This window comes from Idiotropiscis lumnitzeri, chromosome 8 (assembly GCF_059441095.1).
Source record: "Idiotropiscis lumnitzeri isolate Australia: NSW breed Sydney's pygmy pipehorse chromosome 8, RoL_Ilum_1.0, whole genome shotgun sequence".
In the NCBI taxonomy this organism is placed as follows: domain Eukaryota; kingdom Metazoa; phylum Chordata; class Actinopteri; order Syngnathiformes; family Syngnathidae; genus Idiotropiscis; species Idiotropiscis lumnitzeri.
In genome coordinates, this window is record NC_142398.1 from 16,723,125 (window position 1) to 16,863,005 (window position 139,881).

At 41.2% G+C, this 139,881-nt stretch overlaps 12 protein-coding genes and 1 long non-coding RNA gene across 19 annotated transcripts; 6 read left to right on the top strand and 7 right to left on the bottom strand.

The window, feature by feature from the left end:
- The first annotated feature begins 475 nt into the window (after window positions 1-475).
- LOC148332417 (uncharacterized) lies at window positions 476-8,954 on the top strand. The gene is made up of 4 exons (XR_015844708.1): window positions 476-674; window positions 4,268-4,341; window positions 5,949-7,194; window positions 7,450-8,954. It is a non-coding gene; the product is annotated as an uncharacterized LOC148332417 (long non-coding RNA).
- Window positions 8,955-16,788: 7,834 nt separating this feature from the next.
- LOC148332418 (sphingosine kinase 1-like) lies at window positions 16,789-31,251 on the top strand. Of its 2 annotated transcripts, none has more exons than XM_088303845.1 (5): window positions 16,789-17,318; window positions 22,146-22,298; window positions 24,662-24,756; window positions 25,402-25,517; window positions 28,402-31,251. In XM_088303845.1, the coding sequence occupies exons 1-5, from the start codon at window positions 16,907-16,909 to the stop codon at window positions 29,243-29,245; spliced, it is 1,620 nt and encodes a 539-aa protein (XP_088159971.1). In that variant the 5' UTR covers window positions 16,789-16,906; the 3' UTR covers window positions 29,246-31,251. The 2 variants fall into 2 exon arrangements, with proteins under 2 accessions (XP_088159971.1, XP_088159972.1); XM_088303846.1 differs by having other exon boundaries at window positions 16,790-17,318; window positions 22,149-22,298.
- Window positions 31,252-33,017: 1,766 nt separating this feature from the next.
- ube2o (ubiquitin-conjugating enzyme E2O) lies at window positions 33,018-50,319 on the bottom strand. Of its 3 annotated transcripts, none has more exons than XM_088303392.1 (23): window positions 49,764-50,319; window positions 44,476-44,535; window positions 43,865-43,975; window positions 43,512-43,609; window positions 43,376-43,439; window positions 42,989-43,132; window positions 42,677-42,786; window positions 42,428-42,569; window positions 42,229-42,286; window positions 41,641-41,797; window positions 41,024-41,179; window positions 40,775-40,929; window positions 40,532-40,644; window positions 40,291-40,419; window positions 39,405-39,494; window positions 39,008-39,320; window positions 38,315-38,664; window positions 38,071-38,251; window positions 37,370-37,506; window positions 36,818-37,021; window positions 36,643-36,700; window positions 35,260-35,992; window positions 33,018-34,907 (listed from the first exon to the last, which is right to left on the bottom strand). In XM_088303392.1, exons 1-23 carry the CDS (start codon window positions 50,196-50,198, stop codon window positions 34,898-34,900), a joined length of 4,008 nt encoding a protein of 1,335 aa, XP_088159518.1. In that variant the 5' UTR covers window positions 50,199-50,319; the 3' UTR covers window positions 33,018-34,897. The 3 variants fall into 3 exon arrangements, with proteins under 3 accessions (XP_088159518.1, XP_088159517.1, XP_088159516.1); XM_088303391.1 differs by having other exon boundaries at window positions 38,315-38,661; window positions 42,419-42,569; XM_088303390.1 differs by having other exon boundaries at window positions 42,419-42,569.
- Window positions 50,320-51,718: 1,399 nt separating this feature from the next.
- Window positions 51,719-54,199, top strand: aanat1 (aralkylamine N-acetyltransferase 1). Its single transcript, XM_088303456.1, has 3 exons — window positions 51,719-52,008; window positions 52,712-52,866; window positions 53,291-54,199. The coding sequence occupies exons 1-3, from the start codon at window positions 51,861-51,863 to the stop codon at window positions 53,594-53,596; spliced, it is 609 nt and encodes a 202-aa protein (XP_088159582.1). The 5' UTR covers window positions 51,719-51,860; the 3' UTR covers window positions 53,597-54,199.
- Window positions 54,200-54,362: 163 nt separating this feature from the next.
- LOC148332421 (inactive rhomboid protein 2-like) lies at window positions 54,363-73,404 on the bottom strand. The gene is made up of 18 exons (XM_088303237.1): window positions 73,244-73,404; window positions 66,523-66,672; window positions 64,556-64,707; window positions 64,270-64,453; window positions 63,625-63,825; window positions 62,995-63,123; window positions 62,142-62,251; window positions 61,005-61,223; window positions 60,795-60,906; window positions 60,555-60,629; window positions 60,316-60,477; window positions 59,983-60,068; window positions 59,823-59,886; window positions 59,635-59,729; window positions 59,415-59,490; window positions 59,241-59,341; window positions 58,681-58,834; window positions 54,363-56,031 (listed from the first exon to the last, which is right to left on the bottom strand). The coding sequence occupies exons 2-18, from the start codon at window positions 66,658-66,660 to the stop codon at window positions 55,600-55,602; spliced, it is 2,490 nt and encodes an 829-aa protein (XP_088159363.1). The 5' UTR covers window positions 66,661-66,672; window positions 73,244-73,404; the 3' UTR covers window positions 54,363-55,599.
- A 1,484-nt stretch (window positions 73,405-74,888) lies between these two features.
- On the bottom strand, window positions 74,889-86,195 carry acox1 (acyl-CoA oxidase 1, palmitoyl). Of its 2 annotated transcripts, none has more exons than XM_088303743.1 (14): window positions 85,765-86,195; window positions 84,276-84,435; window positions 82,838-82,998; window positions 79,978-80,085; window positions 79,700-79,819; window positions 79,493-79,608; window positions 78,790-78,959; window positions 78,507-78,669; window positions 78,112-78,302; window positions 77,252-77,431; window positions 77,064-77,169; window positions 76,687-76,830; window positions 75,998-76,204; window positions 74,889-75,898 (listed from the first exon to the last, which is right to left on the bottom strand). In XM_088303743.1, the coding sequence occupies exons 1-14, from the start codon at window positions 85,871-85,873 to the stop codon at window positions 75,848-75,850; spliced, it is 1,986 nt and encodes a 661-aa protein (XP_088159869.1). In that variant the 5' UTR covers window positions 85,874-86,195; the 3' UTR covers window positions 74,889-75,847. The 2 variants fall into 2 exon arrangements, with proteins under 2 accessions (XP_088159869.1, XP_088159868.1); XM_088303742.1 differs by lacking the exon at window positions 82,838-82,998 and adding an exon at window positions 81,114-81,274 and having other exon boundaries at window positions 85,765-86,192.
- Window positions 85,950-87,281, top strand: ten1 (TEN1 subunit of CST complex). The gene is made up of 3 exons (XM_088303744.1): window positions 85,950-86,234; window positions 86,654-86,811; window positions 86,927-87,281. The coding sequence occupies exons 1-3, from the start codon at window positions 86,146-86,148 to the stop codon at window positions 87,082-87,084; spliced, it is 405 nt and encodes a 134-aa protein (XP_088159870.1). The 5' UTR covers window positions 85,950-86,145; the 3' UTR covers window positions 87,085-87,281.
- A 46-nt stretch (window positions 87,282-87,327) lies between these two features.
- evpla (envoplakin a) lies at window positions 87,328-101,032 on the bottom strand. Its single transcript, XM_088303740.1, has 22 exons — window positions 100,679-101,032; window positions 97,458-97,557; window positions 97,232-97,386; window positions 96,941-97,064; window positions 96,721-96,852; window positions 96,585-96,626; window positions 95,848-96,009; window positions 95,653-95,760; window positions 95,035-95,130; window positions 94,822-94,932; window positions 94,345-94,491; window positions 93,542-93,696; window positions 93,369-93,466; window positions 93,111-93,283; window positions 92,726-92,898; window positions 92,441-92,579; window positions 92,161-92,354; window positions 91,917-92,067; window positions 91,587-91,670; window positions 91,389-91,496; window positions 91,205-91,297; window positions 87,328-91,115 (listed from the first exon to the last, which is right to left on the bottom strand). Exons 1-22 carry the CDS (start codon window positions 100,711-100,713, stop codon window positions 87,726-87,728), a joined length of 5,970 nt encoding a protein of 1,989 aa, XP_088159866.1. The 5' UTR covers window positions 100,714-101,032; the 3' UTR covers window positions 87,328-87,725.
- Window positions 101,033-104,690: 3,658 nt separating this feature from the next.
- On the bottom strand, window positions 104,691-114,718 carry srp68 (signal recognition particle 68). The gene is made up of 16 exons (XM_088302780.1): window positions 114,304-114,718; window positions 113,845-113,911; window positions 113,630-113,743; window positions 112,942-113,137; window positions 111,919-112,001; window positions 111,727-111,836; window positions 111,564-111,643; window positions 111,343-111,483; window positions 109,115-109,213; window positions 108,935-108,999; window positions 108,200-108,353; window positions 108,024-108,118; window positions 107,824-107,953; window positions 107,647-107,722; window positions 107,506-107,558; window positions 104,691-106,955 (listed from the first exon to the last, which is right to left on the bottom strand). The coding sequence occupies exons 1-16, from the start codon at window positions 114,389-114,391 to the stop codon at window positions 106,728-106,730; spliced, it is 1,779 nt and encodes a 592-aa protein (XP_088158906.1). The 5' UTR covers window positions 114,392-114,718; the 3' UTR covers window positions 104,691-106,727.
- Window positions 114,719-114,882: 164 nt separating this feature from the next.
- polg2 (polymerase (DNA directed), gamma 2, accessory subunit) lies at window positions 114,883-118,071 on the bottom strand. Its single transcript, XM_088302781.1, has 8 exons — window positions 117,234-118,071; window positions 116,973-117,081; window positions 116,598-116,703; window positions 116,339-116,524; window positions 115,840-115,977; window positions 115,685-115,765; window positions 115,505-115,605; window positions 114,883-115,192 (listed from the first exon to the last, which is right to left on the bottom strand). The coding sequence occupies exons 1-8, from the start codon at window positions 117,706-117,708 to the stop codon at window positions 115,027-115,029; spliced, it is 1,362 nt and encodes a 453-aa protein (XP_088158907.1). The 5' UTR covers window positions 117,709-118,071; the 3' UTR covers window positions 114,883-115,026.
- Window positions 118,072-118,692: 621 nt separating this feature from the next.
- On the bottom strand, window positions 118,693-126,068 carry LOC148332427 (putative ATP-dependent RNA helicase DDX5). Its single transcript, XM_088302603.1, has 13 exons — window positions 125,911-126,068; window positions 124,194-124,374; window positions 123,746-123,842; window positions 123,462-123,595; window positions 123,183-123,248; window positions 122,620-122,761; window positions 122,311-122,471; window positions 122,040-122,212; window positions 121,850-121,960; window positions 121,539-121,600; window positions 121,199-121,258; window positions 119,587-119,808; window positions 118,693-119,503 (listed from the first exon to the last, which is right to left on the bottom strand). The coding sequence occupies exons 1-13, from the start codon at window positions 125,949-125,951 to the stop codon at window positions 119,043-119,045; spliced, it is 1,911 nt and encodes a 636-aa protein (XP_088158729.1). The 5' UTR covers window positions 125,952-126,068; the 3' UTR covers window positions 118,693-119,042.
- Window positions 126,069-126,710: 642 nt separating this feature from the next.
- On the top strand, window positions 126,711-130,037 carry LOC148332428 (hepatic lectin-like). The gene is made up of 6 exons (XM_088303322.1): window positions 126,711-127,033; window positions 128,064-128,153; window positions 128,358-128,456; window positions 128,589-128,731; window positions 128,823-128,917; window positions 129,759-130,037. Exons 1-6 carry the CDS (start codon window positions 126,940-126,942, stop codon window positions 129,898-129,900), a joined length of 663 nt encoding a protein of 220 aa, XP_088159448.1. The 5' UTR covers window positions 126,711-126,939; the 3' UTR covers window positions 129,901-130,037.
- An 846-nt stretch (window positions 130,038-130,883) lies between these two features.
- Window positions 130,884-138,857, top strand: LOC148332429 (centrosomal protein of 95 kDa-like). 3 transcript variants are annotated; one of them, XM_088303736.1, is made up of 21 exons: window positions 130,884-131,083; window positions 131,598-131,726; window positions 132,321-132,428; window positions 132,549-132,659; window positions 133,061-133,181; window positions 133,439-133,557; window positions 134,173-134,411; window positions 134,495-134,552; window positions 134,655-134,716; window positions 134,804-134,967; window positions 135,054-135,210; window positions 135,638-135,755; window positions 135,837-136,000; window positions 136,102-136,197; window positions 136,287-136,425; window positions 136,937-137,106; window positions 137,182-137,256; window positions 137,348-137,500; window positions 137,608-137,754; window positions 137,953-138,024; window positions 138,095-138,857. In XM_088303736.1, exons 1-21 carry the CDS (start codon window positions 131,059-131,061, stop codon window positions 138,269-138,271), a joined length of 2,604 nt encoding a protein of 867 aa, XP_088159862.1. In that variant the 5' UTR covers window positions 130,884-131,058; the 3' UTR covers window positions 138,272-138,857. The 3 variants fall into 3 exon arrangements, with proteins under 3 accessions (XP_088159862.1, XP_088159863.1, XP_088159864.1); XM_088303737.1 differs by having other exon boundaries at window positions 135,843-136,000; XM_088303738.1 differs by having other exon boundaries at window positions 134,873-134,967.
- The last annotated feature ends 1,024 nt before the right edge of the window (window positions 138,858-139,881 follow it).

Here is a 139,881-nt window from a genome sequence, read left to right on the forward strand (position 1 = left end):
TCAACGCTGCAAAGGCAGCCTGCAGAAATGACCAATTAGGTGCATGTGAGCGTGTATATCTCTGAGCGGGAGATTAGATGCACAGCCACATCGCGGCAACTTGACATTCCTCACAGCCACTTTTGGGAACTTGCATCTGTGTGCTGTCCACGCACCAGAGGTTTCATGACAGAGTGGCGTCAGCAGAGTCACACGTCGTTGTGACGAACGTCATCTCGGGATTCTTAATATCCATGTCTTGCTCACTGACCACATATAAATTGGGCATAATGAGACACAAAATGGAGGAGGCTTTGGATTTCGTTTGTTATATTGTCAGCTATATAATTAATTACATTGAATGCTTGCTTAAATTTTATTCAGTCCTATTTTGTACACTACGGGCAGATTAACTGTGTTGTAACTGAATAAAGGTGAATGTCACCTTGTCTAATCTGGGTTGGACTAATCCCACGCCATTGCTGATCCAGCCAGACGGGCGGGATCGGCGAGAGACAGAGCCAACACCTGGACGGCACTTCTGTTGTGTAAAGTTGTCTTTGCTACGGATGCTTTGTCTCCTGTCACTCCCTGGCTGGACTGCGGTGTGCTGTCGGGATAATGTGCACCACCATCATGGTTCTCTCCACTTTGGCGCTCGTACTGCGCCAGCATTTTATCAACCGAGTCAAAACGTGAGTCCGTTCTTTTCCCTTTCATGTTATTCTTTAAATTGGAGAATTTTACTTTGGCATTAAGTGAGCTACTCCACACAGAAATTGGAACTAGTATCAAATGGGGACTCTTAAAAGTGAATAAATAAATGACGCAAGTTATTAACAAGGTAATGACTGTGTGTTAACTTTACATTTCACAAAGTCAATGAACATTCATGCAGTAGCTATTTTTGAGCTCATAAACAAAAATCTCCCTCATTTCTTTTGCAATATGTTTAAAAGTCAACAGCCCAGGGGTGGGCAAACTTTTTGATTGGCAGGCCACAATGGGTTCTAAAATTTGACAGAGGGGCCGGAGCAAGAGGAGATGGATGGAGTGTTTTGGTAACCTCTCCTCATCGGAGAAAAAAAAAATACATTTAATTTTAAATGAAAGTAAACAAAAGCATAACAACAAAACATGTCTTTGACACATCACAGTATATAGAAAATAAAACATTAACAAGGTTTATTCATTTCATTTTTTTCTAGTTCGGCGGGCCGGATTAAAACGTCTAACCGCATGTGGCCCCAGGGCCGAAGTTTGCCCACCCCTGGTCAACACTATACATTTAGTTGAAGTATTGAAACATGTTCCATCCACATGCACTGTAGTCTATCTAATTTATTTGTTTTTTTCTTTTATTACACTGACCACAACATTTTTGCCACAAAAAATTAATCAAGTAAACTTTTCTTGATGTTTTTTTTTTTCATTGATTTTGAATCAGGCCTCATTTTTTGGGTGTGGTTTGTTGTTCGTTGGTTTTGGTTTAGAATTCTTTTTTTTTTTCATTTTGTTCATTTATGTGTCTCATTAGTTGATAGTGTCCATCTGTGCTTGTCATTGTGTCTCCCGATCAGTTCACACAGCCGCTTGTGTGTCTCGTCCAGGTGTTTGTCATCGTCTCGTCAGTTTGTTTGTATTAAGTGTCCTGCTTTTGTTCAGTCTCTGATTTGTCATTGTCAACATCCCATGTCTTTGTTCGTTGTCCTGGTCAGCGTTTTTGTTTCCCTGTTTTTCTTTGAGTTTTGATTTTGAGAACTTTATTTCATTTCTGAGTTTTCCACAATACCTCTGCTATTGCCTTTGTTAATTATTTTTTCCGTCCAACCTGCACTCGGTTCTCCCCCATGACAAAACCTGATATTTATGGATTTAGCTTTTTCCCTGTGTCCCTTATTTTTTTTCCGTCTCCCGCCTTTGTTGTTAGGTTTTTGTGGCCACCTGTTCTCATCCGCCCAGGCCCTTGTGTCTAACAATCACCTCCAATCAATCAGCACGTTTCTTTCTGTTTTGTTGGCTCATTTTGTTATGGGTTGGAGTTTTTGTGGCACAATGTGGACCCAAGTGCAGGGAAGCAGGGACGCAAGAAATATTTTTCCAAAAGAATAAAAATCCTAAACACGGTATGTGACTTTATCAAAACTTTAAGATTAACAAAAATCTCTGAAAAAATGACAAATCTGGGAGCAGAATAATTCACATAACCGGGAGCAAGCCATGACTAGAATATGTAGTTGAGAACAGACACAAGCAAGAAAAACGTGAACCTGACAAAGACAGAAATAAATCATGGCACGAAATACATGCAAACTGATGAGAAAATGAGGAACACCTGTACAAGACGGGAGTGGCTGAGGGAGCTCTTTGGAAGACACGAGGGTCTGGGTTGACGAGAGCAGGTGGGCACAAAAACCTAGCGAGACGGACGCGACATGAAAAACGGGGCACAGGGAAAACATGTCAAAACTAAATCCAATCAAAACCAAATAAAAAAGGACACCGATCCGGCTTGGGTAGGCTCCAGTTTTCGTGACCCTGAACAGGAGTAGCACGAAATGATTGCATGGAAAATATCTGGGATATTGGGATTATATACCGTCCTATATGTACATTTGAATTAAAAAAAAAAACAATATTGTAGAAAAATACATTTCAATCATTTAGTTTAAAAAGTGCAACTGATATACAGTATTATTCACATTAAAAAAACACTTTGAGGGGCAAAAAAGGTCAATTTCGACTTTTAAAATAATTTGAGCTGTTACGTGATGGTGAATTTGGGCTTTTTTATTATCTACATGCCATAATCAAATCATAAAATTAAAATGATTCAAATTAAATAAATAAAGATCATGAAATATTTCACTATGTTTTCCATGGTATGTCAGTTTATGATTAGTGCGCAAATGTTCTCATGACTTTGTGTCATTAATATTTATTGTGTTCAATAGATAAATAAATAAATAAATGTGTGGCCCTTTCCGACCTGTCAGATATTGATCTGTCACATGACATTAGGGCAGGTACTTATTTGACATATTGTCCACTCTCTGAGTCATTTTCACGTCACCATCCTGCAGCCAGGTTCTGTCGAAGGATCTTGAGGTCATTAGCGCATTAAACATCGATAAAACAATATTAATTGTCAAAGAACTTGACATTTGTTACCTCAGAAATCAATGATTCCAAGGCTACAACTTGGATCATAATTGGTAAAAATTAAGTAAAAATTGATCAAGAAGTTTGTTCTAAAGCCAAGGGAATACATTTTAACCACGGTGGAGCTTTTGGAATTCCAACCAAATTTCTGTGGAGGATTTTATGGTCACCGAGCAGCGAATGCTTTTGAAGTCAGCGAATGTTGATTTGACCATCGAAGATAGATTTCGATAATATAGTAAATTATGTAAATTAAAATGTACCACAAAAGACTCACAGGTCGGCGTCTTCAAATTCAAACCAATCACGGACCTCATATGAGTTCTCGTGGCTATGTATAAAAAGCCTCAAAACGTGCCTTTTTTTTCTTTTCCTTTGCTTTTTTTTTTTTTTTTTTTTTTTTAATGAATATTTGCAAAATTTCCACAAAGTACTGCAGTCGTTAAACGAGAAGCATGAAACAAATGAAGAAACAAACATGTAACTATGAGACCATATCCTCTTTGGCAGGGGGTGAGGACATTTGCACACCACACTCACTTTGCCAGCTTCATAATTTGTCAGTCAAGGGAATCGAAAGCTTTTATGGCATGCTGTGACGGCCAAATATGACAAATATGCATTTGAAATGCCAAGTTCATTATGTTGGTGTGCAGCGGCGGCACTGGCAGGATGAAAAAGGCTAACACTCCGTTATGATGCCCTTTGAGGAAATTGTTTTAGATTACTGCCAAAACAAACACTTTGCATCCAGACGGGTGTTGTGTTTGCATATTTGCATCATCCACGCTATGACAAATCTTTTTTTTTTATGTAAATGTACACCTGTTCAATTTCTAGCAACTGATTATAAAAAAAAAATCCCTTTAAATGATGCGATATTTGAAAGATATTGTTTCTTAATCCTAAATGTAAGCAGCCCCATATCGATATTCAGCCCAACACAATTTTTTTTTTTTTTTAAACGAGATGTCACAAACAGACTTCCGAGCCGCATCTCGTTCATCACCTTTTGCCGGCGACCCTATTTTCTCCTAATACAATAAAATGCCATGTAATGGATTGCACCGTTGAACCCATTGACCCGTTGACCTCTTCCATCATCTGCTTCTGTTTCTCCTCACAGCTTTCCAAAGGACTCCAGCGAAAAGGCAGCAGCTAACGTGCACATCAGCGACGCTCAGACGTGAGAACGTACAGGTAAACGATTATACTGCTTTGCCTCGGACTGTCATTAAGTGTTGCGTTTGCAAATGCTTGCAGGTGTTGTTTCGTTCGTTGTGTGAAGCACTTCCTTGTTTAGTCCGTCCCTTTTAAAAAAAAAAACAAAACTTTTCATCATCTGGCCTGTGTCCCAAAAAATGGGAGTCCGTCTAATCCAGGGGTGGGCAAACTTTTTGATTGGCGGCTCGCAATGGGTTCTAAAATTTGACAGCGGGGCCAGACTAGGAACTGATGGATGGAGTGTTTTGGTCAACTCACCTCATCGGAGACAAAAAATACATTTTGTCATGTTTTATGAAAATATCTTATGTCTTTGAAAAACGTGGTTTTTTTTATTTGAAGTATTTTGAAAATAAAACATTAACAAGGTTTATTCATTACAATTTTATTCAAGTTCGGCGGGCCGGATTAAAACGTCTAACAGGCCGCATGTGGCCCCCGGACCGCAGTTTGCCCACACCTGGTCTTTTCCGTCCTTGGGATGGAATGCCCATCTTTGTATATCCTCATATCATACATGCACGTATGCAAAAAAAAAAGAGAATGAGAGCATGAAAGCGACACTTGTGCTCCACCACTGCAGCCGGGAGATACGGATGGTGCCTTGCTCAGACACCTTTCCCCGCATTACGAAATCCGCCGCCCTTCGGCTCCAATCCCAAACTCCTCAGATGAGCCGCTGCCACCCCTCTGAGTTTAGCCTGGATTATTACCTCCACCATGTGCCAACCTACAGAGGTGACATTTGTAATAAACAACCTGAGAGAGTCGTCTTTCTTTCAAGTCAGAAAAGGAAAGTGAGACGGTGGTATACAAGGTCGCCTGATGAACGCGGCAGCTGCTATCACACGTTTACTCAACTGGAGCCACCTTATGACCACATACGTACAATTGTTCACACATACTTGGAAATGGATATGAAAATGACCTTGGGTAGTGAGCCACATGCTGCCGCACCATGCACAATACTCTCAAATCAATTTACATCTGCTCTGTATTTCGTGAGCAAATATAAACTAGCGTTGTTGGGGGTTTTTTTCGTACATTTGCTCTGAATAGAATTTGCTGCAAGGCCATCGGGCAGTAACGACAAATGTGACATATTGCTACTTATGTTCTACTATGTACTATGAGACGTCTTTTGTTTGGTTATATAATCCACCAATTGTTCTCCTGAAACATGGGCTTTTATTTGGAATTAATGTTTTAATTCTGGCAATACAATGTTGCACTACATCATGCAAAATACAGCTGAAATGGGAATTATTATCCTTACGTCTTTTTTTTTTTTTTTTTTTTTTACACATTTCTTTACTTGTGGCCATTTACTCAGTGAAAATGTTTTGTTGAACAACATTCAAGTTGCATGCACCCTATTGAACATCAACAGTCTCAAAGCCAATTGGAGGGTGCTGGGTGGAATACAATGTAGCAACATGTAAGATTCTTCGTCTCACTGAGTTCACATAACATCTAAGATAAGATAAGATAAGATGTCTAGTGAGACCCATCAGTATTAAAATGTCGAGTATGGCGAGGTCCTCCTGCCTTCAAACATCTTTTCATTCCTTTTGATTGGACAGATCACGGTAGGGATGTGGTGTGGTGTAAGCCAACACCAGGGAGCTGTGCAGAAGAGGATCCATTTCTAGAATCAAATAACAGGCTACACTGTTTGACCCCGCTGTGACGAGCTCAGTGGCCAAGAACGTGCTGTTCGAGAGAGCCTCAAAGAAGGTGGGCCGCCGGGCCCCTGATGCATGTTTACCTCAACACCGGAGAGATAGGCGAGAGTGAAGCATCGAGAAGAGGCGGGACCACGAGGCCTCGTCTGCACAATTACCATCCCTCACTAATTAATGTATAGAAATGTTCTTACTTTGGTCCTCCTATTTTCCAAAAGCTAGCTGAACATAGAAGCTGACATAAAGATGTCAATCATTTTTGGATTAAATTAAATTCGAGAACGCTGCATACAAAGCATGCATAGGGAAATAAATGAAGAGCCGAGAATGAAGAAACACTGAACGCGTTGTTAAAATAAATAGTGATGCATAAATGGCACAGCAATTTGTCTTTGATAAATTCATGAAATTAGCATTGGAAAATATATAGCGGTCATCGCAAGCACGTGTGAACCCTTGATCTTTTGTCAACTATACATTTCTGGAAATGTTTGACATTTGCTCGTGCACTTGATCAATGCGAAAACTTTGATTCATCAAGAAATGCACTTTGATGGCTTGCACATGAGAGAGCATGTCTTTGTGTATTCAAATTAATAAAGGGTTCATAGGATTTGCCAATCTTTGTATTCTCTTTTGAATTTACGTTTACACAGTGTCCCAACTTGACGAGCATTATGGTTAGTATTCTATTAAAAGTGATCATCCTGCTTAATGGCCATCAGGAGAATCCTTGGAAACCTTACAGCGGAAATGACCTTGGTCAGAATCCTCCTCCTTTGTGTCATGTAACTGCCCAATTTGAATTTAATTTGAGGCTTCAGCAAGTTGAGCTGCTCCCCAGACAGGCTTTCATTAGATCTATAGAACAGAATGAGCTTTGTGTTTGTCATGCGATTATTCCAATTGAAGGAAAGGAAATAGAAAGTGAAGTTTACGATTTCATTATCTTGGGAAATTCATCTTGCTGAAAAGTGGGTTTGTTGTAAAAAAATAATAATAAAAGATGAAAATGGTTAATTTCTCAGTTTTGTTTCATTCATTACACCCCCGACCTTCTCTAACCCCCTTTGTCATTTGCACACGCTGAAAGATGTGGGTATTGGACATGCAAGCTGTCATCAGGTCCATAGAGAGAAAACTGGTGAGCTCACTCAAGTTTCCTAAAAAAAAAATTTAAAAAAAAGACTCGTTTGAAAAAAGACAACAAACATTAGTTAGCTTTTTTGAAAAAAAAATAAAATAAAAAATCGTATGTATTTTTTATTATTATTTTAATATTATTATAATTATATTCGAATTATATTGTACTTGGTGTAACTACAGTGTCGTAACCATGGTTGCTTATAGTTAAATCCGGTCAGTGCAGGTAAACTAACATCTTTTCTCCGTATTCCAGAATGCTTCACTGGACAAATATCCTCACCGTGATTGTGGAAAGAGACCAGATGATGTGGCAGCAAACGCCAAGACAAATGGCATGCACAGCATTCATCCTTGTCGGTCACTTGACGGAGGTTGACTTGAGGATTGCGTTAATTAGCATTTAATGACACTGTGAAGCCCTTGTTCGATATCCCCACGTGCTCACCAAACAGGTGTACGGCAGATTTGAGTTGATAATCGTCCAAAGCCGCACGGAAGCAACTTGTAACTGATTCAGTATCATTTGACATTTCAGCGAGCTCAAATACACATTCAGATGAATCCTGCCGATTTATGGCGGTTACTTTCCAATGTACAGAATCTTTTCAGCGAATGCTCTTTGTCATCTTTTTCCGTGCAGAATAATTTGCTCAACTGACAAATGCGTCTTGTTTTGGTCTACATCACCTAAATGCTTGACTCCTTGTTGTTATTCAGGTTGTTTCCCCGGTTTGATTTCCCTTCCACTCCACTGTGCATTCATTTCACTTTCCCCTTGGAACCAAACGGCAGCAGAGTTATTTCGATAACAGACAGAAAGCACCTCTGTGATCTGTAAAAGGACCGAGTGTTATGCATCCACTCTATTAAAAAACTCTATTATGGCAAATGTCTCTGTGCCATTGCGCAGCAAGTCCCAGTGCACTACTGGCTGAAGCCGAGGGAGCTAATGTGGCTAATGTCGCCCCAGGAACATCGCCTCTGCCAAGCATGCACTCTAATCATGCACTGTGCAATCAAGGCGATATGAAACATGAATATCCGCACGTCCACATCTTGCCGTCGCTCACCTCTCGGCACTGATGAGCCCGTCGGAGTCAAATTACAAGGTGAAAGCGGGAGTTTTGTGCATTTGTAGGTAATGAGCATGGTCTTCCTGCGAACACTTGCAGAGCACAGGAGTTAATCTAATGATGGGAGAGACCCATATGATGCCTAATGGCCTCAGAGAGAGCGACACAGGGTGATGGGGAGGGATGGAGGCTTCAATGCAGAGTCCTTCAGCTTGTAGCTTACTGTTGTGTTGCAGACTTGCTTTATCATCTCTCCACCAGACTTGAAGACTCCGAGTGAGGACTGGAAGGCATCAAAGCGACAACAATGATTTTATTGTCTCTTGAGAGACTGAAGATAGCTAGAGCTGTGGACTGTTGAGGAAGGGTAAGATTTTTTTTTTTTGTCCTTGATTCCACATTGTGCCTCCAGACTAATATTTCCTGTCATTAATCATCACTCATTATAAATTATTTAAAAATGGATGCGCTCATGTTGCTGAAAAATCAAGGCAGGTCAGCAGAACAATGATTTAATTAAGAACAATTTGGAAATTATGTTGTAAAAAAAAATACTCATTTGGCCTTTTTATCACAAAGCAAAGGAATTCAGAGGGATAAGTCCTGTAATGCTCTACAGTTGGTGGAATGAAGATAAACCAAATTATAATAATTAAACCAGAAAATAAAAAGTTATATCTCTGTCATTTCCCTGGTACTTTGCCTCCTCTGTGACCTTTTTTTTTTTTGCATTGCTTTTTTCCCCCAAGCTTGACATAGGTGATTTTTCTCTTGCTGGACATACACTGTGTTGCTTAGCAACTTGTGAAGAAGCATAACACCTCTCAAGATGTTAGTTGAACCAGTATCAAAGGATTAACACTGCATGTGCTTCACTTTTTTTTTTTTCCATTGGCGTTTTGTGCCACTTTTTCTGAAAGATGACAAGAACAGAAGGTACTGTGAATTAACCGGACTTGTTCTCAGTTGAGAAGACTCGTGGTATTTGTCCAGTGTTGGCTCTCTTCTTGAAACTTGGATATTATTGCCAGTAGTCATGTGGACAACTGAGTTGAAGTATCGTTACGGTTAAATCCAATTTAACCTAATTACTATTTTTTTTTTTATGTTGCTTTTCAGTTTTTGTTTGGTCGGCATCATAAAAATAACATTGATTTTGATCTCATGTGACTGATGTTGTAAATTTGCATCAATTCGTTTCTGATGTTTGACAAGACTGAGTGAAAATGAAGAATGCTACATTAGCTTTGCATGTTAGCCAGTGACTGTTAAAATGTTATACTATATTCATGTTTTGAGGTTTTAACAGTTTACATTATCGCAGCTTGTGTAACATAAATTACAGCTTGGAAATATAAGGATGTATGAATTCCGAGACTCTGGATCGTATTTTCGTCCCTAGTGCAAGTCTAGTAAAATGAGCAGTTTAAGTGTGTGCATGGATGGAGCTTTCTTTCTGTTGATATTTTTACTGATATGTGCAGTTAGAAATTGGAGTTTCCGCCGATGTGGGTGTGAACAAAGTCAATTTGTTTCCTGGCTTATAGAAGCAAAGATAAAAAAAAACAAAAAGATAAAGATAAAAATAAAATAAAAGGAAATGCATTAAATTAATTGATTTCTACAATAATTTTGAGGGATGGATGCACGTTGATGTCATATTTATAAATGACATACACCACCCATATCAGAGGAGCACAGAATGAGTCTGCCTGCGCCTGGATCGAATCACATACATCACCTGCGCTACAACCTCGACCTGGCTCCACCTGGACTAAAGTCTAGTCTATTTTCTGTCGCCAAATTGTCAAGTGCGCCGGAGGAGTGGAATAGAAAATGCCCTCGGTCTGCCAGACGACCCAGCGAGGCGCATCGGCATCTGCCAAATTCACAAACACGCTAAACTACACTTTCCCCGGCACAAAAATTAAGATAGGCCGAGTGCACATGCCTGTCTACATAAATAGGGCCCTAGATGTCATACAAAATAAGCGTGTATTTTATTTCTCATTATATTTAAGCTGGGCACAGCAAACGATTTGTTTCCCCAATGTGGAGGAAGAGGACGTTTTTCTTATTAAATAAAGGCTAGGCGGCTCACTTTTCTTAGAAATGCCATAGGTTTTGTATCATTATTACCAGACAGAAGTCCAGAGAGAGCCTGACAATGGCTTTGAAGCTGTGAAAGAGAAAACTTCAAAGGGTTACACAAGAACGCGCCACTCTCAAGGTATGGAAGTATGCATGTTGGAGAAAAGCAAGTCATTGAGTGATGAAAACGTTCACATATCGTGTCTGCGCAACACAGAAATAGAGTACATCCTTCCATCTATCCAGTTTCGATCAACACTGGAGAAAATTGAATTTGATAAGGTTTTAGGCTGCCCAGTGCAGCAATAACCTTTCTCTGTGCAACAGTGATCCAGGATCTCTGTTTGGTATGATGTCTAAAATCCACCGTCACACAACATCAAATCTTGAGACGTACTTTAAATGCATAATAGGAGAGAATCAAATATACCGCATTTTGGATTTTCTCATTTGAATTCAAATCTTGGACTGGTCGCCAAACAACTACTTTTTATTGAACATTTTCATGGTTCACATGTCCAACATTTTGCGTTTCACAATAATAATTAATACCACTGTTCAACCGTAACAAAAGCCCTGGCGAGCGCCTTGGTTTTGTCACGCTTCAATAATGACCAAGAAAAAATAAATAAATAAAATTTTTAAAAAATAATTACGTAATAGTGATAATAGCAATAATAAAATAAATAATATATATATATATATATATAAGTGAATAAATACATGAATAGCAGGGAAAACGCTCTACAGAATATAACCAAATTATGACAAATTTTATAAAAACAAATAACCACTTGGATCAAATTAACACCTTTGGACAATTGTGATTTCTTTGAAAAGGGGAGAAGATCCAAATTCCACACAGGAGCGCTCGAGCTGAGTAAACCCGTACCACACAACTGTGCATCAGTACTAACCACATGATATCGTTGCTTAAATAAAATCCGGGAAAAAAAATCGAGATGTCCATATGCGTTTTAAGCTACTGGTTTCAGAAAACGATCCCCTGCATTGCCTTTGCGGCACAGTGCGGCTTAGAATTTTTTCAAATGATATTTGGCATCCTAATAACGTGAATTCTGTATTGCCATTTAACTTGAAAAACATTTATTTATTTTTTTTTGCATGAAATGTTCTGCAGCGGGCAGGGTACAAAGTATTTTTTTGTATCCACTTTAGGCATGTGGATGGCTTTCCAGTTATTACCCAGTTGATGAGAACATATCTTCATCATAATCATCATCCACCCTGCTGAAGCAAGCGGCAACCTCCCGCAGTGCAAGCAAGAGTCTGATAAAACGCCATTCACGACCGGCGGTTTGAAGCAGCAAAAATAGTCTCGCAAAGACATCCACATGTGACCGCCTACACAAAGTCTGCTGGTTAAAAGGGTACGCTTTGCCAAGGCGGCTGTAGTGCTTTTTGGAGAGGAGATGAGAATAGCAAGGTGTGCCTTCCAAAGACTCGATATGTTTGTTCTCCTCTCTCAGGCCCACTTCAGGAAATGAGAGGCGGCTTCTATCCGAATAGGTCACGCCCAGTATCATGAGAACTGCGACTCCATGGTTGACTGCCGATAATGAGAAAATGAAGAACACACAAACATAAGCGTGATTGTCAATGCCATAAATAAACGATTCAATTGATTGATTTTGAAGGAGATATTTATTCACATACTGCACATTAAAGTTTATTTGTGTGTGGGATTTTTCTACTCTGCCTGTTATTGAGACACACAGCCAAATGAAATTTATCACCCGGTGAAGACGACCACTTTGACCCATTGTGACATCACTTTCCATGCGCAAGCCTCATGAATCGGTCTGCTTGAATCACAAATATAACAAATGAACACAAAAGTAATGAATGCTTAAAGCGGGGGTGGGCAAACTTTTTGATTGGCGGGCCACAATGGGTTCGAAAAATTTGACAGAGGGGCCGGACCAGGAGCAGATAGAAGGAGTGCTTTGGTAACCTCACCTCATCGGAGAAAAAAAAATATTTTAATTTTAAATGAAAGTGAACAAAAGCATTACAACAATATATATATTTGAAAAACCACAGTATTTAAAAAATAAAACATCAACAAGGGTCGTTCATTTAATTTTTTTCAAGTTCGGTGGGCCAGATTAAACAGACCGCATGTGGCCCCCGGGCCGTAGTTTGCCCACACCTGTCTTAAAGGGACAGTGTGTAGAATGTTTTTTAAAGTTTATTTATGTGTTTCAAAATGCAAGCGCTTTGAACTTGGGTCTTTGCAAAATAACAAAAGTAATCGAAAAATACAGAATATAAAAAATGGATGGTAGAAATTACTATTTTTTTCTTAATAATTAATTCATAACCACAATGATCAAATTTAGGCATGTCCAGTCAAGAATGTGGCTGTCGTGTGGTAATTGTACAGCCCTGGTGGCGTTATCAATTGATTATTAAAGAGTGTAACTATTGGCGTTGCAGAAGCATCTAACAACCCATCCCTCAGATTTCCCTCCAGCGCCCACTGAACCCGACATTTCGTGATCTTTCAAGCCAGCGTTGCATTTCAAGAGTTATGAGGATTCAATCTAATCCACTTTTTTGCTTTCTATGGCACATATCAATGGCCGGCACGCTAATACGGCTGCCGCTGTTTGATTCCTCCGCTTTACGCTTCATCGAATCGTGCTATCAGAAGGACTGTGACCCAATAAAGCAACAATGAGCGATAACCCAGAATGGTTTTACAGAGGCGACACATGGGCTTTCCTCCTGTCGACTTCTCTTGGCTTCACATCGTGTAAATGACTCTAGAAGTGCTTGGAGAATGCAAAAGGCTGGGATTGGAAGAAAGAAATGAAGAAACAATGTTGAAGCGCTTTGTGGCACGACATTAAAGATGCGCTTAAAATACGACAGCTTTAAATCTGCGATATATTGGGACACAAACGATGAACTGCGATGGGGTTCGCTGTACTGCCAGAGTAGCCGGACTACACGTTCAGTTCCAATTTGTAAGGGTATTAGAAATTAAATTCGGCATTTAGTGTGACATTTTGTGGCTTGTCTGATAGTTTATGAATAGATTCTCAACAAGGTGTTATTGAAATTTACAATGGGGAAAGTAAATAGGTTTAAAGGGCATACAAATTTTAAACTCCCAGTTTCCCTCCATCGCCAACAGTTTGCAATTGTGCTAATTGCACCTATTATTCATGCAGGCAGCATGGTTCCTGTTGAGTGTTGTGTTGGAACAAAGACAAAAAAAAAAAACAGAACTCGGTAGTAAGAAAGAAAAAGTGAGAGGGGAAAGAGCAACTACATATGTGGAAAGCAGGAAAGGACAAAAAAAAATGCACTGAATACATTTAGACTAACTGCAAGCAGATCAGTGACAAAGTTCATTGTTGAAAAAATAAAAAAAAATCCGGAATTGCTCCTATAGAAAAAGTAAAAAAAATTGGGATCGCTCCTCTTTCAACAGCCGCATAGCAAAAGACATTCCGACAGAACTGACTTGCACGTGTGGGAGGATGAAAAGTGGGTGCAACCCGGACACCCTGTTCGGCAGCTGCAGCCTTTTCAAGGTGAGTGCATTCTCAGTGCACCTGAACCGTCACAGTTTTGTAGTCAGAGCGAGCGAGTTGTTGCTGCTCGGCAAGTGCCATATAAATCATTTCCCAAGTTGGAACGAGCCAGCCTCGTCCTCATTGTGTCATGTTTTTCTTGAAAAGTCCTGCTTGAAAATGATTTGTTTTAATCATGTCTGACATTCTTCCTCCTTAGAAATGTGAATGTAAATCTGAAATCTGATTGGTAAAAAAAAAAAAAGACACACACACACACACAAGTATTGCTAATAGTGTGCACGTGTTGCACGCCGGCAATCGGGATTCCGAAGGCCCTGAGCAGATCGCACTGACATGGCAACACGTAGAAGTTTATAGTTTAAAATATGTCAAATGCTTTGGAGATGGAAAAGGAAAGCAAAGGCTGATGGAATGACGTGCCATTGGGTTTAGGGCTCTCGTGTTGTCTTGGCCGTGTACTTGAGGTCAACCATCTGCCGTGTGTGCGTTTCAAAGCGCTCTTGACGACGCGTCTTTCATTTCTGAATTATTTGTACTGCCATGTTGATCGCCCCGTTAAGTGTTAAAGCCCTTCATTTTGAATCGCTTTGCAAGATTTTGCAACGCTTCGCTTTCTGCCATACAGCCGACATTTGCGGAGGATTGCGGTGACGGCACGTCTCCCTCTTATATAATGAAGTCAGCGCTGCGACAATGGGGGCGGGCATGCGAAGAAACAGAGCAGAATTAAGGGGCAAATGAAGGAGAGCCGGGCAGACAGGCGAAACCTTTCTGCAAGCCTTCGATGCTAAGCGACCCAGATGGCCAGTGTGTCATGTCAGATGCCAATTTGAGCTCAACGTTGAGATCTATATGACATCCCAACCTCCCACTTGGTGACCCGCCACTGTGCGTGTTATGTGTGTGTGACGGCGCACTGATTTGGATGCTACTCAAGCACTTTTGAATCGTCCTCCGAGTTGACATCTGTGCTACGTGACCCCTTCAGAAGATAATGGCAGTTTAACCATTATCATAGCTTGTGTCAGTCAAGTTGTGTTCAGCCGATTAATTGTTGGGAATGCCTGCAGTCAGTGCGAACTTTTGAAATCAAACCCCTCCAAGCTATGAGCGTGTGTGGTTATTTTCCATGTGCCCCACTTCAAGGCCTTCAAGGCTCCAATAGAGCTCCCAGCTGGAAAAGCGTGGAAGGGAAAATGGACGTGTCTCCATTCAAGGCTGCTCCTCAGCTGCGCCATTTTCAATCAATAGCTTTTAGGGAATCGGCATCTTCCCTGCAGTTTCCTATGAAAAGCCTCTTTTGTTGGGAATTCCAGAGTGTACGTAATGATCTGACACTGAAGACACATGCGCGTTTGAAGATGCTGCAAATGACATCATGTGTTCGTATTCACATGAAGCTGAATGGCTTTTAAGGGGAAATGCGGCATTGGCGGCAAAGGAAGTAAGGTGCTGTCTACCTACGTTCTGTTACAAAGTGGAAGAATTTTTCACTCGTATCGTTTGTGACACACAAGTAGCATGTGAGTTTCATTACCCCCCTGGCCCCAGGTGTTTACTGGGACTGTTTATTCCCATCTGCATATATGCAAACTGCCTCCTACTTGTCCCACTCCTCTTTTCCTCTCAGTGCTTGTGCCTGGAGCATCACCACAACAACACACAGATGAGGAAAAAAAACTATAATTTTCATGACCTCGCTTACTTGGGAGATTGTCAGGGTTTTGTTTTTTTTTCAATAATAGTATGATATATGATACACATTATTTAGAAGAAATATTTATTGTCATTTTACAGGGACTTTCATCTAAAGTGTAGTTAACTTATTTTACATTTACAAGAAGTTAATATGTTTATGTTACATGATATCTGTATAAAAAAAAATCTCTACGGAGTAAAGAAACTGCGCGCTGGATTGAATGAGACGAAAAGAGCTGAATGCAAAAAGTATTCTGAAGTCACCGTTCTTATTCTTTCTAACATTGCCATCTGTTGGTGTGAAATAGTAGCGAGTTCAGCAGCTGGAATTTGAGACAGACGCGTAAGCTCCAAAAAATAAAGGGTGACGAAATAAAAAATTATTAAATAAACAATACAGTGAGAGATGTGTGAAAATATACATAGTTCGACTTTTTGTTTTTTAATGCAATTGGAATAAAGAGCACTGCGTAAAACATGGTATCCAAGATGACATTAGTGATTTCATATTGACGATGACATAAACGATGTCATATTGATGTTGAATTGACCTCAGATGCCTACAGGGGAGACTGCTGAATTGTTGAAACCATTGCATTTATGCCAAGAGCTGGCCAATATACAGTTAGGAAATAATGATTCATCATAGCAAGTGAAGCCAGAATTTACCTCGTTTAGGCATTTAGCTGTTTTATTTGCATGATTTCTCTAAATTCGTAAATAAATATGTAAATTACATAACATTTGTCTCGATGCATTATTTGGCTCAATACTTAAACATTTGATAACCCATTTACAAAAAATAACCGCTAGAGGGAACTAGATCACAACTTTTTCGCGCAACCAGTGACCAAAGTGGCGCGTTCAGTGCAGTAAAGTTTACGCGTGAAGTTGACAAGAATCACCCACAACAACACTTGCAAATGTGTCCTTGGAGCTCCAAAGAATAACAGCGTCCAAATGTTTTCAAAGAGGTTTGCCGAATTGCTTAAAGATGACAAATGATTATATTTGAGAAACCATTAAGGTTAAAGAAGTGCTCATTGTAGCGTGATCCTCGCTTGGGCAAATGTGTCCAGATGTAGGAATGATTTGAAATTGACAGACGATCTACTCTTATTGTGAAATAAAACCGGATGCAGTACGAGTCACACGAGTGCTCTGATAATAGTCTGACCGGCGGCGCTTGTCGGATATCCCCAAATGTTCCCTGATCTCGCGGCGATGTGACCGACAGTGTGGCCGCCGCTGCGTCCCGGACCCCCCCGTCCAGGTCAGGATGGACCTGAAGAGAGCAGAACATGGCCACAACATGAACACGTTGTACGGGGAGTTCATGGCCACCGGCAACCGAAAAGTCAGGTGCGCCGTGAGCCTGACTGACAGGGAGCTCGTGATCCAGCGACTCACCTCGGTACCTGCGGGCCGGAACCGAGTGGTACTCAGCCTGAAGGACTGCATCGGCTCCCGGGCGTACCGTGAAGATGACAACACGGAGGCTGCGGCTTGCCTGGCGGTCTATTTTTACCCGCTTAAGCGGCGTTGGGTGGGCTCCGGACTTTCCCGGCAGAGAGTGGAGCAGTGCTTCCGTCTCGCCGCGTTCCAAGACCCGCGAGCCAACCTCGAAGAGGCGGAGAAGTGGGCTCGCGCCGTCCGGGAGCGCTCGAATCGGTGGCAGCACCTTCGAGACGGTAAGAGAGCTCACATTTTTTCCCATTACTTTACAGGTCAGAAGTTAAATGAAATCTGATGATTTCATTGTTTCAGTTATCAGTTGCCAACACGGGTCAATTATAATCACTGGCGGGGCTCGAGGTGGTGGGGGAGGGCGGGTTCAGGGGTGCTGCCAGAGATTTTGGGCCCCATGTAAAGAAATCGGAAATCTTACCCCATAAGCCGGCCATTAGGTTGGCGGAATATTTTGAAATTATGCATTTTATCCCCAAATTTGTGAAAACAAAATGACAGTTACTTGGTAGTGTAAGCACTGAAAATATAATGAAATTAATGTAGATTCGATTATTTGCTGCTTTGATTTATAGTCATTTGAACATTATCACTTATAGAACTAGAAACAACAAGCTGCTGCTCCAGAACTTTCCATCACATGAAAGAATTGAGTGACACATTGTCGACCCTTGGCTTCTTTTTCCTGCCTAAGCGTCTTCGCTTTCCGTTTTTTTTTTTTTTTTGTGATACTGGACTGCATGGGCATCTTGCGATTTCCGCCTTCACTCACTGTCTGATAACCTAAAAAGCTGTCGGTCTCTGCAGGCTGGAGAGGGGGGACTGAATAATTTTACGTAAATGGTTGAGAACGTTTCCTAAAAAAATACATTTATTGTTGCCACCAATGCATTGTAAATGAAATATATGGGAAATTATATGTTTATTACTGAGTGTCATAATTTTTTGTTAGGATTAGAATTGTATTAGGGGACCTTCTCTGCCCCTGTCGATCATTGACCCCTAGAATCATTCCTCTTCCCCCCTTTTTGGCGCTCCGAATTGGTACCAGGCCAAATAATTGACTTTTGGTTATTTTCTGTTTTTTACCAGAGATTTTTTTTACCCCCCACATTTCCCCATATCCCTGTCGGGAACATATAATGAATGTTTCTCTGTGTTTTCTGAATATTTTGGGCCATCGTTACCAATCTCACATATAAAATTAACAATATTTGAAAAAACATTTTGTACAGGCTTCTGCTTTCAAAACTTGCCATTCATCACTTTGTTGTGTATATCTTGTATGAGGCTGTTATACATTTATTTGGTTGACAGTCAGTCAAAGGCTCGCCAAAGGAAACAAAAATGACAATGTGGCCCCTGACAAAAATGTATTCGAAACCCCTGACTGAAATTAATATATTTAATGATTAATAATAGCATAGAATATTATTAAATGTAATTTGAGCAAAGGTGTAATTTGACAAGGGTGTATCAAACTGTTATTCTGTTGCCAAGAAGTATTTCTCTTTGCTTCAAAAAGGGATGTCTCTGTACAAGTGCATGAATGTGGCTTTAAGAGGCAGGGCTTGGTGGAGTAACAAATCTTGGCTTGACTTGCTCCTGCGCAAGTGTTGCTCATTGTCTCGATGAGTTTCTTTCATTATTTGTTTCCCTTCTTATGTTATTATGTCTTTGTTTACTCACCTTACAAGTACATTTTGCTATAAAACACTCCTGAGAACATGGAGGTAATTAGCTGTTAAATTCCTGAAATGCTAACGTGCAATTACTCCTATATGGAATGCGCAAGAATGCCTAAGATAAGCACAAGTGTCCTATATTAAGACAGTCTCTGAAAGCATACATGAAGAGTATCACTGGCACTCTGTGACCCAGATAACAACTCCCAGCTTGCACAGATGCATTTATTATTATTTATTATTATTATTATTACTATTATTTATTTATTTATTTATTTATAAAAATAAAATAAAAATCTGCAACTTAATACGGCTTGTCATTGTCAGAGGAGGAAATAGCAGACGCGAGAGACTTAAATGACATGGAACGTCGGAGTGATCGGACAGGTTTTGTACCCTGGGAAACTCAAGAGTCAACCGGCTTTGTTGTCAAGCAAGGCACTCCACCCACTTCATTCACATTAGACCTCTTTGAAACTGCAGCTTTAAGCTTCTCTGCAGAATTTAGATGAGAGAGCCTGGATACTTGTGAGAATTGATTTCAACACTGACATCTTTGTGATGCCTAAAGGTGTAAATCAATGAGTTTTTTTTTTTCTAGCCGGGAAAAGGATTAGACGAGAATACGAGAGTGTATCCAGATTCAAGTCAAAACCTCCTGATGCAGACAATAAAATGAAAATGGCCGCAAGATGATAGCCACCCCCCACAACTGCCTTTTCATGGATTCACCCACATAATATACGGTTGTGTGTGAGACCGGGCGACAGACTGCTGCTCTTTATCACATACGGTATGTGTGAGTGTTTGAAGATGTTCCGACTGCTCTACAAAGAACGTGGTATTAAAAAAAAAACAATGATGCACCAAAATGACAAATGACATGTTAGTATTGCAACAAGAAAGAAGCCGCGACTCGCTGGATAAAAAGGAAAAAATAAAATGGAACTTCTAGTGTGAACAGAGAGGTGACAGTTATCACATCAGTCGTAAGGTAGAGCGACAAGAGTAGTGGTTCCTCTTTTAAATCAACCTGAAAAGAAAAAAAACCAAACAACTTTTCTGCCAAATTCTCTTGTAGGACCTGTTTAGCTCAGTTGCATTTAAAAAAAAAAAAAAAAAAAAAAAGGGTACACTATATGACAACAGGACTCCTCCTCATTGGGTGTTTGATTTGCTCACGGTGGCCTGATCTGGATTTTTTTTTTAACTGCCAAGGAGGAATAAACTTTTCTACCGGTATGATGTCAATCAGAAATCATCATACAGAATGTGTTTAATTTGAAGGTTACAGTCCTCTCTCATGCTTTCTGAGAGTCACTTCCGTCAGTTGCGTATGCATCTTCACAGAACAAAGCATCGGGTACGACATTAAGAACTAAGAACGGATTTGGATGCAAAGCTCAATGTCGTCAACTCTCAGCCTCGGTTAAAATAGAGCTGCAGCCAGCTGACCACAAGCACCTCCTCCTCCTCCTCCACTCTCTGCACACCCTTTGTGGTCTCCGAATACGCTTGCGTGTCTCCAAAGCTTCCACCTAACGTATTTTCTATGGAGAAGCAAAATCTATTTTCTGCTGTGCCTGGGCCACTTGTGAGGTCCGCCGATAGCAATAAAACAAAATGAAAAGGGTCAGCCGAAATGAAAGGTTCTGGAAAAGACATTCACATAATTAGCAGGTTTTTAATAAACGATGTTGAATTGGACGGAATATTGTGGCGTTATGTCGAGAAAAATTGTTGAGAACTATTCAGTTCACGTTTGTCTGTTATACTTTATTTCAAAATTCTCCTTCAGGGTGCAAAAAAAGCGTTTTTTTTCTCCTCCTTACAACATGCAAATTAAATAATCAAATGTGTACAATGAATATCATGTGAACGTACTGCGGCGATTATTGCGACAGATCAACATAAACGTGATTTTGGGACGGCTTTAATCTTGATATATTCACACGCAATCAATTCCCCTCAAGCTTCAGACGCTCATAAAGCTGCACTATTTATTTTTCAGCAGATTGAAATTGTGTCTTTATGTCATATTACAGAAGAGCGAGATTCACAGCAGGTCAAATTCATGTTAATCCGTTAATCCCTTTAATGTGGAAACTGGATTCCCTCCTAATGGGTGTTTGCTGGGGCTTAAGTGACCTGGTCACAAGAGAGCAACAGGCCGAAATAGGAGCCTGTCGGGATCCGTACGGGCTCTTCACACAAACGCACGAGAATTCTTGAAAACAATTCAAAACCATGACTTGAACTGTATGTTGAGTTCCAGAAACGGATATGTTGTAGAATACCGTGAGTCTCACTCGTCTATTCTCAGACTCCCGGGCTGTGTGTGCCCAGATAGCTATTATAAGATGGCTCTTGGGTTTCCCCCACTGTCAATTAGGACGAAGGAAATACTATGGCAGCTACCTCAATATAGTGATTACTACATTGAGATTTGGGCCAATTCCCATGCTGGAAGAAAGCGGAGTCACGTCTGTAATCACACATTTGGCTGTGAGCGTGGGCACATTGTTTTGACTTTTGTGTGACAATGGGGACTTTCAACATTTGTGGCTTTTTGACTGCTCAGTGAGATTAGATGTTGTTCAAGCTTTAAAAAAAAAAAAAAAAAGATAACATGTTGCAAAAGTGCACATCACTTGGCAATCAGTGCTCCACCCATTCCTCTACAAACAATGATGGGTGAATAAATATACAACGTGCGTCGCCGTTTGGGCTTGGGCCACAGCGGTGCTGCCGCTAATGACGGAGGAGGAAACTGGGCGCAAACAGAGGCGAAGAGATAATTCACTCCGGAGTGTCTTGGGAAGGGAGGAGTGGCACACAGGAAGTGGACGGGATTTGAATGTGGCCGCCAGCGGGGTCAGGGCCTCCAGCGCCAACTGTCACGCCTCCTGAGTCTTGATTCACGAGTGCACCATCACCAGAGAAACATTCTTTGTTGGTATCTCCGTTGTTGTAGCTGCCTACGTTCTTAGAATTCTTTTATTCTGATTCACCTTTATGACTTCACTCAAGGAGGTTGTTTATGTGCAACTTCCTGTCAACATTTTGAAGGCGGCAGAAATGATCAGTTTCGTTATGTTTTTTTTTTTTTTTTTCACGTTGTTGTTTAATTCTAAAGATACTGACTAATAAATGCCTGACGTAAAACGAAGAAGAGATCATACAACATGAAATAATTTCATGTGGACTCTTCCTGTTTCCGTGAAGTAAGTTTAAAAATTAAAACATTACAGTCAGACGTACTGTATAATTTAAAGGCTGTTCATCGTGGCATGCAGTCTGTTTTGTGTGGCAGTCATCCCATGTATGTTCTTCTTCTTAATATTATTATTCTTACTATTTTTCTAGCAGAGGCGCTGCTGGGTGAGGGGTCGCACCCATGCCGCATGATGCTGCTGGTGAATCCACAGAGCGGGAAAGGACAGGCGCTCACACTCTACAACAACCACGTCCAGCGGATGCTCAACGAGGCCGGGGTGCTGCACACGCTGGTCATCACGGGTGAGTTGTTGGAAGCACTTGAACGCATCGCAAAGAAATAAGATTTAAAAAATGAAAAGAGCACCTTCCTTGGAGAGTTGAGGGCTTTGGTTCTGAGGTGGCCATGCTGATGTGTCCTAGCTGCAGCATAAAATCAATAAAAAAATTTTCTTCTCAAAATTTTACTCTGAGTATGTCATATTGTACAATGGGGAAAATATTATTTATTTATTTAGTTAGTTAGTTAGTTAGTTAGTTAGTTAGTTATTTAGTTATTTATTTATTTGTGTTATTTACAATAATAGCAATCTGAAAAATTAAATAAATTTTTGATGTCCTGAAAGGCACTTCCAAATCAAATTTATTATTATTATTATTATTATTATTATTACTATTATGTTTCCCCCATAATAATAATAACAATAATAATAATAATAATAATAATAATAATAATAATAATAATAATAATGCAATATTTTGTTTCTGATTTGTAGTTGAATCAAGAACATTACATGCATTTTTATGGGACTCTTGTAAATTAAAATGTAACCTCGCTCATGCCTTTGTTTAACAATTTCACTAACAGACTTGATTGGCTCGATCCTTTTATTGTTGACTCCTCAGTGATCATCTCTTAATAACTACACAGCAAGCATGCCCCAAAACACCTCCTCATGTTTTCATGCTGTCACTATGCTGATAAACGTCCTCTGACCCACGTGCACACACAGCTGTTACGCAACGATGATGATGTACATGCATCACATACCGTATGGAGACCATAAACACACACATTCTCACAAAATCCCCTTTGATCGTGATTTGATTTTCTCATCATCACTAACCTCTCCATACTGGCTTGGTGCTGATTCTGCAGCATACATTTTTGTGATTAATTAGTATGACACACGCACACAAAAAAGCATGGTGTGTTGGCGAGGAAAAGAGAGCAAAACTGCATTTGAGTGCCGGTGAGGAAATACACTTTTTTTTTGTTATTTTTTTTTTTTTTTACAAATGCACTTTTTGCCACACTAATCCTTATTGAAATATGCGTAAATACTTAATTAAAAAAATGTATGACTACAAATTTGCTTACAACAACCTATTCAAGTCAAATATATCGAGTTGACTTTAATCTCTGCTTTTAAACTGAATGTTAAAAATGAGGACACTGAAAAATCAGACAACTTCCAATGATTATTTTCAGTATGCTTGTGAGAGTCCGATACTCTGGCTTCAAGTGTCAAGCTAACAAAAGTGGACAAACTCATTATGGGATGCCTGGCTGTGTGGCAGCTGTGGGCACGACCGGAGGGGTGGAGGATACATGAGGCATGACTGTATTTCTTGAGCGTGTGCGTGTGTATGTGTGTGTTCATGTTCATGTGTGTGTGAGTAACCATGTCTTGGTCAGTGTCAGTAAGGATGCCACGGCAACGTTTGTTCTCCCTCAGTGCACAAGGATGTCTGTCAGACAGCATTAAGAGGAGGACAGCTCCACCCTTGTCCTCCTTTTTGTGCTCCAAGAAAAAAAAACACGTGACTATTTGTGCAAAAGTCAACATTTTATCGCAGTCGTCTTTCCATTATGTGTGTTTGAAAGAAACAATAACAGATTACTTTAAAATAACAACAGCGGTAGTAAGGAGGTCGAAACATTCAAGCAATTCATACTCCAGTGTAGGATGTCTTCTGTTTGCAATTTCAGACCGATCGGTCTTGTATGAGAATGAGTGTTTGAATGAATAAAAATGTAATTATATGAGCAGCAGTCATCCCTTGGCATCTGATTAAGCTATCAGAGCAGTCGGTGTGTGCGTGTGTGTGACATCAGTTGCTGTCACTGAGGTGGTGGAGCGCTGCAGCTACGAGACGGCTCGGTGCTGCAGAGTGCACGCTCATCTGGCGCCGGCTGCCGCTAATGAATGCTGCACGATCAGCACATTAGGACTGGAGCTCTCTGGGTGGCAACGTTTCACATTCGTCAACAGTCAAGTGAATAGAAACCAATTAAGGCTTTTAGCTTATCCTTTTAATTTGACCTCAACTTGAGTCATTTTTATTCATTGAAAGTCAGTCGTACAACTATGGAATTCTGAAATGAATTCTCAGGCTTGTGCTGAATATTTGGACTAAAAATAGGACACTGAATGCAAATAGTGGATCCACATGGAATTTTAAAGGTTTTGTAGCGCTTTGGCAGGGATAACGAGGCTTGTTTCCTCCTGCCTCCCTGTCCGCTGATCTATATTTCAACCCACCGAGACGGTCTTAGTCAGACAAAACGTAGACGTTAATGAGCACCAACAGCAGAACATGGTCTTTTAGGACACAATCTGGAAGGAGGGGTGACATCACTTACTGTGTTTGTTTTTTTACAGAACATCAGAACCATGCCCGCGAGCTAGTGAGGGAGACTGACCTGTCCCAGTGGGATGCTCTCGTCATCATGTCAGGAGACGGTCTTCTGTTTGAGGTAACCAGACGAATGTAACTTCGTCATGATTGACCTCTTGGGTAAAATAAAGGGAAGGTTAAGGATAGACACATTCTAAGATGTGCTGAAAAGGCTTGTTTTTAAATGATTTCCTTGTTAAAGGTGGATTTTTGTTGCAACGTTATTATGGTTAACGAAAACTATACAAAATAACTCACATTGAAACGAAACATTTTCATTAACAAAATGAAATTATTTTTAAAAGACAAAGAAAACCAACTGAAACTACATCTTACGTTTAAAAGACTATATAAAACAAAAAATATTCCCAAGGAAAATGTCATCCGTTTTTGTCTTTGTCACTCAATATACTTTCGGGAGTTCATACTAATGTATTTATTTCAGTATTGTTCATTTGAGAGATTGTAGTCAATTTTATGACACAATAATCTTACACTCAACAGATCTCTGTATAGAAATTATATTTAAATGAAAAATACTAAAATTAATACTAAAACTAATACTAAAACTAAACTAACATGAAACATTTGCACACAAAAAATACAAATTAACACTAATTAAAAAAAATAATAAACCTGCCCTAAAAACAAATTTTAACAAACTTAATTAAAAAATAATTAAAAATCCCAAACTATTCTAACCCCGTTTTGGAATGTTTGTTAGGTGATAAATGGTCTCCTGGACAGATCAGACTGGGAGCAAGCTATCCGTACACCCCTTGGTATACTTCCTGGCGGATCTGGCAACGCCTTGGCTGCATCGATACATCACTACGCAGGGTGAGTCTCACACACACGCACGCACACGCACACGCACGCCACAACACTCACATTCATTACGCATGTTTACAGGAAAAATATGAACTGAAAAAGGGACTGCACAACATCAAGATGCCAGTGACGACAACGTTAGGCATTATAAAAGAACACTCTGTGGTCTTTTTTTAAATGAAGACTTTTTTTTTTATTTAAGTTCCTTTAATTCCTTTCCCTCTATAAACCGGACTTTTAATCTTGTATCAGCAGTGCACTCACATTATTCCCTCGTATCTGCACGCATGCGTCGCCGGACTGCAACGTAGAACATGTAAAGAATCTTCTCGAAGGGGCATATTCTGCGGCGTGCTTCAGTCAGAAAAGGCGCACAGCTGCGCACCTCCTCCCATCGACCTAAGCGTGACACTCACGCATGCAGTTTGGGTGGAGTAACAATTAAATGTTGGCTTTCCCCGTCAAATCTCACTTAGCAAACATTCAGTTTGGAAACGGTGATAATAGCAGTTACATTTCGAATCATTTGTTTTTATTTGTTCATGAAATCCGTTAAGTGTCTCGCCTGCGTGTGGCTACGCGCAAGGATAGTTGCCGGACAAGCTGATCGACATTCACTCACTACAGCACATGTTGCACCACCTATACGGACATGCATTCAATCATGAGCGTGGTATTCTGAATAAATTCTATTAATTTGGATTCATTAAAAAAAAAAAAAAAATCCTAAAACCACACACACATTTCCATGTTACGCATGGTGGGTGCGTCAGAAGTCTGAATGCGAGAATCGCAGAACCTTAAAAGTGTGCAAGACAGTTGCGAAAAAAAAAAATGACTCAAGCACAAATGCGGCTCCTTAATGATTATGACTCGACCACAAATAACGTTCGCAATAAACTCCAGTAAAACAAGTCTCACCAGCCTGGGAACATGTTAATTAATGTCACGCGATTCACGATATACTGGCGTGCGGTGCACACCCGGCAGGTGAGCCCGGGTCAGCGTGTGAGCCGTTGTGCGCTTTCAACAAAGCACAAGTAAGACAACCAATTATAACAATAATTGTAGCTTGAAATAACAGCTTCAGAATAGCATGGACTGTACAAAGTCTTGCCATAAAAACAATACGTTCAGGTCTAGAATAACAACCAGCCAACCTGAACAGCAGCCAAAATCAAAATGCAGAATGAATGGAAGTCTTTTATTTGCCACATGCTCATTTATTTGTTGTTTTCTCGACAAGAGAAACCAGCATGTTTTTTTTTTGTTCCTAATTCTCCGCATCGACTCGCTCATTAGCTGCCATTCAGCAATTCATTCAAATTCTATGACAAACATTCAGTTCCATTATCTTGAGCGCTTTTCTTTCTGATGAATTGTGCGCGACTGCATCCCCTTTCACATATGGCAGCGCTCCATTCGAGGAAGAGTCCAAACTCGGTATTGTTGAAACTCCTCACACCCTCCCGCTGCATCCAGAAGCTCTGTGCATGTCTGCTCGCTCACCGTCAGGATTATTCCCTGTTGAATGGAGGGGGAGCTTCAAATGAGCACCCGCTCGAAGCTCGCTGCTGTTATGCAGTACGTGTAAACGCAACATCATGACACTCATCGAGTCAAATTCTTTTCAGGTCAATGATGAAATGCTTAGCAGATTATTAGCAGATTTAGTTTAAAAATGTCACCTTCATCTTTAGATTTACTGCTCGAAGGTGTTGGGTGTTATAATTCATGGTGTAAAAAAAAAAAAAAGAAATCACTGCCACATGGGCAATTTTTTTTCCTTAATTTGTTGTGAGGTGTTTATTTACTCAACTCCACTTGTTCAGGGAATATGTTATATTACTGTATTATTTTTATTTATTTATTATATTTATATTTATTTGTTTGTCAAGGAGAACGTCAACTCTTAGGCTGATTATAAAACGAGAATGAAAAACATTAAACAGAAGAATGGAAAACCGAATGACATTCCACAAATTATGACAACCGATAATTATAGTTATTAGTTTGAATTAGTGCGTGTGAGTGTGACTTAGACTATTTTAATAATATATATATATATATATATATATATGTGTAAGAATAAACATTACAAGCACTGCCGTTCAACATTGTAATAGAAAAACAACAGTGAAGTTTAAATTGGTCGTGATCTTTCATGCAGAAAATAGAAGAGGATAGAAGCAGCAAAACGAGATGAGACTGCGCACAACTTCAGAGATGTTCTGGAGTTGTGTGTGTACCAATCGGGGTGTGTGTGTGTGTGTGTTTGTGTGTATGTGTGAGAGGGAGAGTGAGCGAGAGAGATCGAGATTTTGACCTTCTACTCTTGTCTCCGTTTCCCCAGATGGGATTGTGTTTGTTGTCTCACTTGCCTGTCATGTCTGAAATCACCTCAAACACACACGCACACACACGCGCGCGCCCGCGCTCACACAGCATCATCCGTCTGCCTTCATGGCTTTATCAAGCTGCTGTCTTCCGAAAGCGGTACTGGGCCAAAACCATAACGCTAACTCATGATGGCAGCTATAAAACTCCTTCAAACTGAAACGTCTTCCCATTTCCAAACCTTCCCAAATATTAAGGCCACTTTCAAGTCTTCATCTTTGTCTGCATATTTATTTTGAGAACTTCATTATTAATGAGGGTGGGTTCGAAAAAGATTTCTTCTTCCATTCATAATTCATCGAGTCAAAATGTGTTTCACGGCTTTTCCAAAATGTGAAGATCTTTGTGATTTCATACTTGGAATGCTTGATTGGATTTGGATCCGGAAATGTAATTCCGTTCATTAGTCTGTCGATGTTGTTTTTCATTATGTTTTACCGTTTTTTATTTGTTTTAAATAAATAATGTGAAGATGCGACTGCTTGGTTTCCCGCAGTGCCTCGGTGGTGTCCAGTGAGGAGCTCCTGATCAGCTGTGGCTTCCTTCTGTGTAAAGGCGTGGTGTCCCGCATGGATCTGGTCTCAGTCCGCCTCTTCTCCGGCACTCGTCTCTTCTCCTTCCTCTCGCTGGCGTGGGGCTTCGTGGCCGACGTGGACGTTGAGAGCGAGAAGTACCGCCGCGTCGGGGCGGCTCGCTTCACCGTGGGCACGCTGGTGAGGTTGGCGTCTCTTCGCGTCTACAAAGGCAAGCTGGCTTACCTGCCCGTGACGGGAGACCGCAACTGGGTGGGATCCAGACACGGCAACAATCACAAGACTCCTTTGCGCCTCTCCAGAGAGCCTCCCATGCAGAACTCCTTCCACAACTCCTGTCACTCCAACAACTCTTTCAAAGCGAGAAGGTTCGAGCGATCGCGCAGTTTCGGCAAAGCTCATACGACCCTGAGGGACTCGGTCCTACCCCGGCTGGAGGAGCCTCTCCCTGGTACTTGGGTGGTGGTCCCGGAAGAAGACTTTGTTTTGGTGCTTGCTATGTACCAGTCCCACCTGGCCGAGGACCTGCTAGCGGCGCCGGACGCCACTCTGGACGACGGCGTCATTCATCTGTTCTACGTCAAAGCGGGAATCTCCCGTGCCGCGCTGCTCAGGCTCTTCCTCGCCATGGAGAAGGGCGCCCACGTGGCCTCCAGCTGTGCTCATTTGGTGCACACCAAGGTGCGGGCGCTCAGGATGGAGCCATATTCTCCCAAAGGGATTATCACCGTGGATGGGGAGGTGGTGGACTACGGGCCAGTGCAAGCAGAGGTGCACCGGGGCCTCGCTAGACTCATCAGTGCATGAACTTTGACGACCTGATGCACACAATCCACGCATTTCACGTGCAAAGAACGGGACGTAAAACTTGAAACTGCATCAATACTAGATTTGTGTCAGCTTCTTAGGAATGTGGATGGGGTGTCCTTTGTTAAGTGTCTTTTGCTGAAAATAACATGAATACTTTTTCACATTGAGCTCCAAACTGTGTAAAAAAACAAGTGTGGCTTATTAAGAGTCCCTAATCTGCATATTTTCAACAAGATTGGTCACCTTGATTGGTTAAATTCAAATATTACTGTAAAAACACCTAAAAGTTAATATGTGGTTAAATAGATATATATTCGATAGATTCAAGAATTATATTTATATTTACAGTATATTTGTCATTTAGATTTCAGATTTATTTAAGCAGTAAGATTTGATGAATATTTAACATTTAGGAATATATTTAACATTCAGATTCAAGATGTGTATTTAAATATATATTTAACATTTTGACTGAAGATTTAGATGCAATGGTTAATTGACATCTAATTGATAATTCTTTTTGTGAACTGATTAATCATTTAGAGACTTTGTTTAATTTAAAATGTCAACAGTAAGTATTTTCAGTTTTGTACAGTCCTTTATGAAAGTAGACTCATTCAGCGATTAATCCAAAAAAATCATCAACAGATTAATCGACGATTGCGATAATCAATAGTTGCAGCCCTGTATTTAAAATTGAGAATTATATTAATATAAGTGTTTAGCATTTGGATTATTGGACTATTATTAATATATTAATTAATATAATTAATATTAATTATTATAATATTTTGAGACTAAACTATTCAAGGTGACAAATATTGTAACTTTGCAGAAAAGGGACTGTTAATGTTTTGTTGGAGATGCAAACTCTACATAGAAAGGCCACTGTCAAAATTCGAACCTCAGAACTGTGAGGCACATGTGCGAACCACTTTTGCACCTGCAGCCTAGAGGTCATTTCCATTTTATGTCAATTGTATAAGTTTTACTGCTTAGTAGTTTTTACAAAAAAAAAAAAAATCAATGAAGCTGGAACACCAAAACATGAAACAAGAACATGAAAGAACAGTTCCGAATTAATTTTCTTTCCTCTCCATTTTTAATCTTGAACACTGCTAAACATCATGTCCTTGTCTTGTGAATTCAGTCAGGCAAGCATATTAAGGCATGTTTTTAGTCAACCTCCAGCTTGTTGCTGTCACATTTCAAAATGTTTAAAAGTGAAGCAGGGTTATTCTTTTCTATTTCTCAATTGAGATGCACATATCTGTATCTTGTACATGCTCGTTGACATGTTCGTAGAATGTTTCTCCGTCACTACCCTGCCAACAAAGACTAATAACGATAGCATCGAAATAACCAAGAAACTCACATTGGCAATTCTCACCAACGTGTCCTTAGTGCACTAATGATTGTAAAACGGTCTGTTAATTGTGGCTTTAGTCACTTTTATTTGATTCCAAAGATCTCATGTGGACACAATTGGGTAGCAATTCTTTTCCAATAGTGTCATTAACTTGATGAGCCTGATGCCTGACAGTTAAGAGAGGAAGGATGCAACAGGGTACGATGTGTGTGTGTGCGTGTGTGTGTCTGTGTGTGGTTGTCATTGTATATCGACTTGTTAAATGCTGCATGAAGATAGCGGTGCTGTTGTGCTTCTGAGAGGCACACTAATTCATCCAAATAGCCGCAAGGTGAAACCTTTTGGGAGCATTAGCAGTGTCGTAGGAGGATGGGGAGGCGTGTTGTATTTCAATACGCACAAACGGAAAGGTGGACTCAACATGTCCGCCAGTCTCATTAAAAAATAAGACATACTAATGAGAGTTTAGTAAAAAATTGTGAATTGTGCGAAAAAAAAACCTATGTCATGGTCAAACACTCCCAGACACATGTTGCACTGTAAAGCCCATTTGGTACCATTATATCAAAGTAATTGTCAGGACTAAAGTAAAATGTATTATTAATTCTTCTGATTATTATTATTATTATTATTTTTATTACTTCAATGTAGCTGTACTTGTTTTATAAAAAAAAAAAACAATCGTCTCAATTCTTCGGAAAGAATTCATATTGTTAGGGTCATAAAAAGAAGGAAATTTCAGGTATATTTTTAGAAAATGGACTTTTTAAACTGAAGGAATTGAAAGGTAGAAAGTCAACTTAATGGGGCTACACGCATGATGAAAATAACGCCAAAATTAATCATCTATACCTGTACAATATTTAGGATGGCAAATCCTTATGTGGGTGTGGTCAACACAGTGTTAATTAAAAAAAAACTGTCAACTTTACTCATCATTAACAACTATACTTTAATATACCAGATACGCCGGAATGTTTTATATTTTATTTTTATTATTTAATTTTTGCCTTATGCATTTTTTCCATCTGTTTGAACTAGCGGCAACATACTGCCTCTCACCGGTCAGTTTTGGTATGACAGACAAGTAGATACGGGAAGGAGACTTCGTGAATTAATTTAGTATGCCACACTGAAAGGGAGCAGTGAACACATATAAGGAGATTGATTTTCCTACGTTAAGTGTGGGGTCTAACGAAAAAAAAAAGTGAGATATAAAAAAATAAATAAACAAATTATGGATAAAGTTAGAAAGCTGTAGCCATAATTTCGCCACTCAACTTTAAAACATTCCGAGCTGTGGTTTATGGGACAACCTGCAATTTTACAAATCCTCCCCAATTCTGATGAAAGTCTCATACCCGCAATTTGTCATTCAGCTAGTTTGGTATCATTTCGTGCAGGACGAACATGTCAACTGGAATTTGGGATGTCAGGCTTGTGGGACAATTATGGGGTTTGTGTAGCGCCACAAAAAACGCCCGCATCTTTATTTAAATTCTAAAATGAGATTATTCCAAGGAAGTGCTGTCGTCAAAATAATGTCAAATGTATAGGTTCGCAAAAACGTAATAAGTATATATAAACGCATACACGCGCACACACACGCGGCTCCTTTTTAAATATGCTGTCTTGCACGGAGTGTCCCTTGATTGTTCTGTCTCCTGCTGGTTGCAAGAGGTTGGTGCTTCCAATGAGTGATGATTTAACGGAACTATTTCTGATGCTCCTGAAATGACCATTTGGCAATGAAAGAGTAATCTTTCTCACATTCACTCATACACACCAACACGCACAAAGCGTTGTTGCTGCAAGTCGGCGTGATCGACGTGTAACATGCTCACAACATGCTTCATTTTCTTGCTGGTTCTGAGGTTTTTTTTTGGGATGAGTCCCTTTGTTAAACGAGAGAGATCTATTTTTCCATGAAGCAAATGTCTGTAGTTTGTAATTCAATGTTTTATGCTATGATTGACATAAAATGTAATTTGAAAACGTTTTGGTCCGCGTTTTTTACTTCTATCTGCTCATTGAGGTCGCTCTTTCTTTTAGAATATGCATCCTTTCATATTCATCCATCGATTTTCGTTTATTGTGGTATTCATCCTCAACTCATCAGCCTTGAATGTCAGAACTGTGAGGCAGACGTGCTACTCTGTAGCTCACCATGCCACTCTCTTGGAATTAATACAAAAACAGTCATTCGACATTGACTGAACTGAGAGCTCATCTTTTTAGATGGTGCTTTCAATTAAGTGTTGCCAAAAGCCACACGCAAAAAGAAAGAAGTGAACTGAGGCTTTGCAACACAAAAAGAAGTGTCCCACAATATCCTGGCTTGCAACAAGTGGCCACACATAGTAGCACAATGCGAACCCAAATCAACAAAAGACAATACGGTAATGCTTGCAAAGTTTAATACGTTATTATACATCTGTCTCAACACAACAAATGCAATTTAAAAAAACTGAAAAATGAAATCACTTTGTACATTTGCCCCGTGCATCCGCACATCTTCAAGTGAGTTTATATATCCATGACATCTGCACAGAAGGAATCAGGCTACAAATCATAACTTTTAACTCTTTATGTATATATATTTATAAATAAAACAGGCCACTGTGGAGATGAAACGATACAGTCAAGTCTGTGTTGCCTGTCAGAAAGGCTCATTTTTAAAGCAAAATGTCACATGCTTTGGCTTGTGTGGTAGGAGAAATTCTAACAGAATATTGTTGAATAGCAACGTGCTTCCACCGATCTTTGACAGCTTCACAAGCAATGGCATCAATTTTTAGGCAGGAGCTTGTTTGCACTTGACGTAAGAAGACGGCTGACATTTACAGACAGCAGCGTGGTGGAGGAGGGTCAAGCAAATACAGGCTCAGCGCTACAGAGGAGAACATTTCTTTGTCTGTAGCATTAAAGGCAGCAAAAGAATCATGTCGGAATGTCAAGAAAGCCTGATTGCCTCATCCAACGCAAAACTGTTTGTGTGTGTGTGTGTGACAAATCTTCTCTCAAACTCATACAACAACTTCTCGCTCTCGTCATGAAGATAGCACAACCGCACACAGAAAAGCCCATGTTGCGAGCATAGCATCTGCTTTGTCAGGGGAAACAATACGCACAACGGGATTCAGCAGTTTGTACAAAACAAAAACAACAACAACAAAAAAAGATGTAAACAAAGACTGCTCTGCTCTCCCTAGGAAGCACAAGTATCATTTTCTTTCACCGTTAAGTACAGCATCAGGTGTTCACCAGGCAGAATAAAACCCCAGAAAGGAAAGTTGGTGGAAAATTGCTGTACCGATTTATTTATTTATTTATTTTAAGCAGTCACACATGGCCAAGTAAGAGCAAGAGCAATAGTGTCAGAGAAGCAGGTGTGTAGTTTGGTGACATTCATGCAGTGAGGAGGGCTGAGGGAGCGATGAGGAGGTTCACACTGCAACAAAATGGAGTGCTAACCAAACAAGCAGCTCTGTACAAGATTTTTTTTTTTCATCCCCCAAGTAAGGCAACATTTGATGAGATGATGGAATGGACGTTTTGTGAGTGTGTGTGTATTATTTAAGGTACACTCAAGTGATGGAGGTTCGATTTTAGAAAAACAACCTCAAAAGCACAATATTCCATTTGATAATAAAGTGGTACCTTGGCTTTCGAGTTTATTTCTGTGACTGAGCTAATTTTTAGTTAATATATTTGTATGTCAACAAATTGTTAGTGAGATGTTAACTGCTGGGCGGATGTTGTGAAGTCCAAAAATTCCTAAATCAAGGTAGGCTTGTAATATAAATAAATGAGTTTTATGAATGAGGTGACAAGCTGTTGGCAGTTTGATGACATCTAGTATATTTTGGAATATTTGTGCGTAGGATTTGGCAAAAAGTATACAAGAAGTGGGTTTGATATTGGGGGGGGGGGGGAATAAAACAAAAGCAAAAAAAAAAAAGAAAGTTCCCATATGCCTGTTTGACGCATTTGGATGGAGACATCAATGCAGGGTAGTCCACCGATGGCATCAGCGGTGCTACAAAGTGGCAGCAGAACGGGGCTTTAAACAGGAACCCGGTGGTCTTTCTTAACACGTTGTGAGGTGTTCGAGCAAAATTGAAACACGAGGTGGTCATCAGGTCCTTGGCACTGTTCTTTCCTTTGTTTTCAACCTCCACCAGTGACAGAAGGGGTTTTGGGGGGGGAACGTTTACCTGCTTAAAGTGCAGATAAGGGTCTCTGTGACGCATAGCAGCTGAGGTCCTTTGTCTTTTTCTTTATGTGTCACTGAAGGAGAACAAAAAGACAGACGATCAGGTGGCACCAGGAAACGGCCAGGCCCAGAATACGTTGCTTCACTTGGCTATGACAACACAAATGTTTGGTTGAGTGTAATATTTCATGCATCTGTATTTATTTGTATATAAACCTTTAATGTTGTGGTTTTCTGTTAAATCTTGGTAAATTAAAAGAAATAAAACCCGAATAAAATATGACACCTTTGTTAATTATTTGGAACTGCTGTCAATGTTTAGAGTACATATTGATTAGAAACAATTGGCAAATTAGGGTGATCGGTGCAGTTTGATGGAAAGGAAAAAACGGAGCAGACAGTGCAGAGGCATGAGGAGACACTTACTTGGCGTGCTCGGGGATGGCGGCGGCCACCAACGCAGCTCGATACTGCAGCAGCACGCAGCGGACGCTCTTCACAAAGCCTTTAGAGAGCGGGAAGAGAGGGAAGCCGATGTCCGGGTAGCCGCCGCCCTCGGGGAGGAAGCTCCGATAACTCTTTCTCCGTTTCTTGGGTCGCACCACCGGCTGGCCGAATGCGCCATCGCCGCCGGCGGACACCGCTTCCGACGTGACTGAAGCGGCACCCTTGTTGTCGACGAACCCTCTGGAGTTGCCGCGGTCCGCGATCTGGCCGGTCTGCCCCTGAGAGGCGGACGTAGTGGAGGGACTGAGACCTGAATCCTCTGGCTCCTCCTCTATTATGTTGCCTCCCGCCTTCCTGGGGGTGCTGTGGGCCACGGCCACGGGCGCCTGCTCCTCCAGAGCCTCCGCGCAAGAAGGCTTGGCGTGATAATCCCTGGCGGCGGTGTGTGACGTGTGGCTCCTTTCGGCAGCGTCGTGCAGCTCCAACCACATTTCCAGGCGGTGGACCAGACGCCAGCCGTTGGAGAGGAAGTGTTCTCGGATCTCCTGCTTGAAAACCTCCACGGGATTCTGGAGCAGCTGCGTCATAGACTGGACCATTTTGATCAGGGCCATCTCGTTGTAGCAGCGGCTGTTCTCGTAGCCCTCCTGGAGGCCGCGGTCGCTGTCGAAGCCCGCCTCGTTGTAGTAAGGCTCGTTGACCAGAATCAGACCTGCCGGTTGACAAGCCGTACAGGATAGTGTAAGACCCTGACTTAACTTTACTGTGTGTATAATTGACCCACAATTAATGAAATACAAATCCGCATCATGTACAATTTACAGTTCACATGTCATTGTTTCACGACACATGAAAAGTTGAAGTGATCAAACCACAGATCTGTTGGGATTATTGTCGCAATCCGATTTATGATTTATGTTTACATCACACCTGTTTGGTGCAGTTTTGTTGTAGTTTGCGATTAAAATTTTGCAATTACATAAATTGTAGTAGTACATTTATTTAGACGATAACCACATTTTCCCCATTGAAATGAATTGAAAGAATCCACTGAAGTGTAATTCTGACAAAACACAATTTTCTTTTTTCGTGTGTTTTAAACAAACGGAAAACAATAGCATTATCATCGATAAAAAAACAGAATGAAAGTAACGAAAACAGAATGTAAAGGTAAGTCTGATGACTCTATGTACTGTGTCACATGTGCCTTTAAGAGGCGTGGCCTAGAGAGTAATATCCCCAGAGATGAAGCAGTCTGCGTCTGGGCAAGAGATTCCATTCCTACATTTCACCCGAAGCTCGCTAGGATATGAAGCAGCTCACTCATGACCCTGAACAGGATAAGTGGACGGATGTGCTAACCTTGTATGGAGATGAGGACTTGCAGCAGGCTGGACTTGCTGGTCCATCTCTCAGTGCCCTGTCGATAAAAACAAGCACGAAATACTGAAGGGTACCGCAGAATATTTTGTCTCCACTGAATAATATGAACCAGATTGCGAAAACATTTACCGACTAACGCACAGCAGACACTTACCCTGCCGATCCAGGTGCCCAGCAGACTGACGCAGACCTTGCCGTTGTTGTAGAGGTTGGGATTGAGGCGGCCGCTGCACTGAGACAGGTAACGAAAAAGAGGCGGCAGCGCTGGATAAATGTTGGGCAGCTGCATGTCGAACAGGAACAAGCCGTCCTCGTAAGGCGTGCGATTTGGCCCTTTGATGAGAGCCGAGAAGAGGTCCTGGGTGGGAGAAAGGCGTGGCAAAGCAGAATTAATGAACAGGTGCAATCAATTAGTTCATTTTTGTCTTGCAAAAACAGCACCAAACGTTTTAGACCACCTAAAATGTAATAATATTGAAACGGGCATTTTGAAAAAATAACAGGACTGACTTCACTAGTGGGATTATGCAAAAAAAAAAACTAATACCAGTAACAATTCTGGCTTCAAGGCGATCTGCGCTCCAGTGACAGACATTCGAGTTCGATATCACCATTTTAGAATCACCAAGACAACATATTTAATATTGACTAAAAACAGCGCTGTCACCCAATTTGACGACCAATGTGACAAAGGAGGCAAACCCACCATACGATCTTCAAAGGTTTTGACCATGATGCCGTCTGGCAGCGACGTCGCCAGCAGAGCCATTTCCTTCCTTACTGTGCTGAAGAACTTCTTGGCCTCGGCTGGCTGAAATTCCATTTTGTGAAAGGAGTGTGTTTCTGCAAAAGAAGGAGGGGGAATGTGGAGAATATACACAGAAGACAAAGACATTTGCACTCATGTATAATTGATTTGTAGTAACATGTCACACCAGCTGGCCAAATCCAGAGCTGATCATTTAGAAGAGAGTGATGGGCTGTATGACAAAGTTAGCAAGTCTTATCTGCTTTGGTTGACTGACTTTTTAAAATAAATTAAAAAAAAATATATGGAAGCATTAGAGTACAGTTGTCAAACTCAAGGCCCGGGGCCAGTCAAAGCTTTTTTCAGGCCAGATCAAGGAACTTCCACTGGCATTTAAATAGCCTCTCCCTGGCTCTTCGGATGGAGCCGAAGCGCAGGGGTTGGGTAAATAAATCATGTACTCGAAACCGTTCACAGGCTACAAGCGCCCTCTTTTGGTGGAAAGTTGACACTGCAGCCCTTGAGATTTTTCCCTGCTATCGGCATGTCTTGTTTCTGATCATTCAATGGAAGAGTCGTTGGGATAATCGATTCTAAAATGATGAGGACAAGCAAAACTACACTATAACATATTTTTTTAAATAAATAATAATGTGTACCTGGCGCCCAATCCAGCACAGAGAACACTTCGCCCTTGGCACTGGTAAAGGTGACGCCAGGTTTGCCGCCACTCTGTTGGCACAGTACAGGTGTGTCACTCAGAAAGTCACTGGGCCATTCCTGTCCAGCCACCGGGGTCTGCGGCTCCTGGTTGGGCTTCTCCTCTGCAGGTCTCTCAGCCTGAAAAGTAAGGAACCGGCGTAATCAATACTGATGACTCACTTCAGGATTCTCAGAGCATACCTTTGTACTCGCACCCCCGCCTGCTTCTACTACAGCCTCCATTTTCTCCTCCTCCACAATGGCCACATTATCCAGCGTCTTTCTCAGGTTTTCCTGTAGCTTCTTGAGGTCATCAAGGAAGCGTTTCTCCTTGTTGGGTTTTTCAGGGGCCGCGGGTGGCGCCGGACTTGCAACGTTAGCGGCCGAAGCCGGTGCGACTGAGGTGGGGGATGTCGGGGAGAGGCCGGTCCAAAGCTGCTCTACAGTCATGTTCTTCAGACTCTCCAGGATCCTCAAGGCTTCCTTCAACTCCCGGAAGCCTCGAGAAGCGCAGTCTTTACCTGGCTTCTCGGCTCCGTTGACAGCGCCTGCTGGAGCGCGCCAGAAGACAAGTTTTGTTAGAAAGCTACTAAAATTGACATCGCATCAATATGTAGTTTTTTTTGTGGTATGAACTAGATCTGGCTTGCCTTTCTACTACAGGGTGTGCAACATGACATCGATTACGTAAACAACCAGACAGCCGCAACTCCATCAAGCAATGAATTCAACCAAGAGGAGTAATGCAGCATAGTACAGTGCAATTTTGGATCTTCACCTTGTGTTTATTTCAATTCCATTCCTACTGTTGCATGAAAATGCCACTTTCAGCTTCCAAATAAATGTTGCTTTTACTTCATTGTCACCCTCGTAACAAAAAAAATAAGCCCTCACCTCCTCCAGAAGTTGAACTCGCCACAACCAACGCTTCTCCCTCCTTTCCACCGACTGTTTTCGTGGGACTGGTGACCCCGACTTTCTCCTCTTCTTGAGGGGGAATGATGAACGTGGAGTAGCATGATGTGGGAGTCGTCGTCTCTGTGACGTCCATATTGTCGACGTGGCTGTCGTCCTCGGTGGTGAGGCCATTATCCGTCTCCCAGCTGTCGCTCTCGTCCTCCCACTCTTCGGTGGACAGGCCGCTACTCGTCTCATCCGCCGAGTCGTAGTCCGTCTCCTCGATTTCAGACTCCACGCAATAAAGATGCTGTGTGGGATTTAAAGAATTTCAGAAACCATGATGGCAATAACTGTTCTTAATTCTCATTTTAACGACTTGGTCGTACAGCACCTGTGGGAGGACGATAGTCATGGAGTTGTCCGCCCACACCACTTCCACTTTGCTGCTCACATCCACCCTGGACACTTGGCCGACAGATGTCTGAGGGTGGGGGTGGAGGGGTTGTCAAAATAATGACATGACAAACAGCATGTGAGGAGGTTAGTACAAAAAGCACAAAGGATGATCTAGCTAATTATAACAGGAGTCAAACCCAAGGCCTGTGGCCTACATCAGGCCTCCCTTGTCATTTTATGTGGGCGGTGAAAGCAGAACCTATTTGCTAAGGGTCAACAAGTGTAACTCTGCACACTAGCCACACGCCTACACAAACACAGTCAGCTCAGCTTCTGGCTAGCAGACAGCCAGCACGCCATATGTTTACTATTACAAATAATATTTAGCTCAGAACAAATGCAACATTGCCTTCAGAGGCATTCAGACTGAGTCAAAGCAATAGCAAATGCCAATATTAGTATATTACAGCATAATAACTCACACTGGCTAAACTATTACGGCTGCACATTTCTGCATCCTTTATTCCATGAAAAGACTCCTTTTTGATGTTTCACTTTCCTAGGGAGAACCCATTTGAGTTTATGTTGATGTTTACACGGTTTACACAAAACAGAAGCAGTTTGTTTTGCATTTCGTTCCCTTCCTGTCGCAAATGTGAACCGAACCACGACTTTTGGTGTACCATTAAACCCCTAGCGATTATACATGCACAGTAGTTAAACTGTTATAACCACCTGCTTTCGGGGAAACCAGAACTACAACGTGGCCCTTTACGAAACCAAGTTTGAGACACACCTGGTTGATACCTCAATGGATGGCTGGTTATTGTTTAGTCATTCAAGTTGGACATATCGCGTCACTTAATTGAAATAGATCTTACCTCATTTTCACAGTCATTCTCGCCGACTTCCGAGTTCCATATTCTTATGACAATGTCAGTGGTGCGGAAGTGGAAATCGGGGTGGTCCGCTATGTCGTACACGCTGACGTCTTCCTCCACACCAATAACCTGGAGACCAGGGCGAAAAAGATAAATCATACTCATACACTCAACAATGAAGAGGAGTACCGGTAACGGTATTTTTTATTGTTTTAATCTGTGCTCTGGCTTCCAAACTGACCTCCACATCATCACTGGTGGCGTTGAGTTTGATCCACTTAACGACACATGTCCTTCCCTTGTGGTCACCCGACTGGATAACACCATACACGCCTGGGTCCTGCAGGGCTTGGGCTGTAGTGAAAACCGTTGACATTTTAGAGATCTTATTATCATGGAGAGTACAAGCATCTAATTGCAGTGATTTACAGAATATAAAATACATATATATATGTTGGACTATGGACTATGGACTACGGCTTACGTCGTTTGTCCACAACAAAGTCGCCAGGGCAGAATTCATGGCCGTCTAGGTGCTGGATCGGGATGAGGTCATTTGATCGTATCCCTTTCTCCACATGTCCGTCCTTCCACATGACATCAGCTGTGGTCTTGGTAGATACAACTTCGACAGCCACACTACACCAACACACATTGATGAATGAATGCAATGTGCAACAACAACAAAGAGGAAGGTGGAAGTGCCCAAACATAAAACTATGCTACATCCCACCTGTCTCCTGGTTTGAACTCGCGGGAGAACTTGGTCCTCTTCTTCTTGTGTTTCCTCTTCAGGTTGCGGATGGAGAGTGGGATGCTCTTCTTGCGGTTGGTTCCCAGACCTCCGCTTTGTGACGACGCTGTGGAGCTGGCTGATGACGTCAGAGAACTACAACATAGGTAGAAAGAGTGATTTTTTTTTTTACCCCATGACAGATTTAACAAATATAACAGCCTTGCCACACTAGTGGTCGGTAGTGCAAAAAATATCTTTATGGTCCAGGTTTCTTTTGAGCATAAAGTTTTGGTACACGCTAACAGGTTCCTTTAAGAATCATTACATGTTTATGGCATACCTATACAAACAAGATACTAATAGTAAATGAGGTTTATATAGAGGAAAAACAACAATGTAACAAATGCATTTAATGTTGAAAAAAATGAGTGCACACCAATAATATTTTGTGTTTAATTTTAGGAAGGAAAAAAAATTCTCAAAGCCCAGTCTAATCAACAAAAAATATTCACTAAGAAATCTATAAAAAGCTTCCTTTTCAAAAGTGGTTTTACTCATTCATTTTACGCACCTCCTGGGTGTGTTTTTAAGAGAAATACAAGAAGCTGCCAGACCTGGTGTCGTCCGTGTCTTCAGCTGCCTCGTCATCAGCGTCGTGTTCGCCGTGTTCAGCGGGGGTGTTGTGAGTGTTCTGGGGTTCAGTGGGGTTCTGAGCGATCGGGCAGTTATTGTCGTGAGAGGAGACGTCTGTCTGTTCTGATTTGCGCTCGCCTGTTGACAAAAATAACGGGGATGCATTTGTTATTCAATACTGTTTACAGGGAGAGTAAATACCACGCAGCAATGAAAACAAAAATTTTGATAGCTAGTTAGTGAATTTTATAATGCCCAAAACATTTCAATGGGTTACTTTTTTTGTGTAGTGAGAGAATTAAGTCCCATCTTCCTTTGTTTTTCTGTATTATGCAGCAGGTTGTGCTGCACTTTAGGGCCATTTATCAACAAACTATTCCCTCTACTCACTGGAGCGTCTTGTCTGACAGACCGCTCGCACAGGAATTTAACACTCGCAGACATCGCATCAAGACATTTAGTTCCCAGGTACTGTAAGTGAGGGATATTTTCTGACCACGACCAACGTGTGTGCGGAATGAGAATCGGAATGCACTGTATGTTCCTCAGAAAACAGCGTTATTTGGCACCTTGTGTATCAACGTTCTCTGTCCTCTTGCCAGAATCGTTCTTGAAAAATCTTTTCAACTGCAACACACACGCACACACATCCCGTCAAGTGAGTTTCACAGGGAACACATTTGTGTTGACCGACAGTCAACTTTGTCACTTGTCAAAGGCAATTTAAAGATGAATAGAGATGCCTCATGTAATCGAGACCTTTCTGACCACAGGGTCCTCTTGCAGGACGGGTGTCCCTTCAGGTCGTTCGAATGTGATGCGCGTGGCATCCCCATTAGCAGGGAACACATAGAGCCCCCTGTCTCCAAGCTGCCTCTGTGTGTGGTCATAGTAGCCCAGGCGCCTCACCCTAAACCCAGTGAGGAGAGCAACATTACGCACGGAGCAGTAGCACAACAAAATGATCGGGTACGAGAAAGTATGGCTTCATTTGCATCGGTGAGGAGGCGGACCAACCTGCAGAGGTTCTCCTGCGTGATGGTGCAGGGAGGAGGATAGATGCTGTCAGAGCCTTTTGAGGAGTAGCTTTTTGTGATCCACGTCACCTTCAGCTCCGAAACCTTGACCTGATTAAACCACATTAATACCAGTGAGAACGGCAGATGCTTCCAGTTGGAGCAGAAGTTGAAAAACAGGCTAGCCGCACACACCGGCACAACAAAACACGAACACGTCTCTGGTCATTTTTCTCTGCTCACACACAAGGTTACTAAAAGTCTTTAAGCATGAAGTCAAACTTGCATAAAATGACAAAGGTTCCCCTTTTACCTCTTCCACGACTGCCCTGAACTTGCAATTCCTGCAGAGGACAGGTTTGACCCCTGACAGCCACTGGACATTAGAGAAGACTTTGGAAGGACCAATCAGCACCTGGCCAGGATAGAACCCATACTCCTCATCAAAGAACAGACCCTGAAAAACAATGTTGAATGATTGAGCAAGCAGACAAAAACACCACATTAAATGTTTCAATAATGCAATAGCCATTAAGACATTGACATGACTGCTCATAAAGTGTCAAATCAATCAATCAATCGATCAATCAATCAATCAATCAATCAATCAATATCTGCCATGTTAGAGAATCAGAAAGTGCCATTTGGCTTATGCTCCACAACACACATAAAACATGTAAAAAGAGCATAATTTCCATACCGGATCGCAAACATGTGGACTGACATCATACAGCTTGGCGCCATCCTCCACACTCATGGAACATCTGGAAGAAAGTGAGAAAACATCAATTGACACATAATCACAATCGCAAAAGATGGCACACGAATGAACTCACCTGGCTCCATTGGAAAGCTTGAGGATGATATGATTGGTGAAGTCGTACACTTTCCCGAGCCAAAAGTCATAAGCTATGTAGTCACCGTACATGAAAGACTGGGGAGGTAAGAAAAAACAAAAAAAATGATCATTAACTCGAGACATGGTGCTCAAAGTAACGTGAACTTTACATGATGAATGTGAGATTGACTTAACAATGTTAAGGGTAAGCGACCTGATCTGATGGGAGACACATCCAGAAGTAAACACTTTTTTTTTTTTAATTAAAGCCATGTACCGTTTCAGAAGCTCTTAACAAATAGTAAAATATTAAATAGTAAATTAATTTATGGGAGATGAAATAATGATTACCCAAATATGCTGCAGCTCTTTGCTGTTGACAGGATACAGTACACAGTTTGTGCCCACCAGTTTCACTGCACACTCAATGTCCACATTGGTCACAATACCACACTGGTTGTCCTGCAATAAAACATGGAGACAACAAAACTTTGGCCCTTTGGTTTTTGTTTTTGTTTCTTCCAACTGAAAAATAAGTCATGAACCTGGCCTAGACAAAAAAAAATAACGGTAACCTGAATGTGCGATTGTACACTACTTCAGTTGGCGGACACACAAACTGCTGTTGAGACCAAGTTTTCTGACACTGTGCAGGACATTTTACTCCGGAATTATATTCTTGGGATTTTATCATGGTGCGCACAGATTCAAGACGTACCATGCCAGATGTACATACACCAATTTGAATGGAGTTGGGAGATGAGTTGCAAATCTTTTACAACCTATATTCAACTGAACGCACTTGAAAGACGAGATATTTAATCTTCATAATGATCTTCTTTTGTAGTTGTTGCAAATAGTCACTCATTTTTAATTTGATGCATGCAAGGGGCATGTTTATGCCACCATAATCACACTTTAGGAAAATAATTGTTGAAGCTTTGTGTGAGTGTCGGTCTTACATTTGAATTATTGCGTCGAACAATGTCTCTGATCACGATGGATCGATCTTCGAGCAACAGCTGTGTGGAAAAAAAAAAAACAAAGAACAAAACGTTAATTTTGTCTTTCAGGTATTTTTGAGCAAATACAGAAAAAGCTGAAGGCAAGTCGCTAGACACCCGAATGAACGAAGAAATAACATTACACAATTTTTTAGTAGGCATTTCATCTTCAGATTTATTTGTCTTTGTTTTGATCGGCTTAAGAAGTCCTCAGCACAATATAAAAGTTATTACCGTATTTTTCAGACTATAAATCGGACTTTTTAATCAGTGTTTGGCTGGTCCTGCAACTTCAAATGTGACTTGGACATATTAACCCATTCAATACCATTGACGGCTAAATACGTCATTTTTTTTTTACTCAGCCGGTAGTGAATGAGTTAAAATGCATCCAAAATAATTTTTCCCTGATAACATTTGTCACAATAAAATAATAATCAATATGAAGCACAAGCAAGAGAAGTAACACTGAAAAGAACTTGATCAAATCTTTTATTTTTACTGCTGCATTCCCCAACAACTCGTCTCTGCTCCCACCCACCGAATCTGCAATATCATTCTGAAAGACCAAATGAAAGAGTAGCTTCATTCTGACACTCCTCACACTAAAATGGGTCATCAGAATCCTTTACGTACACATCTTCAGCTGTGCTGTGCCTGTTCTTAACTTTTTCTTATGACTAAAAACAGAATATGAGAGAGCGGGAGCAACCAAGGAACAACAGCAGACTGACTCATGACAACTTTAAATAAAGAAACAAGAGTGTGACGTATCCAATTATTCTGAAAATGAAATTCCTAAATGGAGAGGGTAGGGATTAAATATATTGTAAATATTAAGAATCAATGAAATTTTAAAAATGTACAATAAAATGTTTGCACATTTGAGTTAAGCCTAAAACAAGCACCATTTCTTTTATAATAATAGCTTTGGTTCCTTTTGGATTGGAGACATCTCTTGACATGAGCAATATCTGATGATTTTGGCCAAAAATGGTACAACTACAGCTCTCCGCCAAGTCAAGAAAAACAAGATATGAAGTACCGGCATTGGTGTGAGTATGCTGTTCTACCACTGATGCACAATGTTGTTTTAGCGAGAGAAAAAGGTTTGCAAAGGTACAATTCCTCTGGGAATCAAAGCTAATGACTGTTGATGGTACAAGAAACAAGTACATAATCAATCACACTGACACCGTGATAGCTTCTCGTAGTTGCCACAAAACAGGGTCGAGTGGCGGCAGGCTATTGATTGACACAGACTTCTAGGACCGACTTTGCCGCTAAGATAAAACAAAGGAATACAGCACTGGTGTCTAACATCAAGGGTGTTCATTCCCTTTCCTTGTAAGGTAAGACAATGCAAAGAACCATAAAAAGGAGGAAGTAGCGCATCGACCAGAAACCCGGAGAAGAATAAGGGTGTGGTGGCTACGAAACTGAAGATGAGAAGCAAATGTGGCACAGAGCATATGTCTGGTTAGCACATTAAGTGGGAGATCCAGACAGAAGAGAGCGAGTGACAAATCAAAAAGCGCCAGAGACAAAAAAAAAGAAGATAAAATTGTGTTTGTGTGTGTGTGTGCGTGTCAGACAGTGTCTGTCTAATGGGCAGGGCTGAAACTGCGGATAAGAATGGAAGCAAGCGATCAAATGAGATCCATTATCTCAAGGCAGCATTATTACGTCAACATTCCCCATCACTGAGCATCTGGGAACCTTTACGGGGGAGCGGGTGGGGGTTGCAACGGCGCAGGGGATGGAGGGGAGGTTTAAAGCATGACCTGAGTGCTGAATGACGAGGGGTGGGATAGTGTGACAAGGGAGAGACAAAGATGCAAAAGAGGTTTCAGATAGATTCAAAGTGTTAAGACAGATCATAATCGATCAGGTGTAATATCAGCTTTCACTGTTATGCCGGCGGTACGCAACGATGCGTTCCAAAAAACTAACCCACTCGTCGTTTGCTGTGATCTGGAGCCGTGTCACATTGAGATTAAACAATGGCTGTTCTGCAACTATTCGCATTTTAAACCTTAAAAGGATGAGATGTTGCTTATTAGCCCAGCTTGTCACTTGTTTGACACCACTCATGAGTTTTGACAAAAGTACCATTACCCGAAGTGACCCAGCAAAAAAATTCTTGGCGTAAGGCAAAAGCTGAGATACGTCACACATTAGTCGCCTGGACTATAGTTCTTCATCTTAAATTTCTTCTTCTTCTGGTTTCATTTCTTCTTTAGAATTATTTTGGTGCATGACCAGGACCTTGTTGTGTGTTCTTTTACTTCCGTTTCTTCTTTTACTGTCTTTGGCAGTTGACAAATACTTTTGATGCATTACTGCTAGTGGAAGGAACGTGGCAGAAATGTATCCTTCAACCGAAGGCGTTTGGCTTCCAAATGTCTTGATTGTTTGGGCTCACAGAAGTATAGAAATGATTAAATTAAAAGAGGTGATATACTACTACGATGCTATTCAAGTCGCAGCCATCCTCAGTAGATACGGCATACCAGTGTCATCCTCCCCCCACTCCAACCACTGGCCAGGGAGTGGCTCGCATCTCACTTCAACAATCCCCTCAGCCCTGACACGAGCTCCCAGGGAGCAGCACCTTCATCAAAAAAAACAGACAACACGCTTGCCAACGACCTGCTGTGTTATGCACGCGCGGAAGTATCGTACACAACATCTAGGACGTCCTCACCACAGCCCTTCTGCTGCAGTGCACCTCTGCCCTTGATTTGGGTCGCATATGAGTGAGGCACAGAGATGGAGATCTGAGCCCAAACGGCTGCCTCTGGAGACGCCTTTAAAGATTTTATGATGGAAAACGGGATGTGGAGGAGAAGGGTAGTGTGCAGCGCACTTTAGTAGAGTGTAACTGAATCACTCTTCAGAGATGCAACATGGATTCGCTTCCTGTGCATTCCTTTTTGGAGAGGGTTACACACAGAACAACACCAGCTTCCAGTCCACATGTGATTCAACATACAGACACTTAGTGAGCGTTGCTATGGCAACGTGAACGTTAATAAATTAAACACCTTTCTCACTTGGTTAGTTTCACATTTCTGAGGTTTGGCGGTTCGAAGCGTACATCAGCTTATTCTGAGTTTGAAAATACACATTTCCACCAGCATTTCTACGGACTTTTCCTAGTCTGAGATTTTAATGATCAAGTAACATTTTTCCGTACCAATTTTTTTTTTCGTATCTTAGGTGAGCTACTTTGACATTAATGCATTCTATGCAATATATTTTTCTTGAATGCTTCCAATAAGCAGTCCCCAACTACCAGACCATAGACCAGTACAGGTCCGCTTCCATTCTGTACGAGGCCACATAGACTAACCCAATAAAAAATAATTATTGATCTTAGTCTGAAAAAAGTTTTATTTTGAAAACAAGCACCAGGCTTCCACTAACTACAAAAACTTAATTTCTATGCCAGTCTGTCAAAATATCGTCTCACTGTATGTAAAACCGATCCATGACGCCAATAGGATCGGGGGAAGCAAATGAATATTGCTTAAATTCTCTAGTATAGATCACAGCAATTATGTTTATTAAGTTTTGCAACAGTGGAAAAAAAACAATCCCCAATTCAGGCAACTCATGGAACAGAATACCACAAGGAAATGATGGACTGGATAATACCTTATTAAATTAAATCCTACAATTTGCGATTGAAGACTTCTGTTGCTGATCTGAGCTCTTAAAATCCTTGTTTTTCTGTGAAAATGTTCATTTTATGGCGGCACAGTTCAGAGGTGCAGGGGTTGGAATCGCAGATGCAGCCTTCTGGAGTTCGCATGTTCTCCCCGTACCTGCGTAAGTTTTCTCCGGATTCCTCACACATTCCAAAGTCATGCATGGTAGGTTAATTGAACACTCCAAATTGTCCCTAGATGTGATTGTGAATGTGAATGTTTGCTCGCTGGGATAGGCTCGAGCACCCCGGCGACCCTCCTGAGGAGAAACGGCCCAAATAATGGATGGATGCTCATTTTATGATCCTCCATAGAATTTCTAAACAGAACTAAAAACAAAGCAAATCGTTTGAGTGGGGCAGTGAATTGCAGAAATCATTTTCAAAATTGACAAAAATATCTTGCGCTGCCACTAGAGCCTGATTAATTAGGAGGAGTCTTTGTCATGCTGTATAAACATTGATACTGAGATTTGGTAAAGGCAGCTTAATAACACAACGTGGCACACGATGCAGGCTAAAAAGGCACACAGGTAACTCAAAGGGACAAAGTGAGCCAATGACTGAAATAGTCGACTTCTAGGCCAGTCCCGTCGCTCTGAAACAAGCTTCTGTGTGCTCTTTCCAGATCAGTCCTGGTTTTAGGACTGTATGCTTTGACAATAGATTCACATGAAAGCAATGTGACATACATGCAGAAAGGAATGTTCTCTGTGATGACTGAAAAGACACAAACCCCATCGGATTAGGCCAGATCTAAGAACAAATTGAGTCAAGACACAAAATGGTTGCATCCATCAAAGCCAAGTTGAGGCTGTTCGCTTCACTCATTTGGCAATTAAGTAATTTCCATTCAGGGTCTGCGGTAACTTAGATTTTAACATTATTTTGGCACAATGAGCTAGTGGTAAGCACGTCTGCTTCACAGCTTCCACCCACATCCCCAAAACATACAAGTTGTTTATATGTGCCATGTGACTAAGGTCAGTGTAATGTCACAAAGCATAGCTTCCCTTACTGCTCATCCAAAATGCAGCCAAAGAAAATCTAAATAATACTTAATAGTTGTTGCTTTCCTGTATGGATGCGGGATCCAAGTCACACCCAGCTAGGAGCGAGCTCAACTTCAGAGCAAGCCAGTCACTAAGCGACATTATGCACCTGTCGCATGTAAGAGCTCGACTACACTAACCATACAAGACAGGACTCATATAATAATATACAAGACAAACCACATACTGTATACGTGTTGAAAGTCGTAGTTTGCGACAATGCAAGAAGGTTTACACAGCAGCAACAGCTCAGCAACTTACGGCTAAGGGCTATGCTGCTAGCTAGCAAGTGTGTTTCGAATGCTAGCAAGTTAGCAACCAAGGCTAGGCGTTCAAGTAGATGAAAAAATCGCACCGAGTGCTAAAAAGTCCATGCGCAATCTTGCCCACGATTAACGGGGACACTTTGTAAAAGCGTTGTCAGGCAAAGAATTCCGTCAATGGTCAAATGTTTACACATTTGCTGTGATGTGGTGTGGTACCTGGCTCTCTCCGATGTCCTGCTTCCCTCCATCAGGGTACCACTGGACACGGACAAATCCACGACCAAGAGGCCGACTGTGGATGTCACACGGAGCTCGTCCACTTCCACCGCCACCACCTTTGCCTCCTCCACCACCTCCTCCTCCTCCACCGCCGCCGCCGCCACCGTCTCTCCCTCCACCATCATCAAGGTCCGAGTCGGAGTTGAATTCCTCCTCGCCGTGGATCATCCGTACGAGGCCGAACCGGACAGATCCTCTATACTTCCTGGAGACCAAGTCATGGGAGAAGAGCAGCCGTTGAGAGCCATCCGCCGTGGGAGACAGGGCCATGGATAGCGGCTCGGAGCCCGGACTGGCCGTGGGGGAGAGGCCCGGAGTCGAGGATGGAGGCTGGGCTGCGTCTGTCGAATCGTGTGCTGCGGGCTCCGCCATCGCTGCTGTTGTCAGGGAGTGATGCTGGAGCGCGAGGACGAGCGCAGTGAAAAAAGTGCAAGCCTGGAAGCACGAGACGCACGCGTTTACGTAGTTGCGCGCAAAATGCGTAATTTGCGTAACTTGCGTACCGTGCGCGGTGTTGTCGATAGCCGATAGATGTCAGTCAAGTTATTTCAAAAACCTAATGTGCTGGGAAAAAAAAGTGAAAAAAAATACAGTACTGCATTTACACTGCAATAATTTGCTGATTTTTATACATTCACCAACCACATAGGAAAAACTCGCCAATAAATGGAGATCCAAATCATGCATTTCATTAGATTACACTTGATGATTGCTGACATACAACATGTGTAGGTTTACACAAGTAATATGTGATAATGTGTGTAAACTGTACCCAAATTTTACACATGAAAACCAAGATAATGGACTACGTTTTCCCCGTTTAAAAATGATGACATCGTCCACATTTTGTAGAAAGTTTAATACTACTTCTTTAAATCCTTAAAATACTTTGTTTAAACCTGTAAAGGTGACAAACAACAAACTCACAGTCATATACATGTCACAGGTCTAATCCTCTAAAACTGTATCTGGATAGCAAAGTGTAAACAAATTAAAAAGAGAGAGATCATCTTAGAGGGATAAGGAGCAGCTATAATGGAAAATCTCCAGAAAGCTGGCAAAACCCCAACGACTTAAACTTGTTTTGGTAGTAAAAACTGGTCTTGCTGCACTTGCTCTTTGCATGCTATCCTGGTGTTACCAGTAGTTGAGTGTGTCATATTTAAGACATTTGTTTGATTTATCTTCTACTATGTTTTTTTTTTCTCAATTAAACCATGAATTAAGGTTCTATTTTAAATAGAGACATCCAGGTCAATTCTATGTTCAACTTTCTCTGGTCATTTGAGCATTGCTTGTAAATATCAACAATAACACTTTGAAAGAAAGTCCTAAAGATTGGATTAAATTTTACGCTACATTCTAAAAGAAATGCGATGATGGTAAAAGTCTATTGAATTAAGTTTATAGAAGTATCTTACTTGTGTACAACTAACATTGGGCATTTGGCGAATTTTATTCAGTTTATACTTTACCAAATCTTCTCGCGGGCCGGATGAAACCCATTTGCGGGCTGATCCGGCCCGCGGGCCGTATGTTTGACAACACTTCTCCGGGTCAAAGAGCAAACTCGTACACGGACTACACAATGCACAGACCAAACGCTCCAAGGGGTTTCCATGAAAGTCCCTTCACATGTTGTTGACATGTTGCGCCAAATCCAAATGTGATGCAGGCCTCGTGTATGACGAGGAAAATTTATATCCTCGTCATGCCAACTTATCCGGGATAAGTCACAAACACGAAAACGAAAACACCCCTCCTGATCACGTCTCAATATGATTATTGTTCAGCTTCAGCTCACCCACGTGTTGGAAAGGTTTGCTTATCCAGTTGGCAAATTGAGGATTACCACGCGGTCTAAGGTGCGCTGCGCGGAGGCTATAAAAGGTCCTGGTGCGCAAGGCTGGTACTCATCTTTACGCACGAACCCAACAGGACCATCGGAGGGCAAAAGGGCGGGGAAACAAAAAACAAACCTTCCCACTTGAAATTCTTTATTTGTAGGAGCCTTGTGAAATTGGATTTGAAAGCATGTCAGTGGTGAGCTCCCTGTCGTTCCCGAAGCCGATCCACATGCGCTCTCCGGTGGCGCAGGGACGTCGACATACGCTGCCCGCCAGTGAGTTCCGCTCCCTCAGCCCGGAGGACGCCATTAGCGTGTTTGAAATCGAGAGAGAAGGTAACTGAGCAACCCCTTCCTTGGTTTTAACAGTGGTGTCCAAAGTGCGGCTTGCGGGCTATTTGTGGCCTGCTGTATATTTGAATAGGCCTGGTTTTGAGAAAACGCTGAACTGTTAGAAGCTTGCATACTACTTATTTGAAATCAAAATAAACATGTAACAAAAGCTGCATGTTACAAAATTGCATTATTTCAAATTAGATTTTCTACTGTAAAGCTAATGAACAATTGTCACATTTTTATTATAATATCACACACTTTTATTAATAATGTTACAAAATCCATTATAATTACTATTAAGATATTACACTAATACTGATCACGTTTTTTTCCACCCCACACATTTCAAAAACATGCTTCTTAGGTTAACCGAACACACAAAATTGTCCTTTGTTAATGTGAGTGGTTGTTTGTTTGCGTGTCCTATGACTAGCTTGCGACCAGTTGCTGGTATAGCCCGCCTCCCAGCTTGCCAAGGCTTCGGCTAACATGCAACCAGAAAATGAATGGATGGATGTTTTTTTTTTTAAATGCTGGACACATGTATGTTGAACTAAATTGGATTTTTGCATGTTTCACGGTTCACAAGATGACGTGGGGCCCCTCTCTACCTTCCATTTTCCTGTATATGACCCCCTGGAAATGTTTGGACTTGAGTTGCAACAATTTGCCATTCTTAATATGTCCTTCTACCCACACACAGCGTTTATCTCCGTGTCTGGTGAGTGTCCTCTCCTGCTGGACGAGGTGCGTCACTTCCTCACACTGTGTCCCGAGCTGTCTCTGGGCTGGTTCGAGGAGGGACGTCTAGTGGCTTTCATCATCGGCTCACTGTGGGACCGGGAGAGACTTAATATGGTACGACACCAGTCCAGATAACTTCTCCTTATTTGCCACGTAACGCAAGGGTGTATCAATGATTTTTTCCCCCAAACTAACAAACTTGTCATTTCACAATATTTCAATACATCAATAATAGTGCCCAAATATCTACATTGTAAAATTAACCTACTACAGCCTTTCACTTTCTGTAGGCCAAAAAAAATTAGCATGATCTAAAATGCAATTCCTGTTTTCAATGTTCCTTTACACAAACTAAATAGCTTGCTGCCATCTAGTGACCAACAGTGTAATGACACCCAAAATGAACAGCAGACAGAACAAAAAAGGGTTTTAAACTGAACAAAACTAATAAAAAACGAATTAGCGGGACCACAAAACCAGAACCTGCAAAGAGATAAATGACAATCACATTCCCAACTGACCTTTGGTTGTCTTCCAGGATGCCCTGACCCTCCACAAGCCTCACGGAATGACGGTCCACATCCACGTCCTGGCTGTCCACCGCACTTTCCGCCAACAGGGCAAAGGTTCCATCCTGATGTGGCGTTACCTGCAGTACCTCCGCTGTTTGCCGTACGTTCGGCGGGCTGTGCTCATGTGCGAGGACTTCCTGGTTCCCTTCTACCAGAAGTCCGGTTTCAAGGTACAGGGTCCCAGTGAGATCACAGTGGGGCCGCTCACCTTCATTGAAATGTTCTACCCGGTCAGAGGCCACGCCTTCATGCGTCGCAACAGTGGCTATTGAGACTTTGGACTTGATTTTTTTCTCAGGAAGGATACCAGTGGCAGGCCCCTGGTTGGATAAGAAACAGTTTGAGGGGATGTCATCCTCAGTGATCACCTCTTTGAGACATCGAGCATGGTTACCAATTTAGCTCGTTAAAATTAAAAGAAAAAAGGAACACACTTTTTTTAAATACAAGAAAAAGGTCTAAAATAATGCACTCATCTGGAAAAATATTAGAAAGGTTTTATATTTTGTTCGTAATTTTAATGTCTTTATATTGTGTTTTGATAAATGCTGGACATTTATTTTAAGTCTAGTAGGTGTAATGGAAACCTGTCCCAATACTTCTGTCCATATAGTTTACCTGACGCATGTGGCCACAAGCGGATAAAGGCGCTCGCAAATTCAGATAAAAAAAAACAAAACTAGCATTTAAAGCGCATTGTAAAAAGCACAATTGTCAACATGATCTGCATCTCTTAAAATAACTTCCGCATCTTGCCTTCCCCATTGAAGATATTCATCATCTGTGCCTCCTCAAGTCTTGAATCAAGACAAATGTGTTTGAAATACCATTGCAATGTTTTGTTCTTATGATGTGAATAAAGGATATATTTTTGAGTTTGGCAGTCTTCCTGTGTTTTGAAAAATGACCGTTTCTAAACGTCGTCAAAAATATATTCGGGTATCGAAGAGTTGATCTGGAAATTCGTCGGCGCATCATAGCTACATAATCAATTCATTTCAATGACAGAAGCGCAACAACACAGATTCATGGAAAATGCATTTCGAGACACATTATCAATAAAGTGTCATTTATTTTTTTACGTGATTGCTTTTACATACATTGATTTTCAAATTAACAAAGAAAATGGAAAGTAGATGTTTGACAAAAAAAATAAAATCAATGTTCATGTTGCCCTTTTTGTTTCTAGGTAAGAAATAAGTCATTTGGTCCCAGTGCAAACTTTTGTCATGATAGTTTTCGGGGTTTCAGTTAAAATGCTTAAAAAAAAAAAGGCACAGTGCAGAGGGTCCCTTGAAACAGGCAAAAGTGATTGTTCGCCAACTTGACACACAAAAGGCAGTCTTGAGGCTTAAAACCGAAGGTATTTGAATCAGAGTGCTGTTAAAACAGGTTAAAATGTATTCAAAGTAAAAAAAAAAAAAACTTGCACAACAAGTTATTTCATGTGTTCATATGTCACGATTCGCACGATGTCAAAGGACCTGAAAGTCGACCGATAAATCACTTAGCACACTAATCCCTCAGCACGACTGCTCACAGCAGCTTCCCTGACGGCTGTCGCAGTACTCCACGCAATAAACATTCAGAACATTTCAAGACAGAATAACAAAAAATGAGAGTTGAATGTATCACTTAAGACGACACATTGCCATTTGGGACTTTTCAGTGCTGGCTTGACCGATCCTGACGACTATAATCATCCTTTTCGGATAGCTTGAGACTTTTGGCGCTATCCTTACGTAACAAACTGCAAGTGAGTAATATGACAGCCAATTTACGGCAACAAGAGGTTTAGCACATTTACCTCAGTCCACCACTGTTCTACTTTCACTGCGTTTACTTCCGTTGACCTAAGCAAGGTCATTTTTCAAAGACTATTGGTGGGACTTCTTAAAGGAGAAACATTAAAAAAAAAAAAAGAAAAATGACCCGCTTGTTATGTAGCCATTTATTCCCGCCGCATCGGCCTACTCTGGCATGCGCTTTGAAATGCTGAACCAAACCTGTGACGCTTCTTTGGTTTCATCCAGCTTTTTGCATTTGAGGTCCTGAGTGATTTTAACCATCCTCAGGTTGTAAAGATCCGTTGGCCTAGCAGCAAGTAAATACTGGTGGACCCAAACTTTTATGGAAGTGTGTGTGTGTGAGTCATCAAGACTCTGCTGGGTACCTTTGATAAACCAACCCTAGCAAAAGTCACGCTTGCCAAAGATTTAAAGGACACTTAAAAAACCTGGCTTATCACTGGTTAGCTTGGTTGGAAAGGCCACGACTAGTGCACCACATGATTAATGTCGTGATCTATGTCATACTTTTCACAGAACTTGCTCGTGAAGGGCAGGCACGTGAGATGCTCCAGCCAGTGCCAGTTAATGGGGTAAATATAAAACCAAACAATGAGTGAAGAGAACAGGCCAATGTAGGCCAACAGCGAAACCACAATGAGGATGCGTTTGCGGTACTTGTCAAAAGTTCCAAATGTGACGTAGGGCAAAAAGGCAAACGAGAGCAGCATGCCACTGAGGAAGCCAAAAATGTGGGCGATGTTGTCAATCCAGGGCAGAAGGCCGCACAGGAAGAGAAAAAAAACAATGCCCAAGAGTTTTAAAAAAGCTTTCCATGGTTTCTCCAACATCTGCCAACCTTGAAAGAGCTCAACAAACAGACATGCCAGGAGGCCGAACTGAGACCCCGCTGGACCCACCTGGAGGGACACAAAGACATATTGTGACATCATCCATCTGGCAATATCTTAGCTTCCTCAGTCCAAAAATGTGCATGTGAGGTTTATTGAAGACTTTATTTTCCATAGGCTTGACTATATCAAATTGCGATTTTTGTCATTTTAGGACGAATAAAGTAATATTTGAAAAATAAAGTTCACTAGAGTACAAACAATTATTACCAAAAACTCACTTATTACAGTGTATCGCTCACACGGTATTAAACAAAAGTGGGCGCTTGCCTCATATTATATTAACTTCTTAAGTGCTGGCAAAAAAAAGGGAGCATACCCTTGAGAAATAAGACAAAATTGTTTTCAAAAAATCTATCGTGTGTGGGCACCATTGTTTTCCAGCACTGCCTCAACCTTCTTAGGCATCATCCTTTTTTTTTCAAAGCAGAAATGTGACATTGAGAACCGTTTGTTAATGACGTCAGTGCTTTTGTGCATGGGTCGACCTACACACAGACTATAAGGGGGTTTGGTCCTGTGGAAGGGACAAACATTGTTGTTAAGGTGAGAGGATTAGCGTAAATGACGTCAGGGCTGATTTTGGAGTCTTGCCTGGTCGCAAAATGGCAGATGGCTAATCTGTGAGGACAACCAACTTTGACAAACGGACACAAGAACGATGCACAGCATGTCACCCACACGGTCCAGACGGCAAGGCCGACACGTTCCAAACGCACAACACGCTCAATTGTGATTGGCTGAGATCAAACTTTGAGAAGAGATGTTATTATGAGGCAGCAGTGTCGTTTGTTCTAATCGGGATCTGCCTAAAAATCACACGGAGGGTTAAGCATGGTCTCACACTCTTAGACCTTGAGGTCTACGTAATCTGTCAGAAAATCTGCAACATGTATGAATATTATTGGTTTCGAACACAAGGTGTTATTCAAGCCATTTCTGCTGCAACCACAGGGTCTTCTTAACCCTACAGTTAAGGGGTAATCCATTTAAAGCACCTCCTTAAGTGGCTTTACTGTCATGTGCTATACTTCCTGTGAGTATTCCTGGTGTGTGAAGAACTGTGAGCTGGTTAGTTTGTGGGAGAATTGGACAGTGGGATTTTTGACTCTCACGTAAATGGCGCGTCACAATGCAAACTACATTACGTCGCAACAAGCTGACGGGAAGAAAAAAAAAACGGTTCAAAAAGCATTGATAATGTAATGTTATGTTTCGGAAAGAACGATTAATGGAAAATCGATTTACACTGCGTAATATATGCATTCATGTGAAAAAAATTTAAAGAAAAATCCAAAATGGACATTTTGATCACAAAAGGATTTGTAATGATATAAGTTGAATTTATTGTACATTTATTTATTTTCATATTTAGTTGTGGCACTGACAAAACACTGATAAGAAAAATTTACTTAAAAAGTCAAAATTAATTGTTCATTTTTGTGTTGTTTTTGAAACGAGGACAAAATACACATGTTAACATAAAAAAACATTTGGTTATAAATTCTTCCCATGTGTGCCCGGATAAAATTTTAACGCACAAGAATGTGTGAGGACAAGAAATTGTACTAGAACCATCTCATCTACACCACAACCATCTTGGTTTAAAACCGTGAAAAATCTCAGTTCGCAACGGCCTTTGTTTGGCCACACAATGGTATTAGACTAATCCCAAAAAGGGAGAAAGTGGCCATTTGCAAACACACACTTGCACCCAAACACGGGCGAAAAAAGGCCTGCCAATAAAAAGCAGGTAATCTTGAACGTGTTCTTTTCCACACGCGCCACTTTCAGATCAACACGTGGTAGCAGTTATCGAAAATTCATTTATCATAATTTCTCGATGAAAGACGAATTCAATCTGTCTGTCAACTTTACACCAAATTCAATGGATGGATTAAATGTGTATATAGTGCATTTTGTTACAATAAAAGGTGTGCTTGGTCATGCGTCGGGTATAATTTTTTGACATGGGGGGAAATATTGTATTTCATACATGTGAGCACCTGGTATATAATGACTCGCAATACAGGTGTAACTTTCTGGAACTCACTTGAGTTAATGTAAGGTTAAATCTGCTTTGATAATCCTCAGAGTGGGAAACCTTCTCCAGTTAGTGCAGTAAGCTGTGCTAAACCAGCGAGTGGGAACACCAGGAAAAACACCAGACAACAACAGCGGATGTGAGCCAATCGCTCCAACAGTCAGTGCGGGAACATCCAAAACACTGTTGTGATGTCACACATCAACATGTTATGATTATGTACTACTATGGCTTATTTGGTCAACAATTAATATATATTTTTTTTATTTTAAAAGAAGAGACACAGAACACACCATTGGATACACTATTATTAAAATATTATACTCACAAACCAAGGATGGGCAAGTGGCAACCCGTTTGCCACCCGCACTCTGAGAGGCCATAGAGTAATTTTGAAAAAATAATATAAAATACAATCTATATGATACAAATCAATCAAAATGAATCATAAACCGAATCAAATCAGGCCGTTGTGAATCAAATCGATTTGGGAAATCTGAATTGATACCCAACCCGAGTGGCTGTCATGCTTCAAAGTCTTTGTGGATGAAAAGTGGACCTTTATATCTGCATTACATACAATTCATGTGTGCACTCAATGGAGAGAAACTCACTTCAGCTCTGTACGGCAGGAAGAGGGCAGAGGCAAGGTTTCCAGTTATTCCACTGAAAATGTAAATGATGGAGATGCGCACCCAACCAGCCAGTTTTTCCAGGTCTCTCAATATGGTCATCTGAAACACTACCGACACCACGCAGTGTAGTAACCTAAACACACACACATACAAATATCAAATGGAGGCATTTCTGAGACTGGATTAAATCATTCAGTCATTACATATACGGCAAGGCATTTTTAATTAAGCTATAATTCTTCTTAAAAGCACATATTCCTCACATGCTTGGAATTATGAGTATTTGAGAATCATGCGAGTGAACAATTTAAGGCAGTACAGGGAATTTAAAAATGTTGCCTTAAATTCAAATTCTGAAGGATGCTGACTCACTCAACTAAAACAGTTTAACACACTGTTTGAGAATTGTGAATTTGTATGTAATCAAGCAGCATATGTGGATTACCTTACTTAGTAGCAACATATATTTCAATGAATGTATTTTAAGAGACAAAAAGAGCAACGTTAGGTCAATCTATTTAGCACGAGGAAGTGCATACCCAGCATGGAGGAAAAGGGACAACCAGAAACGGTAGAACTGATCTGGTACATCAGGGTTTAAGAAGGGTAGCAAGCCACAAACATCATCCAGGCAATGGACCTGCAGAAAGTTGGCACATGATTCGAAACGTATGCACAACGTTCATACTGATTGACAAACTCACTCACACTACCTGTGAGCACAGTGTGGCATCCTCATGGAAGTAACCATGCATGAAAGAGCAATACTCCCTGGTTGTAATCTCACACCTACAAGGGGGCAGAGGGAAGGGGGGAGGGGGGTGGGGAACAAATAATGGCAGTGTGACAAGCACATTCTGAACACCTCATATCCGAATGACGCTAACAGGCACTGGTCGGTCAAAAGGTACAGTCGATGTGTCAACATCTCACCTGCCCTTAGTGCCTATGCAGCAAGGTCGCCCCTTGATATTACAGTCCATGTGTCTGTAGCCGGTATGGTTCCACTTTTGGGGATAGGTACACACCTGGGCACGCGCACACATAATCATGCATGGCACCAAAACAGGGTAAAAGTGTGCATGCTTTTAACTGATAAATCAGTATAAGATCTTCCTCACCGGCCACTGGGTGATGTCATCTGGCCATGTGTGAGGCTCTGCAGATGCCGGCTCTTCACATACTCTTCACAGCACGCCACACAGTGAGGCAGAGAGGAGATTTGAAAAGATGCAGTCCAATCTTATTTTTGATGTAGAACAAATGCAGGTGGATGCTCACCTGGGATCCTGGTGACAGACGGAGCCAGAAGACCTGCTGATGTCCACAAGCACATTGTTCCATTTGATAAATGTGGCCAATGTCTCCTGTAGGGGAAATTTCTTTTAGGATCCAACAAGATTATTTTTATGCAGAGTACAGAGTCCAGGAAATGTTAAAAAAAATGTTTCAAAAGTCTCAGCTGCATACTTTTCAAAGAGTGTGTCGTGAATAATTTGTATTGTAAATGGATTACATTCTTAAAGATTAAACGCGCACGTGCCGGAATGAGTTTATCGCGTGCAGCCAATTAAATTGTGTCAGACCGATGCGTGAATGTGCTGAACAACATACGGAGCAGTCAAAGTTGAGAGTCTGAACACATCCAGAGTTGTCATTCTGAACGCAACACCCCGACTCTCTCTCCAGATCTTTGGCCTTCTGGATCAGATGGACTATTTGGCGGTCCTGACGGATACATGGTGAGAACTTGGCGCCCAAATGAATCAGGTCGTCCTGAGAGGAAGAGAAAATAACTTTTTTTTTGAGTGGGTCTTCACTCTGGATCAGTAATATGCAACACATAAATTTACCGATCTTGGACCAATCCAAAAGTTTTGCTGTTGAATGTACTTGACACTCTCATAGATGCCTTTGTTCTTCAGCACCTGTAGAGGGCGACAGAGGACAGACAATGTGAATGCAACAGACAGGAACATTAATATGTCACAATTTTTGTGTGCGTGTGTTGGTGGGAGAATACAAACTAGATTAAAGAAATGTGATTTTCTGTCTGTTACAAAAAGAAAACAAATATTTGAACTTCCACTTACGAGGTCAGTTTTAGAATGCTGTGCAAACCCCACAGGGGCAAAACCATAAGTACAGCAGGACAGCAATGTGATTACAACATGGACAAAGGTGATCCAGTACGTAAAGTAAGGCCTGAAAACACAAATGACAACTTAAAGCATACAACAAACATCTACTTCAAATGCATTGACCAATTCTTATTTTATACAAATAAAGCATTCCTCCCTAACCTATGGCTGTGGAAGTCATCCAATTGCTTTTGGATGGTACTGCTGAGGCTGCGTCGGTAGTGCCGGTTCAGCCATTTCCCCACGACGCCCATTCCATAGTGACGCTTTTTGTTGTCAAAAGCAAAGTGCTTGACTTGGGAAGCGATGCGATGGCCACGTCGAGGATGACTTTTCTCCTGCACTGCTGTTGGGGTGCGGGGTGTCCGGGATGCATCCTTACTGGGGGTGGGGGTTGGTGTGCAAACAAAAGCAATAGCCTTCAAAAACAGATAAACGGTCTCCAATGATGCATACACTTTCCAGTGGATGTAAAGTTTACACATGCCTGCTCAAATACAAAGTAGGAAAAATTAAACCTCAATTGACAAAAAAATTCCTGGATGCATGAGAGAAGTTAAAAAAAAATACAACATGACATAATGTGGTTGGACAAGAGACAACATTTGTACTTGAGAATATGGCTGCGTTCGTAATTAACCATTCACATTCAATGTGCTTTAAACGGGAACAGCTCACACCTGCCACTTAAAGATTAACCTCAAATAAAGTTCAGATGTTCAAGTAGGCTTTTCCTTCCGTGTTTTATAGTTAGTCTCACTTTGCAGGCCTGGCCTGCAGATGGTGCTACAGCATCAGAGGGAGTTATTCTCTCCAAGACAGGAGTTCCCAACATTTTTTTACCCAAGATCTACTTTCCAAGCAGTCAACCTTCTGCGATCAACCAGTTCAGCGTCACAAACCCACATACCTTTTCCCATCTGCAGTAGCTAAGCGTGTATCTTAATCTGATCACAAGCTACAAGCAACTACTGACCGCTAACAACTTCCTGTTGAGGTTGTAGAGAAAAATAACACAAAATATAAAATATCAAGAACATACACATGCATGCACACAGACTGGAGAAAATGTCAGAAAAGCGTACGAGAACATTTGAATTTTTTCAATTGATGAAGACAACAAAACAACAACAAAAACATTGAATTTGAACAAGGGTGTGTAGACTTTCTAAATCCAATGTCTGTTTACAAAATAATTCATTGATGCCCATTTCAGCTGAGTTGGAAATCCTTCAACATTTATTTCCACAAATTCATATTTTCTTTCCAAAATCATAAGCTTGTTGCGGTTTTACTCACAGGCTTGAGAATTTCTGGTCTGGTTGCTCACTTGGGGCAAAAGCAGCAGACATTGGCGGTGACTCAAACACATCATCAGTCATAGAGTATAACTCATCGTGGACGTCGACCTACAAAAAAGGTGATAATTAGTGTAACTAACAAAATCATGGATAAAAAGGACAAATCCTTCATAGTTCGAATTCGAATTTTAGTGAAATGTTAGTCCTAAAGGAAATAGGTTATTTCAATTAGGGTTGTGCCGATCCGATCGACATGAAATCGGAAATCGGGGGCCGATCACGTGATTTTCAGCTTATCTGTATCGGTTTAACTTTTTTTTCCTCTAATCTTTAAAGTCAAGAATATTTTTAGAAAAATATTCTTTATTTGATTTGGAATTGATTTACAACCATAATTAAACGTATCACAGTGGAATACATTTATGCAAATAAATAAATCCATAAGATAATTGAGACTATTTCTATGTGGATTTTTTTCCTACATCATTGCATTTCATAGCGGAGGTATTTATCAGGACTTCATATCAGCAGATACTCAAGATCAAGTGACTTGGACTCTGACTCGAAAAATGTGATGGGCACAGCCCTAATTTCAATAGGCTAACTTCATGCCGGAAATCAATCGCAGATCAAAAAACTGAATACAGAACTAGTTGTTATACAGTTTAGACAGCAGGGGGTATTGTAAGCTAATTATACATGAAGGAAGAGCTACAATGAGAGAAGCCATTTTTTTCTGCCTGTCAAATAGTTTTATTGTCCAGAGAGGAGGAAAGGTGGATTTGTTTGCAGCAAAAAAAAAAAGTAACTTTTGATAACGTTTGAAATGTTGGTAATGCATTGTGGCTGACCTTGCTAAAAAATAGTGACTCAGACATGTCTGCCGAATCCACGGTGTCATCGTCCAGCCAGCTGGGCCTGACAAAGCTCCTCCTGGGAAAGCTGCGACCTGTAAGGGAACCTGCTAAGCCGCTTCGGCCCTATTGGGGGAAAACACACACACACGTGCATTATCATACTTTCAATAATCCATGTCGTTATAATGAAGACAGTTCATCTTATATGAGAAATGGTTCTTACTAATAATTTTTTCCCAATATAATGACATAGTTGTTATCGTCTATTGAATTAGGGAAATGCATACAGAAAGCCGATATATTGGAAATTGATAGGTGATCATATTACATCACGTTAAATTGCAGATATGGTTGCCTCATTCTAGCTTTCATGATTTGCCTCAAGTGTTTAATTTTTAGGAATTTAGACCAATGGATGTTGATTTTTGTGAACTATCGGCTTGTGAAGCCCTTTTTGATTCATTTAGGACTTGACCTTACCTCTGCACAAAATGTCCTATTTAAGAATTATAATCATTTTATGCAGAGTACCAGTCAATGCTGAAATTAAATGAAATATTATACGTGCACAGTAGTTTTACTCGATTGTTGGAAAGCCTTTGAGCTTTCTGGATTCGAACCCACCCTCAGCAGGTTGTTTGCCGCACGGATGCTCATGCGGGCGACGGACTCCCGTTTCCGTTTGGGAAAGCGACTGTACCCAGAGCGCTGGCTAGTAAAGGAGCTGAGCGAGGTGACCCCAGGGGTGATGGGAGCTTTGGGGGAGCGAGTGTCTATGTCTTCTGGGTAACGGAAAGCTCGTCCCCGTGCCAGGGGGTCCACAATCTAGTAAATAGGAGAGAGAGGTATGGTGAGCAGTGACTTTCTCGAGGAAGATGATGAACAGAAAGGAAAATAATAATACAACCCCAATTTCGTTGAGGTTGGTACATTGTGTAAAATGTAGTAAATAAAAACAGAATGATTTGCAAACCACGTTCAACCTACTGTTACATTTAATTGGATACACTGCAAAGACAAGATATTCAATGTTCAAACTGACAAACTTTTTTGCAAATAATTGAGTTTTATGGCTGCAACATGCTCCAAAAAAGCTGGATCATGCTCAACACTGCATCCATAACAGTCTGGTTCATTTCCTCTTTGGCCCAAAGGGCACAAGGTCCACAATTTTGAAATGTGGACTCGTAATCCATGTTTGCCACAGTAGCTTCTAGTCTTGATTAGTGTTAATTATATTTACATGTCTTGACAATAGAGTACAGGCACCTTAGGCATCTTGGATGGGGCTGGTGATTCCAGACTCTGCTCGATGCTTGTGGCTGTGTCAGGTTCTCTGAATTGTGGCTTCAGTTTGCCGTAGCGTTGGCTGCAGTGGCGCAAACTCTTCCTCTGCCAAACCTGCTGCTTGGTCTCACAGTCTTCTCCTATCCCAAACCACTGGGCTGTATTCCTGCAGGTGGATGGAGGACAAAGCAAGAGTCCATCAATAAGGTCAGAGGTTGAAATAGGAGCTTTTCGCTCAGTGGTGATGAAACAAACAATCTGATCTTACTTGCGAATGCTTTGTGAGAGTGAGGTCTGTCTTCCAAACTTTTCCCTTCTCTCAGAGGCTGACAGGCCTCCATCTGCGGCTGCGCTGTTGCTCTCTGACAAAGAACTGGTTGCTTGGACACTCATGTTTTTCTTCAAAGATGGCCGTAGGGGCTGAACAGACCAGAAATAAAGGCAAAACATTTCATACTGTAGTTTGTGTAAAACAGATGGGAGGAGGACATTTCAAGTTGCTTGGGATGAACTACGATTAAGTAAAAAAAATAAAAAAATAAACAAATTTTGGACTTCTATTTCTGAGTTATTTATTTCCATAGTTTGCACAAAAAAGCAACTTGAATTTAACATGCATGTCCTTAATTAACGACACAATACATTTTGCTTGACATCTGACTTCTTGAAAATCAATTATATCTGGAGAGAAATCTTAACTTTGCTGAGATTAATATTTGAGTATTTCTGGCCGTGGCAAGTCAAGGATCCGACATTTGGGAGTGCTGAAATTTCAAGCCACATCCAATTTGGGGCATTAAGCTCTCTCAAATTTTGGGAGTCCTTGGATTCACTTTGAGGATGCTTGAGCAGCCCAAAAACTGCGCATGACTCGCCTATAATTTATTAATTTTTTTCTGTAAGAAGTCCAGTACAACTGCAGTCGATACTAAGCAATGTAGTCTAGTGAGGAGAAGTGAGTTTACAACCATAACATGAAGTGACTCATTTAGGTGGTGAGGGTAATGGACTTTTTCCGATTGTAAAGTTAATGGGGCTGGAAGTGAGCTAAAAGGGAGTTGACAGGGAAAAAAATACAAATGAATAATTCACACGAAAATAAAAGTAACACTTCTGAAAACTTACATTAATTAATTATCATTGAATAGTTAATACAATCCGGCAAGCCAGCAAATAAAAAGGAATGGAGCTTTGCATAACTGTAAATTTTGTAAATGCTTTAATTTGTATTATTTAGCTAATAACCTTTTGTTAATGACAGCACAGAGTTTTCGCTGAAACGTCACAGTTGCCACTTTTGCAGCAAAATATTTTTTTTAAAGTGAAATGTGCACTACTACGCATGCAGGTATGCATACAAGACAGTGACTCAAATTTCCAGCATGCTTGATATGTTTTTGTCACAGAGGAACAATGGAACAAATATATAAAGCTGTATGACTCTCTGCAAAAATTTGAATTAAACTTGATTTAAAATTGTTACAGTGCAATAGATACCTCATAGAACAGTGAACTAATTGACAACTTTAAGTACATATAAATCACCGTCTTTCCAGATTAAATTTCTCTGCTCTTCGATTAATTAATGAGAGCACACGATTGCTTGGTTGAATCTTGGTGACAAATGTATTCATGGTTTCTACAGGAACACTATAAGGGGGGCCATGTACCATAAAAGAGTTTACCTTCTACTCAGTGGTAATGAAACGCCATGTTTGTATTCAGAGCAAGGGGCCTGCAGCGGGGAAAGGTTTGGCCTTCTGCCTACAAACTTAAGGGACAGCTGCCCAACATTCCCTTCTACCCTGGCAAACAGAGAGATCATCATACTTGAAAGTCTCGTACGTTTTAAAAAATACACTATAGCCCCCGATTCTTGTTTTTATTCCAACTGGAATTATTGCAGCCCTGCATTATTGGCACAGTGAGATTATTTTCAGATGCTTGTTTTATAGATTACCATACTCCTAGAGAAAGTCTGCATCAAGGTCAGAAACGTTTCGAAGATGTCTATTACGACACAAAGTACCTCAATAAAATGGTTGTTCAGCGATGAGAAATGTGTGATGAGGTTAAACGGAACTGTCATGGGGCAGCATCTCCTCTAAGGTCTGGAATTTACATGCTGCTTATTTAACATGAACAATTATTGTACTGTAATACTAAATGAGAAAATCGTGGAAACCCAAAAATGTTAACAGTATGTAAAAGATGAGGCGGAAGTGTTCAACCTACCCGTTTAGTGGGGTCATGGGACATCATTTCTTCAGGTTTAGGTATTGTTATGATGAGACTGGGTGGCTTTTTGCTTTTTAGACGGCTATCAGACTGCTTTCCATTAGGAGGTGGCTCTTCCCCCTCCTGCGATGGCATCCTGACAAAGATCTGAAGAAGAGAAAAGAAAAGACGTCCATAACCCAATGATGGCTCCCAAAGGAAACAATCCCATGAACTGTATGCAGACATGCACTGCAAGCGGTAATTGTCTCCCCTCCAGCTTGATTTTGTCAAAAAAACACTGATGAATTCAACTTTTAGGGAGTCTCTGAGGGGAGCTTGTTTTCACAAACAGAATAATAACATCCCACACGAGTGATCAACAGTCACACGAGAAGCAGCATGAATAATGACTTAAGCTGCAATTCGCTCAGATGTATCAGTATTTCTACTTGGTTTCTATTTAAAGAATGGAATTATATCACATGTTTAATGTCAAAATATCCAAACCCTGCTGCCACAAGCTGTGTTCCACTCCATCAATCATTGGCTTATTGGGTTACCTTTAACAGGGGCTGCAAATAACCACAAGTGTGTAGGATTGATTTGATTTGCCAGTGAAACAAACATCAGCTCAGTCAAGCAAAAACTACAAATCACTAATTGGTATCCAATTAACAGACATTAGCTTGTAAAGAAAATGTAACTGATAGAGCATCTGTGAAGCTGGAGTCCAAGTAATGATGTGATCAATCACGCGTTCTCCATTTGGTTAAGGATCCACAGCCCCCTTCCTCTGCATGGCCTGCTTCTAGAATTACCTGAAGCCAATACATATGTGACTCACGTTTTAATCTATTCTTGTCAATGTGTCTATGCTGGCATGAATTTTATGAAATGACTTTATGAAAAGGCTTGCATTGATGAGAATCCTGCTGTAGGTGTGAATAGCGTGTACATGAAATGAATCACATTACAGTTTGTCCGCTCAAGCAGAGATGGACACTTTACCTTATTTTGCCGGTCCGTCCTCGGCACGGCAGAGGATTCATAATTCATAAACAATATTCAAAGCTCATTAGCAGGCTAATTACCTAGTCACAGCGATTTACCGAAATTTCCGGACGATAAAACAGACTCGATTGAGAGCTAAACCAACAACTAACTAAGTTTAGCTATAAAAACTGATTTGTACAGAGTTGCATGTCTCCATTTTATTAAACAGCACATTATCTGTTTAAAAACACCGTATAGATGTTCCCCCCCCCCCCCCCCCTTCAAACGATGCCAACACAGCTATCATGACAGAGCGTACCGGAACCTTAATCAGACTCTTGTTGTCACGTGAGGCAAATTCACTGATGAGCTCGGACTGGGGTTGCATGGAGACATGGCTGTATTTATTTCACTTCATCCCTTTTATTTTGGCTCTCAATTGCTTCTTCACACAACCACACGTCACTTCTTTGTTTGTGTCTACCTCTTCTGCCCTCTCTTGCTCGCTACCTCGCCCTCTTTCTCAGTTGAGTTGTCAGGTAAAGTGTCAAGACATGAAACAGCATTCCATGATTGAGAGCAAATATTTGAATATTTGAATTAAAAACGAAAACCCACTTCTGTCCTTGTTTTGTTTGTCCTTTTAAAAAGAATTCTTGTCCTCTGTCCCCAAAATTGGGGACTGCCGGTTCGTTCGGTTCTAGGAATGCCCATCTCTGCGTTCAAAGGTAGGAAAATATGGCTACACTTGGCAGTACTTGCCGTCTTGACTAAAGAAGTCAAGAGAGAAACAAGCGGTTAGTGTCATTTCAGTATGTTCCAAATATCTCAAAGCAAGACATTGAGTCCTTGACACAGAGCAGTAATCGGAGTAAGTACAGAAGTCACCCTGAAGTGTCCCAAGCTCATCCATTATGTCATTATGGTCTGGACAGCTTTGACATTGTTGTTGAGTCGCGGTCCATAAAAGCAATGCGGGGTTCAGGATGTGTGTCAGGAATGAAAGCAGCGGAGAAACTTGACACCATCTCAATCAATAGGCTAATTTACTTCTAGACAGATCGACATTATTTCACTGATTGCACACACCCATCACCCATTTTCATTTTTAATGACAATTGTGGTGATGTTTCAATTGTATCCACTTGAAGTGTATGAACATTTCAAGCTTGATCCAAGATCTTAATTCGGCTCCCTCGAGAAGAGCAGATGGAGGAGCATGTACAGTACAGCCACCCAACCACTTAGATAATGAAATAGCTTTTCTAATGGACAGAGCACTCAAGTGGTGGAGAGTCGTAATGTAGACCACTGTCTATATCCTCACCACTCTCTAATGATAGTGACAGATAAGAGCCTGTTCTTGTCATAACTAAGAGATGACTTTACAAATAATAATGTCAGAAAATGTATTTACTTTGGTATGAGCAGAGAGTTCCTGGCGTGCTTGTTGAGTGTGTTTCAGCAAGGTTTGCACATGTAATAAATTGTTTTGTTTTTCTAAATTAGCCAATTTTACATAAAAACCAAGAAATTAATTTCACACTGTAACTTTTATAGGACCGTTTTAAAATCGAGTTTATGATATCTGTTATGCCTTTTACGGCACTCAGTGAAATATTTGGAATTTCAATATCTCAAATCAAATTTTAATATGTCTTGAAAAACATTCTAATATGTTCTTAAAATTATTATTTTCATAGTTGAAATAATGAAATAAAATTAGAGAACATATTTACTCTGCTATATTAAATTGTCTGTTTTACTAGTATCAGGAAAAAATTAGCTTTTTTTGCTGATTGGAAATTCATTGGAAAGTTGCACCAACTGAGCGTGATTGGCATCCGTCCCAAACCTCCTATGCCATAATTTGTTACATTGAATATTATTCTCAAGTCTATTATTGTATCAATTTTTGGCCAACCTAAAGTGCTGAAAATGGCTTGCATTTTGATGATTTGGAGGTCTCCTTCAAAGTGATGATTTTATAGACCAGGCATTATTTTTGTTATGCAGAACTGTTTTATGAACAACATGCAGTGTTTGGTGCAAGATATCAATGGAGTGCTTGATCCTCTTACACATGTGGGAGAGAAGTCAGCCACCCACTTGCTGAGATCATAGATTCCCAAGAGCCACATGGCATTGTGTCATCAATGTCTGATCATGTGACCTGGAAAGTGGCCTTTCCAACAAATGCCCAAATGGTTCGTGCAAACTCCCTCACAATGCGGCCTGTGCTGTGCTCATTCATTCACAGCTGTTGCAAAGCCATGTTTCATGAACTAACGGCCAGGCCCACTTGACCTAGGCACACCTACTGTTTGATTACAAGCAAGGTTGAACATTAGAATTCGATTGGCAAAATGTTATTGTAACCACAATATCTGCGTGGAAAACAGTAGCAAAAAAAAACACCCGCCGGACAGTATGGGTGCTATTTTACACAAATTTATAGTAAGAATATTTGGATAATAAAAACAAAATGATAGAAGGTATCGCACAAGGCTGCTTTGAAGACATCCACATTTTCACCCACGGTGTATTTTTGGCATGTTTCACACTCTGACTCAAGGTTGAGAAACAACACAAAGCGCCTCCACATCTTTGTGCGTTTTTGCTCAGTTCCTCAGTTTTACTGAACTACATCTTCCACAGTTGCCAAGATGCATGTTGACATGCGGGCCGAAATGCAATTCAATTTATAGCAGAAAAATGTAAATAAAATAAAATAAAATAAAATAAAAATAAATATTTAGACCGAACGATCTAAAAATTTCGAAAATCCGGTCATTTCTGTTAATACCTACGATACAACGATGCAACAATTTAAGATAAACAATGACTAATCGATTGACAAAGTTGTTGATTCATTTTTTCATGATATTTTTCTGATCAGTTACACGTAGTCGTTCGTCTACGTGTGCCCTGCGATTGGCTGGCAACCAATTCAAGGGTGTCCCCCGCCTACTGCCCGAAGACAGCTGGGATAGGCTCCAGCATCCCCCGCGACCCTAGTAAAGAGAACCAAGACAGATAATGGATGAATGGATTCTATTGTAAGTGTACTTACTTTAAAAGAATAGAATTCTGTGCGGCATAGGCCAAGTACCGTATTTTTACGTACGAACATATGAGGTTCCACGGTACATAGTAATAACTATGATGGCTCAAGTTAGGCTTCATTTTGCAGGCTGCAAACTAGCACTCCTGACGAGAGTTTACTATGTAACTGTGTGATAATCAAGTTCATTGCACAACATCCTTCCTCCTGAAACGCTGCCTTATTTACACTCTCTTCTATATGGTGATCATCACAAACATTTACCAAAGATAATTGTGGAATACATTCTATTGAGCTCACATTCATCACTAGAAACCTGGCGCATTCCTTTATTTAACCTAATCAGAAAAGTTTGCCTTGTCGGCGGCTCAATGAGGAACTGACTCATGACTTTTTCCTGTTCTTCCAAGAGTCACCACCTTCCCTCAGGGTAGGGCTTCTCAAATAGTGGGGAGGGCGTGTTGCAATACTGAGGGGTGGCGCGTGTGACCCTTTTTTTCGCCGTACTACAATAATGTGTAATTGCACATCCATTCCAGTAGTTGGCAGTGGCGCTCTCCTTGTGCGCATTGTGCGTGAAGATGCTCATGTGTAAAAATAATTTGGTAATTTTGAGTAATCAGTGATTGGTATATGTATGTAATAACACTGAAGTAGACCATGACATTCAACAGATAATAGTGATAATTTTGGTCCCTGCAACCACATTATGAAATTTTCCAACCATTTCACATCCTGTGTGAGAGGACACTGCAGTAAGAGACCAGCTGGCCGATTGTCTCAAGGAAGGCAATACTCTGCTTGGACAAGACCTTTTTAAGACAAGTACACTTGTGAGTGAAACAACAGCCAGCCTCCTGATACATTTCACACCGAGTCTTTTAAAATGCGGCTAAAATGTCAGCACTGGTCAGTCTGCATCATGTGACCACAACAGAGAATGCAGTTATTAGGCCAGCCGGCGCGCAACCAGAATGCATCGAAAAGCTGTGGGTGTGTGTGTCAAATCTATCTTGTCATTCTTCACTTCCAAACAGACAATTCTCCAAACATGTCTCAAAACCATTGTTTTCTACTTGGATGACATTAGCACACAATCATGTCGCCAATTAAAAAGACAGAAGCCACTGATTTAGTTTCAATATAAAGGAATGGAAAGACTCTAGAGTCCACTTAACTATGCCAGAGGCAGTGCAAAACATCGCACCATTCCCACAAGGGCTGGCAAGTCCGAACCTGCACACAGGTGAGGGAGCAATGCAGCAGCCTTAATTCTCAGCCAGGAGTATCCCTACTTGGAAACAAATTCTGGGTTATTTTTTTAAGGGTTAATGTGTATCTTAGATATAGAAACTTTGCATCTTTACAATGAGAACTGTTGTGCTCATCAGGTCTGCAACTGAACTACCACCAGTGAGATTTTGGACTGAGGAATAGTTTCCCTGCCAACAGCAGAAGAGCAGCAGAGTGCTTGCCAAGTTCATATTTCATGACTTCCAAAGCCCTTGAATGGCTGTGTTCACACAACATAACTTCCTGTCTTAATTTCAGAATGCTGAAGGTGTGATTTACACCCTATATGTCATGACCGAGCAGCGATAGTGGGTCAAACTCGACATAGACACAAGTCATACAGTGCAATCTACAAGGTCAATCAAACTCTACAGCTGGTGTGTTGATGCACTTTAGCTAGGAGTAGTTTTATGATATTCGCCGTTCCCAAATCACAAAAGTACGTCAAAAGTATTAGGTAAGCTACACATTAAACTGACATGAATTTATGATACAACATTCTAAATTGAGAGATAGAGTGTGGGATTTATTCCCAATGTGTGTGAGGCCTGTTCTAACTACAAGTCACAACTGAGGTTATACAATTTTAAAATTTCAGGAAATATACCATTTGGCCTTATTTCAGCTTATTTCAAACAGGGTAAAAAAAAGGGTTTCCAAATCAGACATCTGCAAACCAGCACAATTGTACTTTTAACATATTTGCCACTTAACATGTATTATTTTTCATGACATGTTACATACGTTACTACATATGTCATTAACTCAAGCTTTACGAGCGCACGCGAAAAGTCACATTTTTCTTCTGCAATAATGTCTTTAATTAGAAAATAAACTGAGACAAGGACAACTTGAGTATTCATCCTTCTTTGTATGGATGTGTGCCGTGAGATTTTGCAAATGTAAATTGGGCAAAGGTTGGGGAACCACTGAGCTACGCAAACAAAAGGAGCGCAAATTGACAAAACTAGTGTGCCTCCCGCATAGTTTGGATAACAAACGGGAGAGCTGTCACACAAAATGAAATGACTCAACACATGATAGCTGTGATAACGCAAGAAAGGAAAACGCAACACACAATTGTGTCCTTGTTTAGAACAAGCACTTGAGCTTTAATTGGACATAAAGCGACGCCTCTATGATAATTATTTAAAGGGGACAATTTCAAATTAGCAATTTATTTAATTAATGAAATGTGCGTTTACTTTAGTTAACATCGCCAGACTGATGGCGATTTATGTCACGGCTAACTACTTTTCCATTTCCACGAGTAGCCCGCTAACGACACGAACAGCGCAAATTAAGCTAACTTTTTTTTTTTTTTTTTTTTTACATGGCGTTACAAAATTATTAGAACGTCATTGCCTGAAGCTATATTCGACTCACCTGCGATAATGAACGGCCGGTCTGATCTTCATTAGCAGGTAGTAGTTACCAGGCAAAAAACGTGGCGGTGGTCGACGCGTCCGCCGGTATGTCGGCACTTCCCTCTTTGTGTCTTCCAACATCCTTGGCTTGACTCGCAAGCCGCACTACACAGGAGCGAAGGCGGAGTTTCAACTGACCTCATCCGGAGACAAGGCGAACTGGGCGGACGCCAGAACTGTCAACACCGCCCCCAACCGAAAGCACTGCTTGAGTATAAATATCCTTGCAGTGTTTTGACACTACCTATACGCGTCTTTGATTCAACGTCCCTGGAGAGTGAACGAGTATTTTTGTCAGAAATTCCCACTGTAGGAAGACATATATATAATATATTAAGAATTTAACATTTTGTACAAACAGGTAAAACCCACACGTAGATCAAAAGTCAACCTTTAATAAGAAAGACTGTCAATGTCATGCTGCTGAATTTATACATTGTACTCGAAGAATATTACTTAAATTTATAAGTGCGATTGATTGAAAACCCACAAAGCAATATAGCTTAGCCAATCAACCAAAGCCTTTTTTGTGTGCAAGGCTGTGGATATGGTGAATTCCTTTCATTTAACTTCATTTTCCTTAAAGTTTACTTCCGTCTGATAAAATCCATTGAGATTTAGTAGGCATGGCATGGTTCTAAACAAAAACCATGTATAATCCAATCATCTGAATATTAATGACATACAGTACATCAATACACAACCACTAATGTGCAGTTCCTTATCAATCAGCTTCCAAAGAATGTGTTATGGCTACTCAGCAAGTTATCCAGTCACTTATACAGAAAGACAGATGCCACTGCTTCATTTATATTTATTTTGACAACATGTCAAATTATCAATGTTAGTAGAAACATGAACAATTATCCAACCAATTATGGTTAATAATCATTTTGACTTATTGTCACCATGCCTTTACAGTATATACATCAGTAAATACAGAGAGAAAATGTAATCCTGTAAAGACAATCTTAGTCCGGGAGGGAACATTCCCCAAACGGACAGGCACATACTGCATTTCTCATCAAAATTAAGCAAGTATCAACTTTTTTGTATGTTAAATCCATATATCAATTTTACAGACAATAGGGATTTGGACATTGTGTCATAATTTAATCCAGGGAAAAGAAAACTCATTAAGTGCGATCTGGACTAAAATGGGAACCCATCCAGTGAATTTCCTCACTTTTACGCGCAACTGCTGTTTACACCATGTACTCGATAAAAGAGTCATGCATCCTGTATGTTTATTTTCTCATTTAATGAGAAAATAAACATACAGGATAATACGGTTTAGTGAACGACGGCAGTTGTATATTTCTAATCGAGTATACAGATAATTCCAAAAGGAACAACACGATACCATGAATATTCTTGTGTTCCAGTGTGCACATCGTCATCCAAATTCAATGTTTTTTCTGACAACTACGGATTTCCCAGCGAGGTTTAACTCACAATACACTCAGAATATGCTCCTGGACAATGCAGTGCGCCAAAGCATTAAAAAAATAAAATAAAAAAAAAAACAGACTCATGGGAACTATGTGAAATCTTTTTTTCCCCAACTAAAAATGTTCATGCTAAGATTAATACCACACTCACTAACAGGGATTGTCTATGAGCAATCATACAGATAACCTCAGTCAAGCATAACCACAATCATATGGGAAAATATTGACTTGACTTTGCATCTTTTAGAATAATGCAAATTTTCAACATTAGAAAAGAACAAATTGTATTTCTGCAATGTGAAAAATTACATGCAAAGAGCCCATTAGGAGCATAACTTCATGTCTTGTTCCTTTATATAATAAGTGGTTCCTCAAGACCCCTGTTTGCACCTGTCTTCCATACGCGCAAGCAAAAATGTGGTAATGGTCATTTTGATGACACAGATACAGGTGATGTTTATTTGATTGATGATACACTCTAGTGTGAATTGTCGACTCACTGTGTCTTAATAATTTTGGTGGGCCCACAAACACTGAGCCTCAACAGAGGAACTGCCAACCTCAAACTACATATGAGGTTCTAGGGAGTAAAAGGCCAATAGTTTCAGAGGTGGAGCTTTTGTAGTCTGCACTCGTGAGGCGATATTTCTTTCTCATAATAGAATGACAAAAAGCTTTGAAGTTTCGGGAAAATAACCCAAAGAGATTTTGGTGTTTTGGATTGTTATGTAATATTCATAGTTGCATTCTGTTCTTGTTGGGTAAAAAAAAAAACTTAACTGGCAAACAAAAGACCGCCATCAGGCTACAACAGAGAGGATGAGAAATGAGGACATATTACATAATTAGATAAGTTTGAAGTTTCATGAAAATACATTTTATGGATGTGGATTATTTTAATGATACAGCAATCTATAATTGCTTATCATTAATAATTTATTTCAAAATCAATTAAAAAAAATATTTAGATAGTCAATTCCTCTCTTCCCAGCTGAGTCGACCAAATAAAGTGAGAGCCAAGTCAATAGACTTGTTGAAGTTTGAATGATGATGCACCAGACCATTTCTTATATCCAAGCACAAATGCGTGCTATCAGAATGTGTAGTTCAGCTCACAATTTGGACCTCAGCGGCTTCAGATACTTATGATAGGACTCGTGGACCTGCAGAAGGAAGAATGCAACCATTAATTGAAATGACGAGAAACTGCGGGTTACAATTATTTGTCACCATTATCGTCCCTTCCAGTGACATTTGCTGACCTCTGTAGAGTTCAGTGGAGAGCGACGGGCCCATTCAAACATGTGTTCGTAGACATTCCCGTCATATCGCCCCAAGACCGAATTTAGCATCCTGTCATGGAAATCGAAGGCATCTACCAGCGCCACAGCATTTGGTCTCAGCTCAGAAAGCAGCTCCTTGATATGGGCCGTAATCTGCAGCAGCTGGGACCCGTTCAGCAGTCCAGCCTGAGATAAAACAGACGGAAATGTGGATGAGGATTAGACAATGACAGTTTACGACTTGCAGAGTGAACAAATCTTAATGTTTATAAGTGACAAAATAAAGTAAAGTCACCCACCAGGCCTACGGATCAAAACTACCAAATCCAGTTTTGTTTTACAGTGTCGCATTGAGATACTTTGAGTGACCAGTTCAATAAAATCACGGTTGTTGGGGCATCAATTCTTTCGCCAAACACTGTCTGGCTCGATTGTTCCGTGTTTTCTGTTGCATGTTTAAGCATTGCCATAATGACCATTCTGGTGAATTTCCATTTGTTGCTGTAGCATTTCATTAAGCAGGAACCCCTACTCACCCCCCTGGAACATATTGTCATTTCAATGTGAAAAACATGTTGGGATAGGAGTGTTTTGTGTTATGAGTGTGGTCTCAGAACAAGTTCAAATTGTATCTCAGCGCACCATTGTTGAGAGAAAGAGATGCATACCTGAAGGAAGTCTCCAGAGTTGTTTGAGATGCCGTGAAGTGTGTAGAGGCGAGCAAGCGTCAAAAGCACTGCATGTACAGGGGAAGCATCAATCTCCCCCAACTTGTCAGCGAAGAGCTTCACCACCACATAGTGACAGTGGGCCTGGAGGAGGTCACACATAGGACAACATGGAGTTGAATGTCAGACAGTCAAGTCAACAAACCTGTAGTCGGTATGCAAGAATGTTTTCCTTCATTCAATGCAGTTTATCTATAAATTCAATGATTTCATTACAGTACAAACATGGGGAGTTTGTTAAAGTTGCATGGAAATTTAAAACGCACTGCTGAAATTCAGATAAACTAAACAATGTTGGTCACATGAAATGCTCTTACATCAGATGCTCGGACCAGGTCGATTGCACTATTATTCCAGGCATCCTCTTGGCTCTTGTTGAGTTGCAGCTCCTTCTGGATGCTCTTGGCTGCCAACTCTACCAGACTAAACACACAGAAGGACAATTTGCATATATCAGGGACAAATGGCTGCTGGCTTGTGATAATCTATCGTTCTTGTCTCGTACGTGGCGGCCCGTAGTTTGTAGACCTCCACCAGGCTGGACAGGTCATTAATATTGAGCCCGGTTGATCTTGCGCCCACAAGCTGTGGCTGGATTCTCTGATGCTCTGCCTCATTCAGGTATGACACGATGCCATGAAGGCGCTGGCCATCTCTCGCCTGCCGGTAGCTCTTCATCAAGTACCTGCATATTATCACACACACAAAATGGGGATCGTCACCTTTCTGTGGATGAGATCAGCAAATTGTTTATCACAATCTATGAGATGATAACCTTCAAAAAATGGAAAGATAAACAGGCTTAGCAAATATAGATTAACAACAAAGTTTTCACACAGCCCCCCATATGCAGTTGAGTAATTAAACAGCCCCAGTCAACATATAAAGTATGCCTGCATTTGTCTCTGCAGTGTGTGCTTCCAGAATGAGAGCTGGAAATTCTTCACACTGCACTTGGCAATGTGCTGCTGACAAACCCGTTTGCCGTTCATGTGTTGCGAAGGTATAAAGACGGAACGCTGTGTCGCTTTGCAATGGGCAAGGTGGGCGTTTTCTTGCAACACGCTCTCGAGTTGATAAATATACAACTCGAGAGCGGTATTGCTGTGACGACAGAAGGCGCATCCAATAAGAGAGGGACGTGGAGGGATTGTAGTGCCGCAATAGCAATCATTGTCATTATACTATACTACGCAAGCACTTCCAAATATGGGCAAGTTTGTACCAAGGTGCTGTCATCCTTGCATGCTGCCCCACAACAAACGACAAGAAAACCAAGTGCAATGTAAAAAGGCCTTTGAGTAAAATACAGACAATCTAACAATGTATTGCAAATACAAGTCCACCTAGGCATTGGTGACACACCTCGCAGTCTGCAGCATCATGACTGTGTTCTCTCCCTCGTAGGTGCAAGTTGGGGTAAACTCAACATATATGTCTGGCAAGGCACTGCTGCGGGAGTAGCCGTGACCGCCGCAAGACATGCGGCACACCTCAATGGCAGAGTTGGCTGCCCAGGTAGTGAAAGCCTTCAGACCCGCAGACAGAGCATGGAGCTGCACATTGGAGACAGGTTAAAAAAATAAAACACAAAGCAGACAAATCTAAAACCACCCAAGTGCTCACTGGGAGTCAGCAAACATAATTAGATGTAAATATTGTGAATGCACAGACATCAATTAAATATTGATCATTCTCATACATTTGGTACAATTTTACAGCATTGGGTTTACACATGGACGGTTTTGGGCTATCAATACCTCTGGAAGCTCACTGAAGTCCCCCTGGTTGATGTCTCCAGTGATGCGGTGGTATGTTTCGTTCATGTACTGGCCGACAAAAGTGAAGGCATAAGCCATAGCAAGCACAGGGAACAGTTTGTATTGCTGCGTCTGGTAGTCAAGGATCTGAGGCTCTGGCGCTCTGTAGGACAGGAAAAATTTAGGTCTACTTTGTTTTAATGAACAAAGACTTGGAAAATGAGATTTTAGCAAGATTCAAATTCTTTGCTCAAGTGACTCCATGAAGCCAGTGACGACTGACCCAGGCCGGATTTCCGACTGGTGGCGGACAACACTGTAGCGGATGGCAATGGTGCTGGACTTTGCGAGGGCCCGAGCGGACTCGCCAACAATCATGGAACGGATGAAAACCATGGTGCCGTAAGTCAGTTTAGCGCTGGGTGGCTTGACGTAGGTGCCATCTGGGTCCACCTAGTGGACAGACAAGAACTATTCAGCATTTTGATGTTCCACTTAGTTTCTACTCAAATAAAATGCTTTTATCCTTCTTCAAAAAAAAAACAGGTGTTGCCACATGGCAGCTGTAATTGTCTCATCACATCATAAATCATGTACTGGTTTGCTATTTTTCAAGTAAATAGAGATTGATAGATAAATACATGTCTGTGATGACATATACATCTTTTATATTCTGTATTATTAAAATATAAAATATATTTTGTATATATATATATATATTACATTTTACACATGTAAAATTGGATTTGTACAAATAATACAATAATAAACTCTGGAGTTTAGCGAATTCACATTCCTTCCACTTTTTGAAATATGCCAACTAAATACTCTTGCTGGTTATTTACCATGCTAGTTATGTTTGTGTAAGTAATTAAGAGTTGTTTGGGGAAAAAAAAATCAATAAATTTTTCTAGCACACTGAAATGTATTTAATTTCAGTGGAGATCAGTAGCTACCCACTCGAACCAGTAATTCGATCATCTGACCTTAGCGTATTTCATGAGCATGTTCTCGCGTGGTATCCGGACGTGGTCAAGTTTCAAAAAGCCGTTGTCAACTTCATTGAAACCGAATTTGGGTCCAATATCGCCAACAACAATACCTATGAGAAAATAGTTTGTTACTCTTCAATAAAAAAATATTTACAGATATGACCATTTACATGGAAAAAAATATATAAACACGGCAGTTACCTGGCAGTGGTTTGTGTGAGCTCATATCACGGATAGGTACGATGAAAGCATGAAGACCGTGGCAGATTCCCCGAGTATAGAGCTGAGCAAGCACAATTGCATGATTTGAGGTCTTCCCAACTGGAATAATAGAAGAGCAGGGATTGTATAGAGTTTATTACACATTTCATTTATGGTTTTAAACAATCATATTTCAAAATCCATCAGTCACTCTAATTCAGAAAAACACTAACATCAATAAAATACAACAGTCTCGGAAGGTGTGTACTTGTACTTACGGCCCCCGGGCCACCATTTGATTGAGCTGACAGTGGGGCTGTTTAGGATAAACTCCTGTGTAACCGGGTCATATGTGGCGGTGGTCTCCAGTCCTCGGAGATGTGTTCCTGGAGGAAAAGCATCAATTACGCAAACACCACCAGATACACAGTTACATAATATACAATTAACGTACGCTATTAAATGAAAGTCCATCATAATGAGAAAACACAGAAAGCATCTCGGTTGAAAACAAGCCCATGAGAGTTAATATAAAGTCACGTGCTAACTCATTTGCTCAATATATGTAATACACCGCTCCCTTTGAGAACTAAATGTTGCGTTACAATAGACGAGTAAAACAGTGCACCTTGTAAATGTTTGACAGATCCAAACATGTTAACATCTCTATTTTATGTCATTAAAAATCAATTGGAATTACAAATGTGCAAAGTATTGTACATCAATTGAGCATTTTCCGGTCTGAATGACTCATCAAAACTAGAATCCATATGAAAATTACCTCAAGTAAATTTTGGTGGGTTTGATTATTCTGCCAACCTGTGTTGTACCTGAATGAGTTCAATGAACGACTTCATATTTTGGGCAAACGTGAATTGCGCATAGTATATTTCCGTCGGATGACTTTGAACACAATGTAGTGTCTGGTTTTGAACAACAGTTAATTTTTGCGCCGGTTTGTGACAACTTATTTGCGATCACTTGCTGGTTGCTACTTCAGATTGTATTTGTATGTCACGTTTATTTTAATTGCAATTTTTGTTTACAAAAAATAAATAAATAATTCAAGTTTTTCCTCATCAATTTGTACAGTGAAAGTTGCAGCAGTCTACTAAAACGGAGAGGCTGGGTGGCAACAATGTCTGAACTGTAAGCATTTGTAGGGTAAATGGTTGACTTTTGGAGAATCTAGTTAAAACAAATTATGAACTGAATGAGTTCATTTTAAAATGTGCGAACATAACTTTGAACTATTCATGTTCTGATTATTGAAAATGAAATTTCCCAACACTATTGCCAACCCAGACACTTGGAATTCATGTAGGGCCATCAGCAGTCCACATTTTTTGACTCCTTAACGCAGCTTGGCTCAAATCAGGAGGTGGACTTTGGGCCATGCTGTTAAGTATTTTACCGTGGCCCATCTCAGTCTGAGCGTAGGTGCCGATGATCTCTAGGTTCCAGGCAGGCATGAAGAAAAGGTCCATTTGTTCTGGAGTGGCCTGGTTGAGCAGTGTGGGCAGGAACATTCCGAGATGCAGATCAAATGGATCGGGCCTGCCCGGGTGCACGCAGCTAAACCACGGAGGAAACGGGCCAGTGGAACAGCAAACCAGGTGATAATGCAAGGCAAAGACAAGGAGCGGACAACACACAAGCATTTTTGAGGGAGGACAAATTATGGAGAGTGTAAGCCAAATGAAGTACAAATCATGTAGCAATTAAAGTAAACATGAATAAGTGGTATAGAAAATGGACGGAGGTCATGAAGAAAAAAAGGGAACAAAATGTATTCAGCTTGTCAGATTGTCATGCAGATTAAAAAAAAAACTTTTCAAAACAATCATTTCTGCATAATTTGTCTTGAAGCTCCAGTTTTAACAGAGAAGAGAAATTAGCAATGCAGGACAAGGATGTGAAGTGTCTCACTTCTCCCGTGTTGAACGCAAGTCCAAATGAGAATTTAATTCACCAGGTCCTGTTGCCACTGACGTTGTCACATATCTAATTTTGTGACTGATACATGTTGTTGCACCGTTTGACACGCTGATGCGCACATTATGCATGATCTCTGAGTAATAGAAGCTTTTCCAAATATAAGAAAGGCTCTATAAGAAAGACTCAGCAATTAGTTCAACGCCTCTTTCATAACTCTGTTAAATACCAGTGGAAAACGAGCATTCACTGGACCGCAACAAACAATAACTTGCTTGACCTACTTTCTGTGGAGCAGGTTTCTCAGCCTTTCTGAATAGGCTGTTAACATATTCTATACCTGGGGTGTCTAAATACCCGGCCCTGGCACAGTACCGGCTTGAATATCATTTGGTCCCAGGCCAGAGAGAAAGGCGCAGAAAATTGTGTTTTCAATTCCTACAGGACTTCTGACGGTTACCGGTATTTTATTTTGAAAGAAAGCCGGGATCTTTCGAGCACTTCACTTGTCTTGCCCCAGTTTGCCCACAATCTAAATTCACAGCTAAAATAACCAAATGCAAACCTTGCACAAGATCTTTTTTTATACTAAACAAATTGACATGAGACCAAATTCAAGAGTAAAATTACATTCTTGGAATCATTAATTTGTTATTACTAGTGTTTAATAATCAGATTGGCTCCTAAATTGTATGCGTCATTTGGAGTTTAGCCAGAAATAACTGATAGCTGGAGTCGCTACACTTCATATTTTTCTGTGCGAGAGAACCACCCATTGAAATAAGATCCACCTGAGAAGTTGACTGCTGGCTTGCAGACGATTCTGAGGGCATTTTTGAAATGCCTGACAACTTGTGTTTCCATTATTTCCACGGATGTGATACTGACCCAGTCAAACAATATCAAGTGTTGAAAGGTGTACGCGGAAGAGACGATTGATTTCATTTTGGAATGTAGCTCATCACAAATGACGTATGGCCACTCATACTTGAACCTACAAATGAAACTATTGATATCAGTAATAGTAAGAAAAAAAAAAATCTATGCTTGAATATTGATCTGTCAAACACATACTGTACAAGTACGCTTCTTCATGGTCAACCTGGAAATGGGCTTGTTTTCACTGATCAAAAAAGCAAATGTCAATATAACTATTTTTAATTATTTCCAAAAAGAAAATAATGGGTGTACTCAAGAACTGACCGTGACCTAGCTCAGTTTGAGCATAAGTGCCCAGGGCCTTGTAGGACTCTGCTAGGGGTAACCATTTCTTGGACTGCTCAGGGTCACATTGGCCATACAGGGTTGGGACGAACATGGCAAAGTGTAGTCCCATTGCCTCGTGAAAGTTGCCTCGAAACATTCTGAGTGAAGGGAAGGTATACGATTATTAACTGATGTTTAAGTATTGGGTACTAATGTGAAGGCAACGGAAGGTACATAAAATTGTCATTTACATGACTTCTAATATTGCTTCAAGGTACATGTTTTTCTATTAAAAAAAAAAAACCATACCAGCAGTTTAAGGACTGGAATTTGATGGATTGGAAAAAGAGAAAGGCAACAATGTGAATCATCTCTTGCCTGTCATGCAAGTAGGACATTTTGGTTCACTTATTTCATCTTTTTTTCCCCTTTGGATTACTGTACAAGAGCCCAATTCTGATTCGGTGCCTATATCTGTTTAACAGTCCATTTACTTGCACATTTCAAGTGACACGGATCAGATATCGTATCACTGTTTACATTTACAGGGAACAGGAAACAAGAGGTGTGTGCACATGCACAAACTGCACATTGTCAACAATGAACACTAGGATAACATAACAACCATTTAAAGATAAGAAATGTGTACATTTTAAATATAATTTAGTTGCCCTGGACTGAGCTGTCTTTCCCAATTACATAAATGAGGGTATACTGCTTAGTTATTTTCCTTTTTCCTTTCTTTTACTGTCTTTAGGCCATGTAAGAGTCACAGAAGTTGTCAATAAAGGAAGAGGTGAGGGGGTCATTATGGGGGCTCGACTCTTTGTGGGTGCTTGGATTCCGTAGTAAGGAAGGCCCAGCTGTTTTATGTTCTCTGAAGGCAGGATCAATGTCTTACGCTATGAAAACCAATGGACTAAATACTATTGTCGCCGCTCAAACTGAACTGTACCACCTCTTCGGGTCGGGGCTAGACATAGCAACTAAGTTTCATGAAATATATATCTTTCATGCACAGTAAATTTCGTAGTGTACATTATACACTAAAAAGACCATATTTAGTCCCAGAAAACAGTGTAAAATATTCATTATAAAATGTATTTTACTCATTACTAAAAATTTTACTTTATTAAAGTAAAGAACCAAATACTTCACATGATTGTGTCCTGTATTAAAGTTCTACTGTATGCACCTGCACGCTGGAAACACATACACCCTTTGACATAGTTTTAATCTCTTGATGTACTTTGCTCCAACTTTATTTGTCCATACAAATACAACAATGCTTAGGGAGCCGTTTACATAAGATTCTGACACGTTTCCAAAATGGCAACTTAACATGGGGTTGGTACCTTGTCATAAAAAGGAAATGTTGCAAGATGCGTCACTTGATGTGTGTAACCTGTACAAGTTCAGACTTGTAATCTTGTACCTCTTATAGCAGTAGATCTCCTCTGGATCTGCAATGCCATACTCCCTCAGCTTGAGAATCATTTGGGCACTCTTTCTCACAGCTTGGTCATAGCGCTCACTGCGAGACAGGAAGTTCGGGTCCTCGTCCTTAAAATCTGGGTCGTTCAGGACCATTGACTCTGCAGAAGAAATTGGGGAGGGAAAAAGAATCAATGAGCAACATAGTTCAACCTCACTATATTGAGTCCATTGTTTGTGCCCCCGGTAGAGCGTGGACTTATAAGTATATATTTTTTTAATCACGTTTTGCAGTACGCAACACATGCAATGCTAATTTTGAGAGTTGCACGGCCATTGCATAGTTAATCTTACTTGGAGAACTCTGCAAGCAAGAAAGTGAGAGCAGGCGTTAAGAAACATTTTAATTGTTTGTTTAAAACATATAAACGTGTTTAAAGCATGAAGGAGGGACAAAATTATGTCATGTTTTTTTGTATGGTCTCTATAATCGTGTTTTTTTTTTTTTAAACATAACCACCACATGATTTACACGTCAAGGTTTCAGTCCACTGAGGGGCAATGGATTGCTACCCTGGCTATGTATCAGTACCAAACATGTCCAGTTGCACTGCATTTCTACATACCATGACATGGGTGAAGCAGCTTCACAGACAACCGCTGAAGTAGGCTGAAGCTCATTACTGATCAACCTAAATGACTTTTGCAACTGCGCATGACAACAATACATAATCATTCCGGTGCTAAATAGCTCAACTTTGTAACCATGTCACAGCCTAATTAATTTCCTTCAAAATGTACTACATAGCTTCAATGCACAAGTGATGGATTTGGTCCAACTTGCGGACTACTTTTGTGATTCCCAACCAGTGTCTTAGCACATCATTATAGTGCAGAGTAAGAGATCAGGTGTGCCATGGGGGTTGAAAAAAAGAAAAGATAGATATAGATAGAAAAGATATATATTTATAAATAAATAAATACATACATTTACATGCATTACGTAATCTGTTGATGCTGGTCTTCTTAAGTAAAAAGCATAACAATTCGATGAAAAAAAGACGACAGGTATACCGTGTATCCACTTCATACGTCAGATTTGTTTGGTGGTATACAATGAGATGTTGTCTAATTTAAAAATTGTTCCATAGCTCAATAAAAAATGTGCAACACTGAATTAGTGTGTTTACAGTTGTAGCTTCGAGACACACCAATTGCACACACAAAGCAACAATGAAGGCAAATACAGATACAGGACGTTAAATGAACTCTATCCAACGTATATTTCAGTAAATTAAACTGACTACCAAGTAATATTAAGAATATCATAAGATGCTAGCTAACGGTATAGCCGATCGAATTATGTTACGTTCGACTTGACATTGCGATTTATTATTTTAGAAACTATAAGATATCGATTATAGATTTGAAGAGGGTTCAAATTCACGGTGTCGAAGACGACCTGTTAGATCACACATGCGACAAGTTACCAATTTCTCGTCTCCTCTTCGTCTTTTCGGGGCCTCCGTTCAAAATGTTGGTGAGTTTTTCGACGTCAAACGTTGTCTTCTGCCTCTCGTTCAGTATGTCAGGATTCATGTTTAGGCTCAAAATGAATTTAACGGAGGAAAAACAGAATGAAAGCGACGTGCGTTTGCCTAATTTTGTCTTGTCCTGAAGTCAAGGGACTTGCTCATTCCGCTTGGAGAGATGGGTGACGTCAGGTCACGTGGCACAGACCCGGAAGTAAGCGTTTTGGTTGTTATTCTTAGGAAATATCCACCTTTGCTCTCTACGGGAGCTGCTACAGGAGAGTCGTCAGTTTACAACGTAACCAGGATTTGTACGTAACGCTATCACTACAAGAAGCGATGCTTCCCGCTGCCGCGGTGTATCATTTGCCTTGGGAAGTGAAGTATGGAGCGGTGCAGGACGGAGAGTCTATGCGAACATTTGGCAGGTGGGCCAGTAACTCACTTCTGTTTCGCACATTGGATCATCAATCATGACCATTATTGATGATTGTTGTTAGAAGGGAGAAAGAACACTCACTAGTCTTTACTATCTTAACAAGACACAAAATACAAAAAAAACCACACACAAAATACTAATTTCCGGAAAAGAAAACACACCAACTCTTAAATGTATTTAAGTACAAACGTTTTAAACATATTTTCACTGTCACCCCACAATGAAAAAGAAACCCTCTGCACCCAAAATAGTTTGTCTCTTTATTCACTTTCACAGTGCTAATTAATAGTATAAAATAAATACATAACTATACACAGATTTGCAACAAGCGAAATTCCGAAAGGAAATACTGGACTCAATTTACAAACTATACTGCATGAGAAAAGCAAACAATTTCCCTTTTTCTAGACTCACCAACTATGAGCCGGAGAAGTCCCGTGCTTCACTCACAACTCAGCATGCTTCCAAAGAGCATCATGTAGTCATCAATACCTTGTTTGTGGAGCCATTCAATCCCATAATTGGAGCCCAGTATATCGTTCTGGGTGAAATAGAAACATCTGAAGGTAAGAAAAGACTATCCAGTCTTGTCTTCTTTTAATACAAACATATAGAATTTTGAAGATTACAATGTTCTTCCGTGATGTTGCTTTTTGTTTCATTAATCTTTTTGTTTTGCAGGGGTTGAGGAGGTGAGAGTCTGTGCGCGTGTGCTCAATTGTGTGGATGGTGTAAACATTGCCCTTCTGCAAAAAGTCATTCTTGAACAGAGGAGCTTCGTTGAGGGAAGGTGGAGCCATGTGGAGGATGCTGCAGTGCAACATGCAAATGCAACTTGATATTGAACTTGCTCTCGGATTGCTGACAATTTGGACATTTAAATTGATCAAGCATTATTGCAAGTCTTGTATGGTTCATTTTTATTTTTCATTGATTTTATGCCATTCTTTAAAAGAAAATCAACTTGATTTTTCTTCAACCTTTCTAATCTGCTGAAATTTTATTCATTTAATTAAAAGCAAGGGATCTGTCTGTTTTATTCTACCTGCGTGTTTTATTTGAAAAACAAAAACTACACAAGAGACATTATAATTTACATTTATTGATGTTTCTTCATAAAGTATCAAACAAGACTGAGTTAAAAGTGAACAGTGTCAAAGATAGCCCACAAGTAATACATAATCATATTAATCTTGGTAATTAGCATTGCACCATGTCCCAGTATTCCACAGTAATATTATCAGGTAGATATTTAATTTGTAACATTCTTTTACTTAAATCAGAATCACATCTGATATGTTTGGTAAACAAAGACAATTTGGCAGCATTTTGGGGGTCTTGACAGAAAGTTTGCCTGATTCAAAACAGCACGTTGCATGCGCTGTTTATGTTCTTACGATACAATCCCAAATGTATAGGCACATTTTTTTTTTCTTATGCATGACTTGACAAAGCAGTTAACTCGAAGCTGTAAACACATTTAGAATCTTGCATATCTGTTAAATGCTGGGGTGTAGCCAGATTCTTTGGAGGAGGCTGGCAACATAAGAAGACCAGAGTTGGGGTCTCTTTTACAGCGATCCAGGGCTTGTTTGTAGTTGATCTTCTGCTTGGTGAGGGGATCGGTAATATCTTTCTTGTAATTGGTTTCAGCTTGAATATCTCTCATCATGTTGCTGTTGATCATTTTGGATCCAATAGCATCCACGATGCTTATTCTTCTGTTGCTGTTGGGATCAACCAACCCTCCGGTCAGGTGCTGCGCTTCCATGTACCACGTTGCACTTTCTTTTGGCATCCAACCTTTCTGTATGGCTTCTCCCACAGACAGACGCTCTTTGGTCACAGGGTCTTCCACTCCAGTGTAGGCCTTTTGAGCATTGAGGAGCCTCTGGAGCTGAGTTTCATCAATGAGGCCTCTGGAAGCTGCCTTTTGAACGGAGTGTCTGTCTTTGGTGGTGATATCAATGATGCCGCCGGTTGCTGCCTGGGCCTCCAGGAGCTTTTGGGCTGTCGTGGTGTCGATAAGTTTACGCATGGAGGCGCTGCGTACGGTGAAGCAGGTGTTAGTATGTGTGTCCATGATCCCAGCAATTGGATAGGTCTGTGTGGCAGCAAAATCAATTGGGGCCGACTTCACTGGTGTGTTGGTCCTTGGGACAAATGAGTTGAACTGGCTCTTTGGCTTGCTTTCACCAGCAACCAGTAAGGCAAACTCGGAGATGTGGAGTTTGCCTTGTTTGTATCTATCCAAATCCATCTGCGTTAGCCGGCCTTCCCTCATGGCATCTTTAATGGAGTACTGATTGCCACTCTTGCGATCTTGCAGGACAGACGTCTCGCCATCGGGTCCCACAGAAGTAGTCTCCTCCCAGTCACACTCAAGCTCCTGCAGATGAATGTACTGCTGGCGATCGATTAACCGTTGCAGGTAGGCGTCATAAGGAGACATGTCTTTGCCAGTATCTGGATCCAGAATGGTGATTTTGGTGGACACGTTGGTCTCCTTGGTCCTGGTTTCAGAATGTTCCTCTTTCTGCAGGTTCAGCAGGAGGTCGCGAATGGTGCTGTCACGTGTATGGATCTTGTCTTTTTCATTCAGGATTTCCCTCTCAATTTGCTGTATGTCAGAACCCATCTTCAGGCTTCTGTGCCTGCTCATCTGTGTTCTCTCGCTCATGAGTCTGCTCTGCTGCTCGAAAGACAAGCTGATGTCGTGTTTCTTTGCCTCCAGTGTCCTGAGTTCACGGGTCAGGTTGTCCTTCTCTCTCAGTAAGGTGTCTCTGTTCATCGTTAGGGTAGTCTCTTCTCTTGAGCTGCTAGACTTGGTCGTCATCAAGTGGGTTGTTTTAGTACTGAGGCGTTTGATTTGATCCTCAATGTCCTGCCTTGTGAATTTCTGCTTAGAAACCTGTTCCCTCAGGCGATCCCTCTCCGCTTCCACCGCCTGATCTTTTTCAACACGGACGACTTCTTTGTACACTTTCTTCTCAGAAGACTTTTCTTTCTGGAGGACTTCAAGCCTAAGAGTGATGTTACGGATGTCTCTCTGGAGACGCAAGATATCGTTGGTTTCCTTATCCATATCTGCCCGCAGAGAGTTTGTCAATCTCTCCAGTTTTGGGTCGCGCTCCACTTTCAGTACCTCCTCAACCACAATATTTTCTGAAACAGCAGGGGGCGCATGTTCTAGCTGGTGGATACGCATACGGAGTTCCTTGAGTTCTGACTCTGCTATGATCCTCTTTTGATGCTCATCGCTTGCTCTGAGGAGCCTCTCCTTCTCTTCCACCTTTGTTCTTAGTTGCTGTAACTCTAAATCGATTTGACGTCGAGTCATCACTTCTTCATCCAGGCTCCTACTCAGCCTCTCGTGCTCAAGCACTTGCCGTGGGTCCTTCTGTAGACGCACAACCTCCTGCACAACCACCTTTTCCTCTGGTTTTTGTCTTTCCAACAAGATATATTTGTTTTTCAGGTCAAACACCATTTCCTCAATAGAACGTCTCCTTTGCGCTTCGTCCCTCAATTCTCTTCTCAGACGGTCAGCTTCTTTCTCCAAGAGAGGATCCGGCTCATACTTAACGACATCTCTGGTGAGGACTTTGGTCTCCACCTTGGACTTTTCAACCTTCCAGCTATCTCTCTCTTTCTTGAGTGTCCTCACTTGATCTTGGAGGAAGTTGTAATTGTTGTGGATGTAGTTAATCTGCTCATTTAACCTTTGAATCTCTCTCACATTTTCAGGGCTTCTTTCTTCCTTCACCACCTCTTGAAGAACTTCCTTCATTTCTACCTTAGGCTTCTGAGATCGAAGAAAATTCACCTCGGATCCTACCTTTGTGATATCCCTATCCATGACAGAGCGCTGCCCGTTGGTCTCCTGTATGCCTTTCCTGAGGCGTAAAATTTCGACCTCCGTAGTTGGATCAATCCGGTAAATCTCATTAACAATTTCCTTCACCTCAACTTTTGGTTTCAGAGCTTGAATTTCCCTGTAGCGACTGTGGAGTTCCATCAGATGCTTGGACAAGGAGCTGTTTTCGATCATCTCACTCTCCACAGATGTTCGAATCCTCTTTGACTCTGTGATGAGTTCAGGGTCTTGTTCGACCTTTTTCACTTCCTTTGTGATGATCTTGGGCTGGATGTTTGGAATCATTCGTTCAAGGGCGTTAATCTGGCTTCTTATTTGGAATATTTCATCATTTATGATCTTAACCCTGCTCGTCTCCTCGGAAATTTCCGACTCAAACTTCCGCAAGGATCTCAACATCTCTGGGTCTTTTTCTACTTTCAACACTTCCTTCTTGACCACCCTCTCTTTGATGAGTGGTTTCTTTTGTTGGAGAATCTCAAGCTCTGTCTTTAACTGTATGTACTCTGAGTTTCTCAGTCTAATGTCATCTCTGATTCTTGATATTTCATCTCTCAGCATGGCTGCATCTAAATCTAGCTGAGGATCTTTCTCAAACTCGGTCACTTCTCTCGTCAACAGTTTTGGAGCAGCATTTTTCAAGTTGTCGTCGAAGAGGGCAAATTTCTTGTTAGAAATCTCAACCTCATTGTGGAGGGTGGTCCGTCTCCGTATCTCTTCATGAAGTGTCTTCTGAAGTTCTATTAAGTCAATCTCCAGTTTCGGGTCACGGTAGTATTGAAGTACTTCTTTCTCCTCAACACGTTCTACTCCTCTACGATTCTTCAATGACATCAGCCTATCTCTGAAGGCTTTTAGATTAGCATCAACATGAAGTGTCCTCTCCCTCTCTTCCTCGAGCTCCCTCGCAAGACTATTTAACTCAAAAGCACTCCTTTGCTGGCTTTCCAGCTGCACCTGATGTTGTGCCAGCAATTGAACTTTCTCATCATTCTACAGCAAAGAAAAATGACAATGAGTTAATAAATCAGTTATTTGGTTTGGGTGTGATTATGTTTCTCACGGCCTGCCCTCTTTCTTACTTGTGCAATCAGATTCCGAGCCAACCCCAACTGTTTTTGCCGTTGACCATTTTCAGCTGATGCCTCAGCGTAGCGGTTCACCAGATCCCTTTCCTGTCATGGAAAAAGGCAGTGTGACCTCTGCAACGTTCAAGCAAATGTTGAATATTATCATAAGCCTATTAATTAAACTTGAGAATGATACCTCTTTCTGAACAGCTTCATCGAGTGTGAGCGTATACGGTCTCTTGACAATAGTGGCACCTGCATCTTCCAGCGTACTGTTGAATTTGCCAATGTTGGCATCATACTCCTGCACATTGAGAAGATGCGCTATTAATATCATTGTGCCTTAAATCATTATTGGATTTTACATCTCAGGGTCTATGTCTGTATGTCTTACGCCAAGTAGATTCTGGAGGTCTTGAGACAAGTCGGACAGTCTGTCCACATCATTGCCTTTCCGCTTCAGGTCATCAATCACCCTCTGCAGTCAAGTGTCAGTTAGTGAGAACATTCCATCACATTACATTCGGTTAGGGAGGGTACAACATGGGCACTTAAATAGAGGTTACAAACAGCAAGCGGAATAAGTTCCATCCATCCATTTTTCTACTTGTCCTCATTAGGTTCACAAGTGAAGCCTATCCTACGTAACTTGGGGCGAGAGGCAGAGTACACCTTGCTAAAATGGAAACAGTCCAAAAAGGTCATGATTTGAGAGAATTCTCACCTCCTGCGAGCTCTGCATGGCCAAGACCGAAGACACGTCATCATTGTAGTTGATCTTGTTTTTTGGCAGGTTGTTCAGGAAAAAATTCAGGGATTTGGCTGATCCTTGAAATTCATGGTTTTTGGCAGCAGCTTCTTGTAAAATGTTCTCTCTGAAAAGATGCGGCTATCGTTAATGCTCTGTATTGCTTGTAGTGATACATTTTATATCAGACTGCATTGCATTTGTCTGGTGGGATTATTACCTCTCCTTCAGCTGGTTGTCAAGGTTTGCATAGCGGTTGTGCAGATGTTTGACTTCAATCCGCTGGCGCTGGATGTCGGGACAAAACTCCTGGTATCCCTGCTGTAGAGAGCTGCATAGCTGCTCAGTGGCCTCCAGGTCCTGACTTAGCTTCCTCATATCGGGCTGAGCGGACGCCACAGCCTTTCGTTGTTGCTAAAACGGGGAAGAAGACATGAAAAATTGAGTTTTTCTAGACTGAAGCCATTTTTGCACTGTTTAAAAGGAAATTATTTCCCTACATGAAGGCTGTCGCTGGCAGTTTGAATCGAGCTTGGCACGTCGAGTATTGGGCCATCTTCACTGAGCCTCTTCTCAAACCCTGAGATGAGGCCATCCACCTTCTTTATCTGATTCTCAAGGTTGAGGGATGCATTTGATCTGAAAGAAAACAAAAGAGACACACAAAGTTGAACAAAACAACAACACTACGGATCATTGTTTCCTTTTTTTTGTTGGTAAAAAAATAATTTATTAGGGAAAGCGATTTTACTCTGAATTTATTTTCCAAAGAAAACATGACTTACTTCTTGGCATAGATGTCAGCAAGTGCAGCGAGGCCATCGTACTTGTTTTCGGCATTGTTCATTTTGAGTGGCAGCATGAAGGAGGCGTTAGGATCTTTGGACAATAGAGGCTGCAGGTCAGCCTTAGCTGCAAGCTTCTCCTGCTCCAGACCTCTGAGTGCCCTGCCAGCATGCTAAAAATAAGAGGAGCAAAAAAAAAAAATAGTTTTCCCTTAATATGCTTTTTGTCTTTTAGTAAAACTCAATTAATGTTGCAATTTCATACTAACAAATAACGTAGTCATAAAAAACACTGTTTATTGTTTTCATGATTATCAATTTAACATATTCAGGAACATGTCTTGTCGTCTTATATTAGTCCTCCATTCGATTTGATTTTCCTTACTTCCTGTTCCTTCATCCTGTTGATCAGATCTCCATTAGGATTGGAGTGGCTCAGTGGGCTACGCATGCGGTTCAGCATGTCTTTATCAGCATGGTCCAGGTCGTCATTCAGTTTGTCCAACCGGAGTCCCAGTGCTGCCAGTCTGGGATCCAACTTAGGAGACGAAGCTGGGGCTGAATCGGTACATGGCAATTTCATTGACTACAAAAGTGAGCAACACGTGAAGGATCTCGATACAATATTTGTTTTGACAGTGACCTGATTGCAGGGACCTGGCCATCTCTGACTTGTGATTCTGGAGGGCTGCTGCCAGAGTGGCTCTCCTCCTCTTTATGTCTCCCAGTTCACCACCCAATCTGGTCATTTCATGTATGCGTTGCATTCACTAATCTCTGGCTGACATATTTTTTTGTGAATGTGGTCATACTTACAGGTCCACTTTGTTGATGGCTTCTGGGTCAGGCGGTGGGATAATGAAGCAAACTCCTGGGAAGGTGCTCGTGACCCCTTTGTTGGTTATGACGTCCCAGTTCTCAATGTCGGGGTTGGATTTCAAGGTGCACTTTTCACTCCTTGATAGAGGTCCCTGGATAATCAAACGAATACAGTGAAACTCCACTCATTGCAGGGGATACGTTCAAGGCTCATCTATCATAGTTGAAAATCCAATCCATCCAATATAGAAAGAAAACACTTTTTAAAAATATAATTTTACCTTGCCAATACACTTCAAACTCATTTGAACTTATTAAAAGACATTTAAAAAAGGGTTTTCAAAACGAAACAATTTCAAGCATCAACTGCATCAAACATATTGTATGTATGATGGAATATGTGGCGAACAGTATGTGGCCTGGTGTGTGACGTAGGCCAGTCGAGTGAAGGGAAAATGAAGCTTCAAATCTGCTTCATGAACCGGTTGTAGTATTTTTGGACTCTTGTAGATGACACTCTCTGTTCAACATGAGTTGCCATTTTTTGAAACCCTTTATTGAAACCAACAGTGCCATCTAGAGGAGTCGAAAAATACAACAAGTGGTTCATGAAACATCTTGAAGCTTCCTTTTCCCATCACTAGCGACAACAGCTCCTCCATAAGTGTTCTCATTGTTTTACGCTGAAATGTGAATGACAACTACAGCTCTCCTTTCCCACATATGAGGGCATCACAGTAAATGCACTGTAAAAATCCATTAAAAAAATAAAAAATAGGAGTTTCTGTAAAGTGCTCTACCCTGTCCGACTCCCAGTCGCAGAGGGACTCTAATGTGACGGATCTATTTGGTGGGGTACGACGTTGCTTCAGGGGAGCAATGGTGGTGCTGCGCCTTCTCAGGTCCGCCAGCAGCTGCTCACTGTCTTGCACGGCTTTCTCTTCCGTCTGGTGGGGAAAAGCACACGCACACAAAAAAATCAGAAACATGTCGTACAAGTCATCATAGAATCTTCTAGAAGGGTATACACGGGAAACACAATCAAAAGCACTGACTTACATTGACAACTTGCATGAAATTTTATTCATTTGTTTTAGACTGTTTTTTGTCTGATTTCATATCATGTGTCTTGGCAGCGCAGCTTTCAGACATTTGTGATTAGAGGGTTATTTATTTGAATTTTCTTTATTGTCCAATCCGATTTCAGCTTCTTGACATCCTATAATATTTATAATTCCGGGCTGTGACATGAGACTATAAAGGTAACCTCTTCACACCTCAAGCTGCAGCAGCATTTCCGAGTTGCTCATCCTGTTTGCAATCTTTGGGTCCAAGCTATTGTTGAGTTTGCGCAGATTCTCGGACAATTGCTCCGTGTCCAGTTGGTACTACATGGAAACGTAGCGGACAACAAGTTTGTGTCAAACACGCAGGAAGGTGTGTCAAGTGGATCAATTATGCAAGTCTTCGGAGTCATTTCCCAGCATTACCTTTTTATACTGCTCCAAATTGTCCAGGTGTGTCTCCTGACAAATACACAAGTGGAGGAACTTCTGCCAATCGTTGCGTACGGCGTCTCTTTGAGCCTGCAAGTGTAACGTTGATCAACACACGGCCTGCCTCACATTTGCAATTCAAGCAGCCGAGTCGGCGTAACTGGCACATGATCACTTTTTCCATTGGGCCATGATCCAGAGGCCAAGCAAACGAAACATGACCGAGTAAAAGAATCTGTTGACATTGTAGTTTCTTGAAATCATTGATATATATATTTTTTACTTATTTACTAGCTTACTTAAACATGCACTCTCTCACTCACTTTTACCAACATTTTTAATCCACCAATGGGAAAATCAAAATATACTCTGCTGCATATTTTCTGTTGCACACAACAAAGAAAGCTGGATGACACGCATGCAAGCATGCAAGGAGAGAGTGACGGCAGCGCAACTATGAATATTTTAGGAGAGGTCTGTTATTTTGTATAGAACCATGACATTGTGCGTTTAAAAAAAAAAAAGAGCAAATCAAATACTCAAATAAACCCAGCTGGAGAAGAGAAATCAAAGTAAATGTGTACATGTGAAATCAAAGTGTTGGCAGTGTACCTGTATGGTCGCGCTGGCAGGGTGCTTGTTCTCAATAAGTCTGTCTCCCTCGTCCTGGAGTTTGTTCACCTCGCTCTCGTGTGACAACAAACTGTTGTTCTTGAAGGTCTGAAAAATAAAAGACACATTTACCCCACGGTTCGCAAACACATTGTCTAGAATCCACATCATGACTGGTTCCTGGTGAATTCTGACCTCGTACTGCCTTCGGACATCCGGAGGATCCACCATTCGGTCGCTCCAGTCCTGCCTCTTGATCTTATCTTGTTCCTCTCCCAGGAAAGTCAGCTCTTTGTTGCAGCCCTGCATGTACTCATAAAGGCTGCCCAAGTAGTGTCCACGCCACTTGGAGGTTTCCTTTGATGGGGGGAAAAATATCAGTGGTGGACCAACAGGGACTGCAAGGCCTATCAGAAGCACTAACGGCTATTTATTTAGTAAATTCTAATATTTGTGTCATAAAATTGTACTCATTTATTCCTGACCTGTCCATTTTCTTCATTTCATAGCAGTTCTCTTGGCTGCACTGCTCTCAGTTGCAGGGATTATTTTTCTCCAATCATATTTTTAATGCCATGTCTGTCTAATTTTCGGACTGCTCTACTCTAACGTTACTATTCGCAATTGGACTTTCTTTAACCGATCAGATTTCAAATTCACGAATGTGAATTTGTCCCCTAATATGGTCAGCATTTTTATGTTCTCCGGATCGGTTTGGTCAGAGCAAATCTTGGTGAGGAAAGACAATTTTGCCTTGTCGATGCCCAGAGCCCCGCTCTTCTTTGCACACCTGCGCTGGGAATTTTTTTTTTTTTAATCAAAATAATTATGGGACCTGGTTAAATCAAATATTGCTATTAAATAGGTTGTAAGTGGATTTGCTATGATAATAGATTTCTATAAATTTTGTCAAATACCAACAAGACACTCACCAGAAGGTTGTTGTACTGTTTCTTGAGAGCCATATAGTTCTCCTGGAAGACAAGATGATGGAATGTTGAAATAAAGATAAAAAAAAAAGAGATTGCACACATTCTCAAGCGTACAGTCCAAATGTGTTTCGTTCACCTTGGTACCAGCAGAGCTGACACACAGCTGCGGATTGTAGGCTTCGATCTCCTGGTGCAGGAGTTTGTGAGAAGCAATCTGCTTCTCCAATTCCGGCAAGGTGGGCCCATAAAGGTTGCTGCTCACTTGCGTCTAAAAACACACGCATGGGAGGAATTGACTGAATGCTGCTGCTGACGTCACTTGGTGCGAGGCGGCAAGACCGTGTTGCGAAACCTACTTGCTTGGTATTAAAAACAGGCTCCCAGTCGATCCTGGGCATCAGCGACACGTCATCAATCTGCTCATAGATGTCTCGATAGAAAGTGCAGTCCTTTAGCCAGCGCTCGTGAAGGTGGAGGACACTGAAAATGTAAGGCATACACATATGTCTTATAATAAGCCCACAAAATCATGGCTTGTAATAAAGAAAATTCAACAACAACCTCATCTGTAGGGGGCGCCAAAACGTAATCTCCCAATTCAAAATTTACTGACAGTAGATTTGTGTGACTGCTGTTTAACTACTCACTCGCTCTCAATCTCTCTGGCCTGCGGATGTTTGAGCTTCTTGGCTGTGTCCACATCCAAGAAGAGGTCCTTCAAGAGGGTCTCAGCTTCGCCCAGCGTGTCGCAGAGCTGATTCTGGTGCTTCAAAATGATATTGTTCCGGTCATTTTCTGCATCCTGGTGGAAGAAGACATGGTGAAAAAAAATTAGTAACAACAATTGAGAGAGGCTTTTGTGCATCTTCTTACCTCAGCCAAAAGTTGCTCGGACAGGAGGATGTCTTTTTCCACCACGTCTGCATTCTTTTGCATCTGGGCGATCAACATGGCCAGGTTGGTGGGCTGGGTCCTGCAAGGTAGGGAGAAAATGTCAAAGATTGGAGAGGAAGCCTTGTTAGTTGTCAGGAGCTGTCGGAGATCGGCGCGCCATGATTGCATGATGTTTTATTGCAAGCGCGTGGGATGTGGCCGGCCATTCAATTCTCTTTTTGGTGCTTACAACTGCAAAACCATAAAAGTCGAGCGGCGAAGATTTGCAAGCGTGTGAGCATGTAGGGGAGGTTGTTTTATTATCAGGGTTTGTTCAATCTTGCAAAGAATCGCAAAGAAGTTCAGCAAACTGTTTTAACAGTTACAAGCCCTTTTTCTTGTCGCCATCAAATCTTTGTGACAACAAAATCTGTTTAAGACCATTAAATTGTTGGCAAACGTCTTTACGACTGTTTGCGACCTTGAACGAACACTGACAAAAAAAAAACATTCGCCAGGTGCGCACACGCTTGCATAACTTCGTCGCTCAGAGAGATACGAAGATTTCAGCAGGAAAATCTCAGTATGCAAATTCACTTGCAAAAAAAAATAAAATATATTTATTAGCTCTGAGAATAAGCACAAACTAGATTTGAAGCATTGAGAGAAGTTTTGGCCTTCACAGATCCATTTATTTGCTTTTTGGAACCCAACCATGTTATTCACAGAAATTCTTTCTTATTTGCGTGTTTGCCTTATTGCTTCACCTATTTTCTTTCGCATGTCCATATTTTCTTTATTTTGGGGGCAAAATACTGTCTATAGTTTGCATGATAATCCTTGTATTGTAGCACCTCTTTAATTAAAACAGCGAACAGTGACAATCAATTGCAAAACGTGCCCCCCCAAAATTTTTATTTTTTTATTTATTATGGTCTTTGGATAACTTAAACCAGCGTGATCCCTGATGGAGAACATCTTCCCGACTAACCTACATAAAACATCCCTAAGTGACAGGTGTCATGCAAAGACCTCAAACTGCTCCGAGGTGGGTGGCAGCATTAGGACAAATCTTTTCATCATCCCCAGCCACTCCCGAAGCGTTCTTCAAATGCTCGCCATTCCACCAAGACCCAGTGTCACTCATGGCTACGTTGATGATGCTTGTCAACGCCACACGACGTTTGGTAGCACATGTTAAGTCTCGCCTTGGCAGACAAAACAAAACTGTCAGCTGATTTATTCAGTAAGCTGGACAAAACAAATATCTAAACCAAAAGTTGGCATTAATTATTAGGTTAGTAGTGTTGCGCAAATGCAATCGTTCCAGGTGCCGGAAATCGAACATTTTTTTATTGAAAATGTATTCTTTGTCTATAAACGGTCTAACTTTAAGGAGTCGTCTAATTGTCAGCATGATTTCCTCAATGGCTACTCTTTTTAATTAATCAGTAATTATTTGAAGCAAAACCACCATAATATTGACATTAATAAAGCATGTTGTCTTTTTTTTTTATTTTGATTCAATATTCCAAAACATTTTTTTGTCTTGCAACTTAGGTGACAAAGTTGGCCTTCGTGAAGCATGCATAACCACACGCACGTCACACTAGACTATTTTCCCATTATTTTATTTTTCAACTTTTTGTTTTACTCCATGAACATCCCTTCCAAACTTTTTTTAATAAGCGCAATACTGTAATTAATATTAAAAGTTGAATGTGTTTTTTTTTTTTTTTTCACTCAGCGATGACATTGCTCTGAAGAGTTAATTAAATCACGTCCGGTATATCGCCACATATAAGTCTTTAATTACTACGGCAGACAAGAAGCGAGCATCTGATTAGCTGCCTTGACGAACTGGATTGGCTGCATAATTGAGCAGGGTTTGTCCACATTCTTTGCCAAGATCACTGCACTGCAAACACTCCCCTCATTCAAATGTGAAAACGCCCGAAAGCAAGGATTTCAACATTATGGAAAAGTAAACGTGATAGTTTGAATATTACAGAGTACAGGAAAATACATTTTAAAAAATGAATATGTTGGTAGGTTATATTTTACTCTTAAATTCCACAGACCAATGGCTGATCATGTCCGTTCAAAACGTTTCTTCATCCTGCAGTAATGGAATGTGCCTTTCTCCGTGCATTTCGGGGAAAAGGTTGAGGTAAATTTATGGAAGTGATACGTTATGATAATGAAATCCAATTTGAGAAACCCCAAATATAATAACAGTTGATTTTATGACGAAGCATTTAAGGCTCGTCACCGCTGCCTGAAAAATCTGATTTCATGGTTGACTGAGTTGGAGAATTGGAAATGGAAAAAATGAAAACTTTAACAAGCTCTGGTTATGCAGCTAATAATTGAATGATGCTTCAACTGCAGCTATAATTTATTTCCTCTTATGTCTGTGTTTGTCTGAAAAGATTGTTTTGCCACAAGAATATGTAACTACCCTCGACATTTTGTGTTGATACGGGTTGCGAATAGTGCCAAATATTTCATTTAATTACAAACGCATGAACGAAATTACCGATCAATTCAAACTCCATTTGTGAAAGAAAATTTCTATGCCACAGTTATAAAAGACAGCACTATTTCTTCTATTTGCTCCATGGGCTCTTAGAATCAAGACCACCCTTTGATGGAGTACGTGTGCAACCACCAAGTGCATCTCTTTCAAAGTATTAAATACAAAGACCGGGTCAATGCGATGTCTCTTCTTTAAAATCTACCACTGACTCATCTTGCAAATGGAGTGGACTGTACAGTTGCAGGCCAACGCCCATAGACTGTAAATAAAGGGCAGGAACCAGTTAAAAGGCCTATCCCTCATGGTGCCACAGCTGACTGACAGCACACACACAAGTCACACATCACTGTAAAGAGATTTCGTTCTAGATTAACTGAGCCCAAAAAGGGTATCCCCCCCCCCCCTACAACCCTTTCCAAATGTATGATGCAATGCGTGAGCTGGACATCTAAGAGTGTGTATTTCTGTTTATTTTCTCCCACTTTCTAACCGGAGACGAAACATGCATTTTGGGAAAGCACACTATCTTTGATGCCGCCTCACATCAGAATTGGTGACAAGCCCTGATATCATGTAACGGGCTAGAAGGCATACACAGAAACTGAGTATGCATGCTGACTCCTGGAGAAAAAGATTGCAATATCGTACAGATATTGAAAAAGGCAGTTGTTAAAAAGTATACCTGGTGATGACCTTGACTGGACTTTTCTTAGACATCTTGGCGGTGGTGTGTGGGGGCCGACTGAGACTGACTCTGTAGCTCTCTTACTCCTCCTTTGTGTCCGTCTCACTCGCCCCGTGTCTCCCACTGTGCCTCTCCTCTTCCTCGGGGTCCCGCTATCAAAGTTTAAACACAGCAAAAGACTCACTTACACGCGTTCATATCGGCACGGGTGCACCTCCTCCTAGGCAGCCTGAGAGGCGTGTCACCGCCCAGACATCCACCTTGCATGGGGAGGACCGGACTGACCAGTTTTGCCTTCCTCCCATTTCGGGGCCCTGCCCATCCTTTTCATCTGGGGCCCATTCATCACTTGCAAGAAAAAAAAGACCTTGCAGGGTGTGTGTATTACTTCCGTACGAGTGAAGGCTAGACTACATTACATCGAGGATGGACTTTTATGGCACTTTTCACACCAAAAGTCACCTTATGGCAAATTGAATGCAAAAACACACATGCAACATCCAAATGTCATTTGAGAGGTTGACACACCTTTATGCGACTGTAGTGAATTTAGCTGCACCTGTCTGGGTCTACTTCAAATGTCATTTAGTATACATGTCACGGATCGAAACAGCAAAATTGGAATGGGTTCAGGTTGCATAAGGTGGCACTAATCGAAATGTCAACCTGTTCCTTGCATACGTCTCTTCTTTACATGGTTTTATTTTATTTGGTGCGATTATTCTTCAAAAATTCACCTGCTTATTTCCTCCGAGCTGCGGCGCCGTTTTGAAATCATCACATATAGTGTATTTGTGATATTCAAATAATTTATCATAGCCTTCTCATACAAATGCGGGCCAATATATTTTATGCAGTGGAGCATTGACTGCTCTACCTTTGTTACTAAGGGTGTCACCAGTTGCAATAATTTGATACACAAAAACAAACAACACCACTGAAACTCTATTACACCCTGACTGTATAAAATAAAAGATTTAAAAGGTACAACACAGTCACAAGTGTTACTTGTAATGACAACAAAGCATGCTGGGAAAGCCTCAATGTGATCATAAAGTTAGCGTCAGTCCCCTAAATAGTGCAAATAGGTTTAAAAATACATATAAAAAAATAGAGCACCGACAGGAAGTGCCATATTAGCTACGCAAATGTTGCGGACATAACATTTCAGAAATATGCCTTGGGTTAGCAAAACACATGTGGAATTCATGTTATAGATGCTCAAAGAGCAAATTTGCTGTTTTGACTTTTAAGGTACATTTTCAAAATGTTATAATAATTTTAATAATACCCTCTATTTAACTTAATTCCCGGGTGTCTCAGTGAAAGTGAACCAATATGTTAACTTTTCTCATGCTCCCATCCAAAGCATGTAAAGTGTATGAAACATGGCATGGCAGACAATGCTTAGATTACATAACGTCTTCATATGTAATACACGGTGGATGTCTTTGAGTAATCATTAAGTCCTACTTAATAGTTTGCAAAGTCCCATCCGAAAGGAATCTGAGTCATTGGCTTCGGTGAAGAAAAAAAAATGAGAAACAACAATAAAAGGAATGTAGCCGAGCAACTTTCCTTGCAGCAGAGCAACTGAGCACAGTCGCAGTTACACATACTGGGGTGCGTCCTCACTCCTCAGCTTGGTACTGGTATTTTGTCCCAAACTAAGCCTCGGCTGTGAAGTAGAAAAGAAGTACTTACCGTGTTATACAGTAGGGGGAAATAATGATTTGACCCTCTTATTAATTTGAACGTTTACTTCCAGAAAAAAGAAGAATTTCTCATGTTTTTTTTTCATCGACTCATTATAGGAATAGACAAAAAAGGGAGTGCGGCTGAAACAATGGCGGAAGATTTCCCTCTGGGGGGGTGCTTATTCCTCATTTACCAACATCTAAGATAAACTATAGCAAAAATAAGCAGAGCAAAGTGAGATTGGCAGCTAAGAGATAAATTCAAACTTCAAACCAATAACTTTTAGTATTGTAGTAACACTTAATCATGAACAAGTCATGCTAACAACCGAGCATCCATGGCAAACTTCAGTTTTTAATCAGCGCGAATGCTAGCTTAGTATTGCTGCCGCTGCTTCACACTAGGGCAAACCATTACAAGGGGGGGGGGGGATACGACAAACTCTATAAAAACCATTAGCTGGCTAATTTACTATTCAAATCCGCTTACTTTATTATGGAGCCAAGTGTTTCGTCAAACCGAAGTGGGTTAATGGTTCGACTTCCAGATAAATTACTCCATCTTCTGATCAGGTCGGTGATTGGGTTAAGTCATTGTTGGTCATATCAACTGTAAGGTATCAATATTTTTGCTGCAGCTCCTCTAATGGACGTCATCTGCTTGTCAACCTAAATAAGTGTCAACGGTGTTCGACATGAAAGAGGAAAAACAGAATAAAGTGGAGATTTTTGCATATTTTGACAAAGAGTCTAATTGACACAAGAACCATCACGCTCGATGTCATGCGAGACGTAAACAATTTTGGTGGCATTTTTGGGGACGTGCTTTTTGCGTGCGTGTGTGTGTGTAATGCCCCCACAGAAGGGTACCCGTGATGTGTGATAATCATTGAACCATAAATGACCGAAGAAAGAGTCTTGGCTTCTCAGTACAGCATGTGCAATAGAATTAATTAAATAGCAATTACAAACAGCAAAAAATTTGACCAAGCAGGTTATGCAGTAACTTGACAGGCATGCAGCTGCTGTGAAAGCATTATGGATAATGACTACACATGACGGGAGAGTAAGAAGTTTTCATTCATTTCGGCTGTATTATAGAGGGTGTTTCCACCGTCTGGACATAAAGGAAGTCGTCAACTACATACTGTGGATGTAAAAAGTCCTGAACGCCGTTCAAGTCCCATTTTTTTGCGATATAAAAAATAAATCATTTGAAAACCTTTCAAATGAACATCTGAGACCTACAACATGAAGAATTTAATAATAATAAAAAACATGACATAATAATGTTGCATAAGTGTGTACACCCTCTTATAACAGCTGTGTTGTGTATTAACCAATCATATTCAAACTCATGTTGCATGAGAGTTGCCACGCAGCTGCCATCATTTGAAAAGTGCTTCGAACGCAAAATGAAGTTCAGCTCTTTAAGTAGTAGTTTGCTGACATTTTTTTTTTGCTTTCTTGCAGAAGCTTGAAGGTTTTGTGCTAACACTTATTTTGAATAGTTCAGAATTCCTTCCATCTTGAAAAAGTTCTACATGGAAAAAAAACTGCCCCAAAGTATGACGCTGTCAAAACCATGCTTCATTGTACGTTTGGTGATGGTGTTCTTTGGCTGATGCACAGCTGCATGCTGCTTGGGTTCTTACCAAAACAAAAATACAGAACACACTGTACTACTCCAGTCTGATTGATTTTCACGTATATCACTTTGTTTGCAGTAACGGTTGTTTTGAAGTCTTATTCAGATAAAGTTAAGTAAATACTTGGAAGTTATGGTTGCCTCCCAGAGAACAGCAGCAAGTGAAACAGAAACGTATGTGGCAGAGTTGAACGCGTAAAGGGCCGTGAAAGCATTTTGGGGAAAACTAGAGTAACATGAGTGATGAGGTATCTCGACTCATTTCGCATGACACACGAGAATCCTTATCTCCGCCTCATCCGGCCCATCATCGCGCTATCCAGGCAGGGCACATTCTGCATGACACTGGAATGTGCGTGAAGCAGCTGAGACATGAAAGCTTGACTCGCTTCCAAAAGGAAGCTCTGATTGGTCCACCGTGATGTTAAAGAGCAATAAATACCGTAGTTTGTCGGCGAGCGACAAACACGCCTTTGCGGTTAATGCCAGCTATGATGTACATAACAAACCTACACACATCCACACCCAGCTGAGGCATCCCACACGCTGCGTACAGCCACACCACTACAACACTTGTTCATAAACTGTGTAAATACACACGTTATCGTCACATTCTAACCCCGAGAACATGATCCCATTGAATGTAAATAAACTTAAGCAAACAGTTGGTGCAAATATATTTTATGTCTTCAGATCAGCCAGTTCATTTCTTTCGCTTCCAAATAACTCATTTGGACAAATTATTTTTGACATTGACAAAAGGATGGGAATTAAACTCAGGAGACCAAAAAAAATAATACAATGGGTCCTCAATTAATAGTTGCAACATACATTTCCAGGTTACAAAGAACACACAACGGACTTATCATTGGATTGCTTAATATCTATCGCCTCAAAGTGTTTTTCATAGAAATATTTGCAAATGTAAATAACAGATCAGCGGTTAATTGATAAAATATCAAAGAGTATATTCTCAATGACTTAAGGCGTCCAGTAGCTGTGCAAAAGTCTTAGGAAGCTTTATGTTTGTCGTTTGCTACAACAATCAGGCGTACCGACAATTCATAGCGCTCATTCGGTAGAGGTTGAAACTTTACCAAACAAATATGAGTGACTCACTGAGCTGCCAAAAAGGGGCAATCAACCAACAAAGCTTGTGCCTACCTAAGACCTTTGCATAGTACCAATATTTCTAAACAGTGTCTATATAATATGATTTAAAAACAAAAACATGACTCGAACATGGTCACCAGGCAGCAGACGCATGTTTAAGGGGGGGGGGACGTCTTTTTTCACAGGACAATGCTGTAGAAATGAAACTGCGCCGGTGTAAACAGCGGACAACCTGTACAACAGTAGAATTTACTGTCCGCCTCAGTTAATCCAAATCCATTCATGTCTAAATCACTTACAACAAAAGTGAGTTGACCCTGAGGTGAAACAGTCCAAATTGTCCCCAATTAGCCATTCGGCTAGTTATGTGTTACAATCGTGGAGATTTGTTGAAGTAGTATAATCACTGTCACTCTCTTTCTTAAATGGGCACTGGCAGGTCAATATGGCACCACATGGCAAACAAGTTTCTGAGGGTCTAAAAAAAAATCAATAAAAATGGTAGCTCTTCATCAGGATGGCTGAGGCTATATGAAGACTGCTAACGGCCGCAACTTAAGCAGCAGCATGGTGCCTGAGACAATACAGATGTTAAACAAAATAATGAAAATTATGGACTCAATGTTTGTTGCCAGTGGTTTAGATATTGAAGGTTTTGTGTTGAGCTATTTTGAGGACAGAAAATATTCAGTTATACAAGCTGTACATGGAATACTTTGCATTGTGCCATTTCGTCATTGTCGCATGAAAATATAAGAGTTACCAAAATGTGACGGGTGTACTCACGGAATACTCTAAAATTGACTGTCGGACCTTCATCTGTTTCCCACACGAAGATTAGTGAATCACTTATCTAAAGACTCGACTCTGCAGCACCTTTTATTCCTTTCTTTTAAAATGGTTAGAGAGCACATCATCAACGGTGATCCTTGGGCACCTTCGAAAATTTAATCTGACCCAACTTTTCTCTGAGGGTGCGAGTTTTACATCACATTCCAACACAGCTCTGCGCTTCCAAACAGTGTGGAGTGTAGCAGACTCGGGTTCAGAATGCATTTTGGAATGCACCTTTGATTCAATATTCAACCCTATAAACTCGCCTAAATTCACCGCACTTGACTTGTGCACCATCTGTTTATCGAGAAGCAACTGGCCGCCTTGTGCTTTTTAACCGGTACACTGCTCGCCAAAATCAGTTGGCTGTTCTGCAGTATATGTGAATTCTGACACACAAGAAAAAAAAAATCAGGGCGGTACTGGAAGGAAGAAAAGGGGCAAAGCAAACAAATGAGGTGTTTCAGGTCACATCATTACAGCTGTTTCATGAAAGTACGGTGTCAAAGTGTCATTCTGGAAAAAAAAAATAATAAAAATCTACTAATGCTCTGGGGGCAAAATAACATGGGTGTAAATATTAGAACATGGTAACCGGTTTAACCAAAAGTCATTAAAAAGATGGCAGGTGGATTTCATGACATTCCTTTCTCCAAAACTCATCCGCTTATCTCGCACGGAGGCACTGAAAGTAACCATTCAACAAAGATGATTCTCACAAGTGACACCAGGGAGGCTTTTTCTTCTTTGCGCTTTAGCTGCCGAATCCAAAGATGCCCTTGATGTAGCCGGTGAGGCCACCCTTTACCTTCTGCTCCACCTTGTCATCCAGAGGCGGGAAGGCCACGTGGTTGAGAGCCAGGTCAAAGAAGAGAGGCTTGCAAGGGATCGGCTGGAAGTCGGGCGGGAAGTGAACCAGGTTGGGATGTTTCCCCACCAGGGACGGGTCCAGGCGGAACGTCTCTAAGCGGTCGCACAGAGGCTGGAGAGTGACGAGGACACCGTTACCGTGACAACAATCGGCTGATTCGAGGAAAGTACTTCTTGGGACATGTCCACACAAAACGCAGGGAGTGTTTAAAAGCCATAATATTCAGCTTTTTGTTTTATTTTGAATTTATTTAGCCACCTTATTCCAGAGGGCACTCATGGAGAAGCAATTATGTGATTTCCCATAAGACACTGAAAGAAGAATTTGGGTATTTGTTACAGCGCGTTTCGTTTCACAGAGCGTTTTATTCATCTCTCTCTCTCCTTCCTTCCGCCCCTCCCGCAGACGTAAATTATTTTATTCTACTGATGAGTATGGAGGAGGATGGACTTGACACCTTCATTGGTCCAATGCGACGAGTTCGGTAATTTCAAGGGTCAGATGTGACAAGAATGGATCAAATCTATTGATGGCTTGACGCTCGTCAGTAAAAATCTCGAAATAAACGGCATCCCATTACCAGCCAAGAGGTTCAAAGTAGGGAAAAAAGTAGCGGCTTGTCGTCTGAAAAATACACTAGACTTAAGCCGGTTCCTCTTACCGTGCTGTCTTTGATGGGCTGTGGGGTGGGAACGTCAACAGTCTCGCCAGTGTCTGAAACAAACAAGCATATAGTAAGGTTTGCTCCCTCAGGCAGCAAAAAAAAAAAAAAAAAAAAGTGCGCAGCTTTGAAAGTCCTCACCTAAAATGGCTGCCGCTTGAAGAGAGTATTTTTCTGCATTGACTTTAGCAATGAGCTCCTGAACAACAGGGAGATCCTGTCGAGGTCGCGGAGTAGGTCAATGACAAAATTCAAAGGCTCCATGGAAGCGTACAACAGTAATGAAGGCGATAATAGTAAGAAATTGTTGCTGCCGACCTTGAGGCTGTTGTTCATGCTCTTGGATTTCGACTGCACCTCCTTGGCGTACTTGAGCACCCTCTCATAGAGCACCAGAGCCTCGCTCCACTTCTTCACCAGAACATAGGACTGGGCAATGTAGAAACACCTAGAAGGGAAACAAACATTATCAATATCAAAGGGATGCGATGTACGTGTACATGTGAACAGTGGCTGACCTGTAGGCTTTGTAGGCCAGCGTCTTGAGGGACACCTCTTTCTGGAAAGCGTGGTCGTCCTCCAGGCCCTGCAGGGAGGAGAGTTCAGCCAGACTCTGCGGGGACACCAGAGAGAGCGGTTACGGATGTCACGTCTGTGCACGGACGCTGATTATGTTCCATGTCCACACACTTGCCTGCAGGATGATGTCATAGAGACGGATGAGGTCCTGTGGACGGGGCCCCCTCTTATTCTCATCCCCCTCGGGCTCCTTCAGCTTGGCCTGCAGCGTGTGTGCCATGCTCTCGTTCCTCTTCACCAGCGTGCACAGCTTGATGTAGCTCAGGTAGCTGACAGACGACACCAGCGGCTTAAGCAAATATTTGACTTCTCAGCACATCTATGATCAAAATTTTAAACTATCCATATATCAGTCAACACCTGATTAACATAATCATGAAGTCATGGGGTTAAAGATCAGACTTGACCGCAGTGTTGTTTTGGGGCAGTGGGAAAGTCACATCTTACAATAGTGGCTGGTTTATCAAAATAACAATTTCACCATGAGATATGCATTTAAATGTTTAATGGGATTTTTTTTTGTGCCATATTTGTACTGTTTGCTATACAGAACATCCAATTTATCCTGCTTGTGTTAATTCATTAGCAACCGACATGCCGCGTCACTGCTGTTGTCACGCTATTCAAGCAGCTATCGCCATTCCAACTTCACTTGGCCACCTTGTCAGAAACTGTACTGTGGTAAACCACAATTAAGAAACTCCCTTTGCAGAATAATATGTACTGGAGAAAACTATTGATGGATTACACAAAAAAGGTGGAACTTGAATAGAGCAACGTTGAAACAGTATCTGCGTAAATAAATAGGTGCAGTAGATCTCAATGAAAACAAACAAAAAAAAAAATCTACCTGTGCAGGAACTGCATGTTGGACACTTTACCATTATCAGCATCAGAGCTTTTCTCTCGCTGTTTCTATGAGCACAAGTAATAAACATGACGCACGTGATTTATGGACTTTTTAAGTCATAGTAACGACTTGCACTTGAGAAAGACCAAAGAAACGCCACTTCAAGTGAAATAATCATACCGCCTCAGTCTTGAGCTCCTCTCGCACCGCTTGGATGGTGTCGCGGCACTCGGCCAGCAAGGTCTCATAGAGATGCTCTTTGGTCTCCTCATTGGCTGCCTTCTCGAGAGGGAACAAGGATAATAATATCTACCATGCATCCTTACAAGTTGAAGGTGATCAAGCCGGCCATAAAAAAAATAAATTAATTTAAAAAACAGACGGTTTGTGCGCATCTGCAAGTGGTAAGGATGCTTGTCAAGTTTGCAGAATTTATATTTCCTCTAACTTTTTGTCCAATCTTTTTGATCAAAAGTTATTGTGCACATTTTAATTCCGGTCCTGGTTGTGCCTTTAAACAAGCAGAATGAATCAGGACAAATGCCTTGACAAGCGCTGGAATTTGGGAGGCAAATGTCCAGCTGTACTGCTGGTGTGTTGCTCAACACCCGAATTCAAAGCCAACCACACCAAGCCTTCTTGAACTCAAGTCATTTAATTCCGAGACTCCAAGCAAGAATGTATAGTTGGTGATGAAGGTGAGAAGGAGATGGCGGTATGTGGCCCAGCAGGCTACTGATGCATTCTTGCCCTCTACAGCAGTAGAGTGCAAGTCATTATCAATGACGCATTGTTCTTCACCTTACAACCACGTACAAACCCTTGCATTATTCATCTAATGCAACTATAAAATCAAAAAGACGCCATGTGACTGAAAATAGGGAAGGTCGACAACTACTTTTTAAAGCAGTCAAATGAATGACAATTTTTGCAATTAGAAGTGATGAGGGAGATGAGAGGTGCACCTCGGGGGTGACGATGGTATTTAAAGTCCCGCACTTGCGTACCAACACCTTGCTACGCCCAGCGGAACCGGCTCTACTCGTTTTCCACATTCTCTGTGGTTGAGGAGGGCTGCGTGTATGCAGACAGACGCATACAATGTGAGTCGACGCGGAGCACGTACGGGCTGATGACTGTGTAAAAGATAAAACATGAGATCCTCCGACTCTTGCATCTATACCGAGTGCGCTATGGAAAAAAAATCTTTCTGGATTTGAAGTCAGATCTCAAGTATATCAAGTAAACGCCAATACTATTATGTCTTCACGCACACACAAACTGGGTGTTGTCCTGCATTTACGTGTGTACTGATATGCTCAGAATGTAGTTGTACGAAGAGCGGCGCTAAATGCCAGAGGGCGTGATGGGAGTGCCCAAGAGAAGTGCTTTGCGACAAAACCAACAGGAATGACTGGAGGTGGTTCCGATTAGGCAAGGGAGACGGGAAAGAGGACAATGACACCCTTTGAACGTTTGATAAACTACATCCAAACACTTTCACACAAAGGAGAATTACGCAAAAGGCCATAAAGTGTCAAAGTCGACAGTAGAACTGACACTGGTTGACTTCCATGTTGTCCTAATTTCAAATAAATTTCCCTAAATAAATTAATGTACTGTAATTTATTTGAGGCTCAAACTGTAACCATTAAAAAAAAAAAACAGTTGTTCTAGCATGCTTTCACGACCTAGCAAGTATATAAAGAAGTTCACTATAGTTTAAGAAAACTAAATAGTTAAGTTAAAGTAATTACGTTTAAAGTATCGAACAGACACGTAATGGAGAGGGAGCAAAAAAGTTTTTGCAGGGATGATAATGTCACCAAGTGACGCTTTAAAGGTGCCCTTTAAAATCATTTACTGATTGGTGGGCCGGTTTCACTTCCGTTCGTGGTTGGCTGTTGTCCTCGGCGTCATCAATTAATTGACACCCACATCATGCCAAACCCATTGTGAGAACTCATTCCACTGATAGGTGGAGTGGTTTCACGTCGTTCCTGATTGGCAGGCCAATCATCTGTCGCCACCTGTCGGAGCTGGGATCAATTAAAGTGCAGCTGTTCTGCTTGACCCGCGGACTTTATGACATTTTGTAACTGCTGAGACAGCAGCTTTGACAAAATTTTGTGAATACTATCTCATCGTTTTTAAACCCTTTGTAATATACCAACAGACTCCTACTTAAAATTGTTAACTTTCATTGTTTTTTTCATTGTTATTTTAGGTTTGAGAGAAAAATATTTCACATCTGAGGCTGAGCATGTCCACACGTTTCTACGGTGCAGTAAGGTCTACAGAAATTGCACCCTTAACTAACGCTGCACCTTTTAATATGGTGTGCCTTATGTTCGCGAAAATACGGAAAAGAAAATTTTAAAACGATTAGAAGCCAGAGCAGTACTGACCTGAGCAATAGCAGCCTCATTGTCTGCTAGACCCAACAGGAAGATGCGGGCCTTGTCGATCTTGACGGGCACACTCCTCCCACGCCACTCCACCTCGCTCATGGTGGCCGCCTGCTTGGTTCTTGCCTGAGTGATCAGGGTCTGGGTATGGAAGAGCAACGGCCGCTGGTGAATTTGAGAGCAGTGATTCTTTTGTTTGAGAGCAACATAAACGTTTTCACCTCTAGTTTCTCAGCCATCATGCCTCCGCCTCCTCCTGTCAATCTCATCTGCATCAAGTCATTGATGGCGTTCTGGTCACCTGTCAGAAAAAGACCAGAGGGGTAATGATTAGTTTAAAAATACAATCTGTTGGTTATTTTCACCACTGTCTAAGACTCTTACCTATATTGTAAGCACAGTATCGGATGTTCGGCGATATTTCGTCTACACGCTGACGATATAGCGCTTCCAGCTCTTCGGTGAATGCACTTGCCAGCTTCTCATAGATGGTCCTGAATTATTGTATTCATTTCACTACGATAAATGGAACACATTAAATTGAACATGAGGGAAAAAAAAGGGAAAGGGCCTCACTTGCACTTGTTGAAGGCTTCCATGGCACACTTCCACTTCTGCAGTTCAAACTCTACCATGCCAGTCAGGTATGATGTGTAGGCCTGCAGTTAAAAACAATATCCAACATTAGAGACTCTGGACAATGAGGAGAAATAATAAGCAGAACCACAGGTGGTCAATAAGATTGTAATACGCTGTCAGTTATTTTGCGAAACCGGAATTGGGAAAATCTTCACATGTGTGCATTGTAAATAAGTGTAAACATTGAAATGATTTAGAAACCAATGAATGGAAGGTACTCTGAGGGTGTGTGCATGTTTTACTTCTTTTTGAAGACTTAAACTTGATGCCATTCCATCAATCATTGATTTAAACAAAGACGACCAGAAGCAGAATGGCAAGCATTTGAGCAGTAGAATGATTTATAGTAAATCTAATACAATCTGCCTACATCGTCATTGCTGTAATTCTGACCATTAAAAAACAAAAACAAAATAAATTTCAAATATAAATTAATTAGAACATTTTTTTAATATTGCTTTTAAATTACAAATTTTAAAGCATTTAGACTGAAAACTAAAGAAGCTACATAATAATTTAACATTCAATGAACATACACTGACATTTAAAAAAAATGAAATAGATGGACATTGAAAAACATTAAAACAATTTTTACTAAACATTACAACAAATGTAAAACAGTAACAGGTGAGCCATGCTTTGGGATGTCACTTTTAGATTACAGTAAGTGGCAGTACAAGGCAAAATGGCAGACACTTTTTTGGGGGGGCTGCAAAGAACATACTGTAAAGCAATTTTGTAACTTGACTTTCCCTTTTAAAAGGATGTACTTTCATTACTGCTCTAACATCATCTCTATCAGTGGTGTTTATTAAAAAAAAAATAATAATAATAATAATTAAAAAAAAAGCAAAAACGATCCTCAGGTTCGTGGAAATGTTGTGGAAAATTTATCATCCTGAAAAATGTTTTAACATGATAGGGCTACACACAGCGTTATCAGGAAAGTCTTGAGCGTACCTGCGCTTCAAGTTTGGTCTTTGCATCAACAGAGGGGCTCTCGCATAGCTTCGCCAGCTTCTCACTGTGCTTGGCAGCTTTGCGGAGCCGTGCCAGCAGGTGGAAACGCTTACGCGGCTCCGTGTTGGCCTCCTGCTTCAACTGCATGGCGTAACTCCATGCACGCTCTGCTTCCATCAAAACCAGCAGCAAGTACCTAAAAAGGAGGAAAGCGTTGCCTTAGCCTGAGGGTATCGATAAGACATTAATGCTCTGGAGATCCCAGAGTGCAATTTCATTTTCACCACAATTATTACCCAAAAATGCATCTTTGGTAATTTCTCTTTGCCAGCGACATACAGAAACAGTCAAAACCATTAAATGGTCTTTTGGTAAACAGGCTTTCACTTGTATAGCGCCTTTCCACCTATTAAAGCCCTCAAAGCGCCTCACACTGGTGTCACGTCTACCTGCTGATGACATACCATCAGGAGCAACTGAGCTTCAGTATCTTGCTCAAGGATACTTCAACGTGGTCACAATGGGCGGGGATGGCTCCTGCAACCTCCCGGTTGGGAAACATCAAATCTACCAATGAGCCGGCCCGATAAATGTAAATCTACTACTGCAGATAGACGGTTCACTTGTGGATCCACTGGTCGCCAATCATATCTCAGAAATTAGGAATTGCCTTTCTGACAATCTTTACCTGCTGTCTGAAAGCATCTCAACTGTTATTTTTTTCCCAACAAACTTGTGCCGGTTCCCCATCTTGAATCCAAGAGTCTTGCGGAGACGACGCAGTCTACGAGAACAGTAGCCCCTGCAAGCAGGTAGAGACAGTTTTATGACAGGAATCACAGAATCATGTTTAATCTTCTTACATGAATAATTCCAGTGTTGCGAAACCAGACAAGAGCTTACCTGTATCTTTGATAGTCTCCATGTCTGAGACCGTGCAGCTGTTGAGACTCCTTAATGATTTGCAAGACTGCGATTCACAGTTAAGGAACTTTATCTTTACACACACATGCACGAAAGTTCCATTGATTTTTACACATACCACGTGCATCCCCCATTACGACAGTATTTTACAACAGTTTCGTGTTGCTATCACGATACGCGTGTACTACATAACCCGAATAACACGCTAAATCCCACACGCACGCGCAATCACTCCTTATATGTATATGCCGCTCTCAATAATTTTAAGGCGAGTTGGCAAAATAAGTTGAAATGTCTGCTAGTGACAGGCTTCAGTGTGACACGTAGCCTAACGTCGATAGCCTCCGACCCACGTAGCTATTAGGCTAACGTTAGCTTCTGGGCTTGGCGGTCTGGATTTAACATAAACATGCAATATACAACGCTACAAAAAGATACTTTCAAGTCCAATTCCTCCGCCCGGTGAATTTTCTTTATTTTCCTCCAAGGAAGAAGCTTTCGCTTCGTATTGCTTGACTGTGGTCATTTCTAAACGCTAGCAAAACTGAGCACAAGCGCCGAGTGCAGACACGCTGAACTATTCACGAATGGACCAATGACGGTGCAGGGAAGGCGAAAAGCCATCTGGAAAATCTCGCGAGTTTTCCTCGTCTGCGCGTCATTCGGATCCTCGGCCCCAGTAGGCGCGTCGAGTCAAAACGGCCGATATGATTTTGGAATTGGAATTTTTGGTATCGGAGGGGTCGGTTTGACTTTAATTATTCATTTATTTATGGAGACATCTAAAGGAAATAATCCATTTTCCCATCAAATATTAACTAAACAAAATCCAGAAATAAATTAGAATAAATTTGAGTGGAGAATGAGAGCCAGGCCTTGCATTCCAGCATCAGTCCGTATCCTCATAAACGCACTTCTGACACGATGGTCAAAATTTCCCAGAAATGGAATTGTGAATACTGTGTAATAACTGTATATTCAAAATGGTTTGAATGAGAGAATGTGTTAAAAAAAACGTGTTGTTGCAGTCAATCTATTAGCATCATGATCATATTTAATACTGTGGAAAGAAAAAAAAAGACAGTCCATGGCAATAGTTTTGTACCTACAACGATACAAAACTGAGGCCCTGAGTGGACATTCAATTAAAACACAAATAATTTACATGTTGTCTGCAGCAGAAATATATCTGCGGAGGAAGTTGTTCAGCTCGGAGATGTGCACGGTCTCCTTGATGGTGGTGTCTCTGCTGCGCATCTGCAGGAGGCCGCTCTCCAGTGTGTTCTCACTGATCACTGCAGTAAAAAGCACGCCCATCTCATCATACCTACAATGCATCAAACACATTAAGCAATTTGTCAATACAGTGAGTGAAACATCATAATACACACCAGAGTAAAAAGGTAGATGTGTTTTTTCAGGTGAAATTCCCTGTTGAAGCTGAAATGCACTCTAACCTTTAAAGGTGAACTTTTCAACGCGCACAATCTCTCTCTCTCCCTCTACCCCGAAAACTCAAATGTTTAGAAAAGGTCAAATGAAGTTCACCAGTCAAGGTTATCGTGAATTTTAGGTTGATCTGGAAATTCCCAAGTTTTTATGAGTAGTGTATTCATTTATTTTTTGAGCAACATATTACTTGGAGTAGAGCTGCTCCAGTGGCATGGGAGAAGTTTTACGATATCCAGGCCAAACAGAGATTTTGGCCTCCTTTAACTCCTGCAGCAGGCCTTCACAAACCTACAGTCCATAATACACACTGTGAATGGCGGCTGACACTCAGCAAAAGGTAAAAACATCACTGAAGTATTTTTCTGACCTGCCTCAGTTCCATGGTGGCTCCTCTGCCAATACCTAAAGCCACTTTGACTGGAGCCAACAATGGATGCAATTTCAGAACCTGAAATCAGTAACATGATAAAATGAGACATGAAAGAAATATAACAAGAATGATACTTTTACAGATGCCGTTACCTTTCTTTGATGTAGCTTCTGTTTGGTGTCTTCCCTACTGTGCAGCTGCAGTGAGTTGGACAGAATGGCCAACAAACCACGATCGATGTTACCGGTAATTGAAATGACGTGAGGAATAGACTTGCGCCCATCTCGACTCTACAACAGGATTTTGGAAAGACAAAGAATGGAAGCAAATGATTATATAGCTTTAGGATGGGTATGATTTAACATTTGTGTCGACTGTTAATGAATAATATCATAACACCAAAAATAGGGGGTGGGGAAAAATATATATATGTATATATATATATATATATATATATTGACACAAGACATCATCCCTGATGTAATTTGAAAATTGCATTCTATTATAATGTAATGTCGATTCAAATTTAGTGAGTTATTGGTGTTATGGAGGTCACGTGGCAATGACTTCCAAAGTCATCTGTCATCCATCGTGGACTGATGAGGAGAGGGGAGTTCTAAGATTTTAAAGAGCAGCGTAGATGTGCCAGACCTGGAGTTTGGAGCGGACTCCTTTGTGCATCTGCAGCAATTCGCCATCTCCTCGGCTCCACAGAACCTCCAGGGGCTCCTGACCCCACGGGAACTTGTAGAAGATTTTCAAACCGCGTGACGCTGTCCCCTCGAGCTCATCCTGAGGGACGTCACTGCTGATAAAGTCTGACGGAGCAAGTGCAAACTGGTCCCACACAAAAAAGAAAATTAATAATTTAACCAAAACACCTATCGGGAGTTATCCATCAAAAGCTCACCTTTCTCCACCACTTGAGCCTCTGTCGAGCCCAGTGGTCCAACCATTGAGAGGAGGTTCGAGGGGAGCAGAACCAGACAAGAGATGCCAGTGTGACTTCTGCTAGGCTGACAGAAATATCAATTTGGAATTACAACAGCACAGTTTGGATGATTGAGAACAAGAACTGCTAAAAAGAGTTGAATATAAGAGCGGATCAAGATATTTTTCCAATGTTTTCTTGACCAAAATCACCCACAAATTCATAAGTCAATAGGTATGTCAAGATATTGCGATTTTTTTCCCCCATGGCTGCCGAGTGAAATTCAGATGTCTGTATCGTGTGGCCCTCTGGAAGACATACAAACAGGGTGATGGAGAGTCAATGAAGACTCACCAGCCATCGCCATCTTTTGAGGGCTGGAAACATCTACCAGTTTCAGCGAGGCCAAATGGGAGCTTCCTGTTCACCAACTCAAATATGGGGACGAACTGCTCTAAACAGCCTTAGATATTAAACAGAGAGCACAAGAAATACATTCAAGATTGAAGTTGTATTTGTTCATCAAGACATGAAAAGTAGCTAGGTAGTTTCCCTTCACTTATTCATAGAATATTAAAGGGGAAAATATTAACAAGGAAATGATTGGAGTGCTACCGTGAATGAGGCTGGTTCTAAGCAAAGGCGATGTCTGCAGAAACTTGTGGACGTTCTGGACGAGCTGCTCCCTACTCAGATCTTTCTCCTCCAGTACTTTCTGGACGCCATCAGGTTCTGCGACCCTTAGGTGTCCCCATCGTCCCCCAGCAGCATCCTGACTGCAGCTGCTGCTTGGCGTGTTTATCCCAAACACCTGATCTCTGGATCCAGTCACCGAACGCCACCACTGATGCAGCAAATTCTCCCTGAGGTCGGTGCCCAATGGCCCATAAGTGCAATTAGTCCCACGCTTAAAAAGCTCCACGTCGGTGTGTCCAGGAGAGATAAAGTGGCTGTCCACAAAGAGTTGCAATAAAGTGCTGGCATGATTCAAATCGGTTGAATGACTGCAGCGTCCTCTTGCATGCTGCACACGGGGCGTACACAACACTGCACACCGCGGCAGGGTGATTTTTACTAAGTGGCTGAACATGAGAAAGAAGCTGGTAAAATGCCAAATTGGTCAAAATTTGTGCCTCCATCAGGGCAACATAATACGACCGGAAACGCACCTAAACATGCATCTATGTTGACATAAATATGTTCTAAAAACTCGTGAAATGAGTAGAGGAAAATAGTGTAGCAAGGTCACAGATAACATTGTTTAGCAAGCTCGTCTTTCGTATGTCATCTCGGAACTCCCACGATTTAAGTCTTTTTTTTTTTTTTACCCTTTATCGTCAATGTCTGTGATCAAGTATTACAGATAGGAAACGGACACTGTCGCGATGTATTTAAAATTCGGAGGCTGCTTGTAACCCGGAAGTGTTTCATTGACTTCGGTTTTCTTTTCACACGGCGTCCACAGCGCCATCTACTGTACGGTTATGGGTTTGTTTACGTACGACTGCTCGCTGACCAATGAATTACGTTTTTGTAAATATTTAAATTCTTTTCACGGGGCGACACTGAAGAAATGGCCCTTTGTTACGTTACGTAGACAACATGCAACATGTATAACAGTGATCGTTCTGGAACGATTCTGGGTGTTTGCGGTCAAGAGTATGTTTTCAGTTGTCAATTTTTTAGTACTCTACCTGATTGGATACCTTTAAACGAGATTCACCTGATCTGACCTAGGCTAAAATACATACGTATGAGTGGCAGCATTGTAAGTCAATTCTTATACAGCAAGACCGCGACATTGAGGCGCAAAGATCGAAACATTTCAAACAAATGAGACGATCCAATTATCCAAGTTGTTTTTTTTTTTAACTTATGCTTCTTGAAAATACATTTTTTTTCCCAGTTAAGTTGTATACAAGTTTTAAGACACGAACAGTTTTTTCTCTAGTTTACCTAGTCTTTTTTAATATCACAGTAGTACTTTTTGCATTCACTGTTTTGTATTCCTTAGTGGAACCAACCAATGGCATGGTCAAAAACCACAGAATGAATTTACTCCGAAACAGACCAGTTTCCCCTTTCCTTATTTTTATTGGGAAAAAAGGGACATATGCACCAATTAAATATTGATCACATCACTTTCACCAATTCATATCACAAACGCAATACTACGCATCACCTAGTTAAATAACTAAGGAATGTAACACAAAAAAACAATCATGGAAAAGTACAGCACATGACCGTCGCGCTGTAGGAGACGCTCTGGTATTGCGGAATTAATCGCAAAACCTGCAGTAAGCAAAAAGAAAGTTAAACATGGAAGAATATTTAGAACAACTTCAAATATAATCAATGTGCGTCTTATTGTCGACTAGACAAAGCAACAAAATCAAGTGGGTTCAATAAATTGTATTGTGGTGACTACTGTGGAAAGGGTGGTGGCATGGGGTAGGGCACCATAGGAGGTGGGGGTGGTGGCTGTTGAGCCTGTGGCGGTGGTGGGGGCTGAGGGGCGTAAGGGAACGGGTGGTTCATGCCATTCTGGCCAGGCCTCTGCATACCCCCAAACTGAGGGGGGCCCTGGCTTTGGAAGTTTTGGTTCCCAAAGGCTCCCACCTGATTGGACGGAGCACCAAAGTTACCCTGGCCGTTGCTGTTACCATAATTGTTGCCATAGCTACCACTAGAGTGACCACCATTGCCTCCATAGCTACCCCCATTTTGCATCTTTCCCCCAAAGCCAAGCTTTGGCCCGTTTCCAAATCCTCTATCGTTGTCCCTGTCCCTGTAGCCGCCACCACCAAAGTTCTCACGCCGCCCACCTCCAGAATACCTATCTCGACGGTCATCTTTGTAGCCGCCTCGCCCCCCCCTTCCACGACCTACACGGGATGAAGAAGAAGCGGCTTTGTCAAATCTCACATTCCACTCAATAGTCATCATTCAATTGAAGGGGTTCTCGTACCTCCTCTGTCCTCTGCCATCTGGATGAGCTTGGGGTTAATGGCCTGGTTGGCCTCGCGCAACACAGAGATCAGGTCACTTGCCTGTTTCATGTTGTTGGGGGTGAAGAAGGTGTAGGCGGTGCCCGTTTTTTGACTCCGGGCTGTGCGTCCAATGCGGTGGATATAATCCTCGGAGGAGTTAGGGTAGTCATAATTGATGACAAATTTCACATCCTCCACATCTGTGAAAGTGTTGCAGTGTGGCAAAACGAAACATGGAGGCCACACGGGGATTTTGCACACCACAACAGCCAGACCAAAGCAAACAATTAGCAACTGTGAAGGCCGGGGAGGAAGATGGTGGGTCGGCTGCGGAGGAAATGGGTTAAAGCAGCATCATTTCACATCTACTCCTTGGGAATACTACTGTGGGAAGAGAGAAACGATGCACACTCCCATTGCTTACCATCGTTCAAATGATCCCCCCAAAAAAAGAGACATTCACTCCCCTGTTTGTTACCAAGGGAGAATACAAATGGTTTAAGGCTTACCATATAAGGAGTATGCATTCACTAGTCCTTTCCCAATGCAGCCAAATCCCCCACATGTTGTCAAGTGACATCCAGGAGCTTCTTCTACGCAGTTGGGCCAGGATATGCACTGGGGGCCTCCTCATATGCCAATACTGGACCATTCAGTGGTAAAAAATTTTGCAGGTCGGTTTTTCCCAGTACACCCTCAAAAGAAGCCACACTGCACGTCTTGCCAAGACCAAATAGATCAGCTATTCAATTGACAGGGGCCCCTTTAAAACAGAGCCTAGCGCCCCTCCCCCGGCAAAAAACAAATCCCACATCCCTTCATCAGTGTCATCAAGGCAAGATGTCCCAAGAAGCCAGTGTTCACTTGAGAAAATGTCTCTCATTGGCAGGTCTCGACATGACTTCTAAAATACAGGCGAGGGAGGAACTTTGGTTTGAGCTGTCTCTCACTCTTTTTCCTCACTAACCCCTAAGCACATGTGCCAGGTCTCATCAATTTTCAGAGACATTATACAAGCTCTCAAACCGCTCTCTCCATTTCAAGGAATCCAGCACTTTGACGGCAACAGGAGATAAGCGAAAGATGCGACGAGCACCCGCGCTACGCTGATACAAGCTCCGAAAGGTAACAATTGTTCCAAATCTGAAACAGACTTGCAATACTGTACAGCGCTTTCAGACACAACAGCATGCAGGAAGCATTTTTTTTGGAGTGGGGGCGGTTACGTTTGAGTCGGAAACCGCCGGATGGCAGTCGTCGGGCGAAATCCACGGACAGAGAACAGATGTGTGTGTATTTCAACATGTCGGAGGCAAAGGCTTAGCCACAGAGCCTTTTGAAAAAAATCACTGGCACACAAGAGCTTTCACCTCTCTAGGCCCACTGGGTGGCAAGCCAGTTGAGCACTTCCAATATGTCATCCTTCTCCCTCTCCAGGCCTGGGACTGTCATGCCTAGTGCCTGCCACAAAGACTCCACCTTAAGGTGAGGAAAAACTCAGAAAATGCATAGAGAAGTTAAAGAAAGCAAAAACACTTTCTTTAAATTACGTGTGTAACAGGAAATGGTGCCGCTTAAAGGCAAACTGACCTAAGCCGCGGGAGGCCACGTCTGTAGCGATGAGGATCGGTGCTTTGCCGTATCGGAACTCTAAAGGGAGCAAGGTGACATGAAATCAAAGAAGAGACAAGGTCCAGAGTAGTAATATCTGCCAAGGCAGATCAACACGGGAAGCTAACTTTAGCATGTTTGTCTTTGTCAGTTTTAGTTGCGTATTCTCAAAGGTTACATTGCAATGAGCAGCAAAGGCAGTCTCTGCTTTTGCCAATTTATAAGCACCAATTGCAAGCATAGCTGTGTTGTGCTAAGTAGGTACCACACAGAGGGAAAGGAGCATTACAGCTCTAAGTTGCCATCATTTCATTCTCACCATTAAGGACCCAGTCTCTCTCCTGCTGGCTCTTGTCTCCATGAATTCCCATTGCTGGCCACCTGCGTGAGACAGACTCAGTATGAGATTCTTCGCAAAGTACTTCTACTTGAGTACAAACATTACACTAAAGAAAGTGCAATTCAACTGTGTAGCCGACAGAATAAAAGATTCCACAATTAAAAAAAAAAGGGGTTTTAGCATAGTCCAAAAGAATGATCTCAGCTTTCCAATGATATTGCAATTGTTGTTCAATCATATATGACCAACATTAACTCTTGGGGGATTGAAATGACAATGACTATACTTACCCATCTCTTCTCATCCTCCTGGTGATCTCATCGCAGCGCCTTTTGGTCTCCACAAAAATAATTGTCTTGTTCTCCTTTTCACTCATTATCTCCTCCAGCAACCGAAGCAGTCTGAAAGCAAGATAACAGATTGTTCTTTAAATACTAATATGAAGAAAACTATTTGACGTTCCTCTCCAAAATGTCTTACTTATCCTCCTTCTCCATGTCATTGCAAACATCAACAATCTGCAGGATGTTATGGTTGGCACTGAGCTGAAGCGCTCCAATGTTGATCTGTACATAATCTTTCAGGAAGTCCTCAGCGAGCTGCCGAACTTCTTTGGGCCAGGTGGCGCTCCACATCAGTGTCTGACGGTCTGGCTGGTAAAGTGGTAGGTGACACTTGCTCAGTTTCTATTGCTTTATTGTATTCCATGACCAATGCATCAACAACTCCCAGTGAAAAGAAATTATCTCACCCGTATTTGGTCCACAATCTTGCGGATCTGTGGTTCGAATCCCATGTCGAGCATGCGGTCGGCCTCGTCAAGCACGAGATATGTGCAACGCCGCAAATTTGTTTTCCCACACTCCAGGAAATCAATCAGACGACCCGGAGTCGCGATGCAGATCTCAACTCCTTGATCAAAAGCACAATTGACACGTCATTATTTACGCATCCCAAAAATGACAAAAAAATAAAAAATAATTCTCCCTTCTCGGGAATCGCTGGCCCCGAAAACTTTTGAGAACTCCTGGCATACAGATAACAGTTCAAAGCAACGTACCCCTCTCGAGATCCCTAATTTGGGGTCCTTTTGGTGCGCCCCCATAGATGCAGGTGGTCTTGAGACGGGAGGCCCTGCCGTATTCCGCAGCAACTTGCTGTACCTGCTGGGCCAGCTCACGTGTAGGCGCCAATACCAAGCACTGCAAAACGCAGGAGTTTGTTAAAAAAAAAGTGCATTCATCAAGTGTTGAAGTGTTCAAACAAAAATGCCATCAAACGATAATTCGACAAAAATAGAGCCAGACTTTCTATCGCAGCATCATTCCATGGTGCCTTTCCTGCAAAACCAAACTCCAACAAAAAAGTTCAAACAAGAAAAATAATCGTTTAGTTCAGGAAACCAAAAATTCAAATATGTGCCCATATGTGGATTTTATTTCTGAACCAAGACCTGCTGAATCTGAAAAAATCCCCGCTTAAGAAGTTGAGTAAATAAATACCCCGGAACACCGCATGAAGAAATATGGTAAATAAAGATTGAACTTTTAGTAAAAGTACATTGCTGCTTTTGGGTAAAAATACAATAATCAATAATATATATTGTGAAGATGTTTTACTTACGATAGGTCCATCACCATGCTCCAAGAAGGGTTGATGTTGGATGTGCACAATAGCAGGTAGAAGGTACTGTAGAACAAACAGGGTGCATCTCAGTGCTCAGTAAGCATCGACCAGGTTGCTTCTTTTCTGTTCAGCAAAATGTTTAGGTGACCCTTCTCAGACTACTGTAGAGTCTAAATATGGCTCGAGCTGTTAGCAGCAGACATGCATTGAAGTGTCCTTCATGTTTTTGAAGACTGTATGTAAATGTCATAGTTGTTATGACGGTTTAATACGTACTGCAAGAGTTTTCCCAGAGCCAGTCTGAGCAATGCCAACCATGTCTTTGCCACTAAGAGCAACTGGCCACCCCTGAGCCTGTATAGGGGTTGGTTCAATCCAGTTCTGTTTCATGATCACGTCCATGACATAGCCTAAAAAACAGAATAGGCAAGTTAAAAAGAAGCAGTTTTTTTTTTTTTTTAACATGATTGATGAATTAAACAGCCAGTTAATGGCAGCTAACGTAAACACTGGACTGAATAAGCTAACAAAAGGGTCCTGGAGAAAGACTTTCAACTCACTTGGGAATGCCGCTTCAGGGAACCTTATAATTGGTTTGGGGCATTCTCTGCCTTTGACTGTAACTTCTCGGCTTATTCTGTACTGTTCGACCTCTGGCTGGAATCAGAGGAAAGGGATCACACATAAGCAACAAAACACTTGTGACTTGTGAGATCTGAAATAAAGATCTGACAGCCATTCATCCATTTTCAACCACCAGTGAGTGGCAGACGATCCCAGCTGACTTTAGTCGAAAGGTGGAATACTTTCTGGACTGAGCGCCATTCAATCATCACATGGAAAAAATACACACATAACCATTCACACTGACTGGCTACAATTGACCTACAAATCTTGTTTTGGAATGTGGGGGATCCCAAAATAGGCACATAGGCAAAGGTAGGGTATGTCAGTTCCCGTTAAACCCACGTGCATGGAAATATGATAAAACAAAACACAAATCCTCACAAGCATTCTTCGGGTGACATCGGGGTGTTCCTGGTAGAAGTTCTTTTGAAACTTGGGAAGCTCATCAAGGTTCCAGTGCCTCTTTCTTAGCCTGTCACCAGGGTTGCCAAACTTTGCCGGGGGAGGGCCACCCCTGCTCCCTCCACCACCTCCTCCAAAACGAGGAGGTCCCCCACCATATCTGGCGAAGAGAAGACACAGAAGCCACCGTTTGTATGAGGAAGACTATGAAGGTTTACATCACACTTGTTCAGTAGAATTTTGATAAGTTGTCGTAACCAACACTTAAAGACATTTATTTATGAGAAATCTGATTTAATGTAATACAAATTAGCAGACATGTGCATTCCATCAGTCCGACAGAGCCCATTTTGCTTATGAATGAAAAACATGTTACTACTACTGGGTCACAAGGCATACGGTATATGAAATTTCATTCATTTATTCAATGCTTGAGTCAATGAGATTATTGTAAATATACAATGTAAATACTATGAAATATCTGTTTCAGTTTTCACGGTCCAAGCCATGGTTCTATAATAGCGATACACTGCTTGTGCAGTGAGTGTAACTTCGTAACCAGTAAGTAGTAGTAGTAGATGAGGAAGAGTTGTTGGTCCTAAAATAGCGCGGATGAACTGTAATTTTAGCAGTGACGGAAGCCCGGTGAGAATAATGTTTGATGGTCTGACGATTCGAGTTTGGGTTGGCTTGAAATAATGACGGACTGACGATGACAGAAGTGTGGCTCGGCCACTGACTGATGACCGACTGGCAAAATTTGCTGATGCGCCCACCTCTGCAGATTAATATACGGCTTGTGTTTGTGTACAAAAATACATAAAAGAGGACCTTGGAAACATTTATTTCATATTAAATGGCAATTTATCGAAATCATTCAGCCCTAGTGATAGTTACGTTCACATTTTGATGCACTCATATTTCTCAACAGGCATCTGTCAACCAGACTACTTTCACTTTGTTGCAGTTGTTTTGCCCATTTAAAAGGTAAATAAGTTAGTTTAACGTTTTTTTGCAACCCAATGTGTTAGTTTGAACAAGGTATTGCAGGTCAACGTTTGTAAGTAACATTTTTTTTATTCATATTTATTTTATTATATATTTTTGACGATGTAAAACTTTTAATAATAAGAAACTAACATTGTCTTTCGGTTGAAATTAAAAAACAAAATTGAAGTAAGGTAGCGTGCATGCATCTGTTTGCAAAACAGCACAGCTGATCACTTGAGGCCTTCTTCACAATACGTATGCATTGACTGTATGCATGATGTGACATTGAGGGCAGCATTAAACCCCAAACCACAAATGAAGCTATCAAATCAATTCGGTGTTTCAAGACGAGAAGTCGCGGCGTCATGCATCCATGTTACGATTAGGCTGTCGTTTCCCCCCTTCGCGTTCGTGCCGATATGTGCTATATAACCGAACCACACGGCCCCGCAGTTAGCCACCTGAACAGCATCTGCGAACCAAGCAAGATCTTCCAAATATGTCCCACTAGCTTCACTTCACGGAATCAATAAAGGACGCCAATTCTGAGGATGATCGGTTCAGAAAATGGAGGGATGACTGAATTAAAATTGAAGCTTCTTTTCACGCTACTGTAGCAATGGCAGCGTTTGACGCTAGCAGCCATTTGTAAACGGAAAAGGGGAAAATAAATAAATAAACCGGGGTGATTAAGCGGTTGACTTACCCTCTATCTCGGCCACGGTCTCTGTCAGAAAACCCCGGCATTGTGTTGTGACACAATTTAGACTAAATAGATACGAAGTTATAGCAGAGATGTTCTATGGGTAAACAACACCGACAATGACACACAGCACAGCCGGTGGAAGGGACGGAAGTGACGTCACAAAAGGTGGCGAATAACACCGTATCATTGCGCATAGGACACGCGCTAATGTGCTTCGCCCAATACCCTTTTGTTTTATTTTCATCTTTTGGATTTGGTACTTAAGTAGAAGTACGAATGTTTGTGTAAGAATGACTTATTCCTCTCCTTATACGTTAAAAAGTACTCACAGAAATGTAGGGCCGGTCCTAGGAACGATAAAACATTTTTATCATTAATTATAGAAATAAGAAATACAGATTTTCAGATCGTCTTTTTCCTGACCTGGGGTCTTAAACAAGGCGGAAAGAATAATGAACAGTTGAAATATAAAACAGTGTTAATGCAAAATGTTCAGGCTTCTGCTACAATGCATAAAAAAATGGAAAAGAAATGCCAGGAAAAGGATGCAAGACCATCTTAAATTTACTTAAGGTTAATCAGCTGGACTTAAAGTGGTGGCAAGTGTGTTTTGACTGAGGTGTTTGAAAAGGGCTGCCCCTGTTAATTGCCGTAAAAACTCACTAATTTGATCTAATATGTAACATGTCTTTCCACCAGCAGTAACTCTGACAATCTTGCCAATAAAACATGTTAAAAAAAGAAAAAGCTTCTTCATTACCTTAAAAGAGTTGGAGGAAATTGGCATCAAGATTCATTTAATCATATTAGTTGAAAACTGAACTAATGGAACTTTAAGATCATCTCTCGCTCTCTCTCCTGCACGCACACTTCAATAATTTCATAATCATGTCACATGCTGGTAACCAAGAAGGAGAACAACAACCTAGCCATCTGATTTAAATCAACGAAAAGGCAATGAAAAGAAGAAGTGGATTTTTATGCACGTGAGAATATAAAACATCATCGTCACCCTCCAGGGGATGCAACATGATGACATTTGATCGTACAGAAGTTTCAGTGCAGATGGACTACTTGAATGTGCCTCAAGCTTCCAGCAAAGGAGGGACAGAGGCAGTGACAGGTGAATGCAATATTATTTTTAATAGGAGTTTTGTTAATATTCTTATAGTACGGTCTCTATATTCATGCTATTTGATTGATTTTAATAACATTTTCAATTGAACTTATATATATATATATATATATATATATATATATATATATATATATATATATATATATATATATATATATATATATATATATATATATATATATATATATATATATATATATATATGGGCACATTAACCAACATACTATACATTTCTATGCTAACTGAAATGATAATTTCGGTAATTAGAAGTGCCAAGGTGAAAATTGATTTAGCTGGTATGAGTGAGGCAAAGGAAACAAGGAAAACAGGAAAACACATCTCCTATATTAGCTGTAATTAGAAAAATCCTCCAAGTAGGACAGAGGTGAAATTAAAGCATAATAGGAAGACAGACACTCTCAGATTTATGACTAAAGGAATCTAACATTTCCCGAAAAGGAAATGCAAGTCGGCTGCCTGCCCTGATTCCTCAACAGCCTGCATTACTCATGTGATGATGATAAAAACATTATTTCACAAGATGGGACTTTTATTTGAAGATCATTTACACTTTTTAGGTAATATTTATAAAAGCAGTAAGTGGAGTAAATGTTCAGTATATGCTTATAGATTTTGGAAGCTACTTTTGTTTTCTCTGATTTGCTTTTGAAAGTTAACTGTTGTGTTTGTAAACACTTGTATATGTTGTCTTTATTTGTGTGAAGCACATTGAATTCTCTTGTGTATGAAATGTACTAAATAAATAAAACTATCTTGCCTTGCCTTATTACCGATATATTATATTATATAGTGCTATCGAACTGGACAGCATCTATTTTCGTCACTGCACTTTTTGAGAGAGACAAATTAGAAAACTACAATTCCAATTATAAACACATTGTTCAATTAATAATCCATTTTGAATGCATTTTTTTTTCCAAAGGAGAATTCACCACAATCGCTTCTGTTTATTCAAGTCATCTCTCATTGTGTTCATGTCGATGTCCTCTCATAGGAAGAAATGCGTACAGACTCGTCGCTGTGAGCCTCGGAGTATTGTGTGTCCTCCAAGCTGCCCTAAACATTTCACTGCGTCTTACTACTTGTGAGTGACAATTCTTCTCCTCTTGTTTTTTTCTTGGGGTTACCCATATTGTCATGATCATTTTCAATTCAATTGAGAATACCAGTGATTGTGTGATGGAAATTTTTTTTTTTTTTATCTTGGTCTCATTTTATTTATAACGCAAAAACCTGAAATTTGAAGAGGGGTGTGTAGACTTTTTATACAGTTTCTCTGCTTTTTCAGTGCATTCTGCCAGTAGAAAAGAAGAACTTGCAATGAGTGCTAAATGTGCAAACGCCACTCAAGAGATTGAAGGACTGAAAAGTAAAATCAGTACTATTGGTATGATTGAGCCAATAAAATGAATTTATATTCTTCATAATTCAGTTTGACATGACTTGTTTATTGACACAAATTGTAATTAATTACTGTGTTATCTTTTGATTTGTTTTTATGTGTTCAAATGCTGAGCAGATAGTTATCGCCGAAATGGGTGGGTTTATTTCCCCTCCAGTTTATATTACGTCTCTTCCGCAACAAGATCGTGGTACGGCAGTCGAGCCGACTGCCGAAAAAGAGGTGCAGACCTGGTGGTTATTAACAGCGAAGAAGAGCAGGTAACATTCTTTTTGTGTGGTTGTCATTATTCCCACTATTTCTTGGAGTTGAATCTGCAAAATGGAACCTTTTCTGTTGTCTCTTAATCAGGGTTTTATAGTGAAATTCAACAAGATATTTTGGATTGGGCTGACAGTGCAAGAGGACACGTGGAAATGGGTTGACGGGTCTCAGCTGAAAACAAGGTTCACGCTTATTCACGCAGGCATACATCACCCTCATTTCTTAAAAATGTTTGCGCTTCATGACGGAATCCGACTCGCTTTTGTGGTTGCCACAATTTCAAAGCTAGAGCGAAACCTCCAAAGTTGAGAACCCAAATGTACGAGAAATCTACTGCGTAACTTGCAAATTGCATTAAAATTGACATTTGACCCCTGCTCATTCATGAGGTGGCAGCAGATATCACGCAAGGAAGGCCTCATTCCAGCTCAGAGCACTTGCATCAGCATATTGCCGAAGGCCCCAGCTAAACTCATCAGAGTGTCGTTCAGCAAGTAGACTATCAAAGGATTAGCCCTTAAGTGCGTGTTTTGCTTGCTCTTTGGCTTTTGTGCCAAACTTTGGATTCTCTTAATCCTTTTGTCCACAATTTGACATTACAAGTCACTGAGTAAAATGTTTTTTAGTTTTTATATAACTGTGGTCAACTTCTTTTAACATACATTGTGTTTGCATTCACACGATGCGTGACGCCTTGGTCATTAGAGTTGAGCAAATGTTTCAAAAGTCTTTTACAGTTAACACAGTGATTTTACACTTGCATAACAGTTAAGAATAATATAATGATCGTAAAGTAACTCTTTAAAAAAAAGTGAAAGGTAGTTTGACCTCTAAGGTTTATAATTTCTAATTCTGTGATTTCCTATGGGGATTTTGTTTTTCAAAATCCCGGAATGAAGTATCTTCAATATGTCGCTTGTCCATATTGCTTTCTTCTGAATGCCAGGAAATAGTTCCGATTTGTCAAAGGAATAGGAGTATTGCTGTTGAATGAAAATTACATTTGTGTGCTCTTTGTTACAGCTACTGGGCTCCAAATGAACCTAATAATTATGAAGGTGCAATGGAAAACTGTGCACAAATATGGCTCAATGACGTCCATAACAGCTGGAATGATGCCGTATGTGGACAACAACATTTTTGGATTTGTGAAAAAATGTTGTGATGCAACTTTTAGGAGATGATACAACTTTATGAACTCTGAAACAAGTTCATTTTACAGATCTGAAATATGTTCTTGAGAACCAAGTGATAATTTACATTTCAAAATTGGTCTGTGCTTCTGCTTGTGTTTCCTTTCAAAAATATTGAGTGTCTGTGGAAAATCCACTGGGCTAAATAAAGAATCTCTCTGTGCCAAGGATATCCGTGCATCCATTTTCTACAGATCTTATTTCCCCAAGGTCACAGATGAGTTGAAGCCTGTCCCAGCTAATTTGGGGCAAAATACACTCTGGACTGGTCACCAGTCAATCACAGGCAGACAAACAACCATTCAAAACAGCCACTCTTGTGGACAGTTGTCTTTAGTAAGCCTAACATGGATGTTTTGGTAATAAAGGAGGAGGCTGGAGTAGCAGAGAAAATCCACGCAAGCACAAAGAGAACATGCCAACTCCATAGAAGAAGGCCACAGCAAAGGTTGAAACCTTGAACCTCAGAACTGTGAGACAGATTTGCAAAATACTCGACCACTGTCTGCGTCTCCCCCCATGTGGCATTTTCCTCTCATGTAGACCCCAACACCTAAATAGGATGGAAATTACATTTTACTTCATACGAAACATGAAAGACTGATATTCTTATTCCAGTTCTGCTGAATCATGCAGCCCAATCATAACTTGGGATGAAATATACAAACCATGCAGCAAATTGTGTTACAGAATTGTCTAGGTAAGATCACTGGCAAGACAATTCAAATAATAAAGTGAAAACTAAGAATGCAGGTACTATTTTTTTCTGTTTTCATAACGACATGAGCAAAATGTAAGAGAATTTCAGTGCCCAAGTGAATAGTTTTTACATTGCTCTGGGCGACCAAAATGTTTTGACAAAACTGCACCAACAAGAGAAATCCAGCAGATGGCAGTAGGCACAGTAGAACGGCACTTCCGGGAACTAGCAACAAGAACATCCAATCAAACAACAGTTGAATTCTAAGTCAGGAAAGACAGCTCCTTCGTTCTCATGCTGAAAACTAAACTACCGACACACCAACGAACCTGTACTGCCCTCTCTGGAATTTTAGCTCTATCAACAAAAGCCTCTCCGCAGAAATTTCGTTGCTTTTGAGCCACATCTGCTTCTCTTCAACAGCTGTTTCATGGGCACTCCGGAGGAAGAGAGAGGTCAGAGCGGAAGGCAACACTCGCTCTTAACGTACCATACATAAGCTAACGCTAACTTTCCATTGCTAACTTTGGTGGCTACCGCAATTTCTGTTGTTTTTGTACATTCGTAGCTGTGGAAATGATCCAATCGTGCATTGCATTTCGAACCAGCGGCCACAATAAGACCAAATTGCCACACTCTTTGACGTCGGGGCGTAACAAAATGACTTTAGCCGTGTTGTCGGGTTGGGTCAAAGTTGCGACACAAAAATGGGCTTTTGCTTATGGGATCGACACATTTCACGTTAAACTGCTTCAAATATGTAACGTTGTCTGCGTGAAGCAGCAGGGAGAAAACTACTCGATCGCTAACTTTATTCAAAAGCTCAATCTTCGACCAATTATTCAGTACACAGTCGTATCAACACAGTAATGTGCTTAATTACGTCTCAGGAATGAACATAAACGAACGTTTAAGTGGCGAAATTTCATTTGTTGTCTCCTGTCCCCTTTTCATGGTTTCTTCCTACAGACTGGGTAGATGTGGCAAATGAGCTGCTCGTGAAGTGTCGCATTGAACAGAAGCTGACTAAACTCACAGACTGTGACGCCAATGTGTTTATTAGTCTCTATGAAAACATCCTGAGAGAGAAGGTTCCAGGTAAGAAGATAACAAACGAGGTGCAGCACTTATTTGGAACTAACAGTGCCGTTTAAAAAAAAATGAAATCAATTAAATCAGGAGTGCTCAAATACCAATCATATAAAGAAGGGAAGCTTTCAGCATAATTTGGTCAAAAATTGAAAATGCGCTTTCAGACCTTCTTTGCATTTTCTGTGCATCTTTAATTGAATTCAAATATAAATACAAAGCGCCACAAGAAAACAGGAAATAAGTAATGCTATCTGATTATTTAGGCGTTTCACATTTTTGGGTGTGTTAAGTGACCCCAAGCATAGGACAAATGGTCACAATAATCAAATGAGTACACTTACAAATTTTAGCTATCAAGAACACTCTTGGGTTAACCACTTTTACACAGTTAACAAAGCACATCACTTCCGGTAATATGAAGATTCCAACTGGCAACATTACATTCACTCATCATTTCGTACAACACTCTGGTAATGCATACTGATTTGGTTTTTCACTTTTTTATCATTTTATTGTTTTTTTCTATACAACAGCCTTGACCTTCCACATTGTTGACCTATTCTGCTCTATGTGAGTAAATTCGTTGTCGTTCTTTTTTAGATTATATTGCAACGCCACGGAGTCAAGAGGATGACGTCCATAATATTCAGTGTGTGATTGACTCGCTGTCGCTGGATTATCTTCAAATCAGTCTCTCGCATATCACAGGTATAACCTTTTTGTGCGTCTGTGTAAATGTCATTGACACAATCGCACCATCATTTTATTTTTTTGGGGTGTTCAGACTAACAGTAGAAAATGTTGAGTGTAATATTTGTATGTTTACAGGAGAAAATGTCATCCAGGGTCACAAAGAGTCAATCAAGAACCTTTTGGATATCTTTGATGGTCTCTTGGAATATCTCAGTGAGGAGATCAGCGAGGACTCACAGAATGATGGTGGGCACATCTAACAATACTGAATGTTTGCTTTCACTGTTCTCAGTATATTGACGAGAACCAGTGATGATGTGTGGTCCCTTGTTACATAAACTGGGCGTGTTTCTTATTAAAACCAGCTCTGAAAAACAAAGACACATCTCATTTGGCAGAACTGAACAGTGTTTTGTTAGTGTGGCTTGACCTGCCCCTCAGACCACATTATGTAACTTCATCTGCACCTCATGAATGTCATGTTGCAGATGGAAAATACAGAGCAAATTTAGATCAAGTTGTCTGTTTATTGTGATGCCACACGTACGCTAGTTTGTTCTGTCAATTGTCACTAATCATACATGTTTGTTTTTATTACCGTTTTGCAATTTTTTGGGGCGGGGCTAATAATTCTTTTACCAAATCAGGGTCACAAAATGCTCTCCGAGAAGAAGCTCCCAGTGACAGCGAGGCGCCAACAACCAGCAATGCCATCAAGCAGATGGACACAAAGATGGAGGAAGCGTGTTTATCTTCTGAATGCGGAGCGTAAGTACATTCTTAGCTCTTTTTACACTGCCTTTTAAATCCAGGATAATTCTGGGTAGCTGGGTATAACCTCCACTGACATGAACTCGGTTGAACCAAGCTAGACCAAGAGGCCCTTCCCAAGCAAGTCCCTTAGTTGTTACATGTACTTCTTTCTGTTTGTCAGTAATGGACAGTTCAGTGAGTCAACTGAAATGCATTCTAGTGTGTCTGTTCCAGTGATGAACCGCTGGCTGACCACGTATCTTAAAACGCAGGTCCACTACGCAGTCCAGTGCGAATTCCCAACATTCCAGCAACAGTGAGCAGCCTGGATCACCGAGTGAGGTCATCGGGCTCGGAGTTTCAGCACGCACGTTTGCAGATCAACAAGAAGGTGAGATGCAAAAATATGCATTTCAAAACACAAGGTAGGCTCGGTAGATGGCGGTAATATTACCCAATTTGAGTGTAAAAGTTGAGTTGAATAAACTACTGTACTTCATTATTAACCTATGCTAAGGCTGTAATAAACTCCAGGAAAGTCCAGTAATGGTGCGTTTCCATTAGTCCGGTCCTACATCGAGCAAGGCGATTGGGGCCTTGTCATTATTGTCATCTGATTGACCGACAGCGATCTGGCAAGGAACTGCAGTGCACATGTCTGTTTACTGGTTTTACATGAGTGAGACTGAGCTGCCCTCCGGCGGTCGCCAAAGTCATAAAAATACAGTTTATACAATAAACGTAGTGTTTTCCAACAACACTAAACCACATTTATGATTTCATATATTGTATCTTGATGGTGACTAATGTAAATTGGACAATGTGTACATACAAAAAAATAATGATAGATGTTTTACATGGTATCTATGATACATCGTATTGTGGAACAGAGACAATTTCTATACATGTTGTACATTCATTGTCTTGTTTTTATCCCTGATTATCCGATTGGAATAGTGCACAATGTTTGTAGGGTCCTGCTACTATTTATCTTCTGACTCAACAGAACCAACTGTCCAGACGTTAACCGCGGATACAGTCGCGACCGCGGATGCAATTGCCACCTCTGGTCCCGCAAAGGATCAGGATGCACTTTTGACTGTACTGTCGCACACCGCCATTGCACTGCACCCACCCATGCAGAGCGATTCTCCTCACCACACCGACACAGACGCGCAGTCCATCGAGCCCGACTCAAATGCCGCTGGCCGTGCCGAGGAGCAACACGACCCTGCCGTCATCCAGGTATCAACGTCATCCTGCTTTTTAAATGTTGGATTTTAGCACGGCTTCTTTTTGTCATTTATGCATGTGCCCTCATCCTCCAGGGACAGACCTCCACCGCTGACGCAGAGAGTGTTGTGTGCAACGGGCTGCACTCTCCCGGTGGGTCAAAAAAACCCCAAACAAAAACACATTTGATCCCCACTTTTTGCATCTTAAATCTTGAGTCGAATACTCTGCCACCTCTGTGTCCCGTTTTTTTAGCCGTGAGTGAAAGAGATTCAACCAGCCAGCCAAGGGCCGACGTTTCGGTAGAGACGCTGCAGGTTGGAAAGCAGCAAACTGTCACTTTCCAATTAAGGGCCATAGTTTATTCACTTAAAACATCTCACTAGCAAGTATAATATTTTCAGCCTACTCAGGGAGGCCCCAAGAAGGTTTTATTTCACACGGAACCAGATGTCCTCCTCCTCACGCTGCAGGATGAGGCGTCAGCCACTACTCCGTCTCCGCCAGACACAGAGGAAGACAAGCAAGAGGAAGACCAGTGTCCTACGACGGGACCGCAGGGGGGAAGGTCTTCATGAAACTATTTCATTCTACCTTATGTTGCGTTCACTTTGAGCTCGTCTCGCGCAACCCTCCACTGTTTTGTGTGAGCAGCAGCTGGTTGGAAGAAGACGACGAGGATGAGGAGGAGGAGGAGGATGAAGACTTAAAGCAGACGCATTCTCACCAAAGGAAAAGAAACAGGCGCGCAGAAAAAGAACTGCATCACATTTCTGAGAAACTCACCCATAGAATTGATGAGCTGGATCAGGTGAGAACAGGTTCAAGTGCTTACGTTGCGTTCTTTTGGTAATTTTAGTTCACTACTTTTAATTTCATTACCTTTGTATTTAAATGTATTAAATCCTCCTGTCATTTTCACCTTTGCATTTAAACGTCACATATTTAGTTTGTAAATCCCTTTGAATGTAATTTTTAACTAGCGGTACGTGAAGCACATTGAGTTATCTTGTGTATGAAATGTGCTATGCACAGTTTGTCAATTCCTTTGTGCTCTATACTGAAGACATTTGGGTTTCAGAAACACAAATGTTGATCAAAAACAATGAAATTGACTTCTGAAAGGGACTGAAAATAAATCTGCCTTACTATTCCACTCAACATTTCACTTCACCTGCCCAACCATCACATTTTTTTCTTGATTTATTATATATATATTTTTTTGTCTTCCCTACAAGATGCTTAAACGACTTCTGGGCAACACTGGAGAGCCCAGAGCTGTCGGAGACGAGGAAGAAGAGTCTTACCTCAGTAACGACATTGCTGCACATCATAGGACTCCCGGACTAGACACGGGTGTGAATTTGCGTAGTACCCGCTAACAATGAGGATGTATTTCCCAGTGACTCAGAGAATAAGAATAGTTTGTCATTTCAGGAACAGCCGAACCCAAATCACGAGATCATCACTCCATGCTGGAGCACTCGGAAGATGACGAGAAAGAAGCCCCGAGCTTCTGTGGCGACGGCCGACAAACAAACATCCCAACTGGTCCTCTGGTGTGGCAAAGTGAGCCGCCGCGCCGTACTAAACACAGAAAGGTTGTTTTGAATTTTAAATCTGCCTCGTAAAATCGTGTTTGACTTCCAATGTTCAGATATTTATGTGTTGTGGTCGGCTTCACGTTCTTTGTCTAAACCAGACTGTGCTGAACCAAGCCTACGAGGCGGAATTGACGAGATTGGAAGACAAAAAACAAGCAGATCTCAGCAAGGAAAGAAACAAAGCCCAGGAGGCTGTAAGTCGCCACTCTAGTGTCATCAACAACCAAGTGTCGCTACTTTTGCTACCACTTTCTCAGAACACGACTTGGTTGTGTGTGTACAGGAGCGACAGTACAGAAAAGCCTTACTCAACGATTTGCCCAAGCCGCACAGAACATTTCCGTCGACAAGCAAGTCCCAGCCGAAAGTCCACACGCAAAGCACATCAGCACGACTACGAACACCCAAGAAAACTCCACCGCGTAAGATGCATTTTTTTCCCCCATCTGCATATACGTTTTCAATTTTGTGTTTTTGCAAAAGACTTTGAAACCAGTTATCGTGAAATACCAAAATTAACTGCTTGGGTGTGACTGAGTACAATTTTCACAGAAGTTTTGCTGGAACCGCATTAAAGCAGAGCATATCCTACTTTGAACAGCAAAATAGCAAGCAATTTAATACTCGTCTGGGGAGGAGATTAATGCAAAACAATGCTACACAGCAAAACAGGAAATGTTACAGCGTACCGAATGTCAGTTGGGAGGAGTGGCCTACAAGTTTAAAAATACATTCATGTTAAGGATAAGCGATTCAGAAAATGAATACATATGACAAATGTGATTTGTTTTCACTACACAGCTTTGAGTTTGACTTTTGAGATCAGCCAAAAAAATGTTCTCAAACTTACATTACAGTACAGCTCATCTTTTTGCGTTTAAAAAAATAAGTGAGCGACACATGATATTCTTGACCTTCATTTTCTCCTTCTAGTCAAAGTGAAGGATAATGAGCTCCTGCCTGTGCTCCTGGATGAGCTCCCATTCCTGCACATCTCCTCACACGATCTTGGCCGCATGTGGCAGAAGCAGAAGCAGCAGGTGGAACTACTCCACGCACAAGCCTCTGCCCAGAAGCAACGGCGCAGCCGATTTTCCCAAGAGGTTTGTAGTCGATCTTGTTTGCTACTGAAGACTGAGATCAAGTAAACAAAGGACGCCCCCAACCCTGTGTGACAGTTTGAAGAAGCTCAGAGAAAGCATGACCTGCTGGTGGGGATGGTCCACAGACAGCAGGAGCACAGCAGACGTCTGGTGAGTTCACACACGCACACATTTGTTCCAATGAGTTCCTAACAGCAAGGAAAGAGCAGGCTGTGACGCGCTACGGTCTTAATCCTCCAAGAGGGACTTCAAAGAGCACAGCCAGCAGCAGAAGTCCACCCAGACCCGACTGAGAGAACAGCGGCAGCAGATCGCTCGGGCCAGGAAGTACCACCATGACTACCACGTCCAACACCGGGCTCGGCTCATGAAGGCTCGCATCAACGAGGAAAAGGTGACCACGTGACGCCCTCCCTCCCGTAACCTCTCACGGCTTCTAACACACTCGCTGTCCACATCCCGCCTGAGCATCCAGTGTGTGTTTTGTGCGTGTCCGTGTAGATGTTTCGGCAACTCTTTGAGGAGGGTTTGGAGGTGCAGAAGGCTCGCCTGAAGGAGCAGAGAGCGTTTGCCACGGAGCAACGGCTGCAGCACCAGAAGCGACACCAGGACCACATCGAGTCAATGGAGAACTACTACAAAGATCAAGTAAGAAGTACACAAATATGCACACTTGCTTTGGTGGGAGTGAGAATGAGATCCAGTGCAAGAGTTTAGACATTGTAAAAGCATAACAATGGAGATTATGCACAACAGTGTCATTTTTGGGGGGGAAAAAAGTCCATCTGTGTAGGTTCTAACTATCATAGAATTCATTTGATCTGACTTCTTTGAATCTGTTTGCAGTTTTCACTACTGGCTGAAAAACTTGCACTTGAACAACAGGAGATCCAGATTCGTAAAAAAGCCCAAGAAAAGGTTAAAAAAATATATCTTAAAACAATCTGGTAACGTGTGCAGTATGTTAAGCCGCGATGCATTTGTGCAGGTGCTGCTCAAGATGAAACGCGAGCTACGTTCCAAGATGGAGCGTGAGATCGGCGAGCTGCAGAAGATCATCATCCAGAATGACCAGGACGACCACTTCCAGGATTTGGAGGTCCAGAGGTTGCGCAATCGAGTCCGCATGGCTTCTTTCCACTGCCGCAATAGCTGTCTGCACTGACCTTCATGTCTGGAGCTCGGCTAGAGGAACAAAGCTCAAGTACAACGTCCTGATGGCTGCTCATATTTGCACAAGAGGAGCACACGCTCGCAAACATTGATCGGGTACGAGAGGGGGAAACAAGATTTGATGAACTGAAAACAGTCCGACAAATTGTAACTAACTGTTCCTTCACTGTGACCTTATTCTATTGTAGCTGGTTACCTGTACAAATGTTCCTTCTTTTGCCAAATGACCAGAAGTTTTAACTCCCTTTTACTATGTGCTCTTAAGTCTTCCTTTCATGCCTGAGTGGTATATTTATTTTTTTTAAATTAAATCTGGCCTTTTTTTTTGGCGTAAATACTAATCAGGTGTTGGCACGCTCTAATAAATGGGACAATAACAATCAAGTCTTAAAAGGAGCCAAAGCTAGAACTGCAACATACTGATGTGTGATGAAGGGTGTGGATTTAGGAGGGAAATTAACTTCTATGAAGCTTGCGATGGTGTCTAAACCTTTAATGACAAACAAGACTCTAATGCTGTTGAATTGTGGGTAATTGAATCTCCACTGGAACCAATAAACCTCACATTACAATGCTCTGACCTTGTCTACCATTGCATCCAACCACTATGAGTGAGTTTGTGTGTCCGAGGACAAGTGACAATAACCTTAGAATGACATACGCATATAAAACCCAAGAGGAACTGTTACAAAAAGCCAAAACAATTAATCAGGATATAATAAAAGACAAATGAGGTAGGACTACATCTCTTTTTTTAATGGAACTGAAGTAAATTAATTTCTATTTTTTAATTGAGATGAGCCTGGACCACGTTGAGATATGACCACGTATGAGTAAATCAAAGCTTCTTTTAATAGTCGCTGGGGTTAGAAAGGAAGCGGTTACCAATAAGTAAATTTAGGAGGTTGAACAATCATCGAAGATTAAAAGTTTGAACTTCCAAAATGAGCAAACTTACTTTGTACGTCTGTGAGGAAGCGTTCACAATTACCCAATTATTTTTTTCCTATTTGGTAAATTGCACATTACTTTCCACAAATCTGTAACGCAGACGTGAGTCTTATTTTACCAAATTATTGACCACTCTTAAGTGTTGAAAAGAGTTTGCATTCTTTGGCGATGCAATGTTAACGTTTGAAGAAACATACAATTATTGAGGTGGCCTGAAAAGTTTTCATTTTGGAGATACGGAGACTGCCCAACGTCTGGTGATGTCGCCGTTCTTGCGTGATGTCATTTCCTACATCTATTCTACCTATATCATTTAAAATGGCGTTCTAAGTGTATGCAGTGAAAATAAGTTTGCTCACCTCAGCTCAATCAAAACGCCAGGTTTTGGTGATATTAAAAGAAAACGACCACCATTAAGAATATATATGTATGCAAAATTGTTATACCGACTGTAAAAATCTAATGAGCCAGTACATCCTTCAGTTGTGTTTCAGTAGCATTACAGTCATCCACCGTCAATTTCTCAAATGAAACCAATTTATCCGAGTATAATACAAGTCAGTGAAGGCATTTCACACGCAGGGCTTCAGTGAAGTCCTACTTGAATAAATTTCATCTCATAATACCATCATTTATGACACCACGGCTGGA

Bases quoted from the DNA above. Each gene is read 5' to 3' on its own strand.
- ten1 (XM_088303744.1), top strand. From the start codon at position 86,146: ATGCTTCCCGCTGCCGCGGTGTATCATTTGCCTTGGGAAGTGAAGTAT. The intron at 86,235-86,653 runs GTGGGCCAGTAA...CCCTTTTTCTAG, and splicing joins TCTATGCGAACATTTGGCAG to ACTCACCAACTATGAGCCGG. The intron at 86,812-86,926 runs GTAAGAAAAGAC...TTTGTTTTGCAG, and splicing joins TGAAATAGAAACATCTGAAG to GGGTTGAGGAGGTGAGAGTC.
- polg2 (XM_088302781.1), bottom strand. From the start codon at position 117,708: ATGTTCAGCCACTTAGTAAAAATCACCCTGCCGCGGTGTGCAGTGTTG. The intron at 116,525-116,597 runs GTGAGCTTTTGA...GTGTGGGACCAG, and splicing joins GGCTCAAGTGGTGGAGAAAG to TTTGCACTTGCTCCGTCAGA. The intron at 115,606-115,684 runs GTCAGAAAAATA...TATGGACTGTAG, and splicing joins CCACCATGGAACTGAGGCAG to GTTTGTGAAGGCCTGCTGCA.
- acox1 (XM_088303743.1), bottom strand. From the start codon at position 85,873: ATGAATCCTGACATACTGAACGAGAGGCAGAAGACAACGTTTGACGTC. The intron at 78,303-78,506 runs GTATTGATAGCC...TCCAATGTGCAG, and splicing joins ACTTCAGTGAGCTTCCAGAG to CTCCATGCTCTGTCTGCGGG. The intron at 75,899-75,997 runs GTCAGCAAATGT...TTCCTTCTGCAG, and splicing joins CTCCACTGAACTCTACAGAG to GTCCACGAGTCCTATCATAA.
- LOC148332429 (XM_088303736.1), top strand. From the start codon at position 131,059: ATGGGCACTCCGGAGGAAGAGAGAG. The intron at 132,429-132,548 runs GTATAACCTTTT...GTATGTTTACAG, and splicing joins CAGTCTCTCGCATATCACAG to GAGAAAATGTCATCCAGGGT. The intron at 134,968-135,053 runs GTCTTCATGAAA...TTGTGTGAGCAG, and splicing joins ACGGGACCGCAGGGGGGAAG to CAGCTGGTTGGAAGAAGACG.
- ube2o (XM_088303390.1), bottom strand. From the start codon at position 50,198: ATGGCGGAGCCCGCAGCACACGATTCGACAGACGCAGCCCAGCCTCCA. The intron at 42,570-42,676 runs GTTGGTCCGCCT...CACTGGGTTTAG, and splicing joins ACGCAGGAGAACCTCTGCAG to GGTGAGGCGCCTGGGCTACT. The intron at 36,701-36,817 runs GTAAGTGTCTGC...TTTTATCGACAG, and splicing joins TGGGCACCTGGATCGGCAGG to GGCACTGAGAGATGGACCAG.
- srp68 (XM_088302780.1), bottom strand. From the start codon at position 114,391: ATGACCACAGTCAAGCAATACGAAGCGAAAGCTTCTTCCTTGGAGGAA. The intron at 113,138-113,629 runs GTAAAGATTGTC...CCTCCTTTTTAG, and splicing joins GAGATGCTTTCAGACAGCAG to GTACTTGCTGCTGGTTTTGA. The intron at 106,956-107,505 runs GTAAGAGGAACC...GTCACTCTCCAG, and splicing joins AGCCCATCAAAGACAGCACG to CCTCTGTGCGACCGCTTAGA.
- LOC148332418 (XM_088303845.1), top strand. From the start codon at position 16,907: ATGGACCTGAAGAGAGCAGAACATGGCCACAACATGAACACGTTGTAC. The intron at 17,319-22,145 runs GTAAGAGAGCTC...CTATTTTTCTAG, and splicing joins GTGGCAGCACCTTCGAGACG to CAGAGGCGCTGCTGGGTGAG. The intron at 22,299-24,661 runs GTGAGTTGTTGG...GTTTTTTTACAG, and splicing joins GCACACGCTGGTCATCACGG to AACATCAGAACCATGCCCGC.
- LOC148332427 (XM_088302603.1), bottom strand. From the start codon at position 125,951: ATGCCGGGGTTTTCTGACAGAGACCGTGGCCGAGATAGAGG. The intron at 123,596-123,745 runs GTGAGTTGAAAG...TCTGTTTTTTAG, and splicing joins CCCTGAAGCGGCATTCCCAA to GCTATGTCATGGACGTGATC. The intron at 122,762-123,182 runs GTAAGTAAAACA...TGCGTTTTGCAG, and splicing joins AGCATGGTGATGGACCTATC to TGCTTGGTATTGGCGCCTAC.
- LOC148332421 (XM_088303237.1), bottom strand. From the start codon at position 66,660: ATGCCATCGCAGGAGGGGGAAGAGCCACCTCCTAATGGAAAGCAGTCT. The intron at 60,907-61,004 runs GTTAGGGAGGAA...TTGTGTTTTCAG, and splicing joins GATGACTTCCACAGCCATAG to GCCTTACTTTACGTACTGGA. The intron at 59,491-59,634 runs GTGAGATGTTGA...GCCCCCTTGTAG, and splicing joins TGCATAGGCACTAAGGGCAG to GTGTGAGATTACAACCAGGG.
- LOC148332428 (XM_088303322.1), top strand. From the start codon at position 126,940: ATGATGACATTTGATCGTACAGAAGTTTCAGTGCAGATGGACTACTTG. The intron at 127,034-128,063 runs GTGAATGCAATA...GTCCTCTCATAG, and splicing joins AGGGACAGAGGCAGTGACAG to GAAGAAATGCGTACAGACTC. The intron at 128,918-129,758 runs GTTCACGCTTAT...TCTTTGTTACAG, and splicing joins GGGTCTCAGCTGAAAACAAG to CTACTGGGCTCCAAATGAAC.
- evpla (XM_088303740.1), bottom strand. From the start codon at position 100,713: ATGTCTAAGAAAAGTCCAGTCAAGGTCATCACCAG. The intron at 91,671-91,916 runs GTGAGAATTCTC...ACTTGACTGCAG, and splicing joins CCATGCAGAGCTCGCAGGAG to AGGGTGATTGATGACCTGAA. The intron at 91,497-91,586 runs GTAAGACATACA...CTCAATGTGCAG, and splicing joins ACCTCCAGAATCTACTTGGC to GAGTATGATGCCAACATTGG.
- aanat1 (XM_088303456.1), top strand. From the start codon at position 51,861: ATGTCAGTGGTGAGCTCCCTGTCGTTCCCGAAGCCGATCCACATGCGC. The intron at 52,009-52,711 runs GTAACTGAGCAA...ACCCACACACAG, and splicing joins GTTTGAAATCGAGAGAGAAG to CGTTTATCTCCGTGTCTGGT. The intron at 52,867-53,290 runs GTACGACACCAG...GTTGTCTTCCAG, and splicing joins ACCGGGAGAGACTTAATATG to GATGCCCTGACCCTCCACAA.